The sequence below is a fragment of the Pleurodeles waltl genome, chromosome 3_2 (genome assembly GCF_031143425.1).
Source record: "Pleurodeles waltl isolate 20211129_DDA chromosome 3_2, aPleWal1.hap1.20221129, whole genome shotgun sequence".
Lineage (NCBI taxonomy): Eukaryota > Metazoa > Chordata > Amphibia > Caudata > Salamandridae > Pleurodeles > Pleurodeles waltl.
Window position 1 is genome coordinate 189,210,247 of NC_090441.1, and position 144,179 is coordinate 189,354,425.

Sequence of the window (144,179 nt, forward strand, 5' to 3'; positions counted from 1 at the left end):
TGAATTTCTCCAGATCTAAAGATCAGTTATCACTGGGTGAGTTTAGAACTTTCTACTTCAAGCACCACTGTGGAGATACCTGCCTCTTGAACAAAAGCCAGTCCTTCAGGCTTTCAAATACACAGACACCACGTCTGATGTGAAGGCTCAAAAAAGGGAATCAAGTCTTCACACTACGTTGGAACATAGTTTTATTGTCACAAAATGTCATTCAATAATTATTTTACGTTCTATGTATTTGGTTATTAACACAATAAACCACTTACTAAATACAACATGTTTACACAGTACAAATTAAAACGAGTCACGTGCATTCGCACCACACAGCCCTGTAGTGTACTCAGCCCACAAAAGGAGGAAAACATCTGTGTGCAGTCCCACCCCTCTCACACCACAGTTGTGCACCAGACTTCACTCCCAAAATGGTGGCAAGACACCCAAATGCAGTCCCTTGTATCTTCATACTGTACCGCTCTGCACTGTGTGCAAAACAGCCACTATGACCCACACACTTGTAATGTGCACTGCAACAGATTCAGTCTGTTTAAAAAAAAAAAAATAACACAAAAAGGATAAAAAAAGGAAAGAAGAACTTGCACCCTCCTGGATACTCACTGAAATGTTCTGACATTCTCAACCTTCAATGAGGGTGATAACACACACTTGGTCATGTGTTTTTGTTGCACAGTCCTGTAGTACCATCAAAGCAGATATGGCGTGATGCAATTGCCCCTCCACCCAGGACCTCCTCCAAATAAATTATCCTCAGAGTACTGGAAATTGTATTCCAGAACTTGAAGCAGAACTGCCAAATATTGACCAGACACTTTCAGATCCCGTCATAAAGAGAAAGGGCTTGATTTATATCTCAGCTTTAAGGATACTCCTTCACAACTAATAATGGTCTGCCCACTCGATTTAAAAGCGGGCAGACCACTAGTGTAACATGGGAGGAGACTACTCCGCCTCCGCCATGGTTACATTCCTCTGATGACCTGATGGGGAAAGGGCAGTCAAAGGCTGACCTCTATGTCCGCCCACCTAGTTTAGATGGAGGGACATACAGGTCAGTTTTCACTTTCCATCATGGTAAGGCACAGTGAAAACTGTCCCCCATACCATGGGAAATGACTCCCATGCCGAGAGCAGCAATGTTTTATTTTCAAAAAGAAAATTCTGCTGCAGGATTTTCTTTCTGAAAATAAAAAATAAGTAACTTTGACAGATGGCTTTATCTTGTTAACAGAGGGTTTGTCAAGCTTAAATAAACATAGATGGGAGATGATGGTTCCCACCACTGCCTTAGAAATGACAGCCGGCTTTGTGGTCATTTCTACATTTGGCGGAAGAGGATTCAGTCAGGGTGATGGAGAAATTTACTCCATCGCCATGACGAAGTAAGATCCATCCGTCAATAACATAAATGAGGCCTATAGTCTTTGTACTTTAGAAAACATTATGACCTCACTAACGGCGGCGCTCTTTAGCTGAGAAGAGCTGATGAGATCAACAGCCTGCAACTGTGGTGCCAGTCTTTCACTTCTGAGGCCTATTTACCTTTCAACAAAAAACTGATGCAACACAAGAGTTTCATCAGACACGGACATAGGTCAGGTGAGCATATGAACCAAGATGACATCTTATATTCAACATATTGATGACGGCCAGTTACCCTAGCGTCCTGCTCACTTCCATGAATTCCAGAATGCAAAGTGAAGGAGATTCACTAGTGTGTATTCTGCACCAGTTGTGCCCAACAAACCAGGCTTATCAATTCTATTCCCATCACCAGCAGTAGATGGTGGATGTTCATCTACTCTCATCACAGATGCAAGGAAAGCAAGCTACGAAGGTCATGCATTGAACATTCAGGGAGTACCCTTCGTAAATCAACTTCCAATAGCCATAAAATCAATCTCACCCTTAGAAGGGTCCTGAAACCAGTGGTCTTTGATCAATTTCTTCTTCTGGGCTTTGTAGCCTGCAATTCCTACACCAGTCAGTCTTTATGTTAGCAAAAAGCCACACCATAAACGGTGAACATGTTCTGTAAACCAAAGAAAATTAAAAGAAACCTTGTCAAGATTTCCGTGACTAGTAGACGGTTTGAAGTGTCCTTAATTCTGCTTAAGAGGCTTACTAGTGGGGTCACAACTAGCCAATGTTATACATTTAACACAATAAACCTCAAGCATAAAGGAAAAGGTCATAAAAGGCCCGTGAGCAGAACAATTTCGGATACGAATAAAGAAACACGAGCAACATACATTTTGAAGATGTCTGGATGGAATAAAAGCTGGTAAATTTGTACCAATTCCTCAAATCATACAGTCATCAGAAATACTAAACTGCTTCCAAATTTGCCTAAAATGGAAACAAAGTTGGATAATGTCAGTTTTCTACTAGATTCTGCAAGACCAATCAAGCATGATAAAGACACACTCTTAGCTGTCTGCACCAGTTATTTTGGGTTCTTCAAGGACTGAACTGGTATTTGTCATCAAAGATCTGTACGGCTAGCCTCAGTCGGTGGTATAAGAGACTTCAGATATGTATTATATGTGCAAGCATGGGTCCACATAGAGACTTCAGATATGTATTATATGTGCAAGCATGGTTCCACATAGAGACTTCAGATATGTATTATATGTGCAAGCATGGTTCCACACATTAGCACTGAATGCTCGAATACATCTTCTCACAGCCCACCAATCCTTCCAACGTATCTTTAAAATACCCTGGTATTTTATTTTGTCAAGTGTAATCTTGGTATGTTAACCCAAGATTGATGCAAAATATGAAATTTACAATATTTGAAACTGAATGGACATTCAGACCATGGGAAGAACATATCAGAGGAGGTTAGTTAGTACAATTTAGTTTAAGAACAGTGAAAATAGCAATCTATCCAATGAAACGGCATGCCCTGCTAACGGTCCTGACTACATAGGATCAGAGTTCATATCAACACAGAGACCCGTGTCCTGCTTAGCAAGCGATCCCAAGGTACATCATGTGTCCTGGCAATCCGATGAGACAGGAAGAGGGTGATATAGGGCCCGAATTAAAACTCAATGGACGGGTTACTTCGTCACAACGTTGACAGATATCCCGTCCGCCGAAATCCAAATCCCATAGAATATAATGGCATTCAGTTTTCAGAAACGGGATATCCATTTCCGTTCTGACAGAGTAACCTGTCCGCTGCGACCTAAATCAGGCCCTGATATCTTATTCAAAGAAGTCTGCAGAAGAGCACCGTCACCTTCATGGCATGCTTTTTAACAAACATTTCCACATCATGTGTGCAGTCCCGACATTTCTTCTGTCTAAAATCTACATGTGGCAAGGAATCTCCTATTCGGGTTACCAACTGAAGAAGAAGGTTATACGCGAGTCTGACAGAGCAGACACCAATGGTAGCGCCTCCCACTCGTTCTTTACTTTAACACTGACAAAAGAAGTACCGAAGTACAATAGGTACCCTCTTAAGCGACAGAAAAGAAACATTTGAGGGTGTTAGCCGTATATCAGGCTGAATCCTCTTCTAAAGAGTAGAGACTGTGTGTCAAAGTTGGGCACACAGTACCAACGCAGAAATCTCTGGAGCAACTCTAGCCCTAAAAACCCTTTGGTTTCCTCCTTTAAGCTTACTAGGCTCTGCAGCCAGGGCCAGCCTGGGTTCAAACAAATGGATACCATACATTTCAAAAACAGAACCCTTGATTAAGAAAATGGGTGGCCAAGGTAAGTCAGGAGGGCTAGGTACAAGGCATACTTTCAGGATACAGTGATTAGTGCCTTTATAATAATTGTATGCAAATTTATGCTCTGTGAATCCGCTGAAATCTGTCTTTGAGCAGGCCATCCTAGTTCCTGTTGGGCACCTCGATTCGGAGCATAAAAAGATTTCCATACACGTAGAGAGGAGATTTGAAAAATTCAATACACAGGTGCGAGGGGACAAAATCCCCACATAGTGTGAAGACCAACAGCAGTCAAAAGTTCCAACTTCAGCATAAGCGACACCAATTGGGTACGGTATGGTATAGAAATACCTTTCTCATTCGGTCAGGACTACCAATCCACAGTGAAAGCAAGACACAAATCAAGGTAGCAACCAAATGTAGGTAGAAATTAAGACAGGGAAAAAAAAAAAAACTTAAGGAATAAGTTCTACAAAGTTGGCATTGAATAAACTACAAACATACAGAACATCACCTGCCATCAGGCTGCCAGAACACTTTACAACTTTTTTTATACAAGCCACATATCCACTCCCATTCAGGTACAGAAGGCTATTGCCAGCCCGTCCTTACAAGCTATCTCAATGTTATTATTCTACTCAGTTTTGGAAGGAACTCTGGATTCCTGAGGCTCACAACAGCTAAGAAGCAATTTTTACTTTAAAATGTAGGGACAAGAAGTCACCATGCAGGTACATTTATTTCTTTTGCTGTGAATAATTTGGTCTTTACTTTTTCTTCTATTGAGAGTACAGCACACTCGTGCAAGACCACTGCTCGCAAGCTCTTACAAAGATATAAACCAGAAGTTTCTCAGGAATCAATAAAAGATTTACAAGTGAGTACTTTTTTGGTTGACAATGGCACTCGTTGTTTTCAACAGTGACTCAGAAAAGAGTTATCCGCAGACCAATTCAGGATTGGCTTTGTGTTGGTTTGGTTTTATTAGTCGCTGACTCATACGTGTCATTGTGTACCTTACGTGGCTCCTGTGGTCCTCGTGTAGCCCACTGATGAGTAACCAGAAACATTAGCAAGTTGGACTTATGGCTACATGAAGAGACATTTGACATCAGATGGAATGAGATTCTCTGAGAACACGTGGTCCAGACACAGGCGGGTCCAATACTCATGGGCGCAGTTGTAACTGGGACAGCCTCCTTAAAAACAGTCTGATTGCCAACTTATCTTGTGGGGCAAAACATTAAAGAAAGTGCTCCCTCATCCAGAGTGCAGCTTGAAACAGCTTTCTTCGATGCTTCGTAGGGTACCCTCAGAGTTAATTGTGGGATGGGCTGGTCAAGTCTGTGTAATTGGTTACTTGCGTGCAGAAACAGATACTGGTTTTACGTAAGCTTTCACCATAACAGTAATCAAATGTACAATTTTTGGTGTGATGCTCCAACAGAGCATGGTGGGGGATAGGGTAGTCCTGCAAAGGATGGTGATAAAATGATAGGAAGTCTCTTAAATGGTGTGTGATCTCCAGAATTGGCCCACGTGCACAAAATGTGTTTGATACAGTTTGAGACTGTTAATTTAGCCATACTTCTCAGTTTCCACAAATATCTATTATAGTTAGTCGGCAACAGCAGTTGCTACCCAAGGCTTGCCCTCCGGTAGCCCTGGTGTCAGGGATCACGAAGGCAGCTTCATAAACAGAAGATTAAGAAGGATCCGAAAGCCATGCTTGCCTTCTGTAGTTTTCACATCATGTTCTGCCCAAGAGCCTAAAGAGTAAATTGGAGACTTAAATGGTCAATGAGGGGATAAGTGGCCAGACCTGGATGGTTCCCAGAGAGAGTGATGCCACTTTTGCAACCTGGGCATTTGATGAATTGTCTTCCTTGAAGGCTTTTGCAGATTACTGCCAACTCTGGGTCTGGCCACTGATTTAGTTTTTCATGTCAAAAGAAGTAGATTTCTGAAAAGCGGTGTATGCAAATGTCCTTTGTATCTCTCCAGGAAGCACCAACTAATTCAGAATTTGGTTGTTCAGATAAGGGTGGGTAAAGAAGCCTCTTCTTTTAATACATGTCCCCCCATTTGTCATCATTTGCATTAGTAAACGAAACCTAAACTGAACCTTGAAATTAAAGCTATTGAACACATATAAGGAGCACTAAAATCCTTATGTTTTCAGAATGTGTTTGGAGCTGGACCTGGGCTCCAAACACTAAAAAGACACCTACGCACAAAGCATGTATCTGCCCCAAGTATGGCACTTGGTTTCGAATGATAAGACTTCAGTGCCACAGCTAAGCACTCCTAAAAATCACTGCACGACTTACACTACCATGGCTTCCAATTTGCCAATAGCAAAACGGCTATGTGGCGGGAAAGTGATAGGTTCTGCACAGGGAAGGAGTGTGTACACCAGGGCACAAGGCACCATCATCCATATAATATAAATGATTCATTCAGAGAGCAGAATGGACCACTGCATGTGCGTGACAGCACCTAGAACATGATGTGCACGAGTCCCCCCCGTCACTCCACTGGAGTTCCTAACTCCATCACAACGGGTTCTGGTACTAAAAATAGAAGGGAATACAGAAGCATACACAGAGACTTGCGATGCAAGCTTGCCCTTACCAATAAGCATCCCAAAAAGCCGCCAGGCGACCAACAAAAGATCCAAAACACTGCTCACCACTCAGTTCTTACAAAATGTTCCACTGAATTCATATCAGAAAAAAAAACACTTACCAAAAGCACAAAAAACGCTGTATTGTAACGCTCCAACCCCACCCAAGAACCCTGTTTGACATAAAAAAAGAGGCCCAATATGTCTCATTGTCCATAGAACCCCTCTAGAATCGAAAATACTTCCTTCCAGGCAGAAATCATTGGGATGCACCTTCCTTAAAACTGAGGAACAAAAACAAATGCAACAACATTAGGAATAAACTTCTCACCTTTGGCAATACCTTAAAGATGAACGACACACAAAAAGAGTGAATTACAAACTCTGATGCATTAGAGTTTTAGTGCACTTTAAAAATAAACGACAGACTAGACAGTGTGGATGTCCATCGGATGGGTTGTCGGCATCTGTGTGGTTTTTTTCCCCTCGATATGTGTCTCCTGGATGTTGGACAAAGCCTGAAATGTTGGGACACTATGAAGAACACTTTGTAGAAGATCAAGCTTAACAGTCTCCGGTTTTCACATCATTTCCTGGTTGCGGTTACATGTTTGGGTCCCCAGGCTTCACTACTGTGGTGGGTTCAACCTTTGGTTCTCTGCTTCTACCATATTGGTTGGAAGCGGCAAAGTCTTGGTAGATGAACAAACAAGACAGAATAGACAGTGGTTTCTTACTCCACCTCACTGGACAAAATATGGCTTCCTGAATTTGAAGCACTGGACATTACAAAGGTGTCCGAGATCCATCTCATCAAGCATTACAAGTTTAAGTTTCCAAGTTGCTGCAAGTTGGGTGGTACAGACTGAGGTGTCCGGTCTGCGCTGCACGGTCCCTTTTTCACATCACCCATCTTGTACTGTACTGGCCAATGAATGCTATTTTCTTTTCTGTTTTTGACTAGGTGCTTTTGGGAGGGTATTGGATTTACAATCCTGCATTTAGGGACAGCAACTGCTTTTTATTTTTATCCACAGCATGCGAATCTACAACAGATTCACAATGCAAGAAATACTTTCTGAGCCGCTACCCTCGCGAACAGGAACTAAAAATTAATTTGGCAGAACAACACTGCAAAACTATTTCCAAAAAGGGAGAGAGCAACACAGCAGTAACTAATTCACTTTAGGGTTATCTGAAGTACAGGGAGATTCCCCTAGTCTCCGGTGCATACCCTGGGCTTGTATTAGGCACTGGGCATAGTAGGCAGTGAAGGGGCAGCCCGCTGTACCAGGTCCATTCCTTGCCATCACAGCGCTGATTGTTTCCACTTCACCATGGCTCGACTACCTTCTGAAAGTTGAATCCAGCCAAGTATCTGCTACCATTCATTTAAATATGTATGGAACAGACTTAAAACTATACTGGAAATTGGTATGAAATATATATTTTTTGTTTTCCTACCTCCTAAGTACCAACATGTCTATTCAGTGGTTACATAATCTTCCACTCGCTATACTGCAGCTGTCCACCTAATCATCTTAAACACAATCTAGACATTGACAACTATTGAAATCACCAGTCCCACCAAAAGAAAGCTACCAACAACCTATCAAATAGTGTATTGTAACTCTAAAACTACTCTTTGCCCAAATATTTTATAGCAGAATCTGCTAGGAGAACTATCATGCCATTAGTTACTAGTCTATTCGCGTGACTCTGCAATCTGAAACTTTATTCAAAAGAAACCCACTTCCGGGCCAGTCTAACTTTCCCTACAAATAAGAGCCTAAACTAGACCAGATGAAGATCTTCTATGCTCTACCTATAAGAGTCATCTCCTGTCCTTTTCAATGTTGTACTATATGAAAAAAGTCCCATTTAAAGCAAATCAAATAAAAAGCAGTGGCAAAAATGCTTTGAGAAAATAAGCTGTGGCTTACGTGTATATCAATGTGAAATACAAAAATGTAGGGGCAAAATGTTCAAATTTTACCACGTGTATCCCTTGTATATAACCATTTACCTGGCATTAACAACTACTTCAACCTTTACCCTAACCCTTGTCCCACCGCTTACCGCAACCCCAAGCCAGGACACAAATCTAGGCCTTACTTTAAAAAACTAGTCTCACTACTAGACCTGATCTCACCTTAACCCAGTACCTTACTTTAAAAAAAATAGTCTCACTACTAGACCTGATCTCACCTTAACCCAGTACCGTGCCTCAGTCCTTCCCCTAACCCACACACCATCCCTTACGCTAACCCAACGCTCCTATAAGCCTAGCCCCATTCCTCAAAATTACATAACTTGTTATCCTTACTGAAACCTTTCAACAGTAACTATTACTCTTGCCCTACTCCTAACAACTAGCCAAACCTGTAGCCCTTTTTGAAGTACAAAATCCATTTGATGTACAAATACAAATGTTTCAAGGTGGCTCAACAGTTCACCTTTTTTGTTTAATGGGAGCTTCTTTCTTCAAATCCACATGCCTTACGCTGCTGCTATGATTTCTGTAATACTGGGAGCAGTGGGCCCCTACCAACTCTCTCTTTCCAAAATTTACATACAGCAGAAAAATAGTGCCTTGTGTAAACACCCTCTTACGCCTTTCATGGGAAACCCTTTTACTTACTCAAACAATTGATCCTTCCTGACCACACAGTGTCTGAAAATAAGTGTTAAAATCATTAAAACCGACTACAACGTAGCCTTCGACTCGGGCCTTTAACAGTGGAGCGGGCATTTTTTGGCCGGTATAGCCCACTACGATGGGCTGCGAGGCTATTAGAACATACCGCCCCTTGACGTCAGAATGCCCTAGTCAGAAAAATACAGGCCTTTCAGGGCTCGAGTGGGTTGAGATACCGGAGGCTCCAAAGCCTTTGTTTTACAGCTGCTGCTGTGATTGTGTAACAGCCACGCATAGGGCTATGGATGCTAGCTGTTGAACATTCACAGCAACAGCTGAAGGCAGCCCCTGGTTCCCCATGGGCCCGGCTAAACTGCTTTTTCTCATTCAGCAAAGCCAGGGAGCCCAGGAGCTGAGCAGTATTCCCCCTTCCCTACTCCTTCTGAGGCTCCAGTGACTTTCTGTGCTATTGGAGGGAGGGAGGGAGGGGGAGGGCTCTAGTGTGCCCTGCAGGACAGACTCTGCCTTTTGATTTCCCCTGTCCACTGTATATATTTTGGAAAGGCAGAGACTGGAACGTTGACAGCTGCGAGCCTATACCAGTTTATATAGGCAGCTGCTGGTCCATTGTCTTCAATGGAGCTCTCAACATTCCAATGTTCTAATCCTGAATAAGACGTAATATTTACGATCCCTCATGTGCTAACCTCCACTACCTCTCCCATGCTCAATCTATTATCTTTAAATGAGCACCTCTGTAAAGACAAACTTAAAAGTAAATTTCACAAGACCATTTCAAATGCAATTTGTATTAGCCAATCACAAGAAGTCTTACTTTTCTCAATATGGGAAAAGTAGTAAGGGTAGCTGTAAAGGAGGAAACTGAACTCTCACGGTCACACAGAAGTTGGAAATAAACCTTGAGGTTGCACAGATCATGGAACTTTACTCTTAGGTTCAACGAGGTCTGCACACTGGACCCCTTAGGCTCAAACATGCCTATAAGCTAAACGAGGTTAGCCACAAAGATCAGAGAAGAACCCATAAGTAACAGAGAGAGATCCAAGACTGAATGCTATGGGAACCATAACCTCAGCATCATACAGACATAATAACTCAAACCATAGGTCCAGACCATGACCCCAACAAGGTCCCCAAGACACTCAGAATCGCAATTCTAGTCATGTTGACCCAGAAGTTGAACTCTTAGAATCACTGAGATCAGGGTTTTGGACCCTCAGCTCCACTAACGTCTGGGACCCGAGCCCCCATGGAGCACAGCCCGGCCTTTATGTTACAGTTCCTCCTACCAGATCAACAGTTCCACACAGGCTGGTTAAAACACCCCAAAGTATTTTTCCTAGAAACTGTTTATACCTGGGGATTTACATCCTAATATCTCACTATGGTGTTGCCTTACCCTTTCAGAACCACAGACTCTGTGCAGTACACCTGAAAACCTCTCTCTGCCATGGCAGCTTTCTCCAAGAAACTCTCTGCACCCAGGCCCGCTATCTAAAACTCTCTTGACAAACCAAGTATGTGAAGCTTGGACTCTCACTCTGCCATTACAACTCCCTACCCAAGCATGCCCACCGTAGATATACACTCTGCCATAGTCTAAACATCCCAGAAGCTTTCTTTCCGACCTTCAAAACGAGCACAAACATGGTGGAAGGGACTCTCCTTTTTGTCTCCACTTATAATCTGTGTACAAGGACACGTCTGCCCTAAAACCTCTCTGCACGGGTAGCTCCATCCTAGACCCTCTCTATCATAGTCTCTTTATGTGTGCTTCTCCAAATTCTATGCTTGGGTAGCTCAATTCTCACAATGCCACTGCATCGCTGCCAATGAACCTCAATGTGGCACCACATCTTCAACCTTAGAACCTGCGACTGGACAGCTTGTTCCTAAAACCATACCCTGCCATGCCACCTCCGGCCTAGAATGTGTGTGCCTTGTTTTCTCCACCTTCTAATGTCTCTTGATCTAAATATATCCATCTTAGAATCTTCCTTAGCCATGACATTTCCTATCCTTCCAAGACCTTCCTTTTGCCATCGTAGGACCCCCTATGTTCCATGGCATTTAGCGCTGATATGCAATTAGACGAATGAGATATCCTTCAAAGAACCTCTCTGTGCCCTTGGGTCTTCCATACTATGATCTCTCTAATATCTGGGCAGCTCTCATCGAGAACCTCACTTCTGCAAAGACCTCTTCTTCTCCAGCTCCCTTAACCACAGCCATCTTAAAACTCTGTGACCAGGAGCTTCATACCTATAATTTCAGTGCTATGCAGGGGACAATCCAACTTGGGATCTCTCTGCCCTGACAACTCTAGTTTAGAATCTCGCTGTGATTGAATCTCAGCCTAGATCATAGCTAGAGTCGAGCATGTCCATCTTTCAACCAATGTAATTTAATGGAAGAGAGTTGTCCTAGACCTTAAAAAGATGCCTCAACCTTCAAACCTGTTTGTTGTGGCATTGCCATTGTAAAACCTACCTGCTGTATCATTTCAGACTCTGAACATCTTTCTACCCTGGTATTTCATCCTAAAATCCATTGGTTCCCTAGCATCTCTGTCCACGATGCTCTATACATGGCTCTTAGCTTCTTTTTCGTGAGCATCTATCCTCGTTCTTTTCTTCAATAGACCGCTATACAAAACTACCTTTCATTAATATCTCCTCCAACCGCCTAGAATGTTGAATCATGTTCCCCATAGATCCTTCTCTTACCTAGCCTGCCTGTCATGGCTTTCTGGGTAAGCTTTCCTCTAGCCCGCCTCCATCTCTGTGTTGTCCTCTCCCTGCTGCAGGGCACAGTCCAAGTGCTACAGCTCAGAGCTTGATGCACAAATCTTAGCTCTGTATTGGTGTTACACAAGGATTCGAATTTGGATTGTCTCAGGGGACACTTTATAGGGGATACATTTGCCCTTGTGTTACATTAGGAAACAAATTTCTGCATATTGCTCTCTTGGGACCACCATTCTCTCCCTTTATTTAATTTCTTGGATGGGAAGACTAGGAGTCTGCCTCCCCACCCTCTGGCACCTCTTGCTTTGGCAGCTCAGTCGGGGATGGCGTAGAGGTGGCAGTAGAGGAGGAAAAAGAAATGGGGGCGTCCGGAGATTCAATGGTGGGCATCTCCTGCTCTCTTTCTGGTCCTCCAAGCCCCAACTCTCGGTGCATTTGCTCCAACTCTGTCTGGTCTAGAAGCTCAAAGTCATCGGTATCTTCTGCATCCTCCTCTTCTACTTCTGTGCGGACCGCCTCGGCCTCTTCGCTCTCTGCCAATTCAGTATGAAGGCTAAGTTCTTCTCCAGATTTGGCAGGCAGAAACTCTGAAATGGAAGGTGCTTCGCTGGCCTCGGAGGACCTCAGCAAGGCAGACAGGGTGTTCTGAACTACTGTGGTGATGGCAGTGGTGACAATTTCCTCGCTCAGAGCCTCAATAGTCAAGTCCAGGCTGGGCAACTCTTCAGACGGTAGAGTTGCAGCTGTCTGACCCCCATTCCCATTAAAATGTGTGTTTACAAAGTGAAGTGGGGAGGTAAGCCGAAGTGTCGCTAGTTCTGAATCATCGGCAGCCTGGATTGAGTCCAGCTCATGCCTGGCCTGCTCCAATTCAGAGGGCCCACCAAAAGCATCCTCTTCACCAGATGGCCCTTGGTCTCTGGAATGATACTCCTCAACTGAGGGGAAGTCAGCCAAGTCTCTGGAGAAAGACTCTTCGGGGTCGCTGTGCAGGCTCTGACGATCAAGGTCTGAAACAGGTCAGAAATTAAAATTAAAAAAAGTCAGCAGAAAGAGAATGATTATGCTACATTAGAAAAGCAGCGCTGAGCACTTATGGAACTCCAGTGCCCTGAATAAAAACAGTGGTCATCATACACAATTAGTTCAGTGTTGTCATTACCAGCAGAGATGTAATGAACAGAGACAAAATGGAGTACGGAATCTATTAACAGGAATTCACTTTTGAGGACTCGCACGAACATCTGCAAAACCACACAGAGGGAGTTAACTCACATCCCACAGTTCTTGACTGGTCTCAACCACAGCTGCTGTAATGTCTGGAAGAGGGGAGGCCCACGTTTGTAACAAGTGGTGTAGCAGTGATTGCTCCTGACCTGTAGGTCATGTGAATTAAGCCACAAGTGAGAGTACTGGCATCTTTGAAATTGGCACAGAGATGTGGCATGGTTGGTAAGAGAATATATACTGAAGACCACGGGTTTGCAAACTTGCAGCATTGTAAAACTATGTGCAGAACATGCTGCTTTCTGGTGCCATTTTGTACCCAAGTATTGTTTCAAGTGTGCACTGAATTATTTAGGATCACACCCCAGAAAAGTACAATGCACCAGGAGAGAAAAACCCATTATATTGTTATTATAAGATAGTTTCCTTTTTAGATGTTCCCCTTTTTGAATTATACATGTTTATTTGTCAAGGTGTATATTTCAAATATAAATGCACATTTAATGACTTCATTCATTACGTGATAATTGATTACATTAGAACATATGGTCAAGCTTTTTTTCTGTCTTTTGAATTGTCTTTTCAGAGATTATTTTTAAAAATGGAAAAAGGTCTACTTATTGTCTTAAAAAAAAACCATGGTTTTACAGAAAGTATGTAAGTGAAGGGTTAAGAAAGGCTTACTACTAATTGTTTATTCTGAGAGAGAGGAGTTTCCTACCAGAGGTCCGAGGATCATACAGAGTAGTAATTGCCGTTCCTTGCTGAAGGCTACAGGGGAGGTGCATTCAGCCTTCACTCAGCTTATCTATAGTTTTTGAGACACAAACCCTGCTCTTCTTTGCTGAACATTGGTTCGATTGTTCAGTAAAGATATATGGGTTTAAACCATCTATGAAACTCAAAATAGGCCTTTTTTGGTGCTATGTTTAGCTTGGTTGGTCTAGAAACAGAAGGGGTTGAAATCATCAAATAAAGAAGCTTTTATGATGTCATTATACAATTGTATTCATTTTTATATTAGTTACTATTCATATTATGTGCACTAGAATAGGATTTTGATTTCAGTAAATCTTGAAAATATTTTCTTTGTTTCCTAAAGGTTTGAGTGTGTATCTATGATGAACAAAGGCTTAGGTTCCACTAACTATCCTTTTGAAATTTCACCAGACTGATCGTTACCTAGAACGCATCTCCCTAAATGAATACTCAGGGGTGGTGGAAGTCCATTGGGTTTTCGGTCTCAGGCTGCACACTGACTAAGTCCTCAGTGACAGAGGGTCTAGAAAACCCATTTATGGGCCACGCTCTGGAAAGAAGTCACAAAAAATGTATCAACATCACAAGTACTTTCCACATTCAAATAGCTACCTGTGTACATATGCATGTAAATGTTCTGAAAGAAATGCATGTATTTTCTGTGCTACTTTCCAGGTAGTGGGGAGGCCGGAGAGTCTAGAGTGAGTCCTCAAGATTACATGAGGCACAATAATTGTCATAGGCAACTGTTTCCGTCTCCCCTAATGCCCTAAAGATCAGAGAGTATCATAGGATGAAGTAAATGAAGTCATTACAATTATCTGGCAAACACAAGTTTAAATCCTGGCCTGCATAAAGTGTGGACTATGTAGCTGCCCTACTTTTCATCTGAATGGATGTTTCCCAAAAATCAAATGTATCAAATGTTATGAATGGAATGTAATTTACACAGGATGTCCCTCAAAGTGTTAGTTTTGCTTTTGCATAACAAACTTGGAAATATCAAAGAATCCATTGAGCATTTCCCACCTTTGCCCTGAAGTGACTGTGCAAAGCAACAAAGATGTTTAGTTATCCTGTAGGTGCAGTACAGTCAATGTAGCACAACAGCTATTCTTACATTAAGAGTACATAAAGAATGTTATGTACAGTTTTATGTACTCTGTGAAAAAAAAAACTGACAACTGGTTAATATAAAAAGGACTCACCACCTTTGGTAGAAAACATAGGTGAGTAGACGGGCTGCCATATCCTTGTATTCTTCAAGTTTGGTTCTTCTACTGACAAAGCTTGTAACTCACTAACTCCTTGCAATGATTCTATCTATACATAGAACACCAACTTTAGTAGTGAGTGGGGAATACAGTGGCTTAAAAGTTTATCGCATCAACTATGTCAATGTTTAGGCCTCAATTAGGTGCCAGAAGCATGCTTGGTGCAATAACCCTTTTCATAATTGAGTGACCCCTTCCACAGGCATTCTAAACCGTGGATGCACATTGTCTGTTTTGCAAATAAGCTGCACCCATGACCAAATGTAGCCTTAAGCAGGTGCAGGCCAAGTCTGATTTCTGTAAGGAGAATAAATATTTAATGGTACCTTCTACAGGTGCCTGTAGTGTACAGATAGGAGTGTTGATGCCATTGCTAACAAAGAGTTTCCATTTCACTGCATCACATGCTCGGGTAGCTGGGGACGTGGCCTAAATAAGGTTCTTCATTCAGTCCTCAAGGTCCTGGAAATAGCCAAACTCAAACAATGGGAGACACAAAACCAAATTGCAGGACTGTAGATTTGAATATAAGAGTTCTACTCTTTGTTGGCTTAGGAGGTCTGACTGGTGAGGCAACTTCGAGAGTTGATGTGCTAACGTCTCAACTTGGGAGAATGGATGCACTTCGATCTCAACTTGGCAAAAAAAGATGCACAATAATCTCAACTTACTTTGGAAAAGATATGTTTTTACAATAGCACCTTGAGGGAAAGGGTGTATTGACAATCACAACTTGGAACAATGGATGTATTTACATCTGAAATGGAAAGAATTGATGTACTGACACCTCAACTTGGAAAATTAATGTGTGGATATTTCAAAAGAAGTGAGAACCATGAAAGATGTGCTCATCTTGAATCATCGAGGATCACGGACACGGATGTATGAACCAGCTTCCTTACAACTGAAGGGAGTGGAAGCAGCAAAGGTTCTCTCTTTAAGTGCAAATATCTGAACTTCTACCTTCCTTTAGAGATCAAACAATGTCATGGGTAAGAATTATTTGATGAATATGGATAGGGCAAGAAAGTAAAAAAGAACAACAAAAAAAAAAATCCAGAAAACTCAGCAGGACCCTTAAACTCTTAACAAAGGTACCACAATGGTGGTTCTAGAAAACGTACCTTTTGAACTTTATCTCAAACATAGGTGGGAGGTGAAGAGAGACGCTGATTCGAGTCAAGCAGCCACTCGTTGAGGTCCTCTGTCCCTGAACTCAGATTTCCTTGGAATGTAGCTCTTGTGCAGTGCTGAGGCTTTCTAAATGGTTGACTCTGCTCCTGCTGCAGGTATGTTTTGTGCATTTGAAAGACCTGTCCTTATCCTGTCGCTAGCATACAAATTTGTGATTCTTGTAACTTGGTCCCAGTTATAATCAGTCCGGGGAATTTGCCATCCTTGCATCAATGTCTTCTTCCAAGCAGATTTCAGCTAAGCTGAATCTAATGTGCAGCACATTTCTGAACTGGAAATAGTTTTCCCCTCTTGCATCATTAACTGTGCAGTTTTGATTTGGCTCTCGAATATGCTGAAAAAGCACCTCCACAATCTTCCACCGATTGATGTCATAACTAAAAAGTGCTTGTGATTGGGCAATGCACCTACTCATTGCAACTCCCACTGCTTCTCGCTTTCCATCAGCATCAATCCTCTTTGCTCTCCAGTCAGGACGAGGACCTCCCCAGTTCCATGCCTGGCAGCATGCACTAGGATGGAATATGGAGGACAAGCCCCCTTCTTAGATAGGAATGTGAGGGCCAGCTTCGAGTTGCCACAGTACCTTATGAGTTATTGCTTAGCTTTGAGGGGCTCGTTCAAACGTTCCTGTGATTTCAGACACGTTTTTAACATACGGAGATTGATATTCTTCTAAATTAAAAATGACCATCCCTTCCCACATTTCAGTGAATACCCCATGACTGAGGCCGCTCTCTGGCTAACAGAATAAAAGGATCAGATTTCACCTGGTGGGAATGTCTTCACAGGATTGGTACCTAAAACTACCCTCATCCAAAGAACCAGCATAGTTGTTCCAGGCATCACCCTGTCCCTCCTTCGCTGATGTTGTTCTTCCTGGTCATCTGTGTGTAGAAACTGCTGGTGGCGTTGTTGTGGGAATTACCATGTCTCTATCCAGTACTGCATCTTTCATTCTGTTTGGGTTTTAACAGGGTTTGAGCTCTTCCGAGATGGCTTCCTCAAATATAGGTTTCCTGTTCTTCCTCAATGGTGTACAGGAGTATTTGACAGTCTTTCTTGAGACTTGTCTCCACAGTTGGCTGTGACCGGGCCTGTGTGAATTCTGCATTGCTGCATATTGTGTTTCTGCCTTGATGGTCTGTTTCTTCTATAGCAGCACTTGTCTAATTTCTCGAACCTTTAGTTGTTGACCTTCTTCTGATGAGGCAGGTTGGAAGGTTTCGGAATTTTGATAGGAGGTTTTGGTATCCCTTATCAAAGGCCGAAGTGCTTCTTGATTTTAAGTATTTTTTTGGAGGCCTAAGAGCCTCTTGCAGTTGAGCATCCTTGCAGGTTTGAACTTCTGTTGGGGTTGAGCTTCTATCATGAAACGGGCTTCCTGCCAAACCGTGCTCTTACCCTTAAAACATGTGGGCCTAATTCACAATTGGCATACATTAACTTACTTACATGTCCCTAGTACAGTGTTTCTTAAACTTTTTCGACCTGTGGCTCCCTTGACCTACTGGCCGTGGCTCCCCATTAAGTTACTTTTTTTTCACGGATGGGGGGATGTAAGCACGGCCTCTGGAGTACTTCCATTTTTTTCACTGGAAATAATACTAAGTACTCGATTTGCTAAGTCACGTCTACAAAAAAAAACGTAACACCTTGAAATTCATGGTACCGAAGAGATAAGTGAAAGAGGTAGGGATGATCTGATGAGAAGAGCACCCCCATTCTCACGAGTAGATGGAGCGATCTCCTCTCCTACAGCCACTTGACATATATCTGATGGATATTTGTCAGGTTTTGTTCATCGTGAGGTAACTTCATATATTACACAATAATGTTTGCCATACCATACATGCCAACCTTGTAGGACTGAAAGTGGTAACTTTTAAGAACAAAAGCGGGTAAATGTATTTTTCTCATCAACATATATTTAAGGTGATGCATTTTCAGACGGGAGACAGCTAAAATAAAGTTAATTTTGCTTTTAAATTCGGGAGTTTTTCGTCTAAATCGGGTTGGCATGTATGCCACAAATATTATTTTTGTTATCTTTGGTTCAGTGGCTTGCAAATGTCTCAATAGTTTAAACGTGGAAAATTATAACCTGAGAAACAGAGAGCAGATTCTAAAAAAACTAAAACAAAAAAAAAAAAAAACATATTTAAAAGGCACCTCGTTAATTGTCCACAGAATGATTATGATTATTAAAATCAAAAGGATCTCAGTCAGAGCCCCATAAGAGGATGCATTAGTGCAGTACGTGCAGCTGGTGCACAGGAATCCTAGGCAGACTGTACCCCAATCATGGTTATTTTTAATAACCACGGAGGAGGAAAAGGGGTCCCATTGTCTTGTTCGCATTAGGGCCAATGACACCTTTGATACGCCACTGCTTTTATTTAAATTTACATTGATTGAGCTAGTGTACCGAATTGGCAGCCCAGAAAAGTACAGCTCAGCAGGACGATGCGCGTCAGTGCATGACCACTAGAGGGCACTGCAGGATTTACTAAATAGGTGACGGTTCTTATATCCACCACAAACTAGTTTTCATTATTTAGGTCCGAATCATAAAATGGAAAATCAACGGAATGCAGATTAAACGATTCGGTTTTAATGCGCGAAATCGAGCGAACCTTCCTTACTGACTATTCCCCTTGCTGGCTGCTGATACTGATCTTCCACTGATAAGTATATATTTTTTTTATGTCATTTAACTCAATGTAGAGAACGCCCACAGCGGAGATCGACGTATGTATGTATTGGTTCCCAAAGTGTGTGCGGCGCCCCTGGCTAGTTTTGATGCCGAACGAGGAAGCCGCGGCGCACAGATTGGGAACTACTGCCCTAGTAGATGATAGCAGGGATACGTAGGTCCTGTAAGTTAAGTATCCCTCATAGACTGCGGCGAAGATTGTGCCACCACTAGACAAAGCATGATTCCCAGTCTGCTATGCAGAATGGCAGACCGGTTTTTACATTGCTATTTTGACTTTGCTATTTAAACCAATGATTAAAGTCCAAACCTCCCTTTTTAGGTTGAGCATAGCAGCGTGCAAGAGCTGCTTTTCTGACGTGTTAGTATGTATCTGGGCTTTAAACCACACCCACCGCATGCCCATCGCTATCACTCGTTCATGGGCTTGCCTTTCAAAAATCCTTGATTATCATTGGTAAATGCTTTACGTTTGTCCCTCCTTGGGGCGGTTTTCTTACCGCCTTGGCCATCCACCCTGTTACATGGATAATTGCTCGCTGGGCAATATGTTTGACTGTGAGCAAACTTTTTTCCTTTTGTGTCTCTCCGTGCTCATGGCGGTTGTGGTGCTTTGAATCAGCTCACTTATGTCAAATATTTTACTTTTTATTTTCAGTTTGTGTGGCAATAAAAGTCCGGTCAGGAATTTACAACGCTAACAGCTCTAACTCAAGCAAACGCGAGACCCATTGAATTGCAAATGCTTGTTGATATTTATAAGACACTACTAAGGTAGTTATACAGACCCCTAAAGGCAGGGGGCATTATATTAAAAAGATGGACACATGTTTTTATATTAACTTCACATGTCCTGACAGTAAATACCTCATATTTTCGTTTTAATTTAGAAAGGTTAGTAGACCCACTGGGGAGAATGGAGTTCCATGCAGAACCCTCAAAAGTGGTAACTTCCAAACGGGACCACCAAATATGGTACTTAACCTCTTAGCTGCTGGGCCTTCCCCCCCCCCCCCCCCCCCCCGAGACCTTTTTTGGCTATTTGGGGTAGTTCGCGCTTAGGCTTAGGCCTTCATAACTTTTTGTCCACATAAGCTATCCATGCCAAATTTGCGTCCTTTTTTTCCAACATCCTAGGGATTCTATCGGTACCCAGAGTTTGTGGTTTCCCCTGGAGGAGACCAAGAAATTAGCCAAAATACAGTGAACATTTCGTTTTTTCCATAAAAATGGGAAAAAAGGGCTGCCGAAGAAGGCTTGTGGTTTTTTCCCTGAAAATGCCATCAACAAAGGGTTTCTGGTGCTGAAATCACCATCTTCCCACCTTTCAGGAACGGGCAGACTTGAATCAGAAAACCACATTTTTCAACACAAATTTGGCATTTTACTGGGACATACCCCATTTTTACTATTTTTGGTGCTTTCAGCCTCCTTCCAGTTAGTGGCAGGAATGGGTGTGAAACCAATGCTGGATCCCGGAAAGCTAAACATTTCTGAAAACTAGACAAAATTCTGAATTCAGCAAGGGGTCATTTGTGTAGATCCTACAAGGTTTTCCTACAGAAAATAACAGCTGAAATAAAAGAAATATTGAAATTGAGCTGAAAACAACAGCCATTTTTCTTTATGTTTTACTCTGTAACTTTTTCCTGAAATGTCAGATTTCTGAAAGCAATATATACCGTTTTGTCTGCTGGACTCTTCTGGTTGCGGGGATATAAAGGGCTTGTAAGTTCATCAAGAACCCTAGGTACCCAGAGCCAATAAATGAGCTGCACCCTGCAGTTGGTTTTCATTCTATACTGGGTATACAGCAAATCATTTGCTGAAATATGAAGAGTGAAAAATAGGTATCAAGAAAACCTTTGCATTTCCAAAATGGGCTCAAGATAAGGTTTTGAGGAGCAGTGGTTATTTGCACATCTCTGAATTCCGGGGTGCCCATACTAGCATGTGAATTGCAGGGCATTTCTCAAATAGACGTCTTTTTTACACACTCTCTTATATTTGGAAGGAAAAAATGTAGAGAAAGATAAGGGGCAATAACACTTGTTTTGCTATTCTATGTTCCCCCAAGTCTCCCGATAAAAATGATACCTCACTTGTGTGGGTAGGCCTAGCGCCCGCGACAGGAAATGCCCCAAAACACAACGTGGACATATCACATTTTTTTGACAGAAAACAGAGCTGTTTTTTGCAAAGTGCCTAGCTGTGGATTGTGACCTCTAGCTCAGCCGGCACATGGGAAACCTACCAAACCTGTGCATTTTTGGAAACTATAGACCTAGGGGAATCCAAGATGGGGTGACTTGTGGGGCTCTGACCAGGTTCTGTTACCCAGAATCCTTTGCAAACCTCAAAACGTGGATAAATAAACACGTTCTCCTCACATTTCAGTGACAGAATGTTCTGAAATCTGAGAGGAGCCACAAATTTCCTTCCACCCAGCGTTCCCCCAAGTCTCCCGATAAAAATGATACCTCACTTGTGTGGGTAGGCCTAGCGCCCGCGACAGGAAATGCCCCAAAACACCACGTGGACACATCCCATTTTTTGACAGAAAACACAGCTGTTTTTTTTCAAAGTGCCTACCTGTAGATTTTGGCCTCTAGCTCAGCCGGCACATAGGGAAACCTACCAAACCTGTGCATTTTTGAAAACTAGAGACCTAGGGGAATCCAAGATGGGGTGACTTGTGGGGCTCTGACCAGGTTCTGTTACCCAGAATCCTTTGCAAACCTCAAAACGTGGCTAAAAAAAAACACGTTTTCCTCACATTTCAGGGACAGAAAGTTCTGGAATCTGTGAGGAGCCACAAATTTCCTTCCACCCAGCGTTCCCCCAAGTCTCCCGATAAAAATGATACCTCACTTGTGTGGGTAGGCCTAGCGCCCGCGACAGGAAATGCCCCAAAACACAAAGTGGACATATCACATTTTTTCATAGAAAACAGTGCCTACCTGTGGATTTTGGCCTCTAGCTTAGCCGGCACCTGGGGAAACCTAGCAAACCAGCGCATTTGTGAAAACTAGAAACCCAAGGGAATCCAAGATGGGGTGACTTGTGGGGCTCTGACCAGGTTCTGTTACCCAGAATCCTTTGCAAACCTCAAAATTTGGCCAAAAAAAAAAAACACTTTTTCCTCTCATTTCGGTGACAGAAAGTTCTGGAATCTCAGAGGAGCCACAAATTTCCTTCCACCCAGCATTCCCCCAAGTCTCCCGATAAAAACTGTACCTCACTTGTGTGGGTAGGCCTGGTGCCCGCGACAGGAATAGATCACACAACGGTCAATGTTGGTCCTTACATGAGGCAGCTGTTGACCCTGGGGTGATCCATTCCTGACGCAGGCACTAGGTGTAGGCACTCAAGTGGGGTAGTGTTTTTATCAGGACAGGTGAGGAGTCACTGGGTGGTAGGAATTTTGTGGATCACAGCATATTCCTGTAGTTTGTGTGACAGAAATGCGAGAAAATTAGAGTTTTTATTCAACATTTCAGCTTTGCAGGGTATTCTGGGTAAGAAAACTTTGGGGAATCCACACACGTCACACCTCTGTGCACTCCCCCGAATATCTAGTTTCCAGAAATGTTTGGGTTTAGTGTGTTTCTCTATTTGGCAGCCGAACCCAGGACCAAAAACACAGGTGCCTGCCTTACAAAACCAGTTTGTTTTGCCACAGATAATTTTGATGTCTCCACAATACGATTTGGGCAGTGGAATTTGGGGCTGAACTAAATTGGGGAGCTCCCAAGAGAGCACTCTCTCTCTCTCTGCTTGCCGCCGCATTCACCTGCTCTCTGGGTTGGGCTAACCCACTATTACCCAGTTGCACAGACTGTGCTTGCGAAGGGACAGCAGGACTGTCCTCATCACCTCCCTCATAATGTACTGGAAGAGGAGTTATCGAATGGGACTCCTCCGACTGAAAAATCACTCCCAGAGTCTGCGCCATTGTCCTATCCCTCAGATGCGGTCTCAGTATCTGATGTCTCAGTCTCTGATCCTATGTCAGAGCTGTCCTCTATAACCCGAGTGCCGGCAGCAGTCATCCATCAAGATGCCATCTCTGCTATTGGCTACACTGTTGCTCTAGAACACTAGCCTACGTAGACAGTCACAAAATTTATGGTGTGTGTGAGATACGTGCAACAGTAGAGGCCACCTTACCTGCGCTTCTTCCCTCAATCAGCACGTTCTTTCAAGACACTCAAAAAAACACCTTGTCACATACCATTCGTCACAGTCTTTAGCACCTCCTGCGCCCAGTCCAACAATCATTATTGGTGCTCCCACTCCCATGTTCTCCTCCTCGGATTCCCTCATTACCACCCAGCAAAAGTGCCCTTCATCTCTCCATAGCCGCCCTCCACCCGCACATACATTTCATTGGTATTATAGCGCAGGTAATGGCTGACTTTACTAATGTACTCAGCTATTTACATAAAATACAGATTTGCTCTTTGCAGTAGGCATATAAACCTTCTGCGCTTCTTTATGGCACTAAAACTGCCACTAGACAAGTCTGACCCTTCTGTAGCAGAAACATAGTCACAATTCTTACTTGAGTTTTGTATTGCTGCCTAAAAGCTACAGTTGAAAAGCGTCAGTTGAAGTATGTGCATTGCTTTGAAGACGCAAGCTGCAACTGCAAGACAACTGGCGGCAAATATATATATCACTTTTATATGTGGGTCTGGTTTTCCTGGGGGCCGATCGCAGCCCCCAGGGAAACCACACACATATTGACAAAAGTGATATATATATATATATATATAGAGATAGATCTATGTATATATATATATATATATATATATATATATATATATATATATATATATATATATATCTACATAGATATATATATAGATAGATCTATATATATATACATAGATCTATCTATAGATATATCTATCTAAAAACAAACAGTTGCAAGCAACTTCACCACCGCACTCCAGGAGGGAATTATTTCTTTTTATTGCAGTCAGGATTAAATCACCATCCTTCACCACTGACGCGTTTCGACCTACTGGTCTTGATCACAGTATAGATATATATAGATATATATATATATATATATATATATTTTTTTTTAGTTGTTGTATGGTTTCCTTGGGGGACAAAATGCCCCCCCCCCCCTCCCGGGGGCACCTACCTTTTAAAAAAAATATATATATATGCCCCAGTGGTAAATCCCTGGCGTCTAGTGGTGTTTCCTGGCCCCCGATCGCAGCACAGCCAGGAAACACTTTCAGGAAGGCCTCGTAAGAAAGGGGAGACTCTCCCCTTTCTTACGAGGCCTTCCCGAACGTGGGGAAGGCCGTTTTCCCCATCCGCTTCCTGCTCCGATGGGGAAATCAACTTTGTAACGTCAGCGTGCCTTGCGGCGCGCTGGCGTCACAAAGGGGCGGGAGGGGGGCGGGGGGAGACACGGAAGCTTCCGTGTCTCCCTGGGATATAAAAAAAAAATAATAATCCTGCGATGCGATGCACCCGAGGATTTATTAACCCCCTCCCTGGTATAGGCCACTGGTCGTGACCCGCACCAAGGAGGTAGTGCGGGTGTCGGCCAGTGGCCGACACACGCAGTGAAGGGGTTAAAGGTAGCAAACAAAGCGTTGCATTAAACCCAACTTGTTTCTCAAGTCGAATTTAATGTGACTTTTATACAAATATCAACATTAGAAAGTTGCCACTTTGTTGCCTTAGGTTTCTAGCAGCCGTTTGCACACAAGCTGGTGTCCGAGACGGCCTTCTGCCCTCCTAGGGAGGGGAGTAAACAACACTCAGGAAGAGATAGAAAAGGACCTGCCAAGGGAAGAGATGTGACCCTCTCCTGGCAGGGAGGCCAGAGTGGGTGCGAGACCAAAAGACGAGCTTCAAAGCAGAAGCCGCCTCTGAAGGCCAAATGGTAATCACACATGGAAAGGGCTGCTCTTTTGTTTTGGCAGACAGGCTGGCATCTTGGGCAGAGAAGCCATTCTCAAACCGTTTTTTTCAAAGGGAGTGTAGCCCCCACGTAGCCACACCTCTGGGGTGGGCTAAGGAGCTCCACACACCAACAAAAGGGTTCTGCCATGTTGGGATGGGAAATAATAGTGCATTTTTGGCCAACAGGATGCCACACATTGCAGGATGTCGCCATCCGTCGGGGGTAACCTGGTCTAGCCTACAGGCTAGTCAGTCATCACAACCCCCTGGGCTCGAAGTAGGCACAAAAGTGGCAAACGTCAAATCACATCTGAACTGGATGCTGTTTGGTCGACACAGCAAAGAGAGGCTGCTCCAAATGCTGAAGGATACCTGCTGGTTCTTGGGCTAGTAAAGAAAGGACGGTGCCTGTGGCGTCCAGCTCACTGAAACACGTGGGCCAGAGGGCCATACAAGTGAGACGCCTGCACCCTTCAGAGCCCAGCGCTAAGAAGCTTGACCCCTGCTGGATGCTGAGGTGCAGCCTGAGACCAAGTCCTGACCCTCAAAAGTTCCACCGAGTCGGTTAGACCTAGGAGAGTCGCCAGAGTGGTCACCCAACACAGAAGTCAATGCAAGGTCAAGGGGACCAGTGGTTTTGTGGAAGAGGAACCCAGTAGGCCAGTGGAACTGGTTTTGTGTTGGACTTCACCCAGACTTCAAGGGACATCGACCGCTGAGGCCAAAGTCACCGCTCTATGTTTGTGGACCAGGGGGTAGCCACAGAAAGAACCCCCAACACCGGCTCAGCATCCTTCATCCCTTGCATCAGGACCACTCCATTGACTTCTATCGTGGTTCACCGGTAGAACCTGGAATGGGACTGGAGTCTGCTTGAACCATCAGGTTACTTTATCTGGAAGTGACTGGTTCCTGTGACTGGCTCTGTATTGGAGTTGGACCCCACAAGAGTTCCCCTTATAGCTAACGCTAAACGGCGAGTCGCAATAAATTAAGATTTATTACATTTAGTGAAAAACACTGATTTGTTCCTTTAAAAATCCACATCTCCGGAACCCTCAAGTGGATTTTTGTCATTGAGGTGCCACATAAAGATGAAAATAGAAACCATTTTTTAACATTGGTGCTGGTTTTTTTTGTGTTGCAGTTTCTTCTTATTCAACTGTTTTGGTGCCTCTTAATGCGTTACACTTCTTCTTTTGGTAAAGTCTGACTTGTCTGAGCCACAGATACCCAGGGTGGAGCTAAGGTGTCACAAACAAACCTGACTGGACCAGACACGGAACTGTGACCTCATAACACAGTGAGGTCACTCAACCACATCATATAATACACCAGTCCTCACATTAGTACCCAGCGGTGGGAGCCAGCCTGTTTCGCAGTACCACAGTTAGTAGTTTAGAAAACTTAGAAATATACCATTTCGATATCTAGCAATAAGTATCCATGAATACCAATCGGATTTGCTTTACTATATAATAAATCACTTTCTTCACGAGTCATCGTTGGACATCCAAAACAGAAACGAAGACTTCGTACTAGAACAAGCTGCAGTATTCCAACCCCAACACTGGACGGCAGAGCAGAATCTAGAACGGAAGCTACAAACCTTATTGTCTGCGAAATACAGTGCATGCACAGAACATGTCTTGGGTTTCTCAAACATTCGCCAAAGAGGCATTTGTGCACAATAGTCCATTTCCTAACAAACACACAAGCACTATTAGTAATCAGCACTGACCGACAGAGGCAGTAAGTGAATTTAGCATGCATTCTGCTAATGTTCAAACTAGCTGTTATTAATGATAGCATAATCACAACACAAGTTCAGGGGAGCATGGCCAAGATGGTGGCCGGGGTGGACGGCAATGAAGAGCTCGTACCCTTTGCCCGTCCGACAGCATCCTGGAGATCAGCAACCCCACTGCAGAGAGCTGGATGGGGGCACCATGGAGGTTTTGACGATGACGGCGAGGACCGGGACGTGGCGGTGAAGGGGCAGCCCTGCCTAGTGTCCTGCATCTCGTGTTGGAATAACGCTTATTCAGTTATTTTCCTGCATTACTGCAATGCCTGAGATTGTCACACTAAAGAACTGTGTCCTGAAGTGAGGTAAAACCTTTATCTAGTTTCTCACTTGGCTAGGTGAGCTCTGAGTAGTGTTTATCAAGGGCCACAAGGTGGCACTGGAGTACAACGGCAGGTGTATGATTCTCGATATATCATGATTTTTCTATGGTTCCCTCGTCTTTCATCGCTTGATTTTCCTTGGAGAAAGACTCTCTCAGTCGTTGAAATGTCACTCTTAATTACACTGAAATTATGAAAATGTCACACATACTAATTTGAAACCTTGGCAGCTATGAAGTAGTGCTGTACACTGTGGGCGCGGTGACGCCCTTGAATAGGAAGAAGGCAGGGCCTCGTGTGATCCCGCCATCTGGGCGCCCAGTAGGTGGGGTCTCTCCTCTGATCAGTAGGTGTGGGAGGTGTCTTCTCTCCCACACGGGAGCGTGGATTAACTGCTTTGGGCCTCTGCACTAGGCTGCAAGCCTAGGGATGGCCGGAGAGATGAAGTATACATTTTTTTGTTTTTTTCCCTCTTTGTTTGCTTGTTGTGGCCCACGTGGTTGGGCTTCAGCCATTAGGCCTCTGATGATGCAGCCAAGTCGCCTTTGCCTATTCTGCTCTTCCTCTACAACCGGATGAAGATGGATGGCACCCAGCCCGCCTGAATGGGGTGCACTTGTTGCTGCTCTGCCTTCATGAGCTGTGCCTCTTATTGGTGAGGTGGACAGTTGACTTTGGAGGGCCCTCCCTTATCAAACGTTTGTAGCACAATCTACCTTGGGCTGACTGGCCCGTACCATGAGGGGCCTTCTGGTTCTACCCCTCACTTCCCCCGTGCTGCAGTGGATATACAACGCCTCACATGTTTGGGCGGAGTGTCAATGGAGTGGTGGGCACTGTGCTGACTCCCCTGGCATTCCGTTTGGCGACCCAGGCTATATGCGCCCACCACAGTTTAGTCCAATTTCCTGGATATCCTCTCACCGGTGATGATCAGTGGACCTCCATGCACTGATCCTTTTGAGGGGAGGGGGTTCTAATTGTGAGCACAATACTCTCATGGATAGGTCCAGCACCCCCTTTACACAGCACGCAGGCGGCCTGGACCACGCACTTCTTTGCAAATTGGTTGATACATTTGTGGGGTGGGAGCGGGACACTTTCAAGGTGGTAACATGGGGCCTCTATATTAAGACTGGATATGGTGTGAAAATGAACTTGTGATGGGATCGGACAGCCAAGGGGGCTCTTATCCAGGAGGCAGAGACTTGGGCTGAGGGTGGCTAGTTAGATGAACTTACTTACCTCAGGGTACAAGGCATAGGTAGACAGACTAGGGAGGCTGGACTATGCAGACTATGTTGCCAAACAGCATCTGGAGAGTGACAGGGCAGGACGTGTCTTGTGGCATGGTTGCTGCGTTTTGAGGCTGAGAGGCCCTGACTGACCACCATTAGATTCCCGGGAGGTGACATACCCATTACACAGTCAGCATTAATGCAGCCTTTCCTGATTATTTTTGCTCCCTGTATCAGGAGGGTGTTGGGGATCCTACCATCTCAGTCTATATACATACTTTGCTGATCCCCTTCCTGTAGACACTCCACCGCCATGGTCCAGATGAGCCATTGATGCTTGCTGAGATTCGCCTGGCATTGGACTAGATGTTGCCCAATAAGACCCTGGGGACGGATGGGCTCCTGGTAGACCTTTATTCGGAGTATCCGGCTCCTTGCCCGAAAGCTTCTGCAGCTGTATCAGTGGGCTAAGACCAGGGGTGTCCTTCCACCATGTCAGAAAAAGGCCCTGATTGTGGTTCTTCTCAAGACAGGTAGAGATCAGTTGGAGGTGTGCTCCAAACGGACGCTCTCTCTGCTCGATACGGACTGTAAGGTCCTCGGGAAATATGTTCCTCAATCTCTGCTGTCTGTTGCACCTCGTGGATGAACAACCTTGTGACATGTCCGCCCGTGTGGCTCTCGCCAGATATTGAAAAGGCCTTCAACGCCCTGGGTTGGCCTTATCTGCATGGAGTTCTATGTCGCATGGGTTTGAGTTCAGAGATATTGCAGTCGATCTATCTCTTGTATGCAAAGCCAGTAGCTAGAGCACACACCGGCATGGAAATATTAACACCAGTTTTTGGTGTGAAGGGGCACCCAACAGGTTTGTCGGCTCTCCCTACTCATCTTCGCTTTGGCTCTGAAGCTGCTGGCAGGTCGATTTCATCATCGAGGTCTGCAGTGGGACATACAGAGTGGTTCCTCCCGGGAGGTGGCCTTGCTTTCTTCTTTTGCCCCAAGTACACTGCACCACGTAAAAAAATGTCTTATAGCGCTGTGTAGGATCTTTTTATTAAATGTTGTATGTTGCATTAAATGTTATATTTTTCTACTGTATCCTATACTTTTATGGCTTTTAGCTGATGAAGTATTATTGAACTTGACACCTTCTGTTACCTCGGAGTGAATGTTTACCGTACGGAGAGGGATTAGATTGACAGCAATCTGGGTAGGGCTTTGTCAGGAGTGCGTAGTTCCCTGACATTCTGGAACTCCTTACTGCTTTACCCAATGGGCAGGGTCTCCATTTTAAAAAATCTGGTGTTGTCCCGTTGCTTTACCATTTCTGACCCGCCTTGCCTGTCCTCAAACTCCAGTGTTTTTTCAGAGAACTGAACACACTCCTTTCTGATTTGACAAAAACTTACACAAGTTAATCCCCCCTCCGGAGAAGAGTGGCTTGGGAGCGCTGCACTATGAACTGTACTATGCTGCACAGCTGTGGTGGTGGCCCATGCGATGGCTGGTGATGGTCCTCACTCCTGAGCAGGCTTGCGCTCTCGGGGACAGAGAGACAGGGCACCATGGACTGGCTCACTGGCCCCCAGCGCAGCACCCGGAGGGTAGGGCACCTGACCAGAGTAGACAAGTACTGTAGAGATATATACGTGACCCTGTGGCGCGACCCAATGACATATGCATTTGCTCTAGCGCTGTGGGTGCTCCGGGTGTATGGGAGGTTGCAAGCCGTCACAGTATAGGCATTTGGACAGAGACGGGTGTTCTCACGTTGGGGGATCTGTAGGAGCATCAACTCCCAATGTCCTTTCAGGACTTCAGGGAGCACTACGAGATTTATGAGGGCCAGTTCTTAACATACATGCCTTGGTGGCAGCCGTAGGGGTTGCGTAGGGGCTGGAGCATACCAAGTCTGCCACATCCTCACGATTACAGGTATTGCTGGGGGACAGTACTTGTAGGTGTGCGTGCGTTAACACTGCTATATAGCGGGTTGATGGAACTGAGCATCTAGGCCCTGCAGGCTTTGGGGAATAAGTGGGCTCTATCTCTTGATAAGGACCTGCCGGACACACAGTGGTCCCGTGGGCTGGTGCAGGTATGGAGCGTTTCCAGAAATCCCATCTGAAATATACCCAGTTCAATTTTGTCCATCAAACTTTTCTGACCTCTAAGCGACTTTATTGTATCTTCCTGGGTATTACTCTGGGAAGCTCCTGGTGCCCCTGTGTCTAGGCTGACTTTTATTATATGGATTGAGCATGCCCGGAGATTGCCCAATATTAGAGAGAAGAGAAGTCGTTAGGATCCTGCCCGACATCATGGGCCATAACCCTACAGTTCGATTTTCTCTATTGCCTCCTGGGTCTGGTGTAAAAACAGATATGCGGTCAGCTTCAGCGACTTGACGTTAGTTCTCCTGAAATGCCCTATAGCCATGGCCTGGAAATCTGCAGTGGCAACATCGCTGTCATTCTGGATAAAGAACCTTCTTAAATATTCTGGTGGGACAACAAAGTGGAAGTGCTAACCCTGCAGCATGGAGCGGAGTCTTTGCTGCCAGCTTAGAATGAGTATTTTGACAAACTGTTGGTTTGGTTGGACAAGACCTCCCTGAGACAGAGCATTTCCTCTCCGGTACTCGCTGGGGGTCCCGTTTGGTGGGCCCCTTTGTAAGGATGCTTACTAAGCGCTGGATGTCAGGGCTGGCTCCCTACCCTAGCTGCTTTTTACCCGCACTCACTGTTGTGACACCTAGGGGATTTTCTTTTTGTACCTTCCCACATGGGGATGGTGGGGAGCTCCCCGCCCTCTCCTCCCGCCCCTCCCTTCCCCTCATAGCTGGCACACACAATGCTATGGTGCTCACTCAGCTCTACTGTGCAATCCACACTCCACAGACATTATTAGTTATTTTCCACGTTTGGCTCTTGTTGCCTTGATTAACCTCCTTTCTCGGTGCACCTGACAACTCACCGGGGACATACGTGGTCATTATCCCTAGACACATCATCTGTGGACCATTTAAGGATGGGGTTTGTTCGGTTGCTTGGGCTATCCCACTGGATGCTTTCCCTTTATGAAAGGTGTGGATTGTGTTTTGGCATTGCTCTTTCTTTAGTCTCCGAGGACTGTTATCCGGAGATACAAGGGCATGTAAATTGTACTGACCATGTACTCCTGATCTCCTAGAATGTTCATGTTGAGTTTGTGATGTTTAAAGAGAAAAATAACATTTTAATGAAGTGCTACTTGGAAACTTGGGGAAAATAAATCATATCACAAGTTCACTAGAACAGGGCAGACAAGATGGTACATAAAGTATGGAAGTGAGACTTCATGCATCTTTGAGACCAACAGCAGGAGCACTATTCTCTATCAAACAGCAAGCAGAAGTACAGCAGCCTTCTATTCAGACAGCACCACCTTGGAGCTGCACATCCCTTCGCCCCAAAATTTCAACCTATGTTCACCTGAAAGCATTTCTGCAAACACATACCTTCAGAGACGTCTGTAAGCTGTGGGGTGGTGGCTCTTGAGACCGAGAATCCACCACTCTCCAGAATAGAAGCCTCCTCGTCAGAAAGTTCAGAGTCGGTTATCGCCAATGCCAGAGCAGTCGTCTTCACGTCTATCTGTTGGGACAGACAGGAGACATGGGACTAGGTCCTTCAGAATCCATTCACACCAGAGGACCCCATCGGTAAATGTACTCATAAGAGATCCTTCTTAAGAAGGCCTCAGCTAGCTTCGGCATTAAACGACATGTTGGTTTCTGAAATAGTAGTCTGCATCAGTGCCCTTACTTCATGTCTTCGAAACAGTTACAATTTTTCAAGTGTTTCTATGAATTTTCCCTTTTCGAGCAACACTGGGAGGTCAGGACCATCAAGGGAATGGCCCCTTGGAGAGGTCGTATGGACTGGAATACTGCCTGGGAGAGCTCAACTGGATGGACTACTACCAACAAGTGGCCCCTCGGAACGGTCTATTAAGTGAGAAGCTACCTGGGAATTGATACAGTTCACAGGCTACGTCTTAGGGTGGCCTCGTGCAGCAGCTGTCCCTGTGTCAGTAGCATGCTGCATGAGGTCACTGGAGGATCTGCGTGGAGTAGGATGCTGCAGAAAGGCTGCCCTTGGAAGAGCTCGATGGGATGAGAAATGCTGTGAATGGCTCTAGAAGAGCATACCGGGAGGGGAACAAAACATGGGTAAGATGATGTCTAGGGTAAAGCAAACACCGTGGGGCGCACAGACCGATAGTTAGAAGCTCTGCTTCATAGTAAGTGGAATGAACTGGGGATCCGCTCCTCTCGGCAGGCTATTATGATGCCCTTGGATCCTGAGAACTCAATGTTGAATGTTTTATTGACCAAATTTATTAAAGCTGCTCTACCAAATTTAGGGGCACTGTGAGCAGTGGATAATAATGTTTGTAATTTACCCGGCTCTTGCCCCTTTGGGTTTGAATTAACTTTGTCCAGCTGCGGAGTTTCATCTTTGCACTATGGGTTTTGATGCCTTGACTACTGTCCCTTGTTCATTATGCACTATGTGGAGTTCCTGTCCGTGGAGGCCCAGTCATATCTTAATTGCAGGTCATGCAATAATATTGTGGGAATGCTTTTTTTCTGATGTTAGCATACATAAATTATTGAGTATTTTAGTATGTAAGTAATGTCTGATTTATTAGCTCGTATGTGCAGCTGGGGCTTTTTTCTATTCTATGTAAATGTATCATCAACTGTTTTTTGTTTGAATTGTATGGGATTTTATTATCTGTACAATAAACTAATCAACTCTCATAGTTAAAAGCTCAATGGAAGTAAACTATGGGATGTTACTCAGCATGAACAAGCTGTTCCCCTCCGGAGCAGCTCTATGGTGTTGGGCAGCACCTGCTGGCATCCCTCTACTCTTCTTGGAGTACTCACATGGATGGGATGCCATATGGTTGTGGCACCATGCTGGCAGACTAGAGGTAATGTAAAATCAAATAAATTTGTAAATTTCGCACTTGTATATCGCAGTACTCACCCGTTAGGGTCTCTAGGTGCTGTACCCATACCGCTGTGGAACCTCTCCTGGCTTTTTCCTGTGAGGCGCCCACTCCTGGGCAACCCCTGGGTGAAGCCAGGCATCCAAGCGCTGTCAGGGCCGTTGTGGAGATTAAGTGAGCTATTGCCCAGAGTTACAGAGTGGGACCCATTATTTAAATTAGGCACCGAGGCGAGAATTATCTGGTCCAAGGGAATTGAGCCCAAGACCTGCCAAGGCGGGAACTGAACTCTGGTCCCGGGCCAGAGCTCTGCATCAGGTTCTTCCGCTCTAACCATTGTGTCACACTTCTCCACCAAGGAGCACTTGATGTTTTAAGTGTTTACTTTCAAACAGATTTTCAATACAAATTATGAAATAAATGGTTTTAATAGTAAGCATTTGGAAATGGAAGGATTATTCTTCGGGTCCAGGGAATGTTTTGTCAAAGCTCGAACCCACAGCTCGCCCGCGGGTCTGTCAGAGCCCGTAAGCTCTAAAGTACTGCCCTCAGTGTAGGTCTGTCTCCAAGGTGGGAATGTATACGTCTGTAGACGTACCCCCATAAATACGTACCGCAGATTCCTCTGGCACTGCAAGCCAAAGGCAAGCTGGCTGTACAGAGAGCAAGAAACATCCAAGCATAAGTAGGACAGTCCGCCTAACAAGGAGCTGACCTTATGTTATTGGTACTACTTTGTTTTTATCTGTCAAGAGGCTTATGGATTTACTTAGCCACAGATGTATGTGGAGGGAGCTGAACCCCTGCCTAACTGCACCCCAGTCGAAAGGAAAGTCACTTACCTCACTACACCCACATTATAATTATACCACACACCCTGGGCACACACCGTCTTGTCCACCTGTCCACTCCTTGTGCCCGTCTAGTCATTCCTTACCAAAGGCGAGAATCCGGCGAGCTCAGCTTCACTCTCGCTCTCCGTCTCAACCATGGGCTCATCACCGTCCTCTGGCTCCTTCTTGGCCTCTTTCTCTGTTGGGGAGAACAGAAGATGGTTCAGACTCTAAGCCGGACTCTTTTGCTGCAGTATTTCTACAGCGGTGTTTGTTATACTGGGCCCCAGCAGACCGCTACATTACATTCTCGCCACAGAATTAGATATTTAGTCCACGCACCACTCTTTACTGACCAACACGGGTATCGCTCTAGTCCTGGCATTACCACCTTAATCTGCTACATGGAAGATAAGGCGCTACAGATTTGTACATGCTCACTAAACCAAACCTCGTAGTTGCACTCTTCATTTGGAATTGTGGACCTCCATGTTGTGACACAGAATCGAAACTGGCCTGATCTACACTTTTCTGCACAAGGCGAAAAAGCTGTAACAGAGTTTACAAATTGCTGGTCTCTGCCACTGAAGAAGTATCTGAAAGAGAGTGACCCTTTGAAGAGGAACTGTGCCAAACAGACTAAAGGGTCTCAGCAGTGATCCCAGCACCTCCCAATCATAACCTATGTATACTAGGTAACTGAACCTAGCATCTGGTAAGCCTCCTGCCACAGTAATCCGACTACACCTAGAACATGTGTTACAATAAAGACTGGAAGGTCTCAGCACGGAGGTCAGCACCTCATAACCCAAGTATAACCGGTAACTGAACCTAGCATCTTGTAAATCCCTCCACAGTAATCCGACTACACCTGGAACAAGTGTTACAAAAAGACAAAGGTCTCCGCAGTGATCCTAGCACCTCATAACCCAAGTATACCAGGTAACTGAACCTAGCATCTGGTAAGTCTCCTGCCACAGTAATCCCACTACACCTAGAACATGTGTTACAAAAAAGTCCGAAAGGTCTCAGCAGTGATTCCAGCACCTCATAACCCACGTATACAAGGTGACTCCCCCGCTGCACGAACTGCACGCACAGTCTGATCTCTGCAATCAGATTGACTGCATAACATCAGCTTTAGCAGCACATGCTTGGCCTCGCCTGGTGACACCCAGTCACTGGCTGCAGGGACTGGGGTCTCTTGCTCATACTTGCTGCCGAATCTGGGGTATGTTTTTCTCTGCCCTTCTGTAGGGACTGCATCGTCAAATGCCTGGATAGTTTGGTTCTTTCACTCTTGTACTGGCTGCAGTTTGTATCTCTCTCCTAATTGGCTTAATCTATCAAGTTCTCTAGACAGTTAGATCTGTTGTGCAGCCCGGCATTGCCAACTCTCTCCCACTTAAGAGTCTGGGACTACCATGTTAGTCTGGCCCTGCATGCCAGGCTTCTCGTTCGCCGATTCACTGAGGAGTCCGATGACTTTGGCGTTCTAACTACATGGTCTATCTCACTGGCTGCAAAGCCTTAGGCGCGGACTGACAGTGGATCTACCCTGGTATCCTTTCTCCAGAGGGCTGGCTTTAATGGGTTCCTCACATTAGGAAGCTTGTGTGATGGGAATAATCGAAGCCTCTTCCCTACTCAACTGCTGGAAAGTTACTCATCTCCACAAGCCTGCAAACCCTGGCCTCTTCGCTGTCACACTGGCTGTGGAGCCTGCTTTCTCGCTTATCTTGCTGGATGCAGAGCCTGTTGTGCTAGCTGCAGAGCCTGGCTCCTCTCGGTTTCTCTGCTGTCACTAGATATAGGTTTCTCTCCATCACATCAGTAGAGGCTGCACCTGCTTGCACAACGTGGCCTTCCTAGGTTTCTCCTGTGTCACGTTGACTGTACAGTCTGATTTCTCCCCTGTTATGCTGGCAGCAGAGGCCTGGTCTTTCAAGGTCTGCAGAGCGAGGAGTCTCAAGGAATTTCTGCACTCGGACTGGATACATGCTTCTCACCAGCACAGGCTGGCCTCTGAAAGCCTGCAGAGTGTGGTCTCTGTTTCTCCTGTGTCACACTTGCTTCAGAGCCTGGCCTCTATGGGTTTCTCCCGCGTCACGAAGAGCCTAGCCGTGCAACTCTTGCTTCTTTGATGCTGGCTGCATAGCTTGATCTTTCTGACTGGGCATCACCCACCTCACATTAATTATAGTGCTTGGTATTCTATTTTTTATATATCTTTATAATTTTAAACACAGATCAAGGAAAAGACATAAACCAGAGGTGTCAACAATATCAGCGTTCCAGTTCCACCTATTAGCACCTCAAAAACAAATATTGAACATAAATGTAAACAGGAGTCAGAGTGAGTCATGTATGCCACCCCATCAGTCAAGGATATAGCAGAATCCTTCTAGGAAGGAAGGCTTGGGCACCGGCATAGTGCCAACGGAATCGTAGCATTAACCGCAGGGGAGATTACCCAGACTGTAGGGGCGCCCAAAGACCACCACCCGCCGGCGCAGATTAGGTACACCAAGTAAATGAAGGTATTTTCTGTAGAGTAGAATGAAGGAGCCCCGAGGGCATGGATGTCGAACTCATGACTCCCATCACATCCCCGATGGGTCCCTCCCTTACACAGGCACAGGGGGAATCGTCCCGAGTGAATGTGTTACTCAACATAGTTGTGAAGCCCGTGAAGGGGCTTCGGCTGCCTCCGCGGTGTCATGATTGCTCAAGTATGTTGTAGATTGGATCATTAGGATCTAGGACAGCGTTCAGGGTAGACGGGTGTCAAACTTTACCTCCAAATTCCTGGTGTAAATTTCCCAAAACCCCTCTCCAGCAGTCCCCCCTCCTTGGGTGCGTGCCGCTGCAAAGACATCGAGCTCAGCCCTCGCCCATTTCATCAACGTGGAGAGTCATCACTGAATATCGGGGCTGCGTGCACCTTCCAGGGTAATCTGCTGTTTAAGGAGCATGAAGCCTAGATCAATGAACCTGTGCAGGTACTTACCTCCCTCATCTTAGGGTAGAAGCCTGAGGAGACACGATCGGAAGTGTTCCAGAGCCATGGCTGTGCTTACTGTGACCTCCCCAACCTGCTGCACTGCCAGGCACTCCCATACTATATGACAGAAATGTGGCGTTCTCCATCTGGGACAATCAGGGGATGGGGTGGGAAACGCGCTTGATGAATTGGGGTGCTAGGTATGCCTGATGTAAGTAATTAGACTGTGTAAAGTGGAAGTGTGGGTTGTGTGAAACCTCCTTAAAATGTTGGAGTGTCCGTGAGCGGCCTCTGGAGATCCGTCACCCATCTGGCTCTAGCTCTGTTGCTTGTCCCTCCCTGGGCCGAGCTCAACGCAATGTAGAAGGCAGTAATAATGCGTCATATCCTACCAAGTAAAAGGACAGCGAGCAATGCTAGTGATTGGGGCAGATCCACTCTCCCAAGACCCCAGGTGGTGGTGTTCGCATGTTGGACAGCATGATACATCAATAACTGCCCTGCTATGACGACATAGGTATCCACAATTTCCTGAAAGGACATGAGCAAACCAGCTAGGAAAAGGTCACCTAGTTGGTCAATTTCTGCCTCCCTCCGAGGAGTCCGGTCATACGTCTGGGCCACCTCTCAGAGCTCTGGCCACCGCCACACTGGGAGCATCAGGAAGGCTGGAACAAAGAGGGCCTTACCACGCACGTACATCTGCCTCCAGTGCTGGGCCACCTTCCTCGGGTGACTCTCCTGTGGCGGGCATGTTCTAGTGTCTGCCTAGCCATCGCATCGGCCACCGCAGCTGTGCTGCCTCATAGTACAGCTCGTAACTGGGGGCACCAACCCATCCTCAAGCAGAGGCCGCTGGAATACAGGGAGCACCACCTGCCACCATCTACCTAATCCACATATTAGCTCCAGCAGGATACTGCGACGGCCTTGGAAAAAGCTCCTAGGCAGCGAAAGTGGCAGCGCAGCAAAACAACAACAAAAAACAAAAATACACGAGCCGGGGCAGTGTTAGCATCTTGGATAACACCTCTCGTCCTAGCGGGGAAAGGGGCAAGGACAACCAGAACAAGAGGGATCTGTGTGTCGAACCCTTGGCCCTATCCACACTGCCCTCCATCCATAAGATCGCTGTCCGAGTTGTAGATCTGGAGAGACACATATCTAAGATTCCATGAAATATCTGAAAGGCACCTCAGACCTTGTACTTGGGTCCAAACACCTGAACGCCTAGCTCTCAGAACTGCTGGCTCTGCATGTCATGCGCGGTTACCCAACATTCACTGCTGCGGAGGCAATAGTTGGGTTTATCATATCCCAACCACTTCAGTGGCTAACTACCTACAGCTGCAGTGGGACCTGCTGCTCGCACATGGACAGGGCTTTCTTGCTTTCTGCCTAAAGCAGACCACATCTCTGGAGATAAGGGAGATGTTGAGCAATTAAAATCTGTGAATCTGCAACAGATGTTACGCACCGAAACATGAAATCTATCACAGCACGCCACAAGAAGAAACAGGTTGCTTCCGAAGATTCTTAGATTTCTTCTCATTCTATTTTGTATGACACCTTAAAAAATGGTGTCAGAAAAAAAAGCCACAGTTGGCTCTAAACCTCCAACAATTGTGGTCACAGCACTTTAAAATGTTCAAATCCCCATTTGACTTAAACAGTAAATATGCCTCACGTGGGTCCTGCGGCATAGTCACATCAAAGGCTGCGGCTGCACTATGCAGGACGACCTCAGAAGAGTCCAGATAATCTGATGGAAGTATTGTTATGTGGGCAGGTTGTCCTCCAATGGCCCACGCCTTGGGAGATGGCATGGAGGTGCACCGCCTGGGGTTCAAGGAATGGTCCCAACTTACTTGCCCATACAGTATGGGGGGGGGGATAAGGGGGGAGCAAGAGTCCACAAAAATAAAATGCATTTCAAATTCATACTGAATAAGATAAATCTAAGTCTGCGTCTGCCATACCAGAAACCCTCACTCCGTCTGTTCACAGACTGACTTCTTGAATCTGTACCATCTCAGGACGTAATCAAACTCCTATCGAGCTTTAAACCATCAGACTGCATAAATTATGCTTGTTCCCCAAAACTGCTATAGGATGTATTACCCAAAGGATCAACAACGTCACTTGCATAATTAAGGTCTCACTACATACATAAATGTACCCAGATGATAAATAAAAAAGAAACAAATTACTACTTCCTTTGTTTAAATAATCAAATGAATAACAATCAAATCTCTTAATCTAAGCCATTTACCAATTTTACCATTTCTAGCCAAAAACACTGAGGGGGAAGTCTCGCAGCAAACACAAGATTAGGTAGAAGCAGGCAACATTTGTGTGACTCCCAAGAAGGCTTACGCCCTCTTCACGGCCCAGTAACATTCTCAAACTCAAGTCTTGTCCAGTATCCTTCTTGCCTGCACTGTACCATCAAACACAATATTAATCTGGGAGGGAAATGAGAGAAAGTCGATTATAGCCTCTTTAAACCACACCTGTCACCCATCATCCCGAATAAGTCACTGTGATACCCAGGCCCTTTATGTTTAACACATTTAGGACAATAGTTGTTATCATACATCCTTCATCTATTGGACAGGTCCCTAGAGCAAGTGCAACTCTCTATCGTGGTCCAATTACCATTCTCACGCTTTGCCACCTAAAGACTCACTGATCCACTGATTGGTTGCATTTCTTACACTCCCATCATCATAGGGTCTCCAGTGCGTAAGACATGTTCCCGAAGCTCATGGACCGCTCTGTACTGGGTGTTCAAGAGGTGGACTATGCCAACCCGTTACCTTGTAGTAACATCCTCTATGATGCCTGCTATTGCCTCTAGCTAGTCATCACCTGTGCTGGATGGACCTTTCCGTGTGGGCTTCTGTCTGTGATAGAGTCCGATATCTCATCTCCATCTCACCGGCAGCCAGTGTGCAACACCGGTTTCCATCAACCACAAAGATTAAAGATTCACGCCCAAATTACTCCCTCACCAGAAAGTACTCCCACCCCTCTGTAGGTCTTAGCAAACCTCCTCCTCATGACATTGCCCCGGAAAGATCACGGAAGCTGGAGAACGCTGCATCTTGGTAACAGCCTAAATGTTCTTGCCAAGTCATCAAAGGTAGACTGCAGAGCTAGAAGAAAATGCCTATATCACTCAGTTTTTAAGGCGGCTTCCTTTAACTGATCGCTGTTCCTGAAGCGGAAGGCCTACCTCACATCACAGGCCCAGGGCAAGCACTAGCCACTGAGATGCTACTCGAGGCTCACATTTGAGGCATTACTGGACTGCGCAACGTTGGCAAAACGACTGAACAAGGACCGGTTTGGCTCTTGTAACTCAGCTTTCAATATATGTGGCAAAAGTGTGACCCACTTACTGAAAGACACTAATGATATCAATGCAGTTCCTTGGTCAAAATGTTCAACCCCAAATGACCGATTTTAAAAGGGCCACCGCAGTGGAACGGAGACACCTCTATACCGGAGGTAGAGGATCAACATTTTATAAAGAAGTGTCAAAAAAGGAGGGTGGAGAAACACTATGAAACTAGTCATTTAGACAGACAATACTAGTAAAAGAGGGTGGTTTTACCCATCCAGGAAGAGGGATTACAAGCACAGGCGCAAACCATCTTCTTGGAACAGCTCTGAGAGGTACACAAGGTGCGCAGATTTCAAGGACGAAGTGGACTCACACCACAGGGTAAGGTCTAGAGCGGACATTCTCTACCCTTGCTATAGGGCAGTCACTTCCAGCCTGCTAAGCTGCTACAAGTGATCACTTTGGGATTCAGGCAACAGGTCTAAAGGAGGCTGCCTGACATACATCTCCTAATATTCAAAGATGACTCATTCTTGTGGCCCTCATAACCGATTCCCAGAATCGAGGCGCTTTTTTCTACCTGTTGTGCTGCAAAACCTCCCTCCGGTCCACCAGGTGCTCATACATAACCTCCTTCATCCATCCACCCTTTGGAGGTTCTTACTTCTTTTTTCGTGCTTGTGATGCTGCGTTTCACCCTTCATGGTGTAATCCAGTTTCATCAGAATGGGCTCCAACCCGGTGTACATCTTCTGGATCAATTCCCGATAAACGACCAAAGGCCAAAGGAGCACGCTGAGCACTGGAAGAGAGCAATACACTGTCAATGGAACAACAGCACAAGGTAAGGGGGGGGGGGGGGGCAAGTGATACTCTTAATTCAGAAACCCACAAAAGAGGAAGCCATGATCTGCCTTAGAGGTCACTGAGAGGACATTATGGCGAGACAGACTCATCACTGGACACCTCAATCTCCTATGATGAGGTAACTTCAGTTCCTTTTCTCCTCTGCATTTGCCCTTCACACCCACCCCACAGCACAGGGATTTAAAAGGCCTGCCTGAGCTCCTTAAGGAAAAGAAAACAAGGTGAACCCCAGGATCATGAGGCAGCAGTAGGCTGACAAGTCTGCCAGCTATCTCACTGCTGGTAACTAATTAATAAGAAAAAACATTGGAAGTGGATTAAAAAACTAAAGCAGAAAAGTAAAAAATGTACACCAAAAAGGAAAAGTTGAATTATCTTGCCTTTCAAAAAAACAGACAATGATGTGATAGGCAGCGTATGGGAAGAGATACAAAACGAGGACACGTAGAACCTACTTTTAGTGTACAGCAGCTGGGAAGGCGCTTCGGCGAGCCACCGCTGAACACCACCAGCGCTAGCCCTGGCTTCAGTACTGCATTACTTCTCAAGGGGTGAGGGAGTACGCCACCTGACTGGGTGGTGGGGACTTTCCCTCAGAGAACAACCACCATCAGCAGGACCCTACTACTAAAAGTATGGATAGCCATGGTAGCCGGTTCCGCCAGCCGGCGGCAGCGCTGGGCCTTGCTTCTGTTCAGTGCAGGTCCACTGTAGGCGCACGCAGCCTATTACTGTGACACTGCAGTAACCTCCAAATGGGAGCCTTTACGTAAATGCAAGACTGTGTACGTGGAAAAAGGATTTCAATTTGCATTAGTGCACAACTTGATGAAATTTGTATGACAAATTAAAAAAAAAAAACAATGGGATCAGTAACAAATAAACGGGGTCCCAGTCGAAGTCTCATTGCTGTTCTCCCAACAACACTGGTGGCTTAATCGTGCCCTGGCGCTCTGCTTGGAGCTTTAAATCTGCCTTTTCTGAAAATTAAAAGGGAACTGGGAAGGTGTGACCCTGCTAAAAGGTCCAAAGGGTGCACTACCGCTACTACAGGCAAAATATTTACAGCAAATGATAAAATACATTGTAAAAGAACAATTCATCAGCTAGGTATCCTATGTAGTAATGTTTTGTCTCATTTACAATAATTAAGAAGTCTGTTACATTTACAAGGATTATATGCACAATTTACGTTAAACAGAAGGACAGAAGAATTAAGAAAGTGTACTCTGATGTAGCATTTCTTGTTTGCACTTTTTGTTAACAATATGAAAAAGTAGACACAACCGTTTTAGGTCTGATATAATAAGAAAAATGGTGCCCTGCGCCTTGAAGCTCTGGCTCTCTGTGATTTTAGGGGTTACATAAGCCAGAAAAGAACCAGTTGCTTACCTTCAATAATGCTCTTTCTGGTGGACATTCTATCTAAACTGCAGTTTCCTCAGCTTTAGAATATCCCCCACGCATCAGAATGGATCTGGATAATTTCCACAGTGCTCCTGCCCCTCAATAGGAGGCTTTGTGTGACTCTACCCTGGTTTTGTACTGCCCTGGAAATGATAGCGTGGACCTATATAGAAGCAAATGTCAGTTTCACGTCTTTGCTCTTTCCGCCCCCTCAAACTCAGTACCCAAAACAACTGTTGATGACAATGTGCAGACTGCTAACTTGGGATCTTTTAAAATGTTGAAGAGGCCACTCCGAAGCGAGGAGGGCGTGCAGTAGGGAATCTGCAGTTAGAGTATCTACAAGAAAGTGCACTAACCAAAATAACTAACTTGTCCTTCTATTCAATACTTTTACCGACAGACTCCCCTCCCTTTAGAGGAGATACCAAAGCTATCTCTCTCAAAGCTGGAGGATTTGTGGAGTGTACTTACTACAAAAAGTCCTGCAGAACTGCACAGACGAGGTAACCTTCCAGCCAGACCTGGCTGTCAAGGCAGCTGTGCTGTGTGAACATGTGTAGTGATGCCCGTGTCAAAGCTTGTCAGATGTCAAGACCCCTCATGCTAAAACTTCCATAGAAGCCTTGGCGAAGGGGGCTGTTTCCTGGCCCAGGGGTGCTGAATTTAATAAAATATCCACTTCTCCATGGGACAGGTTGCTTCATAAATCTACTTGTCCTGTAACAAAAACCACTTGACCCTTTGGTGCCATGTAGTGTGGCAACAAATTATGGCAGCAATCTCATTATACAAAGCTCTGATAAGAGCCTCTCCGATTGTGCCAGGGCTCATACTATAGTAGGGTTTGAATTCCAGAAAATCCCTTATTTTGCCACATCCCCACAGATGCACATACTGAGGCTGTAGGCTGCAGTAAGCAATAGTTTCAGGTTTGGAATGCCTTGAGTTTTTACCAGCTCTTCTCTAATTGTTTTCCGTACTGAGAAAGCGTGAACATTTATTTGACAGTTGTGGAAAGAAGTAAATGGAGGGAAAGGGAACTTGTAAATGCTCAACAGATTTTCACATAAGCAAATCTAGACATACATATATGCTTGAGCTAAAACGTAGTTCACAAATATTTCCTGGCACACTTCTGTAAATTCTTGGTAACTTGGTGCAGTTTTGTGACTTCCTTTAAGAATTGGGCCCCTAATTAGGTCTTGTGTTAACCAAGATCTTTTGTTTTTATTACAATTCTGTCTCTCTTTCTATTGACTGGCTTCCCTATGAGTGACAGCATTGTGCTCTTTCACAAGGAGCATATCGGCACACAAAGCAGTTTTGTTCAATGCCAGGAACTACTGTGGCAATGTGTGCTTTTTGATTATGCCAATGTTTGTTATAATAGTGATGGCCCGACAGCTCCCACAACAAAAATGTTTTCCAAAAACCATGTCAAAATTAGACACACACTGACAAAACCAAACGGCTGACGATCAATGTCAACCTGCTGACTTTGACAATGCTTGTTTATTTTCATGTTTCTCATAATCTTATTGAAACTGAATACAATGATTTTTCCATTATGGATATATATTTTTTAGAAATACTAGCACGCATCCACACATTTTACTAAATGATGCCTCAAAGAATTGGTACCGAAAAATTTCACTTCAGCTTAGTAAAAGTTTTTTCCCCCCCCTCATTCCATTTTTTAATGAACGTTTTGATTTTGAAAATCACAGAATCCTCAATATTGCTTTCAAGTTTCTGCAAATATATGCATCTAATCAGAGAGCATTCTGGAAGCATTATAAGTAGCCTCATATTGTTCAACTTTGCAAACGTGTGCAGATATTTTTATACTGGAGCTACTGTCAGTAGTGCTGTCCGAGCTTAGATTTCCTTAGCGAACGCTCACTCTAACAATAAAGGGTTTGCATTAATGAACCATATATTCAAGTTCAAACAGCATTAACATATGGGCCCAAATGTTACCTTTACTATAGGCAATGCCTTTCCCTGATCCATAATGTGGTACGGTAAACTGTCAGCCAAAGGGTTTGTGCTGCAGGGGGTTGGGCCTACTTGTCCCAACATCAAAATAAATATGAAAACTTGTTGTCCTTGACCCTAAACAATATGCCCTGGGCGTCTGGCTATAGGAATTCCACACCCCTGCTGGCCAGTATACAACTAGCCACATCACAGGATCCTCTTCTTCACAGCCCTCCTTTGTTTACTCCAGAAAGCCACAAAAAGAATGGATGATCGGCTCGATGGGCCCTGGTATGATCAATATAAAACTCAAAAAACTTTGGGGTCCAACTGGTGGAGCCTCTCCTTCGCTTTCAAGGAGTTAAGAATGCTGGCTGAGTGACTGATTGCCCAATGTGGAAAGAAGCAGAAACCTTCAAGAAGGCTGTCCGGGTCCTCAGTTCCTATTTGTTTGGAAGAAGATGATGCAGCCCAGTAGAACTGAAAGCACCAGCAATTTACTCAAGCAACGAGTGGATGCAATTAGAATGAGAAAGACAGTTTTCAGGGGAATGGACAGGAAGCAACTACGCATAGGCTTGAAGGGTGTACACATAAGAAATGTCAAGACCGGGTTAAGGTTCCACAAGTGGTTTGGGAGCCAACGTGTGTCAAACCTTTAATGAACTGCATCACAACTGGTAATTTAAACAAGGACGGCTGGTCGGGCAAACCCAGAAAGGAACAACAAATAAACATCTACAGCACCCATTGCAAGGTCCCATTGGCTTAGAGAAAGAACAAACAAGCGAACATCTGCAGCTTAGCTTGTGAGGGGTCAGTGTTTTGGGGCACCACACTAGGCAACTGGTTTGTTCAAGTGCACAGCCACAATGAATTTTGTGGAAAGGCATTTGCCAGAGAGGATGACATTCACCACTTGGGTTGGAAACTCAAAAGCAGTCAGTTGCAGCTGCTCAATCTCCATGGAAGGAGGTGTAATTTGCAGAGGTTTGGATTAAGAACTCTGCCATGTTGCTCCTAAAGTGGTACCCTGATTGGAGGACAGATTCTCACCCTAAGGAGTTCCGTGTACCACACTCTCCTGGTCAAGTCCATGGCAATTAGGATGGCTTGTGCCTAGTCATTCATGATCTTCTGAAGACCTCCGGGCAGGAGAGGTTGTGGTACAGCGCTAGAAAAATCTACGCGACCACTCGCTATGGAGAGTTTTATTTTATGAGGTTGAGCTATTTTTGGATCCTACTCGCCCCTTCTAGTGAGTGGACAAAGAACAGTTGTACTGTTCAGTCAGAAACTGAATTAGCAATCAAGATGCCTTTAAATCTTACTCTTGTCACACGTGCTCAGTGTTGAGAGAGAGGTCAAAAGTCAGTTTGACTTCTTGCAATGCAAATACTTTTCCTGGTGACTGCAGAGTTCCAGGATTTTGTAAGGTGAACTGTCTGACCTATGTGAAATGAAAGGCTGTTGGTATCAGAGTTTTCCAAACACAGAACATTTATATAACTAAGTCAACTTAACAAACATTAAAAAAAATATTGCAGTAGCTGTGAAAGACCATTTTTTGTACTTCTGTGTGATGAAATAAATATTTTAATAGGATGAAAAAAAGTCAGAACACTTTACTTGGTGATGTGCAAATGATAAATGTTTTCTGAAACCCAATTTCCACAGATTATTGTTAATACACTATATAGTTTTATCAGTAAAGCATTAAGTTAGTGGGAAGGTTTTTGGACATTTCTTGGAAATGTGCTGTCTGTAAATGACAGTGCGCTACCATACCATGCTTTAATAATATATTTATTAAAAGTGAGGGTTTAAATATAAACTGAGAAACTCTCCTGCCCTGATGGCAAAGCTATTAGTAAACTAAGAGGCAAGTCATGCATGGATCATATGTACCCTATACGTGGGTTAGATTTATTATACATGGAGCAAATGTTTAGTGTATTTAATCAAATAAAAGAGGATTTTTTTTTACAGCAGAAATGCTGAACTCAAATATTTGAAGGTGCACTCATACGTAAGAATGAAGAAAAAGGCGAATGTAAATTACAATATTTACGTAGGATTGCACAATTGGAGTCATGTTTCCGGGTCAATTACATTACAGTTAGGTCGAGTAGTTTATTCAAGCTACTCGACCTGCGGGTCTAGTAACAGTTTTATGAATTTCTGGTGGGTAGGTATAGAGGAGTCTCTTGTTCCAGTTCAGCCAGAGTAAGTCTCCTAAAGAGCACTCTCCTGGAAATTTCAAAGAGCAAAATCATGGACCCTGCATATTTGACGAGGAGTGGTGAATACATCTAGCCAGGTCTCTCTCCCCTGATTGAATGTGCCCTGCACACGCTTGTGGTGCAAACGCCACGTGTGATGTCTCAAATTTTTGTGCTCTGCTAGTCTGGTAATTTGTCAGGCAGTTGGCTACTATGAAGATGTTCTGCTGCTCCAGCACACATCCAGGGACGTAAGTCCCCTACTCTGCCCTGCTTATTGCAATACCACATGGCAGTAGTATTGTCTATAAGAACCTGCAACAGCCTCCTCCTGACAGAGGGCGGGAAAGCATTCAGGGCCAAACAAATTACCCAAAGCTCCAGCAGGCTGTTGTGGAGCTGGCTATCGGCTGGATACCAGAGGCCCCTGATACCCACCTCCTCTCGATGATCCTCACAACCATCCAGTAGTGATGCATCCATCGTTAAGGTGAGCTCCGGGTAGGAAAGGGATAATGGCCTACCGCAGGACAGATTGGGATTGGTCAGCTACTGACAAAGATCCTGAGCCAAGAGCTGAATGAAGTCAGAGAGGCAGACTTGATGCTGGACTTACTGGGATTTCAGGAGGGGCTTGAGGGTCCACTGTGCAATTTGGCATTGCCTACAAGGAGGGTGCATGAGACTTGAGACAAAGATGCCACAGAGTCATCCCCACTGAGACCCCCACCACTCCTGAAACACCTGGTCATAGACTGAATGTCTAAAGAAGAGGAACATGGGGTCAGCAGTCTCTACCAGAAAAAAAAAACAGTGCCACAACTATGTGAGGTTGTATAACAACCCATTCATATAATATCCAAGTACAGCGATCAAGGCATCACAGAAGTGGAACCCAGGTATACTCACAGATTATGTAGGATATCATGATGCCAGGAACGTAGTGTCCAACCACAGAAAGACTGAGGCAGCATGCACAGACCGAGGCACAAAACTGGGAAAGAAAAAGATTGAAAAAGTGTGAGCCATCAGAGGTGGAATGGACAGAATCTACAGCCAGAGGAAGAGACCATGCAAGCAGTACAGAAAGGAATGAAGAGAGAGAATCTATAGTCAGACTCAGGAGGAACACATACAGCTAGCACAGATCCCAAAGAACAGACGAAATCTACAGCCTTGGTCTTATTCACAAAAAAAACAGATAATCTATACCAATGCTGTGGAAGAGGCCGCACATCTAGCACAGAACTCAAAAGATCAGACAAAATCTACAGCCAGACTGACGAAGAACCCACATATCTAGCACAGACCATAAAGAACAGATAATCTATAGCTACATATACAAAGAGCCTGTGCTTTTAGCCCAGGACCTACAGAACAGACAACATATTAAGCCAGACTGAGGAAAATACTATACAACGAGCACAGAAACCAAAGAACAGATCATCTAAAGGCAGACAGAGCATGATGTAATTCATTTGGTACAGAACACAAGAAACAAACTCCACACACAGTCTCCGAGAGCCTATGCAGCTGGGCCCAAAAGTCTGAGCTGGGGAATATACAGACGGAACATAGAAAGCCCTCACAGTAAGAAAAGAGGGAAACCCAGCACTGCTGGAATTGGAAAAAATGTACTTCAGGAAACCATAAATTGGGGATCAAGGGGTGGGAGAGGAAAGGGGTGGAGTCAGGAGGGGCGGAGCTTGAAAAACACAGTCTGACAGTCAACACACATTTAAAAAAAATTGGCAACAGAGCCAAAGTTACAGCAAGTCTGTTCTAACTTACTTAACTGGTCACAAAGAGGCTGCATTTTAAAATATTTCACAGGGTTAAGACTCCTGCTGCAGAGATCACTGTGGGCCCAGCAAATCTGAGGAAATTATACGAACTGAAAGATAACTGCGGTGGTTCATGCAGTTCTGAGAAGGTTCCGCATTTTGTCCAATAAGAGCTTTGAATCACAAAGTAGCACAGAGGGATAATGTGGCTGCTGCAAAGCGCACTGAGCAACATGCAGTGCACAGATTTGTGTTTTACGTAGATTGATAAGGGGCTACTGCATGTGAAATGAACATCATTTCGCTGCTTTAAGTTCATACGTTGCAATCCTAATATAGCACAGGGATCTATTTCGCAACATCAAGGAGCTGCATGCAAACTGTGATTCCTACACCTAATGACACTCATTGTCTAAAGTAACATTTCCTGAACATGGATTCACAAACTTGTACAATTTATTGGGTCTCTGTGTGTGATGTAAAACGAACTGACACTCTGCAATGGGATGAGTAGCATGATAAAAGAAGTAAATAAAAAATAAATTAGTAGGTCCTATTTTCAAGTCACATTTAATGTAATTACTCATACACATAGGTACATCTTGCATTCTTACTGTTCATGCACATTTCTTACACATGGAGTCAAAAACCTGCCTCCAAGTTACAGTTTCTCTAAATTACTTGTGAAGTGATAAGTTATGTGTCTTTGTTTCCTTCCGTCGCATGGGTATTTAGGCATTAGGCACCAGGTGGGCCCCAGCCAGGATGATACTTAAACATAAGAATGTCTGATGGCCCTTTAAATGAGGCTTTTGTTTGTGCCCGACTGGAAGTGAAAATAAGAAAGGCCCTCTCGCTGTTTGCAGGTTGCTGCACCATGCAGACAACTTGCGGGCGCTGCTGAACTGTGTCCTGGTGTCAGAAAATGATAGCAGGAAAAATTCAGCATATTGCCCTGGGCAGGCGGATCCCAGATTAGGCACAAAAATAGCTGCCGGGTCCGACATGACCACTAAATTCCAGCCCTGCAACTCACGTTTCCACGCAGAACGAGTACATGAACTATGCTGCCACTGGTACATTTACAAAAGAAAGAACTTTTTGAGTCACGGATGCAGAAACAATCTTCAATCCAAGACTTATTTACATCAATGTAACAGAAAAAAGATTGATTTTCATCACATAACGCAGCATATGAAGGGAAGTGGACGATGACTCCAGTGCTGGAAACATTCATGTCACAGAGGAGACGATCACCAGGACCTGAAGAGAAGAAGAGAACAGACCTTTCTGGGTGCACAACGGAGCACAGAGGCAGACAGCGCCTTCCGTATTTCAAGAAACCAATCAGATAGCCCAGTCCTTACTGGACAGCAGAGATGGGGCTTCGAGACGGCGGCTTCTTGACTATCAAGTGTGTGTGCATCACTTCATTGGCCCATCAGTAGGCATCTGTGATAGAAGATTTTCTCCTTTTTCAGATTTTGCCTTCTAGAGGGGTGGAGATGGCCCCATCTAGTGTACAGCAGAGCCACAGGACCGCTCCTTCGCTTGCACTCCATGGAAGGGCTTGACTGCGCTGGCAGAGGGGGATTATTTGCGGGTGGGCTAGGTGCCATGAGTAGAGGAAACCAGCTTACCTTGCCAGGATTCTGCCTCTTGTATTGCATCAGCTCCTGCAGGTACAGTCTGAAGGTGACCCAGCTTTCTGCCAAGGAGAGACACAGCTCAGGAATGCTGAGCAGACGTAGGTGCCCTGTTCCACCGGCCGCCATGCCATCACTACTGAAAACATTGGAATGTGCACATATCAAGAACAGTGATGCTGAAACATGTTCCAGAGAACAGGCACACAAACTAAAAACACATCCCTGTTAAATGAACTTTAAAGCAAACATGGAAGTGTACAAGGAGGCTGGCATATGCGAGACCGACATTACCAGCTCAACACAAGGTGCCAGCAATCACTTTGTGAAGAACACACTTCAGGTACAATTGAACTGCACTCTTCATTAGTTTATACGTGCAAGGACTATCCCACATACACGAAAGACACACCATACATATTCCATGCGAGATGGGGGCAAATATCCCCACTTATTTGGGGTGTGTAGCCCTTGTATTGAAGGGAGAAAGAAGACGGTCTACCCAAATGGGTACAGGACTAGAATTTGCTTCCACGGCTTATCTGTTACTTCCTAGCTTGGCAATAACTCCTATCCCTGAGAATGGGGTGACACTTTGGGCACACTCCAACATCAATGCACAGCTCATATTATGCAATATTACACAGCACCTGCAATGGGCATGTAGGTGTGTTGAGCTTACAATAAGAGAAACCCAAAACAGTCTAGAAAATGTACAAGGTCAGGGCAACTTAACTTTCTAAAGGCATATAGTGGACCTAGAACCCAACTGCAAGCGTTTGTAACCAAGAATGGTCAAAGTGCATATGCGACAACAATATCACAAGCACTCAAGAATTCAACCCCTTAATGAATGGCAGCTAGAAGGAAGCCATCTCTCAAAAAGCTCAACTTTAATTGTGTAGCAAGTATATCAATAAATACGATGGAGGTGAGGCCACTTTCCCAAAGAGCGGAGGCGTATTGCTTTCATTCATGAGACTGTAGAGAGGGAACCAAGACTCTGAAGTGGGGAAAGAGGGGAAAGGCTCCCCTTACACATTTGATGAGATCCTCTGATGCAGAGGCCTTCTGATCAGTCTTCCTAGAGGCTGCCACTTGGTGAATGGAGTTAGGGAGGGACCGCGTGCCTAGAATTGGTGCATGACTGGTCTTTAGAAAATGGCAAGCATTTTGTATCAATTTGAGGTTTGTGATCACTGTCAGGTGTGGCTATGATACCCAGATACTAACATCTTATACCTCTTTGTGCTTTTGCTGTGGGTGCTCATGCCTAGAGGAGCATCACCGGAGACAAAGGAGTCTCTGAGGCAGCCTGAGAAAGACACATGAAAAAACAGAATGGACCCAAATTGGTTCTGAAAGTGCAGATTACAAATGCACATCCCTGTCTGCTGCACCTGTGTAAGAGTGGGACCTGCTCCAACTTCTCTTTGACCAAGGAGGGGGTACCAAGAGAACTAATGTGCTCCATCAGCTGGTGTCTACCTGACAGGCAGCTTCACAAAGGAGGGGAAAGGGCATCACATGGATTCTAACCTGGGGGAAGAACTGCTTGAAGAGCCCAGCCTGAATGAAGGGGGAAAGAGGGGCTGAAACCATCGATGGCCTAGTGACTATCACCAAGGGTCACAGGCGGAGAGGGCGCAGCCGTGCTGTAACAGCAGGGCCACCGGCTGCTGACACTGTGAAGGCTGGAAGAGAACCTCTGCCACCAGAAAACTGCTGTGCACCATCTGCCTGGCCACCTCGAGCAGGACAGCCGTGTAACTACTGCATATGGTAAGCCTTTAATGAACACGGACTGAGAGTGGGAGACCGGCTAGAGGCCTACCACAGCCCAGAGAATAGGTGAGAGAATGCTAATATAGTCCTAAAGAGCTCATCTTTAAAAAGGGGGGGATAGTGCTCCACTTGCACTGTTTCTCCCATAAAACCCTAGTATAAAGGAGGGCCAAAAGGTAGAAGGGACAAGGCAGGCCAGCCTCCCTAACTATATTAGTCTTGCACCTGCATTTTGGGCACTAATGTGCAGGCCTGTGCCTCATCAGGTAATAAAGTGCTGGTCTTTGTGCAAGGGGAAGCACTGGGCTGGAAATCACCTTATTGAACTGCTGGTGCCTGCTGATCTCCGAGCCAGTTTTAACTCCCCACCCCCAATACTAACCTCCCTGAGAAACCTGTGACTGCTTACCTTCGCTACAACTGAGAGTCAAGTGCAGAAGGGGTTGTTCTTAGCCCAGATTACAGAGCTCAGGAAAGTGGCTGTGGCCCCGTGGCGCTGCCTGCCTGCCGTGTGGCCCACCCGAAACGGGGCTAACTATTTTCTAGTATTCATTTATTTTCAAAAGAGTATTTTGACCCTTTGGAAAAAAGTGTACATGTGGTGCTTTCCGATTTTTAGGGATAGTTCTGTGCTCAAGAATCCATATAGTGCTCTATAAAAATACTAGATATCTAAACATGTTTAGAGAGTCCTAAAATGCCCAATATTGTCTATTGTGGTTATGAGACTCTGCATTAATTAGGTGCCAAGTGTTTCTAACAGAAAGACGTTACATAGGTTTATAGAACAGCCTTCAGAGGTGAGAAGGTAGATAGGTCTGAACAGGGATTGGTGTCCAGTGGCTTCTGAACAGCCAGACCACCACTGGTGGTAGAGGGATGTAAAAGACAGAGTGGAAGAGTGGAAGAAAGGACTTCCTGGGAGAGGCAGGCTGGACAGCACAGCAGCCCAAAGATTTAAAGTGCAGGGCTCAAGGATAGCCTCAGTGATGCGACTATCGAGTTCCTGACAGGTACTTCAAGCAAGCACTACAGACTGCTGCCATGCTTTATAATTAATCCGAAGAGGCCTCACTTTGGCAGAGAACCTAATCTCTTCTAAAAGATAGAGTTTGAAACAAATGCTAACAAGATATCAAACACCAGAGCATGTTGTTTCGGAAACTCCAGCTGCACTTTGCGGACACTTAAATCCTGCCATGTAGCATCATCTGTTAATACTGTGCTGAGACACATTCAGGTCTGTTGCTGCACCTGAGTCCCAGCCAATAGCTGGCTCTCATGACTGCAGGACTGTCCTCCCCTCCTCCGACATGATCAGCACCGCCCCTAGTCATAAGTGCTGATGCAATCGATCTTAATCATTAGCACCATTGCCACTACAGAACGGAGACAAGACACCAAAGCACTTCATTCAAGCTCCACACCAGGGTTAGTTTAATTACTGACAAACATCTAAACTTCAGTATTAACCAGCAGCACCACTTGATAGTTCAAACGTGGGACCCACACAATGAGATTTAACAATGAGTTGTAATCATGATCTGCTGCTTTCCGTGACATTCTTGCACAACTAGTAGAAATACATGGCTAATGAGGTGTAGCGTCTTCTATCCCAGCGCAGGAACCCAACCACAGCTTTGTAAAACACCACAACCCTGTATTTAAGAGCATTTACTTTAGTACTGTATTCACACACCACCCTAAAAGGTAATCTCCATTCCAACTTGCCACAGATCTGTGATGTCAGTACAGTGTTTCAAGTAAGTCTGCCAATGCACCTCAATGTAGACCCAGAGAACCCCTTGCTATGCTAAGACTGAAAATCTCTGTTGTGCCTATGCACCTCAATATTTTCATGCAGTCTGTCCTAAGGAAAAGGTTGCTTTCCCTGCAGATATCAGTCTATAGCTTCTAGTGCTGTATTTGCTCCCTCAGTCTTGCGTGGGTGTTTGCAAGGGGTCCCAAGGCGCCTCCAGCCCCCTCCCTGGATCTCACAATGCACCGGGACAAAAGACTCACCTCGGATGGGTTTTACCCTCCAACTGGTGATTGAAGCAAGCGCAGCAGAAGCGTCAAAACGTACAGGTGGGTGGTGAGTGAAAACTAACAACTGAAACATCTGCTCACCTCCGGAGAGGTGGGGTGCTGCATGACAGCATGACAAGCTACAAACAGGTAGTTACAGATAAGTAACATTCTCTGCTTGTAGCATGTGCTGCTCTGGATGACATGCATGGTCACATTAGGATCCCAATTAGGCCCGGGCATTCCTCAAAAAAAAAAAAAGTGGTACACGTTCCTGTATCATTTTTAGGGGGAGCTTGCCAGCACTGTCTGCAAGACATGTTGTATCGAATATGGGCTTTTAACCACACCCACTCGTCATTTGTTCTTTGTTGTGCTTGTATTAAATGCTTAATTTGTATTGGTGCATTTTGTATTCATTTTAAACATATGTATAGTTACGTGGAAGATTAAAGGATATGTTAATAAGGGCGTCAATGGGCATACATAAACGGTGTACGCAACCAGTAAAAATGCATTTCACTAATAGGAAATGTCATCATCTCTCAGGTGTAGAGCTCTCAAATTACCCAGGGGCATTCGTCAACAGCTCATTCAGTCCATGGTTTTGCTGTGCATTCTGGGACTGGATGTCCTATTTTTTTAATGGGACAAACAAGATAGTGAATCCCATGATGCAATGTAAAATCATTGACTGCATAAACTACTTACGCATTGACTTGGGGGAACCTGGTGGGGTGGCCTCATGTCATGCGTGACACTGCCTTCCAGTCCTGCCTCTGTAGTCAATAGCACTTAATATGTTAGGACTTGTACTTTCATATTTGTTGATATTATCCAAAATAAAAATATAAATTCCTGAAAAAATGTCCCAAGGTAAATGAAAAGATTTACAAGCCAAGGGATTCGGCATAAACTAAAAGGTTAATAGCCAAAAAATAATATAAGTGACTAATGCCCACAATATAATCACATGGAACTGATCTGCCATTGACTGATGACACTTTTTTTTTTTAAATCTTTTTATTCGTATAACAACATATACATTTTGCTGGATATGTCACCGCTATTTTCGACATTTTATCTTTACATTTAACAGTACAATGTCATTTACATAGTATGTCTACACAGCGTTCAGTATACTTGTCGCTACCAACTGAGGTAGCAGCATTTAAAGAATATTAAGAACTAACAAAAAGAAATTAAACCAGCACATGAGACCCACTACTAAACTTAGTAGCTGGTGTTGCCTTATGTTAATTGTTATGTTTGTGTTTGTTGCCTGTTTGTGTGCCATGTCATTTGTGAGAGCAGTCTTTCTGGAAGGGGGGGGGGGGGGGAGGGAAAGAGTGATGTTTAGAGAGGGAAGGAGTAGGTGTGTGGTCTAGAGCAGCTTTGTTCTGAGGCTATTATTTGGTGTTGATTAGTCTCCACCTGTAAGTGATGTGTAAGCATTTTTGTTTCTGGTTTTGTCATTTATTCAGTTCAGGGAGGTCGGATGTCGTTTTTTTGTTCCAACTGTTCTATTATAGTATCCCATATATCTGTGCCTTTGATTTCCACCCCATATTCACGTAGTGTCTGTAGCACTTGCTTTTCAGCTTTGGACCAGTGTAGCATGTCTTGGGTCCAGCGATGTATGCTAGGTGTACTAGGTGATTTCCATTGTATTGCAATTAGGCGCTTATATAGAATAAACGCGAGGTCTGCACTTCAATGTTTTTGTTTATCTGCTCCTGTTCGTGTGCGTATTACCAACAGGCAAGACTCTGGAGTGGGGATAAGGGGTAGACTCGACCATGTAGCTGTTTGTGTTGTTACTTCTTGCCATATGTGTTGCAGCGGCGAACAGTTCCATGTCATATGTAAAAAGTCCGCTTCCGGTGTCCCACATCTTGGGCACTCCGTATTGGTTTGTGGAAACATGCGTTTGATTCTTGCTGGGGTAAGGTAGGTCTGGTGTAGGTAGTTGAGTTGTGTGTATCGGAAGCGGGCATTGCGTGATATGTCTTTTGTAGCTAATAGTGCCATGTTCCATTGTTTTGGTTGTATGGGTATGTTTAATGCTGTCTCCCATTTATGTTTTGCTTGTGTTTGGGGCACTTCCGGTTGACCCTGTAGGGTGCTGTATATCCAGGATATGTCCGCGCTTGTGTGCCTAGTCCTGTTAATAATTCGTGTAAAATTGGAGCTGTAATAGGTTCATTGCTGCCATTACCCCATGTTTTGTTCACCACTTGTTGTAGTGTCTTATATGTTAGAAACTCGCTTTTTACCCAGGTTGTGTCTGTTCGTTAATTCTTCATATGTCAAGAAATGACCTTCTTCAAATATGTCACCTAGTGTGTTAATCCCTTTTTCTACCCATTTGGTTAGCTTAAATCGACGTATTATGTTATTCAGTCCCGGGGTTGTTAATAGCGGGATTTTGGGTGAATATGGTGGCTTACCTCCAGTCGTCATTACATATCGTTGCCATATCCATTCTGCTATCTCCAGTAATAGATTATCAGCTTTCGTCAATTTGTCGTGATTAATGAGCCAATGCATTATATCTGTGTGTCCTGTTAGTGTGCTTACCATCTGGCTTTCTGGGCCATTTGGATTATATGTCCAATCCATTATCCAGTGTATTTGTGCTGCTGCATAGTATAGTTCCAATTGGGGTACTCCCATTCCCCCTTTTTCTAATGGCAAGTATGCCTTAGCTAGGGCTATGCGGCGGCGGCCTGTAGCCCATATCAAGTCTGTTAATAAGCTCGTTAGAGGCACGAAGTAGCTCTTAGGGAGTTTAAGTGGAAGTGCTGTAAAAAAATATAGGATACGTGGTAGTATAATCATTTTGGCTATGGCTAGTGGGAGCGAACACCAGAAGGGCATTGAGTTTCTTGTCGCCTTGATCATTCGATCTAGGTTACCTTCTCTTAGGTCTTGTTCACTGTGGTAAATGTGTACCCCTAAGTACTTGAAGGTGGTGTGGCACCATTGCAGTTTATGTGTTGGGAATGTTTCCCTGTGTAGGTCTGGTATTGATTGCATCGGAAACAGGCATGACTTTTCCCAATTTACTCACAATCCCGATATGTCCCAGAATGTGTCTAATAGGAGTAGTATATCTGCTAGGGATTCTGTACTATTACGCAGGTATATCAGTGCGTCGTCTGCATATAGTGAGATGATCTTGTAGTCCCCCCTATCCGGTATGCCCCATCTTGGGGCCTCTTGTCGTAGGCGCGCTGCTAATGGTTCTATTGCTATTGCAAACAGTAAAGGTGACAGTGGGCATCCCTGTCTGGTGCCTCTACCTATTTTGAATTTTTCCGATATAGTTTTACCTGTTTTAACTCTCGCTTTCGGGTCTGTATACAGTATTGTTATCCATTTTATAAATGTGTTACCAAAGCCCATGTTTTTTAGGGAACACAACAGGTGTGGCCAGCTCAGTGTGTCGAATGCCTTTTCTAAATCTAGTGATATTGCCGTCCTTGCGTAATCTAGCTCTGGTGTTTCGGCTATTAGTCGCAAAAGGCATCTGATGTTTGTGTGTGTGCTACGTCCTGGTATGAACCCAGATTGATCCGGGTGGATCAAGGTAGTCATTAATGGGAGTAATCGGTTTGCCAGTACTTTCCCAAGCAGTTTATAGTCAGAATTTAGTAGTGATAATGGCCTATATGACCGGACATCTAGTGGTTCGCGCCCTTTCTTGAGAAGGACCACTATAGTTGCTTCGCGCTGTGATTCTGGGAGGTGCCCCCTATCAAATGCCTCTTTCAGCATTTCTAGATATGGTGCCATTGTTTGTTTTGCGAAGGTCTGGTAGTATTCTGCTGGGAGCCCATCCCCTCCTGGTGTTTTATTATGTGCCATTTGCTTTAGCGCCTGCTGGATCTCATTTAAATCAATGGGTTTCTCCAGCTCTAACAGTTGTTCTGTTGTCAGTTTAGTTAGTTGGAGCGATCGATAAAATTCACATGCTTGGTGCTCGGTCGGGGGAGGGTTAGCTTTGTATAGTGTTGCATAGTATTTTTTTAAAGGTCTCATTGATTTCTGTCTGTGTGTTGACTATATTGCCTTCCTCCGTGCGGATGGCATTTATAGTAGAATGTTGTTGTTCGCCTTTTAGTAGCCACGACAACAGTCTACTAGAACGATCGCCTTCGGCATGCATGCGTGCTGTATAGTGGCGGTAATCGTATTTTCGTAACCGCTCGTCCGTTTCAACCCATTGTTTTTTTAGCTCGAACAGGTTATCTGTTCCCTCCCTGTTTTGCTCTATTGTATTCTCTGCCTCCCTCATTTCCCTTTCTATTTCACATAAGTCTTTATGTAGTGTCTTGCGGACTCCCCCTGATGTGGTCATACATATGGCTCTTATCACCGCCTTGTGGCTGTCCCATTCTATGGCTCGTGACGATGTAGTTTTGGTGTGTTCGTTCTAAAGTATGAGTTTATACTCTCTTCTAGTTCCTCTCGGAAGGGGGGGTCGCGTAATAGAGGTAGTTGCAGTCACCAGGTAGGTGCATTTGTATGTGTCCTACCCCAACGTATCGTAGACACTAAGGGGCAATGGTCTGAAAATGTTTTAGCCAGGTAGGTTGCCTTGACCAGTAGTGCTGTAAGCTCATGTGTGTATAATTGCAAGTCTATGCAAGTGTGTAGTTGGTGTACTGGGGAGTAATATGAATATTCTCTATCCAAGGGGTGTAGGTTACGCCATACGTCATGTAATCTTCTATCTGACATCCAGTTCTGCAGTGCTTGTGAGAGTCTTCTGCTTGGGGCGCTTACTAGTGGGGGATGTGATCTGTCCATGTTAATGTCTGGTATGCAGTTAAAGTCTCCTCCCCATATATTAGGAGTCAATGGGTCCCCTGCTAGAGTCATATAGGTAGACTGTAGAAGTCTATTTGTTTAGTATTGGGTGCATATATGGCTGTGATGTTTAGTGGTTTGCCGTCTAGCTTCCCTCTCAAGTGGACAAATCTACCATCTTTATCTATCTGTGTGTGTTCCACTGCGTAGGGGACATCAGGGGCTATCCATATCAATACTTCTTTCGTGTATGTCGACGTGTTGGTGCCATATATTTTTCCTGGCCAACTTGTTTAAATCTTCATTTGCTAGGTGTGTCTCTTGCAATGTTGCTATGTGGGTTTTATGGCGTTTGAGGTAGCTATATATTCTATTGCATTTATTTATGTTAGCCATCCCCCTGACGTTCCAAGTTAATACATTGTATGTTGCCATCGTATTAGTAATATGTCATTATGTATTTGCATCACAATATTTGTAAGTCTTTTAAGATTTAGTGTCTTTATCTTGGGTCCCCTCTCCCTTGTATTTATCTCCTGTGGCCACAGTTGGACTATACATGCTGGCATATTATCATTAACAAAAACCAAAACTTTAACCATACCAAACTGTGCGCCACAACTGGTGCCTCGTTTAACATTACTGTTGTTCAGGTCCCTTCGGTAACCCTAACGGGAGTGGAGGCGTGGTCACCAAGAGGGTCCCAGGCCTGTAGTCGTCCGTGGCCCATGTGTATGGTTACGTGTCCCTGTTCGTCAGGACGTTCAGTTTTCTAGTTTTTCCTTGCGCTTGAAGGTAATAAGTGTTTGTCATCTTTTCTCCATATTCAACTGCGGTGCGCATTTGCCGATGCATATGCTTTGGCCTGATTGCATTGGTTTATATAGTATTTCTGGTTTATTCTAAGATGGTTATACATGCCATGATTTGTCTAGTTCTTGCCCTGGTTGTCTTGCTTGTTTGTGCGGCTTCATATATCATCTGCTGTGCGCGGGGTTAGTGCAGGACCTGACATGAGTGGTGAAGAAGGGGGGCTCGGGCAGTACCGCGAGGAGTTTGAATCAGAGTCTCTATTTCCAGTTCTGGGTATTGGCTGCGCCGATGTGAGCGTGGTCGCCACCTTCAGGACTTGTGCTTGTGCATCTGCTGCTTGCGATCTTGTTGGTCTAGTTTGACTCCTGTTAGTGGTTTTTCTTTTCCTTCTGGGGCGCTGTACCAGCCAGTCGTTTTTTCCGTCCGGTTCCGTTATTGGATCCACTAGTCCCTTAGCGTGTAGCCACGTCCACGTGTCTTCTGCTGTTGGGAAGAATAGAGTCCTGTCACCGTCTATTACTCTCAGTCTCGCCGGAAAAAGGAGAGAGTAAGCAATATTTTTGTTGCGGAGGGTTTGTTTCACTCTGGTGAAGGTGGCCCGTCTGCGTTGAACCTCCATTGTGTAGTCTGGGTACGCTGTTATTTCGGCGTTCACCATTCTTTTTTTTTTTTTTTTTTTTTTTTTAAATCTGTTTATTAAACTTAACATGAACAAGGTTTTGGAAATGGCAGTACATTACATATGCTTTGGTGATTACTCACCTATCTTCTAGCAATTGTACATTACATTGCACAGCATAACTTTATTACGATGCCCCGGCTTTCCATAAACATTCCACAACATTTAACATTTGACATAATGATTGATATTATTAGATATGTATTTTGGCGTCCATGATGGTGAGGGAAGCGTAGAGCGATATTTATCTCAAGGGTTGTGCTTCCGCATGTGTTCTTTAGTGTAGAGGTGTCGTTGTATCATGGGTCATTCAAAGGGTAAATGTGATATGTACTAGGCCTAGCAATGTTAAAGTTTGGATCTATTTTTGGCAGCCGCAATTAATGTGTATGTTTTTAGGTAATCTAAAAATTATTAAGCGGCGTACCTCAAGGTGGATATTTGTCATCCCTAGCTTCAATCCTGACTACAAATAGATCGCAATTTTCAATCCCATCTCTTGATTGACTTCCATACTGTGATTGCTTCAGGGTTTGAGATTCCGCCAGTGCATAATCATGTAGGTCACGTAACCAAAGTGAATGGGGAGGAGCGCCAGGGGCCTTCCAATGTGTAGCTATCAGGCGTTTATATGTCACGAATGCTAGATCTGCAAACTTGTGTATATGCTTGTCTTTTTTTGCGCGATATCGTATGTTAAGCAAGCAGGATTCTGGAGTCTGGATAAGCGGATGTCCTGTTAGGTCTATAGTTGTATTTACAATTTGGTTCCAGCCTGTATTGATCGTGCTGCATTCCCAGACCATGTGATAGAAGGTTGCCGCAGGAGCGGCACATCTTGGACATATGGAGTTAGCTCCCATGTATATTTTCTGAATGCGGGCTGGAGAAAGATAAGCCTGGTGCACATAATTAAATTGCGTATATCTTAGTCTAAAATTGCGAGATACGGATTTAATCGACGTGAGGGCTGTGTCCCAGGTTTTTTGTGCTAATGGTGTAGTAAGAGCGGAGTCCCAGCGAAGTTTGACCTGTGTTAGGGTTTTACTATTTCTTGTCAGGAGAATTTTGTACAATTTAGTAACAGTATGTTTTGCCTCCCCCATAGATAGAATTGCAGAAAGTAGGAGGGATTCATTTGGTTCATTTTGCCCGCAACCCCATATGTTGCGTAGGAGACTATTGATGGCATTGAATGTCAAAAAAGCTTGTGGTTGCATTACCCCTGTCGCCGTCAAATCTGCAAACGAAATGGCTTTGGTTTCGTTATATAGGTCCCCTGTATTCAGAGTATTAACCATTCGTGTGTCATGATAGAGGGATAGGGAGTGAAAGCCCGGGAGCTGTAATATTGGAATTAAGGGAGAATAGGGAGGAGGTAGCAGTTTTCCTTGTACATATCTCTTCCAGCAATGTCTGGCCGCCTTAAGCAGGGGAGTATTGTGTCGTTGTTGAGGAAGACCTGTTAATAGCCATGACAATATCTGTGTGGGTTTTATGTAGTCCATTATTGCTGTAGCCTCTGTGTTAGACGGTTCAGTGAGCCATTTAGTGACCCACTGAAGTTGGGCTGCTGCATAATAGAGCTCGAGGTTCGGCATGCCCAGGCCTCCCTCTTCTTGTGGATATTGCGTGATGTTTAGGGCTACCCTGCGTCTGTCTCGGCCCCAGAGTAAGTCAGTTAGGAGGGAATGTACTTTATGAAAAAAATAACGTGGCAAGGCCAACGGGAGTGCTGAGAAGTAATACAAGAATCTCGGCAGTATTAGCATCTTGGCTATTGCTATCCGGCCCATGGGTGATAATGGCAAGGAGCTCCAAAATTCCAGGGAGCCTCGGGTGGAGCGGAGCAATCTGTCAAGGTTACCTTCCCTTAGGTCTGCCATAGAATGATACACCTGTACACCCAAATACTTGAAGGTTTGGTACGACCAAGGTAAATGGTCTATAGAGGGAGGTGCTTGTTGCTCAGGGGGCAAACAAGTAAGGGGGAAGATACAGGATTTAGTCCAGTTCACTCGTAGGCCAGATATAAGAGCGAACCTATCTAATATATGCATTATCTTGGGTAATGAGTCAGATTGGTTGCGTAAGTATATCAGGGCGTCATCTGCATACAAGGAAATTATATGATATGTATCGAACTCCCTTATGCCCCATTTATGTGCATATTTCCTAAGCTTAATGGCAAGTGGTTCCATAGCTATTGCAAATAGCAATGGCGATAGCGGGCATCCTTGTCTGGTTCCTCTATTCACAGGAAAGGCTTCTGATACTACCCGACCTGTTTTAACTCGGGCTGTTGGTTTGGAGTATAATGTGGTAATCCAACTGATGAAGCCATTCTGAAATCCGAACGTTTTGAGTGCGCTAAATAGGTATTTCCAGCCCAGCGTATCAAACGCCTTCTCGATATCAAGTGATACAGTCACACTCTCTGGATCAGTGGTGTTATGCATGATGCGGATTAGGCGTCTTATATTAATAAAAGTGTTTCTACCCGGGATAAATCCCGACTGATCGGGATGTATCAAGCTTGCTACATGGGGGAGCAACCTATTTGCTAGGATTTTTCCCAAAAGTTTGCAATCAGTATTCAACAAGGAGAGCGGTCTATATGATCTAACGTCCGTAGGGTCTCGCCCCGGTTTTGGTAGCACCACTATTAATGCTTCCCTCATAGAGTCTGGTAACTGTTCTCTATTCCGCGCTTCATTAAACACCTCTACCAAGGGTTGTAGCAGGTGAGTGCTATGCGAGTTATAATATTCTGGTGGTAAGCCATCAGTGCCTGGGGTCTTACTTCGCGCCATTTGAGATAGAGCTAAACGAAGCTCTTCAATAGTAATAGGGCCGTCTAGAATATCAGCATTGTTGACAATGTTCGAATTTTGGGGAATCTGTGTGAGAAATTCGGCCAGTTGCTGTTCTGTGGGAGAAGTAGAGGATTGATATAGCGCATTATAATATGTATAGAATGCCTTATTGATGTAGGCCTGAGTGTTGACTACTATTCCTGTTTGTAACTTGATGGCCCCTATCGGCGATGATTCCGGTGTTTGTCGTACCAACCATGCCAATAGTCTGCCCGATCTGTCTCCCTCTGCGTGTTGTCTTGTTTTAAAGTGCCTATAGTCATGTCTGCCAAGACTGTTGTCTGCTTCTCTATACTTAGCTTTCAATGATATAAGTGTTTCTGACGGTGTTTTATTTATTGAGGCCTCTATCTCCGCCTTGCGTATTTTGGCTTCCAGTTTTAATAATTCTGAGGACAGCATTTTCTTAATGCCCACTGATGCTGCCAGACAATGTCCTCTGACTACTACTTTATGGGCATCCCATTCAGTAGCTCGAGTTGCCGTTGTATTCTTATTAAGAGAGAAATAGGTCGACAGGCATGATGCTAATTCTGTATTGAAAGGGGGGTCAGTCACGGCGTCTGTCTGTAAGCGCCACGTTGGGATGCGAGCATGAGTATAACCCCAGATCAGCATTAAGTAATGTGGATTGTGATCTGATATAGTGCGGGCTAAGTACCCAGATGTAGTCACCTTTGGGATTATGTTAGACGTAGTGAAAAACATATCTAGCCTAGTGTAGAGTTTGTGTTCGGCGTTCACCATTCTTATCGGGTTTTTATTACGGAAGCTTTGCAATACTTGATCTCTGTCCCTGAAGTTTAAGAACCTTGCTATCAGCGGTCGGGGCGGGGTGCCCGGGCGGGGCGGCCCGCCTGGGATTCTATGTGCGCGCTCGATCATTAATGTTTGTGTTGCGATTTGCGGTAGTACTGTGTCTTTAAGCCATTGTTCTAGATATTGATCAGCATTCGGAAGTTCTAGTCTCTCCGGGACCCCCATAAACCTTACATTGTTTCTACGTGAATGGCTTTCAGCGTCCTCCGCACTGCGTTGTAATGATATTATGTCGCTTTCCATTCGTTGGATCTGCGCTTTCAACTCAGTTATTGCTGGTTGGGTCGTTTCTAGTGTGGTCTCAGTAATAGCAACTCTTTCCGCTAGTTTCCGTTGATCTGTGCGGAGAAGGTTGACTTCCAGTACCACTGAGTCTATTTTTCCTTCTAATGAGGTCTTCGTATCTAGTACCGCCTGTAGCACTTTGGTGAATTGTGTAGAGTGTGCTGCCAGGGTTTCAGACACCTTTCGCAATGCATCTGTTTGAATGTCCGTTTCTCCCTCTAAGGGGGTTGTTTCTGTCTCTGTGTTGGGGTGGGTCTTGGGTGGTTTTGGTTTGCCCATGTTGTGTTTGCCGTGTTTATGATATTTATTGCTTTAGGCAGTATTTTCTCATATGCCCTGCGTTGTTTTAATTTATGATATTACGCGCCGTTTGTTTCAGGTTCTGGTGTGTGCTCCTGTCACTGTTGACTCCTTTGGGGAGTCTTTTTAGTAGTACCCGGTCATCTCCTTTTTGTTACCCTGACTGTTCTTCCTTTTGTGGTTTCTTCCTCCACTCTGTGCTTTTTGTTTGATATAGGTTTGTCCATTTGTATTTTCACTCGCACTATCCTGCCCAGTCCCCCCTCGAGGTATGAATCGTACCTGTTTCTTGTGAGGTGGAGGCACCGACTCGTTCCGCTTCCTCCCGAAAACGGCGCAGGTCCCCAGGGGTCCGGCGTCAACAGCCGGGGAGAGGTTAAGTCTTTCCTCGCCCGCGCTGGTCTTCACGCGGGGCCGCCTCCCGTCATTGGCAGCTCCGCCACACCCTCCGATCCTCCATCAGGGCCCAGCCCGCTTTACGGCTCACGCCCCTCGTTTGTGCGAGAGGGCTGCCGCCGTTTCTTTTATTCCCCTCTGGGTGGGGGGGGGGGGGGGTGGGGGGGGGGGGGGGGGGGAGATCGCTTCCGTCCCCGCACGGAAGTTTCTGTCTTCTCTTGCTCCGCTCGCAGGCAACCCCACTCCTCGTTCCTCCACAGTTTCTTCTCGGTCCGTTTTTTCAGCAGCGATCGCTGCAGTAGACTTACTGTTATCCCGCGCAGCCTTTTTTTAATCTGCTGACGATCGCAGGGACATATTAATTCGACGATTAGTGGTGGGCCGTGAGCGGAACCTCGTTTACACGTCCGCTCCGGCCGCCATGTTGGCCACGCCCCCTTGACTGATGACACTTAATGGGCAAAACCAGGTACATATGCCTGTAAGCACCTGTTCCTTGGTGCCTAATATGAAGAGGAATTATGATTTATGATCACCTGTGCATGATTCAAAACGATCAATTAACCAATTATTTAAAACACCTTTAAAATAATTAGTGTCTGTTGTTTTTATCCTGTAATAGATGCTAAAACCAACTCCAAAGGTACCAAAACTGCTTTTCTAACTCAAGCAACTGCGAGACCTATTGCATTGCAAATGCTTGTTTTATTAGTTTTATATAGTGTGGCGCTGGTCCAAAGACATTGGAGCAATTTTACGAGCACCAGTTACACTGCACAAGATCAAATTCATTTTTATTTTAGGTAAGGAGATTTATGAGCCCGATTTAGATTCTGGCGGAGGAGTTACTCGTGACGGATATCCGGTCTGCTGTATTTTGATCCCCATGGGCTATAAGGAGCTCACAATACGGTGGACACAATATCAGTCATGTTTGTGACAGAGTAACGCACTCCGCTAGGCTCTAAATCAGGCCCCAAGTGAATTGGCCAGAATCACAGGTGTTGAGCAGATGTCAGAATTTGAACCTGGTTTCCCAATTTCAAAGCTGGTTAAGGGCACATACTCTCTACTGTAATAATTGATATCCGGCAGGGAAAGGAGAACAAGAGACTAATTTATTTTCCCCTCCTGCATTCCATGGATGGTAGGGAGCCACAAATACCTTGAGGAGCTCCCTTGCTGGCCCTCGTCAACCCCCCCACCCCACCAACCACCATCCTGCACAGCGAGTGCTAACGGACTCTGCTCAGCAGTTCCTTGAGGCCTCTGTCCCACCTGGAGGGAGCCAGGCACACCCCATGCTGTGACAGAAGTAGCAGTCCATTATCACTGTGTCCCTGGCAATTAGCCGCCCTGACATGATCAGATATATATAACCCTTTCGGCTCCATTGCGCATGGGTGTCGACTCCATCTTAGATTGTTTTCCCTGCAGAGGGTGAGGTAGGAGTTGTGTATATAGTAAAGGTGCCCATGCAATGGAGTAAGTATGTATGTACACAATGTGTATAAAACTAGTAAGTATTTACAAAATTTACAAATTTACAGGTTTTATTAAACTTATAACGGCTACAGGCTCCCGGGGAGGCGGGAGGGTGCATGTGAATCTGCAGTGTCTCATGCCACGAACAGATGTACACTGGGTTAGTGACATTTTCCGTTCGATGGCATGTGTAGCAGCAGATACACATGCTGTGCATAGACTAGTAAGCAGTAATCTCCCCAAAAGCGGTGGCTTAGCCTGTAGGAGTTGAAGTTGTCTGAAATAATGTTCGTAATACAGCCTGTCCTACTGTGGCTTGTTGTGTTGTTAACACATCTACACAGTAATGTTTTGTGAATGTATGAGGCGTAGACCATGTGGCTGCCTTACAGATTTCTGTCATAGGTATATTTCCTAAAAAAGCCATTGTGGCGCCTTTCTTCCTAGTGGAGTGCGCCTTTGGCGTAATAGGTAGATCTCTTTTTGCTTTGATATAGCAGGTCTGAATACATTTCACTATCCATCTGGCAAATGCCTTGTTTGGATATTGGATTTCCTGCATGAGGTTTTTGGAAGGCTACAAACAATTGTTTTGTTTTGCGAAACTGTTTTGTTCTATCAATGTAATACATTAGTGCTCTGTTAATGTCTAACGTATGTGAGGCTCTTTCGGCTACTGAGTCTGGTTGTGGAAAAAAGACTGGGAGTTCCACTTTTTGGTTTAGGTGGAACGGTGATATAACTTTTGGTAAGAATTTGGGATTTGTACGGAGAACCACTTTATGTTTATGTATTTGTATAAAGGGTTCTTGTATAGTAAATGCTTGTATTTCACTTACTCTTCTAAGAGATGTGATAACTTGGAAAGTAGCCTTCCTAATAGCTAAGTATTGCATCTCACAAGAGTGCATGGGTTCAAATGGTGGTGCCATGAGTCGTGTTAATACAATATTGAGGATCCACGAGGGGACTGGTGGTGTTCTCGGGGTATGATTCTTTTTAAACCCTCCATAAATGCTTTGATGACTGGGATTCTAAAAAGTGATGTTGAATGTGTAATCTGCAGATAGGCAGATATTGCTGTGAGATGTATTTTAATAGAAGAAAATGCTAGTTTAGATTTTTGTAAGTGTAATAAGTAGCTTACAATGTTTTTTGCAGAAGCATGTAGTGGTTGAATTTGATTATTATGGCAGTAATAAACAAATCTTTTCCATTTGTTTGCGTAACAATGTCTTGTAGTAGGTTTTCTAGCTTGTTTAATGACCTCCATACATTCTTGTGTAAGGTCTAAATGTCCAAATTCTAAGACTTCAGGAGCCAGATTGCTAGATTGAGCGATGCTGGACTCTGGTGTCTGATCTGTTTGTGTTGAGTTAACAGATCTGGTCTGTTTGGTAGTTTGATATGAGGTACTACTGACAGGTCTAGTAGTGTTGTGTACCACGGTTGGAGAGCCCAGTTTGGTGCTATTGGTATTAGTTTGAGTCTGTTTTGACTCAATTTGTTTACCAGATAAGGAAGGAGTGGGAGAGGGGGAAGAGCGTAAGCAAATATCCCTGACCAACTCATCTATAACGCATTGCCCTCGGACTGAAGATGTGGATACCTGGACGCGAAGTCTTGGCATTTTTCATTTGTTTTGAGAATAGATCTATTTCTGGTGTTCCTCAGCGTAGAAAGTAAGTTTGTAGTATCTGGGGATGAATTTCCCATTTGTGTGTTTGTTGGTGAGCTCGACTGAGATTGTCGGCCAACTGGTTTTGAATTCCTGGGATGTATTGTGCTATTAGGCAAATGTGATTGTGAATCGCCCAATGCCAAATCTTTTGTGCTAAGAGACACAGTTGTGACGAGTGTGTCCCTCCTTGTTTGTTTAGGTAATACATTGTTGTCATGTTGTCTGTTTTGACAAGAATGTGTTTGCGGGCTATTAGTGGTTGAAATGCTTTCAATGCTAGAAACACTGCTAACAGTTCTAAATGATTTATATGCAGTTGTTTTTGCTGAACATCCCATTGTCCCTGTATACTGTGCTGGTTGAGGTGTGCTCCCCAGCCCATCATGGAAGCATCTGTTGTGATCACGTATTGAGGCACTGGGTCTTGGAATGGCCGCCCTTGGTTTAAATTTATAGGATTCCACCACTGAAGCAAGAAGTGTGTCTGGCGGTCTATTAACACTAGATCTTGAAGTTGACCCTGTGCTTGTGTCCATTGTGTTGCTAGGCACTGTTGTAAGAGCCGCATGTGTAGTCTTGCGTTTGGGACAATGGCTATGCATGAAGACATCATGCCTAGAAGTTTCATTACAAACCTCACTTGTTAGTGGGGGTTTGGGTACGTGTTTAATATTATGTTTTGGAATGCTTGTACTCTTTGTGGACTTGGAGTGGTAATCGCTTTTTGTGTGTCGTGTGTTGCTCCCAAGTATTGTTGTATTGGACACGGTTGTAGATGTGATTTTTGGTAGTTTAGAGCGAACCCTAGTTTGTGTAGGGTTTCTATGACGTATTGTGTGTGTAGAAGACACTGTTGTTGAGTGCTGGTTTTTATTAACCAATCGTCCAAGTAAAGGAATACGTGCATGTGCTGTCTCCTGATGTGAGCGGCTACTACTGCAAGGCATTTTGCGAATACCCTTGGGGCTGTTGTTATCCCAAATGGTTTAACACTTTGAATTGGTAATGCACACCTTGGATTACAAATCTTAAGTATTTCCTGTGGGAAGGATGTATGGGTGTGTGGAAATATGCATCCTTGAGATCTAATGTTGACATGTAGTCCTATTTTTTGAGCAAGGGAATCACGTCTTGAAGTGTTACCATGTGAAAGTGATCTGATTTGATGTAAAGATTCAGTGTTCTGAGGTCTAATATGGGTCTCAGCGTTTTGTCTTTCTTTGGAATTAGGAAATACAGGGAGTAGACACCTGTTCCTTTTTGATGATTGGGTACTAGTTCTATTGCTTGTTTTTGTAACAATGCTTGGACTTCTAGTTGTAACAGGTCTAAGTGTTGTTTGGACATATTGTGTGCTCTTGGAGGCACATCTGGTGGCAATTGTAGGAATTTTATGCAATAACCATGTTGGATAATGGCCAGGACCCATGCGTCCGTAGTTATGTTTTCCCAGTTGTGGTAATACGCGGTAAGTCTCTCCCCCACTGGTGTTGAGTGGTGGGGGTTTGTGACATTGAAGTCACTGTTTGGTTTGCAGGGTTTTTGGGCCCTGGAATTTCCCTCTTGTCTTTGGGAATTGTCCACCCCTATATGTTCCTCGAAAACCGCCTCTCTGATACTGGCCCTGATATGTGGGTCTGACTTGTGAGGTGGAAGGCTGTGTGGTTTGGGAACGAACCCCCCCCCTAAAGTGCAGCTTTCTAAAAGTGCCTCTGCTCTGTGGGGAGTAGAGAGCGCCCATGGCTTTGGCCTTGTCCGTGTCCTTTTTGAGTTTTTCTATTGCCGTATCCACCTCCGGCCCAAACAACTGTTCTTGGTTGAACGGCATATTCAGCACAGCCTGCTGGATTTCTGGCTTAAAACCGGAACTCCGGAACCATGCGTGCCTACAAATGGTTACTGCAGTGTTCACTGTCCTTGCAGCCGTGTCTGCTAAGTCCATAGCCGACCTTATTTGGTTGTTAGAAATAGTTTGTCCTTCCTCAACAACCTGTTGAGCACGTTTTTGGTACTCCTTGGGAAGGTGCTGAATGAGTTGTTGCATTTCATCCCAATGTGCCCTGTCGTATCGAGCCAGTAGAGCCTGGGAATTGGCAATCCGCCATTGATTGGCTGCCTGTGCTGCCACCCTCTTGCCTGCTGCATCGAATTTCCGACTTTCCTTGTCAGGCGGTGATGCGTCTCCTGAGGATTGGGAGTTTGCCCTCTTTCGGGCTGCTCCCACTACCACTGAATCAGGAGTTAATTGTTGTGTGATAAACACAGGGTCCGTTGGGGGAGGTTTATATTTCTTCTCCACCCTAAGTGTGATGGTTCTGCCTTTTACTGGGTCCTGGAACACTTGTTTGGCGTGTTTTAACATGCCTGGTAGCATTGGCAAACTTTGGTATGAGTTATGAGTGGATGCCAACGTGTTAAACAAAAAGTCGTCCTCTATGGGCTCTGCATGCATTCCTACATTATGGAATGTAGCTGCCCTTGAAACCACCTGCATATATGCAGTGCTGTCCTCAGGTGGTGACGGCCTTGCCGGGTATCAATCGGGACTATTGTCTGAGACCGGTGCATCATACAAGTCCCATGCATCCGGGTCATCTTGTGTCATCCCCGTGTGTGTCGGCGACTGCATCATTGGGGTGTTGCTACCAGGGACAGGTGTGGCGAATGCAATGGAGATTGCTGTGGCGAGAACCTTGGTGGTGTTTTGTCTTTAGCCACTTTCGCTTTTGGCTGCATTTCCGTCTCCTGGAATGCTAGCTTTCGCTTGATTTTTATTGGAGGAAGAGTTTGGATTTTCCCAGTGTCCTTCTGTATGTGCAGCCTCCTCTGGGTATGGTCTGGCTCTCCCATGCCCAGTTCTTGTTCAAATCTGTGCCCTTGCAACTGACTTGAAAGGCCTTGCTCTTCTGTATAGGAGCCTGGTTTCGGCTCCGAGGCTGCATGTTTTGGCACCGAAGCTTTTTGTACAGTCTTTTTCGGCTCCGAGGAAACCTTCTGGACTTTAGGGGTGGCGAACTCTCGGTGCCGAGATGGTTCGGAGCCGGTATCTCGACCGGAGTCGGATGTCTTCGGCTGCTGGGATGCCTTTTTCGGTGCAGATGTTTGGTCACTGTGTTTTCGGGTTAAGCCATGGCCTGTTGGCGGTGGCATCCCCTTGGCCTTTATTATTTTTGAGTGAGTCTTTGCCGGGGCTGGTTTACTCACAGTTTGTTGCTGCATCTTCGGCTGCTCACTTTCTGACTCGTCCGAGTCCGAATCTTGAATGGAGAATCTCTCCTCTTCCTCGACGTCGATCTGCTCGGCCGGTGTCGACACCATCTGGAGTCTTCGAGCTCTTCGATCTCATAGTGTTTTCTTGGATCGAAATGCCCGACAGGCCTCGCAAGTATCCTCCCTGTGTTCCGGAGATAAACACAGATTACAGACCAAGTGTTGGTCTGTATAAGGATACTTTGCTTGGCAGTTGGGGCAGAAGCAGAAGGGGGTCCGGTCCATGAGGTTTGAAGATGGATGCGGTCGGGCTGACCAGGCCCCGCTGGAGAGTGGAAGCCCCGAAGGGCCGCCGGAGCGCTTCCTTTTTCGGTGTTGATGTGCTAACACTAAACCGGTACCGAGCGCAAACAATACCGTCGAATTTTCGATAACTAACTAACTTTCCTGAATCGAAATACGGAGCGAAGAGGAACACGTCCGAACCCGATGGCGGAAAGAAAACAATCTAAGATGGAGTCGAAGCCCATGCGCAATGGAGCCTAAAGGTAGGAGTCCCTCAGTCTCGTGACTCGAAAAGACTTCTTCGAAGAAAAACAACTTGTAACACTCAGAGCCCAACACTAGATGGCAGGATAATGCACAGCATGTGTATCTGCAGCTACACATGCCATCAAACATATATATATATATATATGGAAAATGTCACTTACCCAGTGTACATCTGTTCGTGGCATTAGTCGCTGCAGATTCACATGCTGTGCACATCCCGCCATCTGGTGTTGGGCTCTGAGTGTTACAAGTTGTTTTTCTTCAAAGAAGTCTTTTCGAGTCACGAGATCGAGGGACTCCTCCCATTTTGGCTCCATTGCGCATGGGCGTCGACTCCATCTTAGATTGTTTTCCCCCGCAGAGGGTGAGGTAGGAGTTGTATATGCTAGTAATAGTGCCCATGCAATGGAGTGAATACGTATGTACATAATGAAGTTTAAAGTAATATATATATTTACAAATATACAGATGCTCAAGATCAACTTCTAAACGGCTACAGGCTCCCGGGGAGGCGGGTGGGCGCATGTGAATCTGCAGCGACTAATGCCACGAACAGATGTACACTGGGTAAGTGACATTTTCTGTTCGGTGGCATGTGTAGCTGCAGATACACATGCTGTGCATAGACTAGTAAGCAGTTATCTCCCCAAAAGCGGTGGTTCAGCCTTTAGGAGTTGAAGTTGTCTGAAACAATGTTCGTAGTACTGCTTGGCCTACTGTGGCTTGCTGTGTTGTTAGCACGTCTACACAGTAGTGTTTGGTAAATGTATGAGGCGTAGACCATGTAGCTGCCTTACATATTTCTGTCATTGGAATATTTCCTAGAAAGGCCATGGTAGCACCTTTCTTTCTAGTTGAGTGTGCCTTTGGTGTAATAGGCAGTTCTCTTTTAGCTTTAAGATAACAGGTTTGAATGCACTTAACTATCCATCTAGCAATGCCTTGCTTAGAAATTGGATTTCCTGTATGAGGTTTTTGGAAAGCAATAAATAATTGTTTTGTTTTGCGAATTAGGTTTGTTCTGTCAATGTAGTACATTAACGCTCTTTTGATGTCCAATGTATGTAGTGTTCTTTCAGCTACAGAGTCTGGCTGTGGTAAGAACAACGGTAATTCTACAGTTTGATTTAAGTGGAACGGTGATATGACTTTTGGTAAAAATTTAGGATTTGTTCGTAGAACTAATTTATGCTTGTGTATCTGAATAAATGGTTCTTGTATGGTAAATGCTTGAATCTCACTTACTCTTCTTAAAGATGTGATGGCAATTAAAAATGCAACTTTCCATGTTAAGTATTTCATTTCACAAGAGTGCATGGGCTCAAAAGGTGGACCCATGAGTCGTGTTAAGACAATGTTGAGGTTCCATGAAGGAACTGGTGGTGTTCTTGGTGGTATAATTCTCTTTAGACCTTCCATAAATGCTTTTATGACGTATTTTAAATAGAGAAGTTGAGTGCGTAATTTGCAGGTAAGCTGAAATTGCTGTAAGATGTATTTTAATGGAAGAAAAAGCTAGCTTTGATTTTTGCAAATGTAGTAAGTATCCTACGATGTCTTTGGCAGATGCGTGTAAGGGTTGAATTTGATTATTGTGGCAGTAATAGACTAATCTTTTCCACTTATTTGCATAGCAATGTCTAGTGGTAGGTTTCCTAGCTTGTTTTATGACCTCCATACATTCCTGTGTAAGGTCTAAATGTCCGAACTCTAGGACTTCAGGAGCCAGATTGCTAGATTCAGCGATGCTGGATTTGGGTGTCTGATCTGTTGTTTGTGTTGCGTTAACAGATCTGGTATGTTTGGTAGTTTGACATGAGGCACTACTGAGAGGTCTAGTAGTGTTGTGTACCAAGGTTGCCTTGCCCATGTCGGTGCTATTAGTATGAGTTTGAGTTTGTTTTGACTCAGCTTGTTTACGAGATATGGAAGGAGTGGGAGAGGGGGAAAAGTGTAAGCAAATATCCCTGACCAACTCATCCATAACGCATTGCCCTGAGACTGATCTTGTGGGTACCTGGATGCGAAGTTTTGGCATTTTGCGTTTTCCTTTGTTGCAAATAGATCTATTTATGGCGTTCCCCAACTCTGGAAGTAAGTATTCAGTATTTGGGGGTGAATCTCCCATTCGTGGATCTGTTGGTGATCCCGAGAAAGATTGTCCGCTAGCTGGTTCTGAATTCCTGGAATAAATTGTGCTATTAGGCGAATGTGGTTGTGAATCGCCCAATGCCATATTTTCTGTGCCAGGAGACACAACTGTGTTGAGTGTGTGCCTCCCTGTTTGTTTAGGTAATACATCGTTGTCATGTTGTCTGTTTTGACAAGAATGTGTTTGTAGCTTATTATGGGTTGAAATGCTTTCAGCGCAAGAAATACTGCCAATAGTTCTAAGTGATTTATGTGAAACTGTTTTTGGTGAGTGTCCCATTGTCCTTGGATGCTGTATTGATTGAGGTGTGCTCCCCACCCTATCATGGAGGCATCTGTTGTTATTACGTATTGTGGCACTGGGTCTTGGAAAGGCCGCCCTTGGTTTAAATTTATACTGTTCCACCATTGAAGCGAGGTGTATGTTTGGCGGTCTACCAACACCAGATCTAGAATTTGACCCTGTGCCTGTGACCACTGTGATGCTAGGCACTGTTGTAAGGGCCGCATGTGCAACCTTGCGTTTGGGACAATGGCTATGCATGAGGACATCATGCCTAGGAGTTTCATCACCTTTTTGACTTGTATTTTTTGATTTGGATACATGGCCTGTATTACATTGTGAAATGCCTGTACCCTTTGTGGACTTGGAGTGGCAATCCCTTTTGCTGTGTTGATTGTCGCCCCTAAGTATTGCTGTGTTTGACACGGCAGAAGGTGTGACTTTGTGTAGTTGATTTAGAAACCTAGTTTGTGTAGGGTTTCTATGACATACTTTGTGTGTTGTGAACACCTTTCTAGAGTGTTGGTTTTGATCAACCAATCGTCTAGGTACGGGAACACATGTATTTGCTCCCTTCTGATATGTGCAGCTACGACTGCTAAGCACTTTGTAAAAACTCTTGGCGCAGTTGTTATTCCGAATGGCAACACCTTGAATTGGTAATGTGTTCCTTGGAATACAAACCTTAAGTACTTTCTGTGTGAAGGATGTATCGGTATATGGAAATATGCATCCTTTAGGTCTAGTGTTGTCATGTAGTCTTGTTGTTTGAGTAGTGGGATTACGTCTTGTAATGTCACCATGTGAAAGTGATCTGATTTGATGTAGGTATTTAATGTTCGGAGATCTAATATAGGTCTCAGAGTCTTGTCTTTTTTGGGTATGAGAAAGTACAGAGAGTAAACTCCTGTTCCTTTCTGGTGTTTTGGTACTAATTCTATTGCTTCTTTTAGTAGTAATGCCTGAACTTCTAGTCCTAGAAGATCTATATGTTGTTTTGACATATTGTGTGTTTTCGGTGGCACGTTTGGAGGGAATTTGAGAAATTCTATGCAATAACCATGCTGGATAATTGCCAGTACCCAAGTGTCTGTTGTTATCTCCTCCCAATGTTTGTAAAATTGTCTTAGTCTCCCCCCCACAGGTGTTATGTGTTGGGGATGTGTGACTTGGAAGTCACTGTTTGTTTTGTGGGGTTTTGGGGCTTTGGAACTTCCCTCTATTTTTGGGGAATTGTGCCCCTCTATATTGCCCCCGAAAACTTCCCCGCTGGTATTGGCTTTGATAAGTGGGCCTTGCTTGTGAGGTTGTGGCCTCTGTAGGTTGACCTCGAAACCCTCCTCTAAATGGTGTTTTGCGAAATGTGCCTCTGCTTTGTGGGGAGTAGAGTGCGCCCATGGCTTTTGCGGTATCAGTATCTTTTTTGAGTTTTTCAATAGCAGTGTCGACTTCCGGCCCAAACAACTGCTGTTCATTAAAGGGCATATTCAGCACGGCTTGTTGTATTTCCGGCTTGAATCCTGACGTACGCAACCATGCGTGTCTCCTTATTGTTATTGCAGTATTTACTGTCCTTGCAGCTGTATCTGCTGTGTCCATTGATGACCGTATCTGATTAATGGAGATACTTTGTCCTTCTTCTACCACTTGTTGTGCCCTTTTCTGGAACTCTTTGGGTAAGTGTTCTATGAAATGCTGCATTTCGTCCCAATGAGCTCTATCGTATCTTGCCAAAAGTGCTTGTGAATTGGCAATACGCCATTGGTTTGCTGCTTGTGCTGCAACTCTTTTACCCGCAGCATCAAATTTGCGACTCTCCTTGTCTGGAGGTGGTGCATCTCCTGAGGTATGAGAGTTTGCTCTCTTGCGAGCTGCCCCAACCACCACAGAATCTGGTGTTAATTGCTGCGTAATATAAACAGGGTCTGTTGGTGGTGGCTTATACTTTTTTTCCACCCTTGGAGTTATGGCTCTGCCTTTAACAGGCTCCTGAAATATTTGTTTTGAATGTTTTAGCATTCCTGGGAGCATAGGTAAGCTTTGGTATTGGCTATGAGTGGAGGAGAGTGTATTAAATAAAAAGTCATCCTCAATTGGTTCTGAATGCAAGGTGACGTTATGAAACGCAGCTGCCCTTGAGACCCCCTGCGTGTAGGATGTACTGTCTTCAGGTGGCGACGGCCTTGTAGGGTAACAGTCTGGGCTGTTATCTGATACAGGAGCATCATAAAGGTCCCATGCATCAGGATCATCTTGACTCATTGCAGTATGAGTTGGAGATTGCATCAGTGGTGGAGTGGCTACCGGTGATGTGTGCATTGATGGTGGTGGAGATGGTGGTGGAGTTGTTTGTCTTGCCACCTTTGCCTGTGGCTGCTTGTCCTTTTCTTGAAAGGCAAGTCTTCTTTTCATCTTAATTGGGGGAAGAGTGCTTATCTTCCCTGTGTCTTTTTGAATGTGGAGCCTTCTTTGAGTGTAGTCTGGCTCAACAGATTGAAGTTCCTCTCCGAACTTATGTTCTTGCATCTGGGAGGACAATCCCTGTTCCTCTGTGTAGGATCCTGTTTTCGGTTCCGAGGCTGGATGTTTCGGAATCGAAATCTTTTTGGTCGCCTTTTTGGGCTCCGAGGCAACCTTCTTTATTTTCGGCGTCGTGGTTTCTCGGTGCCGAACCATTTCGGTGCCACTGTCTCGGTGCCGCATCTGTTCGGGCCGGTGTCTCGGGCCCGAGATTGCTGTGTGGCGGTATCTCGACCGGAGTCGGATGACTTCGCCACATGCATGCCCTTTTTCGGTGCCGATGATCGGTCACCTATCTTTCGGGTTAAGCCATGGACTGTTGGCGGTGGCGTCCCCTGGGCTTTTGTTGTCTTCTCGTGAGTTTTATGTTTCGATGTCTTACTCACGGTTTTCGGCGTTTCTTCGGAATTGAGCTCGTCCGAGTCCGATTCATGGATGGAGAAGCTTTCTTCTTCCTCCTCGAAACGCCCTTGTCCTGTTGGCGCCGACGCCATCTGCAGTCTTCTTGCTCTTCGGTCTCTTAATGTCTTCCTCGACCGAAACGCTCGACAGTCTTCACAGGTATCCTCTTTGTGCTCTGGAGACAGATACAAGTTACAGACCAGATGCTGATCTGTATATGGATACTTGTTATGGCATTTTGGGCAGAAGCGGAATGGGGTCCGTTCCATCAGCCTTGAAGAGACACGTGGCCGGGCCCACCAGGCCCCGACGGTGGAATCGAAAAAACCCCGAAGGGCCACCGGAGCTCTTCAAAAGTCAGTGTCGATCTGTTATAACTAACCCGATACCGAACGCAAACAATACCGACGATTTTTCCGAGATTCTAACTAACTTTCCGACCCGAAACACGGAGCGAAAAGGAACACGTCCGAACCCGATGGCGGAAAAAAAACAATCTAAGATGGAGTCGACGCCCATGCGCAATGGAGCCGAAATGGGAGGAGTCCCTCGATCTCGTGACTCGAAAAGACTTCTTCGAAGAAAAACAACTTGTAACACTCCGAGCCCAACACCAGATGGCGGGATGTGCACAGCATGTGTATCTGCAGCTACACATGCCACCGAACATATACGTATTATATACATATACACACACACACACACACACACACACACACACACAAACACACACACAATCTTGCCAATCGGAGCATTGATGACATGCTTGGTATAAACTACTACTATTTATAGATAGTGAACCAAAGGGGGAGGTGTCTGAAATAAAGTTCTGAGTACTTTCTGGTTAACCTGATCCTCCTGGTGGGCTTCAATGTACACACAATAGTGTTTAGTGGAACTGTGTAGTGTTGATCAAGTAACATTCTTGCATATGTTTACTAATGGCATGTTATCTAAAAAGGTCACTGTAGCTTTTTTCCTCCTCTTAAAACGTCACCGTGGCACAGAATGCAGAGTTATTTTTACGTAACACACTTGCATCAATTCGCATGGCCAAATCAGACTTCGAAATGGGATTTCCCAAGTGAGGTTTTGCAAATGCGACAAAGAGTTGCTTTATTGTACGCACAGACTTTGTTCTGTCAATTAAAATCATGAATGTTCTCTTAACATCTAATGTGTGAATGCTCTTTCCGCTACTGTTTCTGGCTGTGAAAAGAAAACTGGCAACTCAGTGGTTTGGATTACCTGATATGTTGAAACTTCTTCTCAAGACATCCTAGGGCACTTGAATGAAACATTCTTCTACTGTTTGTGCTTGCAACTCACTCAAATCAATCAGATACATTTATAAAGCGCGCTACTCACCCGTAAGGGTCTCAAGGCGCTGGGGGGGAGGTGGGGGATCAGTGCTCGTAGAGCCAGGTCTTGAGCTGCCTTCTGAAGGGGAGGTGGTCCTGTATGGTGCGAAGGTGGCTGGGAAGGGAGTTCCAGGTCTTCGCTGCCAGAAAAGAGAAGGATCTTCCTCCGGCGGTAGCTTTGCGGATGCGGGGTACGGCTGTAAGGGCTTGTCGGGTCGAGCGTAGGGTGCGCGGAGGAGTGTAGAATGAGACGCGGTGGTTGATGAGTTTTGGTCCGAGGTTGTGCAGGGCTTTGTGTGCGTGGGTGAGGAGTCTGAAGGTGATCCTCTTGTTGACTGGGAGCCAGTGAAGTTTCTTCAGGTGTCCGGAGATGTGGTGGTGGCGGGGTATGTTCAGGATGAGTCGTGCGGCAGCGTTCTGGATTCGTTGCAGTTTCCTCTGCAGCTTGATGGTGATGCCGGCGTACAGAGTGTCCCATAGTCCAAGCGACTGGTGACGAGGGCGACGGTCTTCCTGGTGTCGGTGGGGATCCAGCGGAAGATCTTGCGGAGCATGCGGAGGGTGTTGAAGCATGCCGAGGTCACCGAGTTGACCTGTCTGGTCATGGAGAGGGATGAGTCCAGGATGAAGCCGAGGTTGCGTGCGTGGATGGTGGGTTGGGGAGTACTGCCCAGGGCGGGAGGCCACCAGGAGTCGTCCCAGGCGGTGGGTGTAGGGCCGAGGATGAGGACCTCCGTCTTTTCTGTGTTCAGTTTAAGCCGGCTGTCTGTCATCCAGTTCGCTACTTCCTTCATGCCTTCGTGTAGTCTGGTTCTTGCTGAGGTGGGGTTGTTGGTGAGGGATAAGATGAGCTGGGTGTCGTTGGCGTAGGATACGAGGTTGAGTCCGTGTTTTCGTGCGATGTTCGCCAGGGGGGTCATGTAGATGTTGAAGAGGGTGGGGCTGAGGGAGGATCCTTGGGGGACGCCGCAGATGATCTCTGTGGCTGTGGATCTGAAGGGGGGGAGGCGGACTCTCTGAGTTCTTCCGGAGAGGAAGGAGATGATCCATTCCAGGGCCTTGCCTCTGATGCCGGCGTTGCTGAGGCGACGTATCAGGGTACGGTGGCATACCGTGTCGAAGGCTGCAGAGAGGTCCAGGAGTATGAGGGCCACGGTTTCTCCTTTGTCGGTCAGGGATCTGATGTCGTCCGTGGCTGCGATGAGGGCGGTCTCGGTGCTGTGGTTAGCTCTGAAGCCGAACTGTGAGGGGTCGAGTGAGTCGTTGGTTTCCAGGGCGGTGGTGAGTTGAGCGTTGACGATTTTCTCAATCACTTTGGCGGGGAACGGTAGGAGCGAGATGGGCCGGAAGTTTTTGAGTTCGGTGGGGTCTGCTGTTGGTTTCTTTAGGAGGGCGTTGAGTTCGGCGTGTTTCCAGTTCTCCGGGAAGGTGGCGGTGGTGAAAGACGCGTTGATGATGTCTCGGAGGTGGGGTGCGATGATGTTGTCGGCTTTGTTGAAGATGTGGTGCGGGCAGGGGTCGGATGGTGATCCTGAGTGGATGGAGTTCATGATGCGGGTGGTTTCCTCGGTGGTGGTTGGGTTCCAGGTGAGGATGGTGGTGTTGTCGGTGGCGGGTTCCAGTGGTGGGTTCGTGTTGGTTGTGGTGAAGCTGTTGTAGATGTCGGTGATCTTGTGGTGGAAGAAGGCTGCGAGGGAGTCGCAGAGGTCCTGGGAGGGAGGGATGGAGTTGTTTTCTGCGTCGGGGTTGGAGAGTTCTTTGACGATGCCAAATAGTTCCTTGCTGTTGTGAGCGTTGTTGTCTAGTCTGTTCTGGAAGGCTGATTTTCGTGCGGCACGGAGGCGTTGGTGGTGTTGGCGGGTGGCGTTCTTGAGAGCAGACATGTTCTCCTCGGTCTGGTTGAGGCGCCAAGTCTTTTCTAGGGTGCGGCATTCTTTTTTGGAGTCCTTGAGGTCGGGGTGAACCAGGAGTTTTTCTTGTGGTTGTTGGTGTTTGCTTGGGTCTTCAGGGGGGCCAGGAGGTTGGCGCAGTCGGAGATCCAGCTCGTGAGGTTGTTGGCGGCTTCGTTGGGGTCTGTGGTGCTGGTGGGCTGGTTCTGAGAGAAGGTCGATGTGAGTTGTTCCGTGGTGATTCGATTCCACTGTCTTCTTGGTGGTTGCTGGGTGTGGTGGTGCACGGTGGTCTTTTTGAAGCTGAAGTGGACACAGCTGTGGTCCGACCAGGCGAGTTCGGTGGTGTGGCTGAAAGAGATGTGTTTGCTGGAGGAGAAGATGAGGTCGAGCGTGTGTCCAGCGTGGTGGGTGGGGGTGTTGACTAGCTGTTTCAGTCCCAGGTTGGCGAGGCTGTCCAGTAAGGCGGTGGTGTTGTCGTCTGTGTGGTTCTCCAGGTGGAAGTTGAGGTCCTCTAGGAGGATGTAGTCGGTGGACGGGAGTGCGTGTGGGCTGACGAAGTCTGCGATGTCTTTGCTGAACTTAGTGCGTGGTCCTGATGGTCTGTACATGAGGGTGCCTCTGAGGGTGGTCTTGGGGTCGCTGTGGATCGCGAAGTGGAGGTGTTTGGCGTCGGGGAGTGAGTCGTCGACGTGGGTCGAGATGCGGATGGAGCTTTTGTGTGCGATGGCGATGCCTCCTCCGGTGCGGTTGGTGCGGTCTTTCCGGATGATTTTGTAGCCGTCGGGGATGGCTATGGCGATGTCGGGTGTCGAGGAGGGGTTCATCCAGGTCTCGGTGAGGAAGGCGATGTCCGGTGTTGTCGAGTCGATGAGGTTCCATAGTTCGATGGCATGCCTGTGGACGGATCGGGTGTTGATCAGGATGCAGTCGAGGTTGTTTCCGGGGGAGTCGTTCTTGTCGGGTGCGATGTGTGTTCGTAGGCAGGTAAAGCGGCAGTTGCGGCAGGTGAAGGATCCGTGGGTCCGCTTCGGGGTAGCGCGTTAGCAGCCCGGCGTGCGGCCGGGGTTGAGGGCGGTGAGGGTGGTGAGGGTGGTGGTGTCGTAGGTCAGGCGGGGGTGGCGGATGGGGTGGGGGTCGCGGGGACCAGGGGTTCGGGCGCTGGGCGCGGTCCAGGCACGGACGGGCGCAGACGGGCTTGCCTTAGGCGCGCCTTCGGCGCGTCCGCTGCGCGGCCCCGCAGCGGCCGCCATATATGGGGTAGCCGGGGAGGAGGGGTCAGCTGGGAGGCGGGAGGGTAGGTGAGCCAATGGGATTGCGCTTGAGGAGCGCAGAAACGGCGGGAAAAGCGGGAGGCGGGCGGCGGGAAAAAACGAGGGAAAAACGGCTTTGGGAGGGTGGCGAGAAAACAGGGGAAGAGCGATGCAGACGACGAGAAAGGCGGAAAAAAGGACGAAAAAAGGCGGAGAAAAACAAGCACAACGAGCAGGGGCACCGGGCGCACAGGGGGGGGCCACGCACTCGGGGATACAGAAAAAAGGTGGAATTACATTCAACCAGGCAGTCTCTGAGGCAGGCACTCGGGGGTACAAAATAAAAGAGGGGAACCGGGCACTCTGGGGCCACGCACTCGGGAAACAAGGAGAGAAGTGGAAGCGGCAGACACGGGGGCACACAGGCAGAAATAGGCAACACTGAGGCAGGCAAGCACTGGTGGCGCTGCGGAGGCGGGGAAGCGACCTACCCGAAGGTCAAGGGTCGCTACCTCTGCCTTGCAGCGGCCGCCATATATGGGGTAGCCGGGGAGGAGGGGTCAGCTGGGAGGCAGGAGGGTAGGTGAGCCAATGGGATTGCGCTTGAGGAGCGCAGAAACGGCGGGAAAAGCGGGAGGCGGGCGGCGGGAAAAAACGAGGGAAAAACGGCTTTGGGAGGGTGGCGAGAAAACAGGGGAAGAGCGATGCAGACGACGAGAAAGGCGGAAAAAAGGACGAAAAAAGGCGGAGAAAAACAAGCACAACGAGCAGGGGCACCGGGCGCACAGGGGGGGGGGGGCACGCACTCGGGGATACAGAAAAAAGGTGGAATTACATTCAACCAGGCAGTCTCTGAGGCAGGCACTCGGGGGTACAAAATAAAAGAGGGGAACCGGGCACTCTGGGGCCACGCACTCGGGAAACAAGGAGAGAAGTGGAAGCGGCAGACACGGGGGCACACAGGCAGAAATAGGCAACACTGAGGCAGGCAAGCACTGGTGGCGCTGCGGAGGCGGGGAAGCGACCTACCCGAAGGCCAAGGGTCGCTACCTCTGCCTTGCAGCGGCCGCCATATATGGGGTAGCCGGGGAGGAGGGGTCAGCTGGGAGGCAGGAGGCGGGAGGGTAGGTGAGCCAATGGGATTGCGCTTGAGGAGCGCAGAAACGGCGGGAAAAGCGGGAGGCGGGCGGCGGGAAAAAACGAGGGAAAAACGGCTTTGGGAGGGTGGCGAGAAAACAGGGGAAGAGCGATGCAGACGACGAGAAAGGCGGAAAAAAGGACGAAAAAAGGCGGAGAAAAACAAGCACAACGAGCAGGGGCACCGGGCGCACAGGGGGGGGCCACGCACTCGGGGATACAGAAAAAAGGTGGAATTACATTCAACCAGGCAGTCTCTGAGGCAGGCACTCGGGGGTACAAAATAAAAGAGGGGAACCGGGCACTCTGGGGCCACGCACTCGGGAAACAAGGAGAGAAGTGGAAGCGGCAGTCACGGGGGCACACAGGCAGAAATAGGCAACACTGAGGCAGGCAAGCACTGGTGGCGCTGCGGAGGCGGGGGAGCGACCTACCCTAAGGTCAAGGGTCGCTACCTCTGCCTCGCAGCGGCCACCATATATGGGGTAGCCGGGGAGGAGGGGTCAGCTGGGAGGCGGGAGGGTAGGTGAGCCAATGGGATTGTGCTTGAGGAGCGCAGAAACGGCGGGAAATGCGGGAGGCGGGAAAAAACGAGGGAAAGCGGCTTTGGGAGGGTGGCGAGAAAACAGGGGAAGAGCGATGCAGACGACGAGAAAGGCGGAAAAAAGGACGAAAAAAGGTGGAGAAAAACAAGCACAACGAGCAGGGGCACCGGGCGCACAGGGGGGGGCCACGCACTCGGGGATACAGAAAAAAGGTGGAATTACATTCAACCAGGCAGTCTCTGAGGCAGGCACTTGGGGGTACAAAATAAAAGAGGGGAACCGGGCACTCTGGGGCCACGCACTCGGGAAACAAGGAGAGAAGTGGAAGCGGCAGTCACGGGGGCACACAGGCAGAAATAGGCAACACTGAGGCAGGCAAGCACTGGTGGCGCTGCGGAGGCGGGGGAGCGACCTACCCTAAGGTCAAGGGTCGCTACCTCTGCCTCGCAGCGGCCGCCATATATGGGGTAGCCGGGGAGGAGGGGGTCAGCTGGGAGGCGGGAGGGTAGGTGAGCCAATGGGATTGCGCTTGAGGAGCGCAGAAACGGCGGGAAAAGCGGGAGGCGGGAAAAAGCGAGGGAAAAACGGCTTTGGGAGGGTGGCGAGAAAACAGGGGAAGAGCGATGCAGACGACGAGAAAGGCGGAAAAAGGACGAAAAAAGGTGGAGAAAAACAAGCACAACGAGCAGGGGCACCGGGCGCACAGGGGGGGGCCACGCACTCGGGGATACAGAAAAAAGGTGGAATTACATTCAACCAGGCAGTCTCTGAGGCAGGCACTCGGGGGTACAAAATAAAAGAAGGGAACCGGGCACTCTGGGGCCACGCACTCGGGAAACAAAGAGAGAAGTGGAAGCGGCAGTCACGGGGGCACACAGGCAGAAATAGGCAACACTGAGGCAGGCAAGCACTGGTGGCGCTGCAGAGGCGGGGGAGCGACCTACCCTAAGGTCAAGGGTCACCAACACTTAGAGACGCTATCGCCACAAGCAAATCCACCTCCCATGAAAGGTATTGCATACTGCACAATGAAGGAGGTCAAGCAGAAGCTCCAATAATACTGAGATCCCAGGTGGTGTTCTTGGAGGAGTTACTCTTTGATCCATCCATAACTTTTGGGCACTGGAATTTTAAATAGAGAAGTGTGTTGCCTGCTTTCTATGTAAGCGGCCACCGCTGTTAAATGTCACCGAATAGATGATGCCAAACTGGTCTTCGAAAGCTGCAACACATAGCAAACTAGGTCTTGCTTCAATGGCTTCACGGTCGTCACTGCATATCTGAACTACTGAAGCCAGAAGCTGCAGCCAGCACATGTCAAAGTAAACCGCATTGGAGTCGTTGGTAAACCTTCCATTCCCATTAGCTGAGATGCCCATAAAATACTCCAGGCAGTCACAAGGCTAGGCTCGTAATGCACAGAAGGGAGGTGTACTAAGGGTGCACCTTGCACTGACTCTGCAGTGATAAAGTGTTGATGTGACATTTACTGCACAAGAGGATGCAGCTTTGCCATTTGCATAAGTCTTTTATGTGTAAGGTCTCCAAAGGCAAACCTTGGGAAAGATGCCCACTCAGATGTCCATTGGGGGAGCATTGTCCTCCCTTCTTAGTGTTAAGAATCTTATTCATTACTGAACTTAGGGTTCTGGTATAAAGGCTGCACAGAACATTTTTATAGATGTGGTTAATTCCCGCTGCAGTGAAACCCACCTTCTTCCCTCCAGGAATGAACACGATCATGTTCCACCACCCAAACCCTCCCGACTAACAAAACAGCTGACCCCGGCCAGTGTTAGCAGCCAGCATCAGGGCCCATTAGGAGAATAAGAGGCCTTTGGGTGAGGTGGCCGACCTGCCAAAGAATCACTGGTAGAAAGACAGAAGAAGGTCTTATCTTTATATGCTGCACTTTGTAAGATTATCTTATATTCAACCAAAGTTTGATTTTGAATCTGCTTCAAGATGAGACTTGGCTCAGCCTGGGTGCAGGTTACTCAAGGGGTCAGACACAGACCACAGACGCTTAGGTAGGCTCTTCACTATTACACATGGGAAGTACCTCGTTTTCATAGATTAACCTCCTGTTAATGTACTGCAGTGGCAGAAGTCTCCTTCCAACTTGACAACCCCATGAAACAGTGCTTCCTAAGACTGTTTTACCATAAGTTGGGCAAACAGCTGAAAAGTTGTGAGCGAGCGAGGGTGGGGACAGACTTGTGGTCCCCTACCTTCCACAACAGAGATACCAATATTTCTTGGGACTGTCATAACTTGCAAAGTGAATTATTAATGTACAAGGACAGGAACAAGAGTTGACTTGTTTGTTGCCCAAGGTATGACTGAGGGTTGGTATCTTTTTCCTTGCTATCAAACTCTGGAATTGGTTCACCAGGAAATCCGAACAAGAGAGAGCGTCTTAGGGGAAAGAACCAGCAAGCCCAGTGGGACAGCACTCTTAGTTGTTGCATTAAGGAAGGTAAATAGTGGGACCCTGCAGGACCTCGGACCTTGACATGGACTGTGGCCTTGAGGAGGCAGAAAGAACGGAACCGGTCTTCCCCTTGGAGGAAGAGGGCCCCTTTGGAAGACTCAACAGGTCAGAGGAATCGGAATTAGTCTGTGGATCCACCTCCCCCAATGAAAAGAGCACCAGTAAAATTGGAAGCGTTTGAGCGTCCATCTTACGTAGTAATTCACTCTGCCTGGGTAAGACAGAACAGTTTGCTGGTAGTAGTTGCTTCTGACATTTTACTCATTAAATGTCTTTTTCCACAAAATTGTATTAGGAGGTTTAATGATTAGTTACTTGACCTTAAGGTTCATTTCGTGCTGATTCAATATTTATTTTAGCTTTTCTCTGAAGACAATCCTGTTGAGTTTGAAACACAGCTACAGGTAGCAAGCCCAGTTTTCCTCACTGAAACTGTATTTACCTAACATGACACTGGATTAATAATGTTGTGTTATTTCACCAGTTAACAAGCCATAATCTCACAATAGGTGGAACAAGCTATGCCGTAAAAGACATACACCCTGGAGTCACCTCTAAAGCCACTTCATCATCTGAGATGTTCAGCAAATAATGCTGATGATTAACAGCTGCCAGCACTCTCAAAAGAGACAAGGTAGAGACTGGAAAGTTGTTCAAAGTGGCAGCTATGCATATGGGCGAGTACACAAAAATCTATAAAAAAAAAAAAAAAAAGTCACAAACATACAAAAAAAACATTAATGCAGTGAGTGCCCTCCTTCCTCTTCGATTCATATGAAGCCTTCATCGGGGCATGGAGGTGATACTTTATCAAATTTAGAGGTGTCAAATTTGCCTTTCCTTCAAGGGTCTCTGGGCAGTAAAGCATGTGAAATGATCTTTTGTTCAGCAAAACACATTTTGCTGTGAATAATAGATTATTTAGTTTTTATTTACATCATCTCACAAGTTATGGGGATTAGGTTGATTTTTTCCATCCCACATACATCCATAATAAATAGATCAGAATCCAAAGTCCTTCAATATACTCTTGATCTATGGAAGGGGGGCACTCCCACTTACTTTTCAGGGACGACAGCATTTACTATATGTGTCCAAAATAAGAGGGCACGTCAATATACCCATGCACCATGGTAGGGGACCACTCCCGCTGACTGAGTGAAGCTGGCAGCTGCTCCCTCATACCAAGCTAACAGCTCACTGGCAGTGGGGCCGAGGGTACAGGCAAATGCTGATGTCCCAAAAAGCAGGGGTGGGTTTATAATCAGGAACACTTGCTCAGAACCCACATTACTTGTTGTATGAAGGAGGCTTCCCAGTCCCTTGTTTTGTCACCAGTCAAGGGAAACCAAAGCTTCAACTCTTCCCCGCTGCAGAAGTACATAGTATGAAAAAGGTAAGCTTTAGTTGTGACAGGGGTTCTCCTTTAGCAACCAAAGTTAAATAAATACGAGCCCCTTCAAGCCAGTCACTCATTCACAATCTCAATATTAAGGAGACCTTTAACATCGGAGAAGGGCAACTGTATTGCCAGAAGCAGAAACCTTCCTGGTGGGCTGCTCTCCTACAGGTTTGGCAAAGCCTGGGTACCTACAGACCTTTGTGCAGAGGCCTAGGGAAGAAGAAGCTGGCCTGCCTGGTGAGGAGAGGATCTGTCTTGCTGAATTTAGATCTACACTAGGTCCAGTTGACAGTGGGAATGCCTACGGAGACCTCCTATCTCAGGCAAGCGGCTGAATATCCTCTTGGGTGATTAGTGAGCTATACAAATCAACGTAACTGCAGTTCTAGCTGGAAGCTCGAATCAGGTAGTTGAAATGTGTATTTATTTGCCTCCCCCGCCCCCCTTTCAAAAGGAAGGGGCCCTTTATCTGAGGACATAGTTTCTCTCCGCAGCCGTCTTCACCTCCATCTCAGATCCATGTGCCGCCTCCTCGCTTTCAAAATGCCATGAAGAGCTCTTTTTCAAACAAGCCATCCTAAAAGGGCCTACAAGTTATGGGTAAGCACCCTCCCCAACCCTGCTCAATCACAGCCACCAGGTCAAGCTTCAAAGTCTTCAACAAAATCGTTGATTAACTTTGAAGCCCCCTATGTGCCTTGAAGTATGTTGTTGAGTCTTATGAGCTTATAAGCGGAGCGATAACAAATAAGTACCTGTGCCAATTCCGCTTCTCAGTTACATTAGAGGTGTGCAGGAATTTAAATTACAATGCATTTCAATCGCGTTTTTGTGAATATTGGAGCTTCTGATTGGCACCCTTGTACACGAGGCACATTTGTGGATGTATCAGGGTTTTAACTTTCTAGTGTATTACTAATGCCAAAAGTGCGGCTAATTAGATATCATTAGATGGTCTATGGTATGGATCCAAGTCTAAAAAGGTGCTTGCAGTGTTCAGCATTTAAAATCATTCTCATGGGGGATTGCTATGCCTACTGAAGTGTCCTCGTGGCTCATTCTTTGGCGCTGCACTGGACAGTGACAGTAAGTCAAAGTATGGCACGGATGGAGGACCTTTGAGTAGGAAAGTGATACAAGTGCAACAATGACAGTCATCGTCTAGAGGTAGCATTTATGCAGGTACAGTCGTGTCTGCAGAATAAAGTGTGGAATTGGTTGACAGCCAAAGGTGAACAAATAAGTGGAAAGATAAAAAGTCACAGAATAGACTATGATGTGTTTTATGAGGAGGTCTAGAGCTAGAATAGACCATGACATCTGGGAATTATTTGCTGGCAGTGAATTCAGAGAATGGTTGCAACAAAAAAGAAAGCCACTGGCTACCATCCAAGGGCAGCCTGCTATCGGTCTCGAAGGAATCGCTTCAGCAAGTGAGATGGCGTGAGTAACAGCACAAAAATAATCAGAAGTTTGAATGACAAGACCACCTGGGAGGTGCCACAAACATCCCACCAAGAGACAATGCTATGCATCTGAAAACCAGGGCCAACAAGTCAAAGCTGAGCAACTACAGTCAGATTTAATTACAACACAAAATAATCATTAATTCATCCCACCCTTCGGATATCAGGTTCGGTCAGATGGATATAATCGAGAAACTAGAGGGGTGGTTTTTACAAGACTAAACAACATGCTACACAGACCCTGCGAATGCTAATTCACAGAGCAGCCATCTGTCGAGCCTGATTCTGCCTGCCAGCATGGCACAAATAAAAGTAATATTCGGTGTGTCGCAAACAGATGGAGATTAAAGATAATCTGGAACACTTTAGTGCTGGACAGAAAAAGGCCTATGACGCAGACCACGTACCCCGCAGGCAAGTGAAGCTGTATTAGGGGACAGCAACATACACTGGCATGGAGCTCGATGCTTCAGTCAGTCTCCAATGCATCATGCAGCGACTGACCGCCAGGAAAGTTCTAAAGTCGTGAAGGCACCAACCAGCAGAACTCACTGAATGACGTGACAGCCTACAGTCATCATCAGAACATACTGCACAAGCTCAACGGATCAACAGTCAGCAGCATCAGGCACTCAGCTACAAACATGCCACAACAGACTACAATCACATCACAATGCCACTGATGGTCATCAGTAGCCTGTAGGAGCACACACGCACTAGCGATGGGCAGAATCAAGAAACATCAGTGTTAACAGTGTTTATAAAGCAGTCACACACAGGGGTACTGGAGAGTATTATGCAGACACTATGATCCCGCAGACAGCATAAACACCACAAAGCACTGAAACTGAACAGGCAATGCAAGCACCATTCAGACATGTAGTGTTCAAAGTCAACCAGCTCCGCACCAACATCAACAACACATTCCATAGGTACCAAGAGCCTCCTGGATTTAGGATAAAATTCAGCCAATGAAAAGGGAGGGGGGAAATGTGTTCAAGGTGCTGAGGAGAGAACCTCAGGACATCACTAGTGGGTCACGGAATATGAGATCTGTTCATCTAGAACAAAGTGCTGAACAAAGAGCGATGCGGTGACTGGTGTCAGTGACCAGTACCGGTGGGGTGGGCTGTTGCCTTCGAAATGCAGTATCTCTGGTTGACTTCTGCTGTAGTGTGACCAAGTGAGGGTCCAGCGGGTTTGTGACTTCTATATTAAAGGCATAATTCAGAGTCAAACCAAAGTAAGGAAATACTCAGAGTACTCATAAATGTTTTCATTTGTGCAGCTTTGTGGCCATTTTAGTACAGGCCCTGGAGAGCTGGTGCTCACTTAAGTAAACATCATTATGTTATGCAGGTTCCAAGCCAGGCTAAGTAAAGGCTGAGCTTGGCATGGAGTCCCCCGTTCACCTTGCATAAGGTCTGAGTCGGTACTGGGGTGGCAGTAGCCTGCTCTGATTGTAGCACTGCTGTAGAGTACCTCAAGCTCAAATATAGCAATGTAAAAAAATGTTAACTGTTTAATCAATAACATATCTACCATCAATCCACAAAGAGTATCTAGGGGTGGCCTTGCTAGTGTTTAAAGTACAGTCTCATGTGGCAAAATTATGAAACCTATGCTTCAATCCTGGGCAACTTCATAATATCGATCCTCAAAAAACAACTGCTACATTTTTACTGTTATGGCTGAGGTATTTCAAAATACAAGCTCTGAACTTAAAGATCACAAAATAATTTTACCATTCTTGATTGTTCATATAATAAAAATACAGTACTTAAGATTATATATTTAATAATATTTTACACCCAAACTTCAGCATTCTCTCTGGAACTTTTCGTGTGCATTAAATTCACACAAGAACTAAAATAATTTAGTCACCCACACTTACCCGTCACCTCCCGACTCCTCGACAGGCTGCACTGTGGAGTCAAATAAAAATGGGGACACTCAGATGTTATCTGGAAGCAGCATCCAGAAGTACATTAAAATATACATTTCTCTTAAACCTACTAAGTTTTTGCATTTTACACAGATGCACCACAACACCTTCCTTTCCCTCCACCTTAAGTTACTGTGTCAGTAACCCGGATAGCCTCTGATTACATAGTTTTTTCAAAGAAGCACACTCCTAAGAAGAAGGAACAACAACAGCGAGACGTAAGGAATGGGAAAGAGTTGCATCATTTGGGCATTAGCCCCAAGACAACATCCAAGAACAGTCACCAGGACCAAATGTAATTCTGTACAGACCTATACTTGGAGGCCTTAGAAAGAGCTCAGGACATTGCCAGAAACTCGAATAAAAAAAAAAGAAAAAGTAAAAAAAGCTTCTCAGGCCCAGAAGGTGGAATAACATACCTGTCGACATTAGAAATACCCGGAATCTCCTACATTTTAGAAAGGATACAACTCAAAGAACACCCCATCTCTCAGCAATATGTTGCAGTACCCACAACTCGAATATTCTGCAATTCTAGCAGGGACTGGGGTCTTGTAGTCCTACTCTACGCTTTTTTCCAATAACCAGAATATCTAAAGTAGACTTTTTTTTCCATCCAAGAGGGTTTCAGATTCTAAATATAACTATGGTGATTACTGGTAATATTTAACTACTGAGTCAAGTTATTGTTAAAAACTTAGTGCCTCTATCCATATGAATCTCAGACCCTGTTCAAGCCATGCAACTGATTTTTAGTTTGTGTCATACCCAAGTGTGTGATATGCTTGAGTAGCTGGGTATCAAGTGGTGTCTCGTCTGATGCACTGCATTACCCCATAATTAAGCAAAATCAAATCACTGTTTCAGGCCTCCTAATCTCTTGAGGAAAGAAATTCCCCTAAATAAGAGCATTTACATACTTGTATTGAAGCAAAGTCTTAATATTAGTAGATAACGTAATGCCTGAACTACCTACAAGAACAAACGTACTTTTAAGAGTGGACCTACCATTCTTCTTAGCATGTAGAACAGGTGGGAAGGATTTGTACTTTTTTAGTATACAGTATTGATCCTGCAATTTTGACTTTCATGGAGTTTCTCAAATTTTAACCTTAACAGTGTCTCCACATAGCTACCTCTTAAGAAGACACCTTTTTCTGGTAAGAGTAATTTATTTAACAAGTGACAGATGGACATCAGAGGCTCACATCTTGCCAGGTCTCGTCCAACTCCTGCAACCACTATATCCTCGAATCCACCCTGAGACTTGTCGCTTATAGCACAATTCATACATTCTCTAACAAAATGTTCTACACATTTATCTGGACCGGGACACCAGAAATTCACTAATTCTTATCTTCATGGCCCGCATGCCAATATGACCTTCGTGGGCTAGGTTCAAAACTTTATTCCTCATACCTTGAGGTACTACTAAGGATTGAGGCACGATACAACACATCACTCTGGACAGCTCATCAAAAACATGCTTATACTTCCTTCCATAATCAGCTTTAAAATCCCATTTGGATCATCCTAGAGAGATACCTTGAATGACCATCTTAATTTCTTGAACTGCATTGCATGCTTCCCTCCAGTCTTTCTCGGATATGGCCCCCTCTGAATGGTTCTCTACTGTGCAAACAAATTCATCATTATCCTCATTGTCACCATTACTTTCAAGAGATTCATCATTTGACAACCTTGACAGTCTGCTAAAACATTTCTCTACCTTGGAATATATTTGACTTTAAAATTATGTTCACGAAGTTTGTATTGCCCCTCGGCAATCCTGGGGGTAGCATTTTCAGCACCTTTTGTGGGAAACAATTGCACTAATGGTTTATGGTCTGTTCTTAAAGTAAATTGTGATCCCATACATATTGTTTAACCCCTTCGCTGCCAGGCCTTTTCCCCCTCAGGTGCCAAGCCTTTTTTTTGGCTATTTGGGGCAGTTCATGCTTAGGCACTCATAACTTTTTGTTCACATAACTACCCACGCCAAATTTGCGTCCTTTTTTTCCAACATCCTAGGGATCCTGGAGGTACCCAGACTTTGTGGGTTTCCCAGAAGGAGGCCAAGAAATTAGCCAAAATACAGTGAAAATTTCGTTTTTTTTTAAAAAAATGGGAAAAAGGGGCTGCAGAAGAAGGCTTGTGGTTTTTTCCCTGAAAATGCATCAACAAAGGGTTTGCGGTGCTAAAATCACCAGTTTCCTAGCTTTCAGGAACAGGCAGGCTTGAATCAGAAAACCCAATTTGGGTATTTTACTGGGACATACCCCATTTTTACGATTTTTTGTGCTTTTAGCCTCCTTCCAGTCAGTGACTGAAATGGGCATGAAACCAATGCTGGATCCCAGAAACCGCAACATTTCTGAAAAGTAGACAAAATTCTGAATTCAGCAAGGGGTAATTTGTGTAGATCCTACAAGGGTTTCCTACAGAAAATAACAACTGAAAAAACAAAATATTGAAATTGAGGTGAAAAAATCTGCAATTTTTCTCTACGTTTTACTCTGTAACTTTTTCCTGCAATGTCAGATTTTTGAAAGCAATATACCGTTACGTCTGCTGGACTCTTCTGGTTGCGGGGATATATAGGGCTTGTAGGTTCATCAAGAACCCTAGGTACCCAGAGCCAATAAATGAGCTGCACTCTGCAGTGCATTTTCATTCTATACTGGGTATACAGCAATTCATTTGCTGAAATATAAAGAGTGAAAAATAGCTATCAAGAAAACCTTTGTATTTCCAAAAAGGGCACAAGATAAGGTGTTGAGGAGCAGTGGTTATTTGCACATCTCTGAATTCCGGGGTGACCATACTAGCATGTGAATTACAGGGCATTTCTCAAATAGATGTCTTTTTTACACACTCTCTTATATTTGGAAGGAAAAAATGTAGAGAAAGACAAGGGGCAATAACACTTGTTTTGCTAATCTATGTTCCCCCAAGTCTCCCGATGAAAATGATACCTCACTTGTGTGGGTAGGCCTAGCGCCCGCGACAGGAAACGCCCCAAAACGCAACGTGGACACATCACATTTTTTTAAAGAAAACAGAGGTGTTTTTTGCAAAGTGCCTACCTGTAGATTTTGGCCTCAAGCTCAGCCGCCACGTAGGGAAACCTACCAAACCTGTGCATTTTTGAAAACTAGAGACCTAGGGGAATCCAAGATGGGGTGACTTGTGGGGTTCTCACCAGGTTCTGTTACCCAGAATCCTTTGCAAACCTCAAAATTTGGCTAAAAAAAAAAAAACACATTTTCCTCACATTTCGGTGACAGAAAGTTCTGGAATCTGAGAGGAGCCACAAATTTCCTTCCACCCAGCGTTCCTCCAAGTCTCCCGATAAAAATGATACCTCACTTGTGTGGGTAGGCCTAGCGCCCGCGACAGGAAGTGGCCCAAAACACAACGTGGACACATCACATTTTTTCATAGAAAACAGTGCCTACCTGTGGATTTTGGCCTCTAGCTCAGCTGGCCCCAGGGGGGCAGAAATGGCCTAAAATAAATTTGCCCCCCCACCCCCCCCCCCAGGAGCGACCCTTGCCTACGGGGTCGCTCCCCCTGCATGACATTGGCGCCCAAAAAAAAATCCCCGGTGCCTAGTGGTTTCTGCCCCCTGGGGGGCAGATTGAGCTAAAATCGGCCAATCTGCCCCAAGGGGGGCAGAAATGGTCTAAATACAATTTGCCCCCCAGGGGAGCGACCCTTGCCTAATGGGTCGCTCCCCATCTCTAAAAAAACAAAACAAAAAAAAAAAAACACACAAAAAAAATTGCCCTGGCGCCTAGAGGTTTCTGCCCCCCCTGGGGGCAGATCGGCCTAATAACAATAGGCCGATCTGCCCCCTGGGGGGGCAGAAATGGCCTAAAATAAATTTGCCCCCTCACCCCTACCCCGGGGAGCGACCCTTGCCTACAAGGTCGCTCCCCTTGCGTGACAGCACAAAAAAAAGATCCGTGGTGCCTAGTAGGCAGATTGACCTATAATCGGCCGATCTGCCCCCAAAGCAGGCAGAAATGGCCTAAATACAATTTGCCCCTCCAGGGGAGCGACCCTTGCCTAAGGGGACGCTCCCCATCTGTAAAACAACAAAAAAAATCCCCGGTGCCTAGTGGTTTCTGCCCCCCTTGGGGGCAGATCGGCCTAATTACAATAGGCTGATCTGCCCCCATGGGGGGCAGAAATGGCCTAAAATAAGTTTGCCCCCCAGGGGAACGACCCTTGCCTAAGGGGTCGCTCCCCTTACGTGAAAAAGAAAAAAACTCCCTGGTGTCTAGTGGTTTCTACCCCCCTTGGGGGCAGATTGGCCTCATAAAAATAGGCCAATCTGCCCCTAAGGGGGGCAGAAATGGCCTAAATATAATTTACCCCCTATGGGAGTGACCCTTGCCTAAGGGGTTGCTCCCCACACCTAAAACACAAAACAAAAACAAAAAAGAAAAAAAATAAAAAAAAATAAAGGATCCCTGGTGTCTAGAGGTTTCTGCCCCCCCTGGGGGCAGAAAAGGCCTTAAAAAAAAGCCCCCCCCCCTGGGAGCGACCCTTGCCCAAGGGGGTCGCTCCCTTATGTCACTTTCAACAAAAAAAAAAAAAAAACATCCCTGGTGTCTAGTGGGGTTTCAAAAGCCGGATTGCAAGAAATACATTTCCTTCCCTTTGAAGCCTCTCCTTGCTGAGCATTTCTCTTTCGATCACGCTGGAAGCTGAGTTTCCAGCACGATGGGGGAGGCTCCTGTGATTGTCAGCGCGTGCTGACGTCACAGGGGGGTGTGGGGGGGGTTTGTCGGGGGTTGAAGGGGAAGGGATTCCCCTTTTAGCCCTGATCTGGGGGGGCGTCCCTCGGGGGGAGCGCTAGCGCTTCTCCCGAGGGCAGCATGCAGGACGTAATGGTTACGTCCATGGCGCCACACCGGCGCTGCCATGGACGTAACCATTACGTCCATGGCGGGGAAGGGGTTAAAGTGTGTTATTCCCGACCAACAGGCTAAAGCTTCCCATTCTATTACAGAATAGGTAGCATCTGCACCTCTCAAACTACTTGAGGCAAAAGCCAAAACCTAATCTTTCCCATCTCTTCTCTGCATTAATACTGCACCTATCCTTTCTGACCAGCATGTCATAATTATAGTAAGATCCTTGGTGTCGAAAGGTTTCCAAGGGATAGCATGAGCCATTTCTTTTTTAATGACCTTAAATTCTTTATCGCAAGCCTCACTCCATACACATCTGGAATTTTGTTTCCAAGAGATTTCTGCAACTAGGCACAAATCTTCTGTAAATCTCAATCAGTCCCATAAAGGATCTTAACTGATCCTTTTTTTTCAGGACAAGTAAATTCTTCAATTGCATTGACTAAACTGGTTTTAGATTCAATACCCTCTGCAGATAGTGTGAAACCTAAATAATCTATTTATGTTACACCAATCCGTCATTTTTGTGGACTAGAAGTTATTCCTTTTTTCTTTAGTAAGTCCAGCACTTGACTTAATCTCTTGTCATGCCGATTCTTATTTTCTCTATATATCAAGACATCATCCTGGAAGGCTTTCAAACCACACACGTTTTTAAACATGCTATCTACTGCACTTGAGGCTGATGCGAGACCGAAAGGCATGCGCTTAAACTGAAATAACCCTTCGGGAGTAATGAATGCTTTGTAATGTCTGAAACTGGGATGTAAGTTGCTCTAATGATATGCTGATGTCATATCCAGCAAACTAAACAATTTTCCTTCTTTGATGGAGGCTAACATTTCCGTTATATTAGGTAAAGGATGTTGATCTACTCATATTTTCTCATTAAGGTCGGTATGGATCCATTGGCTGTAGGAGCTAACACAGCTGGTGCCACCCAATCTGAGGATTCAATAGCCTCAAGTACATCATTCTTACATAATTTGTCCAAAACGTCTTCCCTTAAAGCCAACCGTACTCTACATACTTTGTGTCGTTCAGGTTGAGGTTGAGCATTTTCTTTTCCCTTTATTTTGTGCAAGAACCCCTTGAACAAACCTAATTTGGGTATAACTCTTCCCATTTGTTTGGTTTTACAGTGGACACTTGTACATACTCCTGTCTCAATATGACTTGTTCTGGATTGTTCAGATCCCACCCTCGTCCCCACTATTAAGAAGATGCCTTGTTCTGGTAAGAGTAACTCATTTAACAAGTGACAGCAGGGCATCAGCAGCTCACATATCTCCAGGTGTCGTCCAACTCCTGTAAATGCTATCTCCTCGAATCCACCCACCACCTGTACTCCAATTGCATCACAATTAACACTGCGTGAGCTGCATGACCCAGCTCTAAGATAATACGGAACCCAACATTACCTTTCTCCAATCTGCCTAACATACCACAATAACTCTATGATATACCCCTAGATCGGGGTAATTAAAGTCATGTTTATTTGATATAAAGAAAAGATTATTTTTCATAAAGTATTCCTTCACATACCCTATAGGAAGTAGCTTACTAACTTTTGAATGCTTTCCCAACAAGACTATGAAATCTGAATTGATAATGTCCTTAGTGTCTTTCAAAGTAATTTTAATGCATTTCACTTCCACAAAATGTTATGTTGTAGCAAGCTCCACATGTATACGTTTAGTCCAAACATTTGCAACAAGCTCAATGTTGGTTTGACACAAAAAGGGATACGGAGATGCCGCAGAATTTACAAGGCTTGTTATTCCCAGATTTGGGACTACAGACTAGGAGAACGAGAGAGAATTTGATTGTGGTCAACAAGAAATTCACAAGCTCGAGGAACTCAGGTCTACTCTAACCACCCTTTGAAGCAATCCATGTAAAAAGCTGTATATCTAGTTCAACAAGGAAGTTTGGAGGCATCAACGATACACAGCTGGGCTACGCTATCCTGAAACTATCCGCTTCGTTAAGGAGTGGGCTTAGTTTCAAGTTGCCTTTGATGGGAACGAGCAGATCATCTGGGATTCTCAGGGAGCGGAGCAATGTCAACACTTTCAAGAAATAGTAAGCAGCACAAGGTAGTAGAAGAGTTGATATTAAGCCAGTTGGGTCTCACGATCACTCGACAAATCCACAAAGTGTATGCTATTCAGAATGCACTCAAAAACAGTTGGTGGGAACTGTTTTAGTTCCTATTTTGGCTGATGTTTTCTCAATAGCTGCTCCTCATTTGCATGTTTCCAGTAGGCTCACAAGACACACTCTGCTAAAACTGCTATTATTCCACTGCCTACCCTGCATGCCTTCAAAGGAATTTGTCCTTGGTTATGTAAGCAAAATATTTTTTACAAATTCAGACACCTCTTTTGGGAAATCTTTCATGGCTTATTCTTAAAAGCAAACAAACAAGGCTGAACTGCATACTCTTTGTGGCAGAACCTTCTCAAAGTATTCTCATTTATTCCAATTAAATTAAACCAAGCATGAGACATTATTTTACTCTAAACCAAATGTGAACGATCAGTAGTGATTGCTTACCTGTGAAATTGGTCAGGAAACGTGGCTTCCATCTTTGCAAGACCAGCACCCCTAGAAGGGACACACTAAGCAGGAAAAGTGGCCGCAGGGATGTAGAGGAGAAAAGCCTGCATCAGAAAAAAAATATACTACATAAAAAAAAAAGACATCAATATTACATTTCAATCCCTCCAAGAAGAGGAAGCGCGTATGTAGAAAAACAGTGGGGGCAGGTCCTTTAACTAAGCATTGTGTTCTTGAAAGCCAGGTGACAACAAACTAACTCCTAGCTAATGAGGCATGTTCTAATAAGCAATCAGAAACCCATAATCAATTAGTGTTCTCCCTCTTTTAGAGAGATTTTCAGTCCAGGCAACCCAAAGGATACGATGGGTGAGGGAATTGCTGGTGTTTATCAAAAAAGGGTTTACAGAAATATTAAAATGATGTTGATGGTTTAAACAGAAAACGGTTTCTCAAATTAATACCCGTCTCTTAACATCGATGTAGCAGACAAGTGGTGCACTGTCTTATTTTGTTCTTTCATCAGGCAAACAGTCCTAGTCAGTCAATAACAGGGCATCAATGACCCAATGAACCCTATACAAGTTTACTACCCTAGTACTATATACAGATCAGCCACAACAGTGACGTACCAAAAGAAGGCAAGCTACTTATAGTTGCTGCTTTAGCTAGGGAGGGGTTTTTCAGTGAAAAGTACAGATTAACATTTAAATGAATTTACATCAACAAAAATAAAAAGCCTTATACAATACCCACTGTTAAAATATACGCATGTGCTTATATTTTTAACTTCTTAACCTGCTTAAAACATTTTCACCAGGGATGTTTACTTTACTCGCTAATAAAATAATTTTGCTCCCAACTTCTCCAAGTATAAAGTGAACACCTCCTATGCCAGAACTTTATCTGGAGACTTCATAATACTTGTCATTAATCAAATTATACAAGAATATGTAATGATCACTAAACCTCTGTCAAAGTAATTTTGTGATATTAAAACAAACTCAATTTATTTCAAAAAATAATCTTCTCCACAAATCCTCTTTAATATTTTAAAGAAAAGACTATGCATGAGTTAGGTAAAGAAAGCAGAAAGAATAGATGATGGACGGAATGTTGAACAATGGAAACATTCATCCAGTCACAAAGATCTGGGTTTAAGCCAATGTTTTTTCCAACACGCAACCCCAGTTTGGACCCAGCCATATGCAAATCAGTCTTGACCCTGCTCCCCACGGGAACAGTCCAGCTCGAACTGCCAAGCCAGGTCCTCCCTGGACCGGAAACAATCATCTGGGACCGGTTTCGTGGTATCACCCCTCATCAGCAAGGCTACCCTGAATCCAGTAGTACCTTGAGCACAGGACCCACGTCTGGGCATACCCGTCCCACTTAGGGCGACAAAAGCAAAAAGAACAGATGATGGACAGAATGCTAAACAATGCAAACATTCACACACTGTCAGAAAGATCTTGGTTTAATCCACTGTTTTTTGCTCACCACGCCACCCCCGTTTGGATCCAGTCATATGCAAATCAGTCTTGACCTTGATCCCTATGGGAATAGTCAAGCCTGAACTGCCAAGCCAGGTCCTCCCTGGACCTGAAACCAGCATCCATGGTCAGTCGGGGCGAGGGGCATGCTGAGTTCCGCAGGTCACCATGTCACATTCGAAGGGGAGGTGTTTTTCCCTCCAAAGAAGAGGACTTCTGTCTTGTCTGTGTTCAGTTTGAGGCAGTCGTCTTTCATCCAGTCAGCAATATTCATCATACATTTGTGGAAGCTGTCTCTGGTGGTGATAGAGTCCTCTGTCAGTGAGCAGATGAGCTTAGTGTTGTTGGTGTAGGAGATGATGTTGAACCCATGTAATCTGACAATGTTGGCCGGGGGGTCATGTATGTGTTGATGAGGGTAGGGCTGAGGGATGATCCTTAGGGGACGCCACCGATCTTCTTGGGTTTAGAGTTGAATGGACAGAGACAGATCTTCGGGTTCTTCAGGTGAGGTGTGGGGAGATTCATTTAAGGGTGTGCCCCTGGATTCCGATGTAGTGGAGTCTATCTATCAGTATATGGTGGGAGAAGGCATCAAATGGATGATAGGTCCAATAGGATGAGGGCTGCTGTTTCACTTTGGTCCAGGAGGGCCCTGATGGCGGCAGTGGCTGAAATCAGGGCTGTTTCGGTGCTGTGATTTGCACAGAATTGGAATTGCGAGGGGTCCAGACGTCTGTTGTTTTCCAGGAGTTGGTTGAGTTGCTGGGTGATTGCCTTCTCAAGGACCCTGCTGCAAAGGGGCGCAGGGAGATGGGTCGGTAGTTCTTGGGGTCTGCTGGGTCTACGGATGGTTTCTTCTGGATGATCCTTACTTCGGTGTGCTTCCCAGTCTTCCGAGAAAGAGGCTTAGGTGATGGGGGTGCTCTGGACATTTCTGAGCTCATTGCCAATCATCTTGCTATTTTAAGTGGGCAATGTCAGGAATACTTCAACAACTGAGTGCATGGCTGGTTTCAAATGACATCATTAATTAAACTGATGCCATAAGCAATGGATCTGACGCAATTTCTTACATGTGTTAAGATTTGTAATGGCTTTCAACAGTAATGCATGTTTTACACATACCAGTTAACATAGAGGGAATGTGATAGATTGTACAATAGGTCTACATTATTGTATGTTTCATGAGAAAGTTTACCAGGGTAAACATATTAAACAGTTTCAGTTCATTTGTTATTTTAATATATTTAACAATCACTGATAGAAAGGGATTGTAATTAACAGCTCTAGTGCAACATCCTCTAACAAAAAACACACACTGGCAAAGCCTATAGGCCTGGGTTATGTTTTGCTACAATTCATTAAGCACTCGTTCACCACTAGTATCATGGTGCTGTGGGGGAGTTACCGGGCAGAGATATGCCATTAGGAAGAAGAGTATGCCTGCTTAAAAAGCTAAAGTTTTAACTTCTTTCTTAAAGCTGTAGTAGTTTCTGTGAGAATGTAAGGTTAAATTAAGAGAGTTCAAGACATAGGAAGCTAAGAGTGAGAATCCAAGGCCTTCCATTCCAATCTTCGTAACTCCAATCTTCGTAACTCAAAGGATGACCAGGAGAGAGGAGGAAGAAGTATGAAGCTCTCAAAATGGACAATAATTCTTGAATCCTTCTCGTTACAAAAGATGGACCTTCCACTATGATTGCTGTAGAGGCATGACAACAGACATTAAATGTAATGCTCTATTCTGAGGGAATCCAATGGAGCTCTCTGATCAAAGGGGCCTTAGTGAACTAAGGATCAGCCTTGCTGTTTGGTTCTGAAAACTCTTTAGTATGTGAATCAGTGTTTGGAGAGACATGTGTAAGCTCTAATTTGGGATTTTGAAGATAGATCTCCATCGATAATTATTCCAAGATTTTTTGCTTGAACCTTGGAAGTGGGGGACTAGGCCCAGTTCTACTGGCCACTATAGCCGATTCCACAGACTGTTGTTTTTTAAAATGAAAATTTCTGTTTTGTTTGTGTTTAATTTTAATTGACTTCTGGCCATCCATTACCAGAAAAAGCACATGGTGTGTTGGAAACTTTCCTGAGAGGTGATCAAGCCACCCAGGCAAAAGACAATTGTGGAGCCTAGTTGTAGATAAGCAATCTTGTTTCCTGAGTTCTTTAATGAGAGGCCTCATATAGATAAAGATGTGTGGGCAGAAGGATAAACACTGAGGCATGCCACATGTCACCTGAACTGCAGTGGCTTTGAATAGACCAAGGTGCACTGCCTGTGAACGACTGAGTAAGAGTGATTTGATCCATTTAACAGGGCCTTCTAACTCAGTGGCCTCCACATGTTTGGCTGCCAGCTTTTGACTGTCAACATTTTATGTTTTGGCATCCTTTCTGTATAACTTAACTGCTGGCAGATCTGCTTGCACCGATATAACATAAAAAACATTGGCTAGAAGCAATAATATTTAGACTCAAAAAGCACACATTGCATTGAAGTCCCCTGGACTGACGGGAACTACTTAATGTGTGGATGTGCTCCTTGTGAAGGAGTAGAATGCCATCACTCATAGTAAAGTTAGCCAACGGCTGAAGTGGGCCAACCCAGGCCTCATGCTGTAAGCCGTAATGGGTGGAAGAGATGACAACAACAGACCAATTAATTAAGAGGTCTGGCTTAAAGCCCCCATCCGTAAATATTTTATGTGTATAATTTTTGTAAAATCAAAAGGTCTTAGCTGGTGCTAGAGCTTAAAAACAGCGAGAGCTTCTTTAATAAATAGTTTAGATTTGAAAGGGTAAACTAACTGCAGGTTTGTTGGGCACAAGGGTGATCCCTTTAAGAGGGCAGTCTGCAACTCACTGGTGTCTTGCTGAGTATTTGGAGAGTACACTCCTAATAGAGGAAACAGGATTTCTTAGGGGCATTCTGGATATATTAAGAACACTCACGGCAGAAGAGAGCTGGGCACCGCCAAAAGAAACGATAGCAAAGAAACTGCATCTATAAAATGCACGGTAAATATTGGTAAGAATTGTGGAAACGCTATGGTGAAGGGAGACCGAGTAGCGTGTTTGGTTGCTGCAAAAGAAAACAAAATGGGCAGAAACGATGACTGGCAGACTTTTATCATTGTTTGTTATGAACCGAGACTGGCTTGGATCATAGTTGTGGTGTGCAACTTCAGTTCACTGCACTGAATTCAGCCTTGATGGGCAATGTACACTAATTACTGCTGGTCCTCTGTATTCTAGGAACTCCCATACTGTTTTCATACTTTTGTAAGTAGTGTGCCAAAATGGCCCAGATGAGTCTGAAGGGTAAAATATTGGCGCTGTATAAACCAAAGTATGAAACTTAACGCCACTGTGGTTTAACCTCTGTTTATGAATGGATTCATTAATTATAGTTATTGTAATGCGTGTTGCTTCCCATGTGGGTGTCCTCGCAGTACAAAAACCTAGTGAGGCTAAAAACATTGAAGGACTAATTAAAACAGAGGCTAGAGAGTCAGTAAAAGGTTTTTAGTTTCTTGTCAAGATTAAATGAGAGAATCAGTGCTCCGAGAAAGCGGTAGCTTGTTCCATGCCAGGGTATAGAAGATTACAAAAAGGAATGACCAACAACTTTAGCTTTACTTGCTCGAGGAACACACAACAGATTGGTAGAAGTGAATCACACTATGTGCACTAAAATGAACCACTTAAACATGTCCTGGAGACCTAACCACTTAAACGTGTCCTACAGAATGAACTAAAAAGGGGGTTGACACAAAGGGTCTCAAATATGCATCTCTTCTCAAAAGGCAGCCTACGAAGACTAAGATATGGGATCAAACTTTCTGATCTCTAGAAGATGATGAGCAGTAGCTTTTTGAATGATCTGAAGGCACTGAATGTGTTTTTGGAAGGCCTGTGAAAATTGAAATACAATATTGTGAATTTCCAACAACAGTGGTTCAAACAATCGTTTTCAGATAGTCTGTTGGCATGACTGAAAGAACTTTCTTTAGGACCTTAAAGCAAAATAAGACATTTGTGAGTTTTTGAAGTGTGCTCTTGAAACAATAGTGTTTTTTTTGCTAATATAATCACTAAGTTCTGACAGAGCAGGAGGAGGTCTGGGGACAAGCTCCGTTGACCATCAGTTGAAGTTCCATATGATGGCACTGCCAAACACCAGAATTCTGTTTGTAGGAGTAAAGTCTATGTGAAGTGCAGTTGATCTAATTGGCTATAGAGGGCATGCAATACTGGAACCTAAACTGGAAGGAAGGGAAGTCTTCAGCCAATCTGAATATAAGTTTGGTATCATCTGCATATGAAAAGTACGTGAAATCAAAAGTGTGTGCAATGGAAGCTCATGGGTTACATAACGGACTAAAGAGTGAGGTTCAGACTAAAGCTTGACGTCCCTCAAATTGAGCACTTTTAAATTCTGATTGAAAAGGAGCAAGAGGTACAGCTCGAACGGAGTGAAATAAAGTCAAGTGCACCTCCTCTCCCTACACCAGCCTTGGCTAAAGACGCAGCCAGGATGGAGTGGAAGACAGTGTCAAAGCCAGTGGATAGATCAAGAAGAAATAGGATGGCGGAGCTCAGAGTCCAGACACAGACAAATTTCACTGAGAACGCCAGCTGGAACCGATGCAATACTAAAGCCTGGGCACAACCCCAAATGCGGTGCATCATAGCACTTACTGGTTTCCAGATGTGATGAGAGTTGGATGTTCATGTTACAGTAAATTTTGGCAGGAGCAAGTAGTAGCGAGATTAGTCTGTAGTTAAATAAGGCAAACGCATTTTTTTTTAGGTCAGACATTAACTACAACTTTTTGATTTTACTAAAATCATAGGATATACTTAATTAAAGGGGCTTCTTTATCCATTGGTTGGAGCAAATGGGTTCCGATCAATCATTCCCTCTACATTTTTTTGCTTTTGGACTATCCAGGTTTGGAATTTTATTGCGAGTATCACACCAACTGAATTTCACTCACTGTAAATTCTTTGAAAATGAACTGAGAGTCCTAACTGCTTGTGACTGCCAATTCAGATAAGGTCTGCTGCTGTGCAGCTTGTGTAAACTAGAGCTCCAGTGGCAGCATCTTACAAGTAAAAGAAAACTCTTGCACATGCTAGGTTAAAATGATAATAATGCTTAACTGACAATGGTGAAAGTGACAAGGAAATATTATAAGGTAGAATAAAGGTTACTGTAAAATGGTACCATCAATGTTAATTGTGTTGTGTTAGTTTTTATGACATTTCTGATGTCAATTTATGCAGTGACACACTGACAAAGCAGTAGGCGTGCTTTTTGATGACAACCTCTTTTATGTTGTGTGTAGTCCAGGTTGGAGGGGTATTGTGGGCTCATTAAGGATGTGGACTACTAGGAGTGCCGCCATAGGTATTTCCATCTTCCTATTTGTAGATATTCATAAATGAATGCATACTGTTTAGTAGTGTGTGAGTAATAAACTACTTATCCTATTTACAAGAACACACACACTAACTGGACAATGATTTTTACATGTTTGTTACATACCAGTGAAGTGGGGTACCAGCCCACACCACCTTCCCTGAGTGGGCCTTGGACTGCTGTGCTTGGCTACCCTAAGAGAGTTAAGTGATACAAGAGGGTTCTTGGTTCCTGGAAAACGGAAGGCCGCAGACCTATTACTTGCGAAGTACTCCCACACATTTGCCTACATCATTTGTGTTTTGTTCTGGCATTAAAAATTTTCCTTTGCCCACAACAGCATACAACATGTGGCAATGTGTCAGCCCACTTCAGCCACTGGCTAACTTCACCGTGCCCAACAAAGCATTCTGCTCTTTCACAAGCAGCACACCCACAAAGTAGTTCCTTTCAGTCCAATGTGCGCCTCTTGGAGCCAAAAAGGTTTTGCTTTTATGCATTTTCTTTTTACTACTGGAGAGGGCCTGGCAACTCCCTCAACAATAAACTTCTACAAAACAAACAAGGTCCAAGCCAAAACAAATGCTGACAGCCAACACCAGACCTTCTGGCTTTACCAAGACTTGTTTAATAAAGGGAAAATAAAAGCTTGTCTTTAGAGATTTGGTACTTAACTAGTAGTAAGCCAATTAAAAAGCGACAACAGGGGCCCATTCCTTGAGATGTTTAGCTGGGCAAGGACTGAGCGGCAGCCCAGTAGTTAAAAACGTTTTTATTAAAAAGCAAGCTCTCTCCTGTAAGTGAGACGAATGAGTATGTGGTAGTGGATGTCTGGGTGTAGTTGTTGAGACAGTGGGTAAAGCATGGCTAGCTTAAGAGTCTGTTTTTATCCATGATTTTATTTGGGAAAAATTATACAAATCATTGCAGAGAGTTTGGGCGGGTACACAAAGGGATTTATATCCTCCTGGTGAGTTAAAACTGAATACAAATTCAAGTGCAATTTCCATTGCGATTAATTTGTGTAGAGCAAAGGAGTCTTTTATAATCCCTCAGAGCCCTTTCGATAAAGATTCTTATTGTGGGAAAGATTGCAGGATCTTCACTTACCTTCTGATAATTTACACTTTTGTTTCATACGTCTAAAAGCAGTGGAGAACTAAGGAACAGAAGGACGGGAATGAAGATGTTTTGTGGACTTACTGTGGATGGACATGTCCAGAGCAGCTGTAATCCAATTACTGAAAGTAGTTGCATTATTAAGTCAGAAAGACGGATGTGATGAGCATTTGTAAGGGTTGCGGTCACTTTAGTGGTTGAAACTCTGGACTAAGGTCTACTTAATCGTGACACTGCAGGAAGGGTGGGCGGGGGCTTAGAGCAACTCCCTTGAAGCAAGAAGGTAACTGCAGAATGATCAGTCTGGGCAAAGGGGAAACAGGTGCAACCAGCCGCCAGTTTAAGCGATGTAAAAAGAATATCAAGTGTATGGCCTTTTGGATGCTCGGACCATGTGTGAGATGGAATATAACGCAGCCCCCCCAATGAGAAGTGGGACCTCAAATTGTGAGACAGCATGAAAATTGAAGTCAGCAAGAGTTAGCAGTGTGTTGGTTTTAACCAAGAGATGCAATGAGAAAGGAAGGAATTAAATTAGTGGTATGGAAGGGGGCTGATATATTAGCAGTCAGGAGAATCGCCGAGCTCTGCGGAGAGAACTTCAGCCTTCCTGAAATGAGGAGTATCAACTGATTTCGTCACCAAAGAGTCTTTAGAAATAATCACAAAACCACCAACTTTGTAGCACGTATGATCACATCTCAGAACTTAATATGCAGAGGTCAGAGCCATGGAATGTGAATGAAATCACAAAGCCACAAGTGATTAAAACACTATTAGAATTGGGTATTGGCCAGGGGTCTCCAACCTTTTGTATATTAAGAGCTGCTTATGTTCAACGAAAATCACCCCGCTTACTAATATTAGTGTTGCAATAGTGACCCTATCAGACATGATCACAGTAGTGGCCACCCCATGCAAGATTGTCAGTAGTGGTCACCTCAGTGCATTAGGAAGGTTGCTAGCAGTAAAAAGGCCTTATCAATTTGGAATGCCTCTAAGCAGTTAATCCATCACAGCCACAGCTACAGCTACAATGCCTCTGGCACCAAGGTAATAATATGAGCGGTAAGTTTCCCCAACGCTACATGATTGATCACTTATATCGGCTTTAAAAACATTTTGCAAATTCAACCATTTTTCTCCCAACTTCAGCTTCTGAAATTTGTTCTGAAAATACATACATATTCATCTGGAATACATGCTTTTCAGTTTTGGTATACATATAGTAATTAAACCAAGTAAAAGCGTCTCATTTAGTAGGCTGAGCTGCACTCAGGAGAGCTTCGTACAGATAGCCGAAGAGCTACCAGTAACCGATGAGCTACTCGTTGGAAAAGTCTGGATTAGACTGTCTAAAATGATCTTGGGAATTACGGACTACAGTAAGAGGCCAATTGTCTGACGATCATGGAGAGCCACACGGATGACACTGGGAGGGTTCCAAAGGAGAGTTTCTCTGACCAAGGAGGAAATCTCGGTTATATGAAATGGAGGCTTTTTGAATTACTGTAGAAAGTGCAAAGTTCTGCGCCCGGTTGATGGACAGATGGGCACAGACCTGCTTGCATTTGACGTACCAACCACAGGGCAAGCCCATGTAAATAAGACTTTAGGTGATAAGGGGCAGGGCTTATGCCCGACGTGAAGGTCATTGAAAGGAAGAAAAAAGAATGTTTACGTTAATGAGAGGGCAAATAAAGAGAAAAGACTGGCACCCAGAAATCCCTGCCTTTGGCTGAGAGCTCTTTCACAGCCACTGATAAAGAAATGACCAATTGAAACAAAGAGGTGAAAGTAAAGCCATAAACCAAATCTAATCCACAGCAACGGCTGCCTGAAGCCCACACAGATAGGTAATTAAAACAAAGTTAAAGAACGTTTCAGGGCCAAGCAACTCACAGACCTACAAGACAATAAAAGCATATAGGGGTAAAATCAAAGACAAATCTAAACACTATATTGTAGCAGTATTGTAGTGTCACTTACTGCTTGTGTAGGTAATCAGAGAGTACAAACGTACATAAGAGGCATGCACACTAAGACATCTGATTGAAAGAACTGAGAAGGCCGAAGTGTCATGATTGCGTCAAAGTCCTTAATCGTAACCGCTCAGGGGATGAAGGGGATGGTGACTCCTATGAGTTACACACTTCCTTAAGAGATGGGTCTTGGGATCTTTACTGAGCAACAGGAGCGAGTGTACAAATACGGGGTGAAAACGTCTAAAGGCACACAAAGTAAAACATGCCAGTAACACTTAAGAACCATGCATGTAAAGATCACACACAGCTACAAAGGTATCTCCTTGCATTTACTTATTTCTGGTTTTGTGAAGCACTGCATATGGTCGCTTTGTACATGGAGTGTACAGAGGAATGTTGGCAGCTGCAACGAGCCGGTGTAGATGGAGTCAAGGTTGCCAATAACCCGCATCTGTGTGGGCTTCAGGTAGTCGGCAGTTGTGTAGATCTAGACTGAGGTGGAAGATATCCTTTACAAATAATTAAAAAGACCACTGTGAGAAAAAAGCTGTGGTGAAACGAGCCTGAAAGAGCCATTTTCCAACCCATTTTCAGGTGACAAGGATTGTTGTTAGGTGTGTACCTTTCCTGTGTAATAGCACAGGTGACGTAAGAAGTGTGGCAAAAGGTTTCAGCACCCCGGATCAGAGACGCATTCAAGACCTGGGTCTACTTGTTCCGGAAAAACTGTAGGAACTGTGATTATCTCACATGCACGAGAAGGCACTGCAGACCCATAAAACAAGACGGGAATCTCTGGCAATGTCTGGCAAAGGGATACCAATTCAAGCGAGGTCGGAGGACAGGGTCCACACGCACATGTTCTTTGGTTGTCTGCAGGCCTACCTCATCTAAGGGAGAAGGGATTTGTTTCTTGCTGGTGAATTCTTAATCCATTCGTATTTCAAAAAGCACAAAAACTTCAAACAAATACAGACTGCATCAGTGCTTGTTCTATGCACATTACTAAGCAGCTTCAAAATTCGGATTCTGTACCAAAAAAAAATCATTTCCAATATGTCTGCATAGTGAAACTGATTTGTTATACTTGGTGGGTTCAAGAGATATATATGATGACACAAGAAATAATATAAAATACAATAGAGAAAGTGGATAACAAAAAGGAAAAAAAAAAAAAAAAAAAAAAAAAAACACTTTGGGTGCAGTACTGTCAATTTTTGAAAAAAAAGACCAATTGCTTGAATTGAATATGCCCTTTATAGGCATGTTTCCTCAGGTCACTAGATCCAAAGTCTATGTTCGGGATATTATAGGCTGGAAGTCTTAGTGAGATATCCCAGAGTAGGGCTCGCGAAAGCCTAATGAGCAAAGCATAGTGCCTCAAAATGCAAATGACGCCTGATTGGTGGCCAGTACTGAGTTGACCCAAGAGGCAGTGATTTGATTACAGCTTCTTAGTTCAAATGTAGGTCTGGATCTGCACTTTGAGGCACGGAAAGATTCCTGATCAGAGCCTGTGTGTAGATGTGCTTTTTTCCCCCCGTACCTCCATGCGACAACTGTCAGAATTAGGGTAAGTTCCTTAGGGTGGTGCAGTTAAGGATGGCACTCTACAAGTGTTGTAGGTGAAATAACGGGTTCTCGATCGTTGTGCTGATCTGGGAAATTAAAAAGAGTTCACAGTCAAACAATGTGATAGGTTCTAAACTTTCTCGACTCGTGTCAGGGAGAACTTTGCCCGGAGAGGCATGCTAATATAAGAGGTTGTGCACTGAACCCTAGACTTGTCTCACTCACCCTGCTGAGTCTGAGAAATTTGACAGTGATTAACAGATTACTTGCATTCAATGGTGGATTTTAACAGCCAGTTTAATAACTTTTGCTCGAGATGACTTGGGTGTCATTCGTAATAGATAAAGTGGTCAGCATCCAGGTTGTATCCCACTGGGCCATTTAAAGGATTTGATGACAATCTGTGAGAGGATAGATCCTTGCAGAACTTCACAGTGAGCAGGGGTAGTTTCAGAAAGAAAGGAGCCCAATACATACTACTCCAAACCACTTATTTGTTTCACCCACCAATTCCAGGATAAGCTGTGAAGCATTAATCAGATAAAGTCAGTTGTGTCAAATGCAACAGATATCCAAACGTACAGCGGGTGGGTTTGGCCTGGGTCATAAGCGGGTTTTGGTCATGGTCACAGATAGAGAGACATCACATCCAGATGATTATTAAGGTGGCTTTGATTCCCTGTGATAGTCAGAAACTGGGCTGATGTAACGGAGTAGGTTGCTGGTTTGCAAGTGAGTAGACTGGCTATAGACGTTTGCAGTGTCTGCATGATCCGGGATAAGCCATGGATGGATCTGATGGATCGCAGGTTCCGCATTTTAACGCTTTTAGGGAAGAGTCATCTTTAAGATCAGGTAGGATATCCATTAAAAGGCATATGAAGATGAAGCTGGCGAGGGTAGGTGCCTTCATGCATAGGTACAGGTGCGTACCCTATAATCGTATTTAAATAATCTGACATATATGTACTATCGTAAAAAGAAGCATAAAAGTTCATGTACAAGGACTCATGTACGTATGTTATGTAGATGCTATGATATGCATATAAATATACATTATCAATTACAGTACAGGCCATATACCTACACGTATGTGCATACCTGTTACATTTTCTCTATACACACATAGTGTGTGTGCAAGGTATAAATAAAACATGCATTTTTTTCAGATATATCTCAAAGATAAAAAAAAAATTAATAATTTATTATTTTGCGGTCTTGTTCATACTACTGGTGCACACTGTTGTCATATATGCCAAGATTTTAGAAGAGGAAAGTGGGAGATTCTAAAAAAATAAAATAATCAGAAGAATGTATTTTCCCCATTGACTTCTACTGAAGGAGAGGCAATTTCAAGTGGGAGACAGCCAAAATAAAGCTGAAGCTGAAATGGTTCTCAGAGGATTGTATTTTTGATGGAGGGCGGAGAATTCCATAGTATAGCTGACTGCACAGAGAAAAAGTTCTACCCATGTTTTTTCATCTAGGTTGAGACAGGGTGCTGTCTACAGTAGAGTGTATCTTTTTTTGTTGGAAGTATATTGTGATCTCTTTTTCTTGATGAAAAGTTGTCCTGCGCCATGTATTGCCTAGTGGGTGATAGAAAGTACCCTGAAAGGGGATCTTCTCCTAGCCAGGAGGGCTCTTAAGGCAGGGGAGGTATGGGTTTGTGACTTTACATGCAGTAGCAGTAGTCAGGCAGCAGAGTTCTTAATTCTTTGTAATTGGCTCATGGTACATAAAGGCGAGCCACGACACAGCCCATTAGCGTAATCTAGCTTTACTGGACAGGAAATGTCACCCCTGAAAAGAAGTGGGTCCCACTGTATGCACGGAGTTTGTGTGCTACTGCTCTTTTTCCTTGGCCTGCCAACGAACATTGGCACCTACAAATATATTCTGTTTGTTCCTGAGCATCTGGTGTCCTTTCTTTCTTCTCTTTGGTGAAGGTGGAGGTGTTTTTCACCCAAACATTTGCCTGGTCGGCGTTGTGGACTCCTAGATCCGGGAAGAATGGATCACAGCTTTTTTAATGGTAAGGAAGCTTGATCTCCATATCTTATGCTCTTGGGCATCATGGACAGCTACAGATCCATGGCAATTCCAACACCTGTGGATATTTTTGGTTGTGGTCTTAGATCATCAGGCTTAGAGTAGAAAAAGTCATACGTTTTCCAGTTGCCACAGGTGAGTGTTTCATTTTTTAAGGTGTTTAATTTATGGTGGCTTCATATCATGCACTAGTCAGCGACTTGGAAGCAACAGAAGAGTTTGCCATTTTCAATGTCCTGGGGGCTTTCCACTTTAAGTATCTTTGGGCTGTCCGAGTAATTTTAGCAGGTGGAGTTGAAAACATTGATGAGTTTTGGTAATGATTTCATGTAGATGTTGAAAAGAAGGGGTGAAGTGACGGAGCCTTGAGGGACTCCTGTTTTTATTTTGTAAAGTCTGGATGTCAAAGGAGGAGGAGTATGCATCATATTTATTTTAATGTATAGGTAAGATGAGCTCCAAATGAGAGCAGTACCCTCTATGCCTACTTCCTCGATGAGACAAAGAGGGTAGTCATACTGTGTAGGGTTAGTGTCATGATCCACTGTGTCGAAGGCAGCTGAAAGGTCCAAGTTAAGTCATGTAGCAATGCCATTCAGACTACTCTGTTTTAAGGTTGTCTCAGATCGCGAATATGGCTCATTCAGTGCCTCTTCCTGCACCCAATGATGTATGAAAGTCAGAAATTAGAGAGTTTTGTGACATTTGGGTGAAGGCTGCTTTTTCTACGAGTTTGCAAAGGGGGACAATATGCAGAATTTCAAAAAAATAATAATGATTTGTCAATTTCCTTGGCCCAAGTGGTTGGGTAAATGTGGACACAAAACTGTTCCGCTTTTAGAAACATACTGATCTCCTGAGGGAAAACCAAGTGGCATTGCTGGAGCTTCATCTTTTTTCGATATAGAAGTGAGTTTTTGAGTAAAGAAAAAGGGAATTGTGGGATAAAACAGAATGAAGAAGAGGAGGTGAGGTGGGCAGAAACAGACATTTCCCAGGGTTGAGTTCTGTAATAACACGTTTATTTGGGAAGGTGCTCAGCAACAGCAAGCCAATGAGTAGCAGAGTAGAGAGGTAAGGCAACCTCAAACTCCACTACTCGGTGGAGCAACACCCTGGCAAGGTACAGGGGGCACCGTGCAAAGTTCAAAGGTTTAATTTCATTTGGATTTTTCTAAAATGGAGGGGTGAAAGAAAGCAGACTTCCAAAAAGCTTAAACTTGAAAAGAACAGTAGTAAGTCAGGTGGAAGTTGGATTCTAAGGTTATAGTGGTGCCACAATATAAAGGAAAGCAAGCTAACTTGACAGGTGTGACTGTCTTGGTCTGTGGTAGCTTTTTTTTTTTTTTTAATCAGTCTGCAGTCCTGTAGACGTCAGCTTCTAGCCTTGCTCAGTCTCACAGGTCTCTTATCTTGTGTAATAAGTTGTCACAACCGATAGTTAAGGCAGGAAGTCCCACACACAAGCTCAACTATCAATATCTGTAGGTGGTAAATAAACAAAGCAGCTGGGAGCAGTACTGGCCAAGCCTCTCCCTTGAACGTGGGCAAGCAAGACCCTTTTTATTTCGTGAACAATACGTACAGAATCATGTGAGGGTGTGATGCAAGCTGAGTGGGTGCTTTCCGCCCAAGTACATATCTCCACCACTAAAAGATAGTATTTCCCCACCACACAGGCCTAGGAAGGACAAAGGTACTTGCTACACACAGGTTCACATGTCAGTTTCCACATCATTAAAATGAAATCTCTCTTCAACCTCCCATGTGAAATAGCAAGCAAGGACCCAATAGCAGGAGCTCAGACATGAGTTACACCTTCAATTAAAGCTGGGGTGGATGGGGTATCGGAGAGCTTCCATTTGTCAAATAACAAACCCCAACCACTTTGGTCTCAGCCCCCAAATCACGTTACGGAAAAAATAAGAGTCTCCTTGAAAAACTAGATCCAGGCACAAGAACACACTATGCCTGCAAAGAACAATGGATGTTATGTTACACAAGAGGTTCACAAATATTACAAAGTAATGATGTTGAGTCAAACACAAGATAAGTTAGAGGGTAAACACCCCCATCACTGCCTCTTAGCCACATGACATGGTAAGTGAGTTACACTCCAGAACAGCCACAATTAGCCCCACATACACTAGCATCATCATACCTAGGCACCAGTACCAACTGATTGCCCCAGAATCCCTCACATGTCCTAAATACAACCCACGCACCTCTCACATCCACAGCTAAAGTCACCTCGATTGTTTTTCCACAGGAATGCCTGCCAAAGAAACTTAAGGCAAGTTACTAATTCAAAGTCTCAAATATTATTTTTCACCTTTTAATATGTGATTCTATTTGCCAAATCGTGCAAAAACACGGCAGTGTTAATTTAAACTATCGAATGGAGGGCAGACCCTTTTAAGATGTGTAATCACTTTCTCAACTGTTCTTCAGATGCCATGGTAGTCCTTAAGGAATAGAGCTCTCTCACACGTCTCCACACAGTGCATTACAGATCAATGGCAATCCGTCAAAACTGATTTCCCGAAACTAACCATCCTAACATGGGGACAACTTCTGAACCCCAAGGCAGCAGATTTGTGTTTGTGTCTAGTCTCATTTCTTTTACTTGTGTCATGGGCTGCACTAGTTTTAATCTATAAAAAAAGAAATCCTGAAATCTTGGAAACTGGGAATGTGCTGGAAATGGTTCAGGTGTCCTGTACCGGAAGTGAGGGGTTAAAACTGAATTTACGGGACATCATTGCACCTGAAAGCGTATGAAGGAGGGCCTGGCCGTGTCAGATGCCATGCACTGTGATGACCGGTGCCGGTACCTATATTTTGCCGCCAATTAGGATCTGGATTTGGCAGTGGGGAAGTGGCTACTTCACAAACATTCTGTGACTTAAAGGTGGCAGCGGAGGATATGATAGTGATCACTCACCACATCTTCAAGTCAAACTCCATGATGATCACACAAGGATACACGAACACTCCTAATTCGAACTCCTTACTCACACATTCAAGGCACTACACAACTGAGGCCCCACCTAACCTACCTCAACAGTCACATCTCCTTCCACTAACCACCCAGACAACTCCACTTGCTCCTACTTGCACACATCCCACGTATACCCAGAACCAGATCACGGGGACGGGCGTTTCCTTACATCCCTCCTAAAACACAGAACGGCCTCTCATTGCACATCAGGGCCTCCTCCTCCGTACTTGAATTCCACAAGAAGCTGAAAACCTGGCTTTTCATTTACCCAATCTACCATATTGGGGGGGCTAGGTGCACGCACAGACCTGTTCAGCGCCAGAATGCGCTAGCGGATCACAGTGCGCTTTATGAATACATGAAGCATAACATGTAGTTGTGCCTAGAGGAGGGAGGGTTAGTATCTTGGGAGGAGGGTGCAGGCAGATGATTCAGAGAAAAGTGGCAGGGAGTAATTATTTTAATCCAAAAAAATTTGAGCAGGAGAGGGCGGCGACCATCCACTGCTGATTGGCTGAAAGGTAATCAGAGATTCTATTCTGAGGTTGGGTTGTGCGAGGGGTGAGAATAGTAAATAATTGTGTTGTAAGGATAAAGATTCTTGGAGAAGGCAAAGGAAGAGATTTGTTACAGAAAGAGAAAACGACAAAAACGTGGATAACCACTGATTGGCATGTGGGCAGGAAGGAGTCTGAAGGGCACCAGGTTACAGAAATTGAACCATCAAAAAAAAGCAGAGGTATCCAGCAGTGAGTTAGAGATATCTAGAGAGAGCGTCCATCAAGGTGGAGTGGTCAAGTGCTGTTGAAAACTCAAGGAAGACAAGAATAGCACAGGAGGCAGGAATAGCGGCCAACCTGAGAAAACTGGACACTTGCGGGAGGCCATTCTTGGTACAACAGAGTCAGGCTCGTTGAAATCAGGTTATATGGGGTGAAGTACGAGAAGGATTGAAGTAAAGGACCAATCCTTTGAGCTCCAGGCCTTGAACCACCTGAGAGAAGAAAGGGAGAGGAGCTACAAGGCGACAGCTCAATGGAAAAAATAATCGGCTGTCAGTTTGTTAGGAACTGGGACACAGAGTGGAATTAAAAGAATGTTGAATAGATCCAGAAAAGAAGAGCGCGATTTGTGGAGTTTGAATAGGTAGGAAAATCCAATGAAGAAAAAGCCACTGGCTAGATGATGTGTGGATCATACGAAGGTTGACAGAGCACGGGAGTGCTTAAAACACATGCACATGGGTGTAAAGCTTGGCTGGCATAGTAGAGGCCAGCAAGAAAAGGCAAGGGAGCAGTGTAAGGGCAAACAAGACCAGAAAGGACGATGCCAAGAGTGGTTCTGTTAAGGGTGATTTTTCGAGCAGAAGGAGGAGAAGCTGCTGGCTGAGATGGACTTGGGCATAGCAGTTTGAGAGGAACAGATTTTCACGTGTGAGATATTTGCTGAGATATGTCGTAGTTATGATCTAGATAGCTCAGTGGCTAGCAGACTCCCTGCGGATATCCATGTGCAGCCTTCAGGCCACAGAAAGTAATCACAGTGAAAACTTCAGTGGGTAAATTCACCAAGAGCAGAGACCTGTGTGTAGCCTGTAGGCCACAGACTCGGATACCAATGAGAAAGCTCAGTGAGCTACTGTACCCATATATGGATGTAACCTCTAAGTCACATATTCCAGTCCTGGTTAGATAGCTATTTTGGAGGGGTGCGCTGCCAGGGCAGAACATTCTGTGTGAAGTTATCAAAACTTGTACCCTTCCCACATGTTGAGGTTCCTTTTTAAAAGTCAACAACCTGTGCTTTAGAAATACGATTGTCTATCATCAATACAACCTGCTTTTTGCAACACCCAAGCTCCCATGCAACATTCCACCTCATCTATCCCACAAACACGACTCCTATGCAGCAGCACTTAATGACAGCAGGTCCTAATAAACCCCCAGCCTCCACAAGAGCATCACTCCATCCCCTCTCCCACAGGACCCACACACTGGCTTCCCTAACACCACACATATCCCTGGCCAGCAACCCCCCCCCCCGTGGTGCACAGCTATCACTACTGACACCTTCTGCCAGAGCTAGCATTCTACCAACAGGACTAAAACTGATGGCTTTCTGAACTACAAGTCCCAGAGTGCACCAGCTCCTGAGTTTTAAAACGGGCACAGCGGTCATGCCTGAAACCTTCTGTCAGTGCTTACATTCTACCAACAGGACTTACTACAAGTCCCGGAGCGCACCTGCCGCTGGGTTTAGGAAAAAAACTGGAAGCACTGGCTTCAGGTGCCACACAGGGTCTCCCCGTAACCAGGGGGTGCAGCAATGCCACCGAACACCCCACCCACCCCAGGACCCACAAACCGGCTTCACCAGCAGTCAGCCTCCTTTCCCCAACTGATGGTTTTCTGAACTACAAGTCCCAGAATGCAACTGCTGCTGTGTTTTTAAAACCGAAGCGCTGGCTTCAAGTTCCACACAGGGTCTCCCCTTCCCAGGGGGTGCAAAAATGGCACTGAGCATCCCACCTACCCCAGGACCCACAAACTGGCTTCACCAGCAGCAACCCCACCCCCCAATGCTTTTCTGAACTACAAGTCCCAGAATGCAACAGCTGCTGTGTTTTTAAAACTGAAGCGCTAGCTTCAAGTTCCACACAGGGTCTACCCTTCCCAGGGGGGTGCAAAAATGGCACTGAGAATCCCACCTACCCCAGGTCCTACAAACTGGCTTCACCAGCAGCAACCCCCCCCCCCAATGCTTTTCTGAACTACAAGTCCCAGAATGCAACAGCTGCTGTGTTTTTAAAACTGAAGCGCTGGCTTCAAGTTCCACACAGGGTCTCCCCTTCCCAGGGGGGTGCAAAAATGGCACTGAGCATCCCACCTACCCCAGGACCCACAAACTGGCTTCACCAGCAGCAACCCCACCCCCCAATGCTTTTCTGAACCACAAGTCCCAGAATGCAACAGCTGCTGTGTTTTTAAAACTGAAGCGCTAGCTTCAAGTTCCACACAGGGTCTCCCCTTCCCAGGGGGGTGCAAAAATGGCACTGAGAATCCCACCTACCCCAGGTCCTACAAACTGGCTTCACCAGCAGCAACCCCCCCCCAATGCTTTTCTGAACTACAAGTCCCAGAATGCAACAGCTGCTGTGTTTTTAAAACTGAAGCGCTGGCTTCAAGTTCCACACAGGGTCTCCCCTTCCCAGGGGGGTGCAAAAATGGCACTGAGAATCCCACCTACCCCAGGACCCACAAACTGGCTTCACCAACAGCCAGCCCACCTACCGACGGTTTTCTGAACTACAAGTCCCAGAATGCACCTGCTGCTGGGTTTTAAAACGGAAGCACTGGCTTCAGGTGCCACTCAGGATCCCCTCCCCGGGGTGTTTCGTAATGCCACCTCGCCCCAGCGCTCTCTCACCAGAGCCCCCCGGTGAGGACCGCCGCGCTCCCCGCACTCTGCACCGGCCGCTCCCACACCAGCAGCCTCTGCGCCGCCTCCAGGGGCCCTTCCCAGCCGCGCAGGGCCGCTCGCAGCTCCGCCGCCAGCTGCCGGATCTCCCGCTCGGAGGGGGGAGCGGGCGAGAGCCCGCTGCCCGGATCCGCCATGCTGAGTGCTGATCCCACCGTCCGCAGATGGTACGCGCCGGAACCCCCCTGCTGCCCGGGGATGGTTTGACCCGGAGCGCTCGTTGTTTTGATCGTAATCCCCGCAGTCAGTACGGCAGGTGACGTCACGGGGCGGAAGGGATCAGCTGATGCCAGGGTGACAGGAGCGAGCGCGCGCGGAGCAGGTGACGTGGGAGAGCTGCGAAAAGAGACGAGGGACTAGGCCTAGAGCAGCAATAACGCCTAAAGAGAGAGAAACTAAGAACTACAACTGAAAAAATTCCTGGCTGTCCTGGAGGAAGGTTTCAATTCTATGTGTGGACTGGGAGTGAAGTATACGCATTACATTTCCTTTTATTCCACCTCGAGCGGCCTACCTAAGTTTTTTTAGAAAAAAAGAATGTTCTCAAAACACTTCCAAGGAGATTAAACGACAACTCAAAGAATGACCGTTATATGGCTCAGCCAATCAGGATGAAGTGCTTCATAACTGGTAGATGGCTCAGCCAATCAGGGTGCAATGCTTTATAGCCTGGTAGATGGTTCAGCCATTCAGCATGCAGTGTTTCATAAAACCGTTTCTGTTGGTTCTAGTAGCCTTAGCTCCCAATTCTATTAAGGACAGGAGGAGAGGATTATGCAGTCCTTTCTGCTATTACAAACAGCCAGTTCAAAGTTCAAACATAACCAGGAAGGAACAAAACTTCAAATCCCATGATGCCCACTTGAAACCATGGCAACCCATAAACCAATTCACTGTCCATAATAAGGTGTATTTAGGTAGCTTAGGGCACAGTCCTTCCTCTTTCTTCACTGCTGCCCGTCAGTTAAGTCCTCGCTCCTTTCTCGTTCTTGTAGGGGGCTTCGGGGATTGCCTTACGACACGATCGCTTGCCTTTGCTGCCTGCGTATTATTGTTCTTGTGTTGCACTGTTGGTACGCAAGTTTTTTTTTCCTTGCATACCTGACATTCTTTCTATTGCGCGGTAGGCTGCGGCCTAAGCGTGTGGTGCGGTGACACCTTATCACCGCTAGGGGCGCTCGTCTCACGTCTGCTGCGATCATTGGCTCATCGCTTTGCGCGCTGTGCTTTTTGATCGCATTACGGCCTATCAGGATCCGGCCCTCAGGAATTCATGACTTTGTGGCTTCCACCCCTTGCTGACACCGCGCTGCGGTACTGCAGGCTTCTGCCTGCTTGACATTCTCCCTTAGGGGAACCTTCAGGGTTTATTCCTGTGCATTTGGTTTTGCCTTTCAGAGCACGGCGAGGGGGCTGCCCTATTAATTTAGGTTGGGCGTTTTTGTGCTCTCACCCCATTTATTGACACCCCTTTGGGGGGTACGCTACACATTTTTTCTGGTCTGTCCCTGAGTCATACTCCACCATACATTATATTATTGGGATTTTTTCAGGGTATATATATATATATATACATATTTATACATACTTCTTTATTCTTGTGATGTCCTCGTTCACACCTTCTATGTATTCTTTTGTGGACCATCCCTACGCTCCCTCTTTGGGGACAGAGGAGGTTTGGCCTCCCCAACGTCACCTTCCTGAGGGCATGGACAGACTCTTTTCGCAGGGGTGGCGAAAGCCTTAGCTTCCCTGCAAGATAGGGTGGACAGGTTAATGGACAAGGTGTCCAATTCGTCTGGTGTATTTGGGGACGCAGACCCACAGGCTGGTACCTCTAAAGCCTCTTCTTCCTCTCGGAAGCATGACGCGGGGCGCCTGGAAGGTTTTGCCAGATTAAGGGAAGCCTTTAGCAAGAGTGCGCGAACGCTTGAACCTGTACTCTGCCGGGAGGATATTGTACCCGGACAGCATGACAGCACTGCTGTCCTTGCGCTGGATCCCTTTGTGAGAGCGCCCCGTTCTGGGAGGGGTGACTCCGATGATGAGGGCTCATTAGCCGATGGTCCCATCTGCAAATACCTCGAGTGTAGAGGAAGAAGGCTGGGAGGACTTAGATATGTTTGACCCGGAAGATATTTACCATCCTCGTTCCTCTGAATGGGTCACCATTCCCAAGGTTGCGACTTACATCGCCAAGGCCATAAGCCATTCTTTGGAAAAGGAGGTTCGGGCCAGCCTTCGGGCGGAATGTCCCAGGCCAGCGCTTGAGGACAAGGGTGGCGGCTGCGCCTTCTTTGGACCCCAAATTATATACTTTTTTCTCAAAGTAAATGCGGGATCCCAAGAAAGGGATCGATCGTTCCTGGCGGTCTTGTCAGGATAAATTCTTGGATGTCTTGGGTCCCTTGACCAAGATTATTGAGTTGGCTGAGTCGGCCAAGGTCTCAGGGGAACCGTTGCAGACAAATCTGGTTGCTGGATGGGCACAAAGGGCGGTTTGTTTGTTGGGCAATGCCAATCGTGCCATATCTACGGAGAGGCGTCGGACTCTCCTGTTCAAGATTGACCCCCAATTGGGGGAATTGGCAACATCAGAGTCAGGCGCGGTGGCCCAGGACAATCTCTTTGATTACCCCTTCGTGAAGGAATTGGGGAGATTTGTTTCCACTTTCTTGGCTTTGGACAAGGCACAGTCCTCCATGCGCAAGATATTTCCGGGGAGATTTGTTTCCACTTTCTTGGCTTTGGACAAGGCACAGTCCTCCATGCGCAATATATTTCTGGGGAAAGTTTTCTCTGTGGCCGGACGAGGAAGTGGTCGCACCGCTGGCCGCGCCCTGCAGGCAGGCCCTCCAGATCTCAAGGACACCGCAACAACGGCTGGAATGACGGACAGCAGGGGACGTTCTTCCCCAACAGAGGTTCTGGCAGAAGACGTTCCTCACGCTTCAACAGAGGAGGTTCCAGTGCTTTGGGAGGAAGCGGTGGTGAGCATCCCCCTTTTTTCCCCTCAAGATCTTGGAGGCAGAATTGCTCTCTTTTTAGGGAATTGGGCTTGGCTCACTTCCGATCCTTGGGTCTTGGAGACCGTGTCGGGTTTCCACATAGGGTTCTATGGGACCCCAGTTCAGCCGGTTCGTCCTCCTCCCATTCGGTTCAATGTTCACGATTCCCAGTTGATAGACGCAGAGGTACAACTTCTTCTTTGCAAAGGGGCCATTGTTCCTGCCCGTCTTCATCCGAGGGGGTTCTTGAGCAACATCTTCGTGGTAGAAAAGAAGGACAAGGGTTTCCGTCCAGTGATAAATCTCAAGGCTTTCAACGAATGGGTAGTTTATCGTCATTTCAAGATGGAGGGTGTCCATCTTCTCAGGGATCTTCTGTGTCAAGGGGACTGGTTGGTCCGCTTGGACCTCAAGGACGTTTACCTTACAGTCCGATTTACCCTTCTCACTGGCGTTTTCTGCAGTTTCAGTGGCGGAACCTGATATACGAGTTCAGGTGTCAGCCTTTCATCAGCACAATGGTGCTTCACGAAGTTGTTGAAACCGGTGGCAGAGTTTCTGGGGACTCAGGGTGTCAAGCAAATGATTTATCTAGCCGACATCCTATTGATGGATCAGTCCCGGTCGTAACTGTTGCATTATGCAAACATGACTATTGCTCTGTTTCAGGACCTGGGTTTTGTGATCAACGCAGAGAAATCTTCTCTTCTCCCGTCGCTGTCCACGACCTTCCTGGGGTTTGTAGAGGACACTACGTCGGTGACTCTGAAGCTTCCAGAGCACAAGGTCTCCAAGATCAAGAAGGAGATTTTCAAGGTGCTCCGCAAAGACAAGACCTCCCTCCACCAGATTGCCAGGATTGTGGGTCTTCTGTCGTCCTCTATCCAGGCGATCTTTCCGTCCCCTTGCATTACAGGGCCCTGCAACTCTTGAAGGCGTAGCATCTCAAGAAGGGTCATACGTATTCGGCACTGGTGGAGCTTTCTTTGGAGGCTCGCTCGGAGATTCAGTGGTGGTTGAGCCATATGTACGCATGGAATGGGAAAGCCATCTTTGGCTCCCTTCCCGACCTAGTGATAGAGTCGGATGCCAGCAGACTGGGTTGGGGAGCCAGGTGTGGTCAGATTTCCATGGGGGGGTCTTTGGACGTTGGAGGAGTTGGATCTGCATATCAATTGCCTCGAACTCTTAGCGGGTTCGTTCGTGATAAGGTCCCTGACTCACAACAAAGTATCCTTTTGTGTCCTTCTTTGTATGGACAACATTTCGGCCGTCCAGTACATAAACAAACTGGGGGGCACTCGATCCAGAGTCCTAGCGGACCTGGCGAAGGAATTTTGGCATTATTGCCTCCAGAGACAGATCTCTGTAACAGCGGAGTATCTTACGGGAATTCAGAACAAGGTGGCAGACTGGAATTCCCGCTATCTCAGGGATAGCAGCGACTGGATCAGGTGATGTTTCGGTCTCTGATGGCTCGTTGGGGTCCATGTGTGGTGGACCTACTTGCCTCTCGGTGTAATGCTCAACTCCCAACTTACTTCAGTTGGAGGCCCCGATCCGGGAGCAGCCGCAGTGGAGGCTTTCTTGCAGGATTGGTTGAAGGACCAAGGTAATGCTTTTTCTCCATTTCTACTGATTCCCAGAGTGGTGGCGCAGTTCCAGCATCAACAGGTGTCCTTAATTCTGATCTCTCCGATATGGAGAGTACAAGCGTGGTTCCCCACTCTTCTGGAGTTGTCGTGGATGGCTCCTCTCAGACTTCCGTGTTCCTTGGGAATCCTTTGGGATCCGCTGGGTCGCCCCCATCCATTGGTGGTTCAGGGACAACTCAAACTCATGGCTTGGAGGATTTCAGGGGACGTTGGGAGAACGTCTGCCTTTCACGGGACGGTACAGCCCTTATCAGACAGTCGCAGGCTCCAGGTACCATCAAACGTTATAGACGGCCTGGAACAGATGGGCTCGTTGGTGTCTGGAGAGGGAAGTGGATCCCGTAGAGGCCCCAGTTGAGTTTGTAGTTAATTTTCTGGATGAGCTTTTTACCTCAGGTTTGGCATATTGTACCATTAATTCTTTCTGTTCTGCTATTTCGGCAGGACACAATATGATCAATAACCTTCGGGTCGGGAAACACCCCTGGGTAAGTAAACTGCCGAAAGGGGTACGTTTGTCTCAACCTCCTGAACCTAGATACTCTGGATTATGGGATGTCAATAAAGTTCTTAACTTTATTTCTTCCTGGCCGGAGAATACGTTTTTGTCCAGGAAACAGATTTCCGCTAAGTTGGCGATGCTCTTGTGTCTCATTTCTTGTAAACGAGTCTCAGATGTGCACACCTTGGATGTTTCAGCTCGGGTTTTCACTTCCGACGGGGTTACTTTTACCATTTCAAGAAGGACTAAAACAAGTACCAGATTAGTTTCTTATCCCAGTTTTGCATCTCATCCCAAGCTATGCGTGGTCAGATGTCTGAAGACTTATGAGGCTGTCACGGAGGAAGATAGACCTCCAGGAGAGAGACAACTCTTGATTACTATCAAGAAACCGTTTAAGGCAGTGGCTTCTCCTACTATAGCCAGGTGGGTTCGATGGCTCATGTCTGAATCTGGGATTGACGTTAGGCACTTCGGTGCTCATTCCACTAAAGGGGCGATGGCTTCCAAAGCTATTCAAGTAGGAGGTAGGTTAGAGGACATTATGAATGCAGAGGATTGGTCCTCGGAATCAGTTTTCAAGAGATTCTATTTCAAACCGATTCGTGAAGCGACATCTTTGGTGGTGAGTAAGCTTTGAACTTGCATAATCCTCGCCTCTGGTCCTGATATAGAATTGAAAATTTCCTAGCTTTTGTGAAGGAAACTTTCAATTCTATTAAGGACACGGAGGCAAGGATTATCCCTCTGTCATACTGCCACAGTATTACCCACCCGATGATTACTTATTTTCTTACTGCTCTGGGTGGATTCCTCCTTTTTACAGGTCAGTGGTTTTTCTAATCTCTGTTTGAGTTTTGGTTCATTATAGTGTACTATTGTTGGTGACTCACTTTGTACTGTTCTTGATATTTATTATGTTATCACAATGATTTTTCTTTGGTTTGCAAATTATATTGTATTCTTGTGAGATTGCTTTTCTTGCATGACTCTGTTCGTTGTTTTTGACCACCTCTTTATTTTGTAGGAGGTGATTCTAAAGGTGACTGAAATTGCGAGTTCCTTAACTTCCTTCAGTGAAGAAAAGGAAGGACTGTGCCAGTCAGCTACTTATATACACCTTATTATAGACAGTGGATTGGTTTATGGGTTGCCATGGTTTCAAGTGAGCATCATGGGATTTTAAGTTTTATTCGTTTCTGGTTATGTTTGAACTTGCTGTTTGTAATAAAAGTGAAGAAAGGACTGTATAATCCTTGCCTCCGTGTCCTTAATAGAATTGAAAGTTACCCTCACGAAAGCTAGGACATTTTTCATTATGCTTCTCTTTCTTACTGCTCAAAAAAACAGCAGCCAATCGCAAAACAGAAAACTTCAACTACATTTCCCAGTATGCTTAGCCCAATATGTCCACCAATCACATTACATTAGACCCTATTAAAGGCTTTCTTGAATTCCTCTTTCTTTGCTGCGCCAGCAGACCAAGATAAGTGCCTTTCACATTTCAGTTGCAGTTACTTTTTGGCAATGTATTTAGTGTTTTTCAGGCATATACTGTCTTTCATTGTGATTACACAGTGCCTCGGTCCTTTCGGCTCGACTGGGCAACTCTTGTGTGCACGCGTGCAGTTCCACTGCTGCAGGGCGGCCGCCTTACCACGTGTTTACCTCATGCCCGGTCTGGTTTCCTCAGCCGAGCACCGGAACCAGACCAGACCGCAGCGTCTTCATCTGCTGCAGTTCACTTCGTAACAGGTAAGTAGGCCTATTGAAGCACACTGCGCGGTGCTTCCCTTTTGGGAGGTATTCCCCTTCGTGGATGCTGAGCTTCGCCAGCGCCTAAATGGAGCCTTCCCTGATCGGGCCTGTGCCGAGAGCCGAGGACATGCACGTAGCCCGATTGGGCTACTCTAGTAGGCTTAGGCTTTGCGTAGTAATTGGGTTACTCAAGTAGGATTGGGCTATGCGCAGTCCTCTGTCAGTTTCACCTCCTACTACGCGCTGACAGGATGCCAGGAATCGCGCACATTTTTCGCATTCATGGCATTCCTGTCAGCACGATAGACCGTGCTCTGGCAGCAAGAATAGAGCAGGCCCTGCAAGCAGAGCGGAGTGCACGCTCTTAAAATCAAATATTCTAAAATTATTATGGCTCTCCCTGACGCCCTCCAAATAGACGGGGCTACAATAATTAAAAGACAGCTCACGCTGAGGAGCTTGCTTTTTTGAAGACTGAACTATGGGTGGCTCCCCCCGGCTTTGACATCCAGTGAGCTATCTGGACTTTGATTGTCTGCTTTTGCAACACTAAATATATACAAAATGACTGACTGACTGGGCGCCCTTTGAGGAGGAGGAGTATGGGCAATATTACGAGGATATGCACGGCCAGTTCTTGGGGGACGGTCTGTCTGAGGCAATCGATTCAGTTCAGCAGTCAGTCAGCAGGGCACTCACAGCTTCTGTTCCGCAGAAATTCGACCAGGCCTTGGTGGCTGCCCTAAAACCCATAACCCAGAAGTTGGAGCATTTTGCACAAAAGCAAGGTCTTGTGTCCAATTATCTGAGGCCAGCTCGGCGGAAGGGGGACCTTCCCTGGCAAGTTTAAAGACACCTCTCTCTCTTGGCCTCATGACAGGGCCATGTTAGTGCTAACCCAATCCTCTGCGAATGATCACCAATATTGCTCTATCCCTTCCACCTCTAAGGAGTTTCCAGTGGGAGCTAATGTATCATCAGATTTAGAACCCAGTGACTCTGACTCACCCCACTCCAGCAAATCCCTGCATAAGAGTAAAAGAGCGAAGAAAACTCCTTCATCCAAACCACCTGAACTTTCCGGCTCCCCTCCCAACTTGTTCCAATTTAACCTGGAGGAAATAGTGCAAAAATAGTGCCCTGCACAGGCTGTAGCAGAGTACTTGCATAATAAATTGCATAAAATTTTTGACAAAGAGGTCCGCAATAGATTGCGGGCAGAATGTCCTAGGCCAGAGATCCCAAACAAGGTGGCGGAAACATTTGAGATTGATGAGAGCATGCTAACCTTCCTGAAAAAATTTGCCAAGGATCCGAAGAAAGGGATCGATCGAGCCTGGCGATCCTGCCAGGATAAACTATTGGATTTATCAGGTCCTCTTGCAAATATCCTTGAAACGGCTTTGAGTGCTAAGGAAACCAGCATACTATCGACCCCCACTCCCTAGTAGAATGGACACAGAGGGCGATCTGCTTACTAGGCACCGCCAATTGCGTCATATCAGAAATGCGCAAATCCCTCCTCATGAGAATAGATTCTAACTTAACAGAACTTGCCATGGCGAATGCAGGTCCCCTGGCCGAGGGTCGCCTCTTCGGGGACAAATTCGTGAAGGACATTGCAAAATTTGTCACCACGTTCATGGCGCTGAACAAGGCGCAAGCTAATCTGAAAAAAGTATTTCACTCAGGCCTTTTTGGTCGGGCTGGAAGAGGCAGGGGCCATTCGTCAGGCCGTCCATACTTTCAAGGCCCTCAAAGAGGATCCTTTAAACGGGGGCAAGACTACACCAGGGGTGGCACATTCTTCCCCTCCTTCTTCTCACTGCGCCGAGGTCAGCAAGGAGGTGCCAGGAATAACACCCAATAAAGTTTTTGCGCAGGTAAGAGTTCTAGATTCATCTCTCATTTAATTAGATGGTTGAGTTCAATTTTTTTCTACACAATTTGCATCATGTGACTCAGGATGCATGAGTGTTACAGACTGTGCAAGGTTTTCACTTCGAATTTGATCAGACCCCCACAACTACGGACTCCTCCTCCTCCTCTGTGTTTTTCACTATAAGAGGCCAGTTTAATAGACTTAGACATCCAGACTTTGCTACAGAAACAAGCTGTAGCCTTTTACGATCCCCACCCAATCGGGTTTTGCAGCAACATTTTTCTTGTCCAAAAACTAGGAGTAGGGCACCGTTTAGTTTTAAACCTCAGAGACTTCAATTATTTCATTTTATATTGGCACTTCAAGATGGAAGCTCTTCATCTACTGACAGATTTACTTCAGGCAGGGGACTGGTTGATTCGACTCGATCTAAAGAATGGCTATTTCACTATCCCCATTTGGCATCCACAAAGAAGATTCCTCCAATTCAGATGGAGGGACAAGTGGCTGGAATATTTGGTCCTGCCTTTCAGGCTTTCGTCAGCACCCAGGTGCTTCACCAAAATGCTCGAGCCTGTTTTAGCTCACTTGCAAGAGAAAGGGATTCGCATGATCATATATCTCGCTGATATTTTGATTACGGCTCAATCCCAGGAATTGGTGACGCCGCACAGTCTTGTGACAGTATCTGTCTTGCAGGATCTGGGGTTTATTATAAACAATTTTTTTCCCCACAAGAGTGGTGAAATTCCTGGGGTTTGTGATCAACTCGGAAGCATCTCAGTTGATACTCCCCAGGTCTATGCTTCAGGACATCAAGAGAGAGCTGAAAGTAGTCTTAACACAACCCTTGCTGTCCCTGAGAAGAATAGAGTGCATTGTGGGCCTCTTAGCTTCCTTTATTCAGGCGATATTCCGGGGGGGGCTTCAGAGGCTCAAGATTCAACATCTCCAGGGGTGTCTGGCATACTCAGATCAAGTTCCTCTGACAGAGGAGGTAAGACCAGAGTTCAGGTGGTGGCTCACACAGGTGGATGCTTGGAATGGCAGAGCTATTTCCAGTTTGCAACCGGAGACAATAATAGAGTCAGATGCCAGTCGGTGGGGCTGGGGAGCTCGATGCGGGGACATCTCGATGGGAGGGAGATGGTCTCAGCAGGAGCTCCAGTTACACATCAACTGTCTAGAGTTTCTAGTGGGCTCCTTTGCAATCAAAACCTTGTCTCCCAAGGCTAAGGACGGACAATAACTCGGTGGTCTGTTACATTAACAAACTTGGGGGTACCAGATCGCCTCTTCTAGCCAAAATAGCCAAAGATTTCTGGCATTACTGCTTGACCCACAGGCTGGTAGTGGTAGCAGAGTACATCCCTGGGCAAACCACTTTAGTAGCAGACTGGAACTCCAGGGACAACAGCGACAGGAAGCTTCTTCCCCAGATGTTATAGTTGACCCACGAGGCATGGGGTCAGTGCAGGATAGATGTATTTGCCTTCCGCTTGAATCGTCAACTAGAAGAGTTCTTCAGCTGGAGGCCGGACCCTCTTACGAAGGCCATGGATGTCTTTTCTCAGGATTGGTCAGGGGACCTCAATTATGCCTTACCGCCCTTTGAAATTATACCAAGGGTGGCGACTCAAATCAAGAGGCAAGCTGCGGAGGTGGTGTTGATCACTGCGGTATTGAAAGCACAACCTTCGTTTCCGCTGCTTCTAGAACTAACATGCAACTCTCTCCTGTTCCTTCTTTGCTCGCAGGAGATGCTATAGGGACCCCAAGGGGAGATGCACCCTCTGGTAGTAGAGGGGCAGTTACAGCTGATGGCCTGAAGGCTTTCAGGCAACAGTAGTGCTTGCCAGGCATTTCGGAGGCAGCTGCAAACTTCATCAGTAAAGCATGGGCACCGTCTACTAGGAAAAGATACTCCTCAGCATGGAGAACTTGGCGGGGTTGGTGCTTGGAAATGCACGTGGATTCGGTGGCAGCAGAGATAGTTAAAATAATAAACTTCCTGTCGCAGAAAACAGAGGAGGGTCCCTCGTACAGGTCAGTAAATAATTTCCGTTTAGATATTTTGACAGGACACGGTAAAGTCAATAACAACCCATCCTGTCATCTCTAAGCTTCTTAAGGGCATTAGAGTGTCTAATCCTCCTAAGCCGAAATATATGTTTCTGTGAGATGTGAATTTAGTCCTTAAGTAGTTTGAGAGATGGCCCGATAACAGTTATTTGACTAGGAAACAGCTATCTGCCAAATTAACAATGCTTTTATGCCTTGCCGCATGTCGGCGGTCATCGGATGTTGATCTTACAGGTAGAATCTTTACACTGGAAGGTGTTTGCTTCACTGTCACTAGAAGGACAAAAACGTTATTCACATGTATTGAGTACTTTGCATATCCTTTTATGCAAAATTGTGTGTTGTAAACTGCTTAAAACAATATGAAGAATGTACTAGAGCATTGAGGTCAGATGTGTCAGGTCAATTACTGATTTGCTTACAGAACCTTTCAAACCTGTGACTGCTGCGACCATTGCCAGATGGTTAGGAGGGGTAATGGCCGAGGCGGGTATTGATGTATAGCAGTTTGGAGCTCATTTGATTAGGGGATCGATGGCTTCCAAATCTGTAGATATGGGAGTGACAGTGCAAGATATCATGAAATCAGCTGATTGTTCTTCAGAATCTACGTGTAAACAGTTCTATTATAAACCAGTGGGTGATATAATACTAGAGTTTTTCAATCAGCTTTGAAATACCATAATCTGAGCCTCCGGTCCTGACATAGAATGAAAAATTTGCTAGCATTCGTGTCAAGAATTTTCAAATCTATTAAGGACACGGAGGCAAGGATTATCCCACCCACTTAATGATCTGGTAATGTGTGATTAAGACTATGTATAATGAGCAATAAATGTCTTTGATATAACAATTTTAACCCACCCAGATAATTCAGCGTTGACAAACCTGAAGTACCATAATGTTTTTTCTTGATTGTTAGGAACGGACCAAAAATCGGAAAGAAGAAAAGGCTTTTTCAGCACAAGGTTGACATGCCAGATTTCAAGGTTTGGATGGATCAGAAATTACAGAGAGACCTGTCATGTTGATGTCCTTCAAGTTCATTGTATTCAGTTCATCAGTCAAGATAGAGTTCAATGGAGCAAAGAAATAGGCATTCAAGATGGTTTTAAGGACTGTATTAGGGTCTAATGTGATGTGATTGGCAGACATGTTGGGCTAAGCATATTGGGAAATGCAGTTTAAGTTTTCTGTTTTGTGACTGGCTGCTGTTTTTTTGAGTAGTAAAGAAAGAGAAGTCTAAATCCTCGCCTCCGTGTCCTTAATAGAATTGAAAATTCTTGACGCGAATGCTAGCAAATTTTTCTTCCGATGTCAGGACCGAAGGCGAGGATTATGCAGTCCTTTCTTCACTTTTATTATTACAGCAAGTTCAAGGAAAAACAAATCACTGTTAGAAAGACTACATCTCCCAAGAGTCCAACAACGTAGCCATAAACCAATAGAAATACACTCCGAATGTCCATATAAATGTATGTTGTGTCCAGTCCTCCCTCCCTTCTTCACTGCTGACCCATCATTTAAGTCCCTTGCTTCCTTAACCTTTTTTCTGTTAGGTGTTGCTGGGGTGTTTGCCTTGTGGTATTGATGCTATATGCTTTTGTACTCATTGCATTTTCTTTGTTACTGATAACTACTTATCTTCGAAGCAGTGCGCGGTAGGCTACGGCCCGGGTGCTCACCCGAGTACCTCGCTTGTCCTGTAGGTGGTTCACTGTTGCGCCTCATTTGGGAGCTGTTAGGTGCGCTGTGATCCGTTGCTATCGCACTTCATACGGCACGGTACGGACTCACAGCATGTGCTAGGAAGAAACAGACCAGACCCTTAGCCATCGTTTGGGTCTCTATGGATAATATTTTCCTCCCTCCCAACCATCGTTGACACCACTCTAGCGGTCAGATTCAGGCAATGGCCTGTTATTCAGAGCATCCTTTAGTGTCATAGTCATAGTAAATTTGACACCATAAAGAGCACTTGCAAGGGGTCTGCCCTAGTGTACACATTGCAGGGCGTTTTAGACACGAGTGCTCGCACCCCACTAAAATGGATTCCTATGAAGACCACACTTATTCCCCTAGCCCAGCATCAGAGGGCGAATGACCCACTCAGCACCACCTTCCTGCAGGGGTTAACAAGCTCCTCTCACAGGAGATTGTCAAGGCGCTGGCACCCCTGCAGGACAGGATGGACAAACTTTTGGACCAGGTTTCAAGCACCCCAGGATTCCTAGGGGACTCATGGGTAAGCACTAGTGCCCCAGCTAACAGAACCTCTTCGAGGGCCCTAAAACGTGATGCAAGGCACCTGGAGAGCTTTGACCGATTAAAGGAAGCCTTCCACAAGAGTGCACACATGCTAAAGAATTTACTCTGCCGGAAGAATGCTCTGCCAGGAGAGCCTGGCGACACGGTTGCCCTGGAATTCGACCCCGACTTGGGGTCTCCTCATTATGGAGGGGTGATACCGATGATGAGGGCTCATCGGATGAGGGGTGCGACTCAGGCAGACCTTGGTGCCTGACTGCGACCGCCGTAGGCTGTGTTGAAGGGGATCCAGAGGACACTGATATGTTCAACCCAGAAGACATCTACCATCCTAGGTCTTTGGAGTGGGACACAGATCAAAAGGTGGCTGAGTATGTGACAAGTGAAATCCGTCACCCCTAGCATAAGGAGGTGAAAGCCCCCTTATGCGCAAAGTGCCCTAGACCAGCCTAAAGGGCAAAGTGGCGGCCGCTCCCTCTATTGACCCAAAACTCTACATTCTTTTCCAAGTATATGAGACACCCTAAAAAGGGATTGATTGTTCCTGGCATGTTTGCCAGGACAAACACCTGGATGTCTTCGGGCCCCTGACCAAGAAAATAGAACTTTGGGAACTCTCCAAATAGTTGGGGTCCCCAGTGCCCATTGACATTATGGTTGGCTGGGAACAACGAGTGCTCTGTCTGCTTGGAAATGCCAACTGTGCCCTTACCGGGGAGAGACAATGATCTTTCTTGATAAAGATGGACCTCAAACTTGGGGAACTTTCATCTTCTGAAGCAGGCCCAATAGCACAAGGCAACCTTTTTGGGAAGTTGTGCCCACCTTCTCAGCGCTCGATAAGACGCAGTCATCCATTAAGAACATTTTCCCTGGGAAGGTTTTCTGTGGGGCCGGAAGAGGCAAAGGTCGCTCCTCTGGCCGGGGCTTCCAATCTGGCCCCTCCAGAGGACAAGCCCGCCGCAACAACTGAAGGAACGATGGCAGGCAGGGAATTTTCTTCCCCAACCGAGGTGGCGGCAGGGGCAGATCAAACCACCAATTTAAAATGTGAATCTACATCCAATACGTTTTTCTTCAGAGGAGTCAGAGTTGATTGATACAGCGATCCAGGAACTACTCTCCAAGGCAGCTATATCCCAGACAAATCTACATCCGAGGGGTTTCCTGAGTAACCTTTTCCTGGTGGAAAAGAAGGACAAAGGATACCACCCTGTGATAAACCTCAGGGAGTTCAAAGAGCGGCTAGTCTATTGCCTCAGCCACATTGAAGCTCCCGAAAGATTGCCAAGATCAGAAAGGAACTTCTAAAAGTGCTCAGAAGAGACAGGATATCCCTTAGACAACTATCAAGGATAGTTGGACTGTTGTCATCTTCGATCCAAGCTATCTTTCCAGGACCCCTGCATTACAGGGCCTTGCAACAACTAAAGGCATTCCACCTGAGGAGAGGCCTCACTTACTCAGTACTGGTGACTCTGCCTCCTGAGGCCAGAATGGAGATTCAGTGGTGGATAGACCACATGGAGGCGTGGAACAGGAGAGTGATCTTCAGCTCCCTTCCGGACCTGATAATAAAGTCAGATGTCAGCAGACTGGGCTGGGAAGCCCGATGTGGAAAGATCTCCATGGGAGCACAGTGGACGCAGGAGGAGTTGAGTTTGCATATCACCTGCCTGGAACTCCTCGTGGGTTCATTCACAATCCATTCTCTGACCCAGGACAAGATCTCCTGCTGCGTCCTCCTGAGGATGGACAGTACAACAGCGGTCCAGTATATCAACGGACTGGAGGGCACCCACTCCAGAGCCCTGGCAGAACTGGGCAAGGAATTTTGGTACTATTGTCTACTGATCTCAATGATAGCGGAATACCTTCTGGAGCCCCAGAATATGGTGGCAGATTGGAATTCCAGGCATCTTAAGGATTCCAGCGACTGGCAACTGGATCCGTAAATCTTCTAAGACCTGATGGAAAAATGGGGACCCTGCACTGTGGACCTCTTTGTGTCCAGGTTGAATGCACAGCTTCCAAGGTATTTCAGCTGGAGACCAGACCGCGGAGCAGTGGCAGTGGATGCCTTCCTGCAAGATTGGACACAAACAGGGCTACGCATTGCCTCCTTTTCTTCTGATCCCGAGAGTGGTAGGCCAAGTTCGGAGGCAGAAAGCTTCACCGGTATTCATCAATCATCCTGATCTGGAAATCCCAAGCATTGTTCCCTACGCTCCTAGAGTTATCCTGGATGGAACTGCTGAGACTGCCATCGTCGCTTGGGATGCTACCGGATCCGGCCGGACATCTGCATCCGTTGGTGATGCAGGGACACCTGAACCTGATGGCTTGGAGGATTTCAGGGGACGATGGCAGGATATTGAAATTTCGGAGGAAGCTGACAATCTCATCAGACAGGTATGGGCGTTGGGCATGAACAAGAGATACAAATCAGCCTGGAATCGATGGTCCAGTTGGTGTATTGAGAGACACTTGGATCCTGTGGGGGCTTCAGTCATACACATAATTAATTTCCTTGCTGAATTGTGCAAATCAGGATTGGTTTATCATACAGTTAATTCCTTTAGATCAGCCATCGCAGCAGGACACCTTCCATCAATAATTTCCCTGTGGGAGAGTAACCCTGGTTTTGTAGGCTGCTTAAGGGTATCAAAATGTCTAGGCCCCCGGAACCCAGGTATTCAGGTTTATGGGGCGTTAATAGAGTTCTTCACCTCCTTTTGGATTGGCAGGATAATAAATACTTATTCAGGAAAGAGATATCAGTGAAGCTGGCCATGCTGCTATGTTTCATTTCTTGCAAGAGGGTTTTGGATGTCTGGGCCCTTGACATCACGTCAAGAGTTTTCACACCAGAAGGGGTCACATTTACTATATCAAGATAGACAAAAACAAATACCAGGTCGGTATCATACCCTAGTTTTGAAAGTCATCCTAAACTATTTGTGGTGAGAAGGCATACGAGGAGATGACGGAGGAGGTGAGAAACAACTGTTAATTACCATCAATAAGCCACACAGGGCGGTTGCTTCCCCCACTATTGCTATGTGGGTACGAAGGATTATGATGGAGGCGGGCATTGATGTCTGCCTTTTTGGTGCACATTCCACCAGAGGGCGATGGCTTCTAAGGCGATACAGGTGGGTGGCAGATTAGAAGATGTTATAAGTGCGGCCGACTAGTCAACAGAATTTCTATTTCAAGCCTCTTCACGAAGCTGTATTGCTGGTGGTGAGTAAGCTTTGAACATTCATAATCCTCGCTTCTGGTCCTGACATAAAATGATAAATTTCCTAGCCAACGTGAAGGAAACTTTCAATTCTATTAAGGACACAGAGGCGAGGATTATCCCACACTATGCTTTGGCAGTATACCTCCCCTGGTTTTTTCTCAGATCAATCGAGATCGAGAATCAAGGAATGCATTAGAGAGTGGAGTTATACAGGTGTACCGTGTATTTACAGGTATTATTCTTTTCACAAATTATTGTGAGATGATTATATGCTATTTTGAATGCCATTTGATCTCATTCATAGTTTCTTTTGAAAGCGTATCATTAAGATGTAAGATGCTGTGATTTCTTTTGTGCGGATTTCAAATTGCTAAGGGTTATCAAGTAAGATGAAGGATGGTTAATAATCTCTTTATGTTCTAGGATGTGAATCTAAAACACATTGAGGCTGCTTGAAATTAACTTCCTACAGTGAAGAAGAGGAAGGACTGGAACCAACACACATTTGTATGGACATTTGGACAGTACTTCTATTGGTTTATGGTTACCATGGCTACGTTGTTGGACTCTTGGGATAGGTAGTGTTTCTTACGGTGTTTTTTTTTAACTTAAACTTTCAACTTGCTGTAATAATAAAAGTGAAGTAGGGCTGCATATTCCTTGCCTCCGTGTCCTTTATGGAATCAAAACTTTCCTTAACGTCAGCTAGGACATTTCTCATTTCCTAAGTCCATGGCTGATGTGCTGCTTCACTCCAGCTTTTTCTTTCCATTTTGTGAGTTGTAGTCCTGTTTAATAGTAGAAAAACAAGACTTGAAGTCCCAGAATTCAAAGAAAAACCTGGACTGGGGCAACACATCACACAGACCTAGGAAAATTGGCAGGGCTGAGTAGTCTTCTTCTCTTCTTGCTCTGACAGCAAGGTGATTAGCTCTTAATTCAGCAAGGGGGTGCCTTTGATAGTGTTATTATATTCTGATTTGTTGATGTTTTGATATTGTATTTGGTAATATTGCACCATTTCGAATGCACCCTGAGCACCTCCCTGCAGAAGAATTTCTCAGCGACTGATTTGATTTCAGTTTTAAGGCCGCGACCAAGTACTGTGGTTACTGTTGCCACCTTGCCAGTTTTTTACCATTATGATCAGTATTTTAATTCCTGGTCAGTTAACAAATTGGGAAACGCACAGAAAGCGGGTAGTTTTGCCACTATCTGTACATACTTCAAGCAGTAAATATAAGTAGGAAACCATGTAGAATGTGCTTGAGGGCTGCCTTAATGGTTCCTGGTTAGTGAAGTTACTAAAGATTGAAAGGCCATGTTATAATTAAAGATTTAAAAAAAAATGCATGTAAGAATTATGTCTGTGCCTGTACAATATCTTAAAACGTGAACAAATGGCTGGTATTTTACTTTGGGTATGGTGGCAACCCTAACTGCAGTACAGTTCACCTGCCACCTGGGGGCACAGGAGGGCAGGCCCTTTGGAGTGCTAACACGTCTGAGGCCAAGTTGCCTGTAGACGCTGAGTGGCATTCTCAAACTTTCCTTGCTCCAGATTGCTGTTTGCTGAGGCCATTGACACCTCGGTAACAAGGACAGTGTCAAAAGCACTGCAGACCTTGTCAGGAACCTGCTGCTCCTAGCAGCCTCTACATTTGAACCCCTTAATTGGGAAGAACCTCTGAGTCGTCCGAACACGGAAACGTAGGTTGCCTGCGCTGCACCTTTAGCCCCTAGGAAGATCAGGGCCAAGTTGAACTCGGCAGCTGAGTGCCACTGAGATGCTTTTGAGCGTTTATGAGATGCCTTTCTAAACCGTCCTGTCCTGCAGGTGCCTTACCTTCTGTTTCAGAGGCAGCTGGGATCTCTACCCCATTCCTCTAAGATGTCCTGGGTGACAACATGGGGTCGGGTGGGGATCTCGGTTGACAAGCCGCGCCACAGTCACTCTTGGTGACCTTCTCTACCTTCTAAGTGTCCTAATCTGTCAAATGTTCTTGAATATTTTGGATTTGGAGGACCTTTGTCACCCCAGGCCTTCTGGGTGGTCTCTTTCAGAGAAAGTCAACCATTATGTGGTGTTATGTCTGTGGGAACCTCTAGACAGGAGGCTAGGTGTTGTCTTAGAGCAGAGTTCCACTCCCTTTGCTAGAGGGGATGGTTTGATTGATAGGAAATGACAAGGACCGTGAGAAGGGGAACAACTGGTCCTGTCGGTATAAGGTATAGGACTTCAATGGGCTCCTTGCCAAGATTCCACATATGGTATAGAGGCTAAATTGATGGGGGATTAAATTTTCCCAGAGATTCTGTGTGGTTGTCTCTTGGGCAAACTGTGCCCTTTCTACGGAGCGCAGACACTCTCTGCTTATCAAGATCCGTCCCCAGAAGGGAGAGTTGGTGACCTTGGAAGCCGTCCTGGTTATAGAGTGGCCTTTTTGGGGATCCCTCCCAGAGGAAACTGAATAGATACCCTTTTAGTTTAGCATCTTTGTATATGGCACAATCAGCCATGAAGCTCTTTTTTGCACCTAAGATTTTTGTCTGGGCCGGCAGGGGGTGCTCAGCTGACTGCCAGCTCATGCAAGGCTTCCACAGAGGTCAATCTGTAAGAAGATGCGCCCCCTCAAGAAACAGACCCTTCTAAAGGGTCCAGATTGGAAAACCGATTCCTCAAAAAGGCCACATCCAGAAAGCCTCCGCCAGACTCATCCTAAGCATCCCACACTGCAAACACATCACCAAACACATGAAAGACCTACACTGGCTCCCCATCGAGACAAGGATCAACTTCAAACTCCTCGTCCATGCATACAAGGCTCTCCACAACTTAGGACCTACTTACCTTAACCATCTCATCACCCTCTACAACAGGCACTGGCCACCGTACCCCACATACGGAAGACCTCACCTAGACGAAGATCCTTTGGCTACCTTGCGGCGAAGAGCTGGAGCACTTTGCTGCTTCACCTCAGGCAGTCACATTCGTTACCTCAATTCAGGAAGGACCTTAAGACCTGGCTCTTCGACTGAATTTCACAGAACCCTATCCTTACAGGTGAGTAGTTGTGCTTTATAAAAATCTGATTGATTGATTTATTGAGGGATCTATGCTCAGAGGCAGGTGCCCAGTGCAGCTTAGTTGGGGAGCAAATTACAGGTCTGTAATCCACCCAAGTGGTTTCTTGAGCAACCTTTTTCTGGTGGGGAAAGTAGTTATAGGAGAAAATAGTTAAAAGATTCAAATGGGTAATAAACTAGGAAGAATTTGCTGAGTGGTTTATTTAATTCCACTTCAAAATGGAGGGAGTCCACCGTCTAGGAGATGCCTGGATGGTCTGACTTGACTGAAAGATGCCTACTTACTGGTTCCCATTTACACCCATCACATGCGATTCCTTCAATTTCTTTAGGGGGTAACAGGTTTATAAATTTCTGGCACTTCCGCCTGGACTTTCATCGGCTTGGCTGTGATTTATCAATCTGCTACGAGCAGTGCTGGAATGTCTGAGAACAATGGTAATTAGACTAATAATCTATCTGGATGAAATTCCTTAGATGAACCAATGTTAACATCAATTGTGTTACAACATGATCACAGCTATTGTCTTTTTGCATGAATTTGGCTCTGTGATAAATAAAGTGAAGCTAGACTTGACCGCGAATCAGACAATGTCCTTTCTGGGATTCCTGATAGATTTGGCGATCACCACTCTGAGTCTTCTAGAGAAGAGGTTATCAAAATCAAGAAGGAACTTAGGACAGTCATAAAAAAATACAGGGTTTCTCTTAGACAGCTGGCTAGGATAATGGGCATGCTGCCATTGCAATTCAAGCAATCTTACCAGCAGCCCGAAATTACAGCGCCCTTCAAAGACTCAAGGTGTTGCATCTCAGAAAAGGAATGATGTGTTCCCAACTATCCCCACTGTTGCAGGACGGAGATCCAAAGGAGGCTGGATCACATGGATGCTTGGAATGAGAGAACAATCTTTGGATCCTCCTTCGACTGGATAATAGACTAGGCTGCCAGCAGGTGGGGCTGTGGGATGTGATGCAGAGATGTTTCAGTGGGAGTAGGCTGGTTGGAAGAGTAACTGAGACCCCAGATAAACTGCCTGAAACTCCTTACTGGATCCTTTGCTTTCATGTCAACGAAGAATGACAAAAGGGGTCATTATGACCCTGGCGGAAGGCGGAGATGCGGCGGTAAGACCGCCAACAGGCTAGCGGTCTTTTTTTTTGTATTATGACCACGGCGGTTACCGCCATGGTCATCCGCCGGTTCTCCGTTCCGCCCGCCGGGCTGGAGACCTGAGTCTCCAGCCCGGCGGCCATCACTATACCGCTGGCGGTATTTTGACCCGGCTTACCGCTGTGGATTTCGTACGGTTGGAACTCATAGGGGTCTCCCCCACCCCCACCCGACTCCCTCCCCACCAAAGGTGGCAGGGCCCCCCTCCCCACCCCGACCCCCAACATCACAGAACTCACACACACACGACACGCACGCAGGCACCACCAACTCGCACACACACCGACATACATGCCTACATCCACACACACAGTAAGACGCGCACACCCACATTCATACATACACGCACACATCCATACAGACATACCCACAGACATACATGCACTCATTCCCAAAACACACAACACCCCGCAAGCATACACGCACTCACACACCCCCTCTACATACACAGATGCAAACCCCCATGCACCCACACAACACACAACACCCCCCGCCCCCCTCTCCTAACGGACGATCGACTTACCTGTTCCATCGATCCTCCGGGAGGGGATGGGAGCCATGGGGGTTGCGCCGCCGACACCACACCGCCAACAGAACACCGCCACGCCGAATCACAGGACGTGATTCGGTGGGCGGTGTTCTGTTGGCGTGGCGGTGAAGGTGGAGCAGCCTCCACTTCCCCGCCACCCGCCAGTATGGCTGTTGGCAGCTCTCCGTCGGAAAAAGGACGGAGAGCAGCCAACAGTCATAATACGCCGAGCGGCAAACCGCCACTACTTGTAAAAAGACCGCCGAGGTTGTAATGACCACCAAAGTGTGTTGCTGAGTGCTTGTAAAGATGCACAATTTGTCCGCTGTGAGGTACATCACCTCAAGGCAAAGGAGCCTGACGAAGTCGGTGTAGCATCCTACCCAGCCGAGAGCATGTAAATGGCCACCCCACACATGGAGCTCTGTAACAGATGTCTTTATTCCTCAGCATACAATCACACACTGCTCCCGGATCACATCATAACAATTAATAACCACACTTTAACACCTCCCAGCAAGTTACGTAATTCATAGTCTCATGACACTACCTCTCCCCTTGTGTTAAATAAAAAGTATAAACACAGTCGCATTATATTTCTTCAATAAGTCGCTGACACGCTCCCTCTAGTCAGCCAGGTTGAGTAATATGAGGTAGTTGAGATGACACTGGTTCTGATGCTTGATGTGGACTGTTAGACAGGATCGCCACGTTCATGACTGCAGGAGCTGACGAATGCCGAGGTAGTTGCTTAAAATGTGACAAGTGCTGTGTGATGGTCTGACGATGCACCATCACCAAGTGTCCTTTGCACGTCACTAACCTCAGAGGATCAACATCAAACAGAGTGTTGGTTTTCCACTTTCGTTTCTCTTCAACCAGGACCCAGTCACCTTCATCAAAGACTGCTTCCTGAGCTTGTTGATGCTGGTCGTCATATGTTTTCTGTTATATCATTGTAACTTAATTCAACATTTTCCTCATCTTATTATAGCCTCATTTATTTATTTTAATAGTACATCCCTTTGTCCCTTTCAACTTGTGGTTCATGGAACATTCCTACAGTTGGAGTCCAGCCTGCCTTAGAATGTTGAGGTTGGTTCTATTCTGTGAAGAGAGCTCATTGAGAGAAGAGTTGTGGAGCAGTGGAGAAGTGCAATGAAGGCCGAACTCCTTGTACCTTGATTCCTGTCTTATTTACAACATTTTCATTTTTGCACTTTCCAATACTGTCTGTGACACAAACTTTATGAGCACTCAAAGGTGGTTCCACTGTGGCAATTGAGTTCCAAAGGTGCTCCTAAATATCAAGGTGGCAGGACTCTCACCATTTGTGGAGAGAGGAGTTGAACAATAAGCATGGAGGGCTTGACGCAGGGCCTAGTTTAACCTGATTCCTTCAATCAACGCTTGTTGAATTACCCTTTTGAGGGTACCCATGAATCATTCAATGACACAATTGGCTTGTGGCCACAGAGGAGTTCTCTTTTGATACTTGACATTTAATCTGATTAGAAACTCCCTGGATTTTTTGCTATTTAAGGGTGGACCACTGTCAGATATGAAAATGGCAGGGATACCCCACACTGCAAAGATGTTGTCCAGCCACTCAATGACCTTGTCTTGGGTTGTTGATGATAGCTCCTCTCCTAAAGGAAAGTATGACTATTCATCAATGACTACCATAAGATGATGTCCATTCCCTAGGGCCCAAAGAATTCAATTGCACCTCTTTCCCAAACCTGTGCAGGAAGGTCAGACATTGTCAATGGATGCTGAGTCATTTTGCGGGGAGGCAGTTGTAAGGATGGCACTCTTTTAGTTCCATCTCAACTCGCTCGTCTAAGTACGGGAACCACACACTGTCTTTTAGGGCTCTTTTCGTGGCTACAATGCCACAATGTCCTTTTTTTGAAACATCTTTTATTATTTTCTGCACAGACATTGACAATCAAATCTACAATTATAGTGATAGGATCTAATTTATCCGTGATAACATATTACATTTACAACAACTTAGGTCTCATTGTATTGCATAGAATTCATCTTTTTTAATGCGCAACTGAGTTATAGGTTATAAATAAAGATGTGAACAGCGGGTTGGCGGACTTCGTTATCTATTTTCTACATTTTGGTGGTCATTACAACCCTGGCGGTTGGTGTTAAAGCGGCGGTAAGACCGCCAACAGGCCGGCGGTAAAAAATTTGCAATTACGACTGTGGCGGAAACCGCCAACAAAGACAGCCACTTAAACACTCCGACTGGCTCGGCGGTACAAACAAACAGCGCGGCGGTCACCGCCAACAGACAGGCGGGAGACAATGTACCGCCCACACTATTATGACAGGCCAATCCGCCACCTTTTCTGGGGCGGATTCACCGCGGATAAAAACACGGCAGAAACAGGAATCCCGAAGGAAAAACGCTCACCTCTACACACCCCACGAGGAACGAGGACGGCATGGACCCAGAACTCCAAATTCTACCTGCAATAGTCTTCCTGCTCCTCCACCAGGAGCACGAATGCCGGCGGCGAAGACCACAGTGAGTACTGCACCTACGACACAGGGGAGGGGGAGGCAAAAAACAGGGACACACACACGCAACACCCCCACCCTCACCCACTACAACACACACACTAATGCATATCAATACATCACAGTTACACCCCCCAAGCCTCCCGGAAGAATGCAAAGACAATAGAAAATGAGTGTAACCATTGTAATATATTAAAAGCAAGTAGGCAGAAATATATATATCCACCATGTACATACATACCGAGCATAGTAGTCCAGGTAGTGCTCTAAGAAAGTCAGTGGAACACTGGGACCACACAGTATGGGCGAGGCCCACACAAGATCCCCGACCATGACGGAGAGAACACTGCAGGGGCATCAGAGAGCAACTAAACAGGCACCTCAGGGAAGGGAAAGGGGGGGCACCTCAGCCGCTTGAATGCACGATGCCAAATCCACGAGGGGGCCACATGCCCACTGTTCCATCCTGGGGAGTGCAAAGCCACAGTCTCTCAAGTCTCTACAGTGGGTGGTTTGCCCACTGTACAATCCTGGGGAGTGCAAAGCCACAGTCTCTCAAGTCTCTACAGTGGGTGGTTTGCCCACTGTTCAATCCTGGGGAGTGCAAAACCACAGTCTCTCAAGTCTCTACAGTGGGTGGGTTGCCCACTGCCATATCCTGGGGAGTGCAAAGCCACAGTCTCACAAGTGGATAACAGTCTCCACTGGTTCTGGAGGGGGCATGGTGCCCAGAGTGCTTCATCCTGCTAAGGACAGAGGTAGTGGATGACAGTCTCCACTGGTTCTGGAGGGGGCATGGTGCCCAGAGTGCTTCATCCTGCTAAGGACAGAGGTAGTGGATGACAGTCTCCACTGGTTCTGGAGGGGGCATGGTGCCAAGAGTGCATCATTCACCCCGTGACGCACTCAGTTGCATCAGTGCCCTTGCCACTCATGGGCCAGCGGTGCTTGAGATGGCGGTGCCCTGGTCAGCGGTGCTTGAGTTGGCCGTGCCCTGTTCAGCGGTGCTTGATATGGCGGTGCCCTGTTCAGCGGTGCTTGAGTTGGCGGTGCCCTGTTCGTGCTTGAGATGGCGGTGCCCTGTTCAGCAGTGCTTGAGACGGCGGTGCCCTGTTCAGCTGTGCTTGAGTTGGCGGTGCCCTGTTTAGCGGTGCTTGAGATGGCGGTGCCCTGTTTAGCGGTGCTTGAGATGGTGGTGCCTTTGCAGCGGTGCTTGAGATGGCGGTGCCCTGTTCAGCGGTGCTTGAGTTGGTGGTGCCCTGTTCAGCGGTGCTTGAGATGGCGGTCTCCATTGCAGGGTCTCAGCTGCTGGCCGTCTTTCATGGCCCAGCGGGGCTTTTGCTGGCGGTCCTTCATGGCCCAGCGGGGCTAGTGCTGGCGGTGGCCTCCTGGGCAGGTGGGCTGGTGCTGGCGGTGGCCTCCTGGGCAGGTGGGCTGGTGCTGGCGGTGGCCTCCTGGGCAGGTGGGCTGGTGCTGGCGGTCCTGTCCTGGGCAGCTGGGCTTGTGCTGGAGGTGGGCTCCGGGGCATCGGGGATGATGGCGGTCTTCTCCGCTGTGCTGCTCTTCCCAGACTTGCTGGGTTTCTTGTGGCCCTTCCCCACCTTGGAAGGTGTCACAGCTGACTCCACACACCCACCGGGACCCCTGGGAGCGGCTTTGGTGGCTGGAGTCTTCCCGCTCTCCCGCCGGGCACTGGCCAACTTCTGATGCTTCACAGGTGGGGACTGTCTGTGCTGTGGCTCCGTGCCACACTGGCTGCCCTGGTGGCCGGTGCACTCCAGATTCCGGTGACTACAGGCACCACTGGTCCCGGAGATGTTGTGGCTGAGGTGCTAGTTCGGGACCTAGGAGACGGACGGGGTGGGGGAGGTGTGGGAAAGAGGTCAAGGGTGGAAGGGAAAAGTTTTTTGGACACACTGGGACAGGTAGCTGGAGGGGGTTTGGGAGTGGAGGAAG

General features: G+C 45.7%; 1 protein-coding gene across 2 annotated transcripts; it reads right to left on the reverse strand.

The window, feature by feature from the left end:
* Window positions 1–6,456: 6,456 nt before the first annotated feature.
* Window positions 6,457–118,763, reverse strand: RETREG2 (reticulophagy regulator family member 2). 2 transcript variants are annotated; one of them, XM_069227148.1, is made up of 9 exons: window positions 118,443–118,763; window positions 98,361–98,467; window positions 90,829–90,859; window positions 50,302–50,446; window positions 47,787–47,871; window positions 41,063–41,200; window positions 34,150–34,244; window positions 31,711–31,846; window positions 6,457–12,749 (listed from the first exon to the last, which is right to left on the reverse strand). In XM_069227148.1, the coding sequence occupies exons 1-9, from the start codon at window positions 118,628–118,630 to the stop codon at window positions 12,007–12,009; spliced, it is 1,668 nt and encodes a 555-aa protein (XP_069083249.1). In that variant the 5' UTR covers window positions 118,631–118,763; the 3' UTR covers window positions 6,457–12,006. The 2 variants fall into 2 exon arrangements, with proteins under 2 accessions (XP_069083249.1, XP_069083248.1); XM_069227147.1 differs by having other exon boundaries at window positions 50,302–50,443; window positions 118,443–118,754.
* Between the last annotated feature and the right edge of the window lie 25,416 nt (window positions 118,764–144,179).

Excerpts from the sequence above, each read along its gene's own strand:
- RETREG2 (XM_069227148.1), bottom strand. The coding sequence starts at position 118,630 with ATGGCGGATCCGGGCAGCGGGCTCTCGCCCGCTCCCCCCTCCGAGCGG. Across the intron at positions 47,872-50,301 it reads AGAGGCAGAATCCTGGCAAG|TTTTGTGCCTCGGTCTGTGC; the intron begins GTAAGCTGGTTT and ends TTTCTTTCCCAG. Across the intron at positions 41,201-47,786 it reads CATGATATCCTACATAATCT|TGCTCAGCGTGCTCCTTTGG; the intron begins GTGAGTATACCT and ends GCTCTCTTCCAG.